A 144179-nucleotide genomic window follows, 5' to 3' on the forward strand; every position below is an offset into this window, starting at 1 on the left:
TGTTTTCTAATATGAATTTTAAATCACAGGTCACTGATAAAAAAAAAATAAAAAATAATAGATACCGATTTAAAAAATTATTATTATACTAAAAAATTATAGGCTATTGTAATATTTTTCAGGCATGATTAACTTGAAAATTGAACACGTCTTATATCAAAAATGAAATGCATACACGTAAAACGGGTCGATCTGGAAATATGTAAGTACTATAAGTCTATAACTTATAAGTCCTCTATCACCTATCACTTGATCTAAGTATAGGTGATAAATTGACGCGAATCTACTGTTTGAAAATATTTAGGTACTAACAACCGTAAATACTTATTAGTGTATGCCCCATCGTGGTAACGACAGGCTATTTGAATATTTTTATTAACATCATGGTTCGTAAGGAAACAAATTCAGAAAACTCGAACTATATTTTAAAGAAAAACTTAAAAATGTCAACACAGCCGACCGCCATAAAAGTGTGTTTTGCCATAATAATTACAACAATATTTTTTTAATTCTGATCTGAAAGAAAGGAAACTGAGCTTTTCTCTGTAACTATGGTACTATCTATTTATACATGACTTATTGTATATAAGCAAAGCCGGTATTATGTCGTGCAGATCAAAATCTGTGCGAAATAAAAATAAAACTTTTACAGGAATTTAAATGCAAATTTACGGACTCTGCGATACAGTCAATTTAATTTCGCCTCAAACGTCTTGACCGATCTGCATTATATTAACATCTTAGGACTGGATTATTGTTCTGGCCACGAGACTGCTCGGTCGATTAAAACGATGTTTTGAACTGGCATTTGTACATCTGCGGCGCGACGGCTTTTAACTCCGTGATGGTTAAAAAAAAGTGCCTATAGGCTATAGTTATATCTAATTTTGAATTGAATTTGGTTATCTTCATTTAAACAGGATATTAAATGCCAACAATTATAACAACTTTGCTACCCGAGGCTGTATATTATATTTGTACGCATAAAATAATATTATGTGTATTGTATACATACTGTACCGATCTTCCACCATTTGAATTTGTCTGTATATCTATAACTATTAAAAAAAAAAACTATATTTTGGTTTACTCCGCAGGGAAATTCATCGAAATAAAAAATATATTATAAATACCACAAAATCGATAACACAATATATAATAATAATAATGGTCAATGGCTATATTTAAATAACACTCAAAACTATTTTCTATATAGTAATAAAATATTATTTTTAAACGTGAATAAATAATGCCTGTTTTACTATTATATCATTAAATCAAATATTTATAACTTACTTAATTTAATTTAAACATACAAATATAATGATATAGATGTATTATAATATAAAGTTCATAAACATCATAAACCTTGAATTAGAATAATTAATTGGTTTCAATAATTTAAATTATTAGATATTCATGTACCTATAGTCAGTATTTTTAATGGAAATATTTATAAGCCTGGTTTCGTCGTTTTCTGTAGATAATATTGAAAAGTTTATTATAGTATTACTATTAAAGTTTACTAATATCGCCCTAATCCAACATTCAACTATTACAAGGCCTCTAAATAACACCTGTGCTCCGTTTCTAATTTACTTATCTATAAACAGGATGATTCAGTAATAAACATCCTTTTTCTTCATCAATAACACAGATATTCAAAATCTGAGTTTTTAAATTTTAAAATATATTATCGATTACTATAATATTAATAAACTATATTTTGAAATCTATTGAGATTATTTGTACTGCTTAAGGAGGTATCTATTGAAGATAAAAACTTTTAAATTATTTAAAAATCAATATTCGAACGAGTATTTTTTAAATTATTTAATTTTGAATACTAAGGATAATAGGGGTCCATTATAATAGGTATGAAATATATGAAGGCTATGGCATTGATTAAATAAACATATTAAATATAGGTACATTTTTAATTAATAACTGTGGTAATAAGAAAATTTTAATAATTTTTATAAATCTATAATCAATCATTTACAATTTTTAAAAATATTCTAAGTAAAACGAACTAGATCTGATACTAAATTTATTTTGTATTTTTAAGAACTTTTATCTTTAATATTAATATTTTTTTTTTGAACTTCTCATTTGAATTTGAAACTGGGTAGATAAACATTTTTAAAAAAATTATCCACTAAATAATTTTCATAAAAAAAAGACTCATTTAGAAAATAGAATTTTTAAATTTGAAGTTTTTATATGGTTCTTTTTTTTTTAAATTTAACTGAAAATTTAAAAAAATCAGAATTAGAATAAATTCATTATTAAATAAAAAAAAGAGCGAGCATGTTTGGCGAATCATCATGTAAATATACTGTGTTGTTTAATTTTTAATACTCTTGTTGAGCTTTTTCATTATGCTTACTCAAAACATCAAAGTTTAATTCTAAAACAAAGCACACATATTATGATATACATTATACATATCATAAAACCAATGTTTCCTCTCATTTCTAAATCTATAGCAATAATCTTTACGAGATTAAAATTACGTTTTATCACAGTTTTATCCTTACATCTCGTTATGTGCAAATAAAGCGATCAACTTGTAGACTTACGTACCTTTTTCACTAAATATTTAGGAAATCTAAGTAGCTTAAAATTATTTCAAAAATATACATAGATAGATTGTTATAGTTTAAAGATATAATAAAGATTTAATAATAATAAAAAAAAAAAAAATGTTTTTATTTGGAAAATTTATAATCTGACAATCTGTAACACAATAAGTAAAGATGACCGACATAAACACATACACAATAATATAAAACAACATATGAAATATAAGATAAGTGAAGTCATACAGGCCATACAGCGATGGAACTCTACGATAATCATTTAGTTAGTTTATTTTAATGGACCACACGCCGTAAGAATCACAATTTTCAAAAAAAAAAAATAAATGTTTTTTTCTGAAAAAACCAGTTTAATTAGTTTTTAATAGAAAAATTGGAAAAATTTGGTTTCAATTAAAATTTCCGTGAAAAAACTGTAAAATTTCATGGAAAAAATGGTTTGAAAAATTAAAGTTATGTACAACGGAAATGAAACAATCCAATAAATAATAATAGTTGATAATCATAATACAAAAATTATTAAAATACCATCATTTAAAATTTGTATAGTGGATGAATCTTGGGGATTTTTACTTAATTTATAAGATAACTAGAGGGGCTAGTGTAACTCTATTACGGGCGTTGTAGAAGCCGCCTTCGTCGCCTTCGAGGTGGTAGAGTGAAAATCGTTTCACCGGAAATTCAAAAAAAAAATATTATAGCATACCCATACGGTAATTGAGTGTCTAGCTGTTATTCCTCATCCGGTGCAAATCAATACCTGGTTGGGCAATCCGTCTGCGGCGGGTTGGATGCACTTCCCCTCACATGCCCGGTTCTTTTTTGAATGAATAACAAAATAAAAAAAATGCCAAATACTGTAATTGAGTGTCTAGCTATCAGTCATCAAACGGTGTAATACCGGGTCCCGTCGCATGCACGGTTCTCTTTTTTGAATGAATAAATAATAAATGCATAACGAAAATGGCAATGGTGTGTCTATAGCTATATCAGTCTTCAATCAGTGTAAATCGATACCTGTGCTGGGTAATCCGACTACGGCGGATTGTTCTAGACGTCGAAAGTCTGATACTGTTTAGTAAGAGAAAAAGTTGAAGTCAAATAACGTGTGAATAGTAAAGTTAAGTAGTCATACAGTTATCATCGAAGAAAATCGTTTTAAACGAAACTAAACTTACCAGGTAGCCAATTCGACTGGCGACTGCGTCGGATCGCGGACTATGTGGGCTAATTAAATCGGATTTTCTGTTTACTAAAATTTCAAAAAAAAAAAATGCTTTATGTGTAACTAAACTCAATTAAAAATATAAGTAATTTATTTTCTGGGAAATACACTCTTCCACAGTCTCACTTAAATCTTTGACAGATAATGTTATTTTTACTTTTTAGAACGAAACTATTAAAATACTGTAATATTAACTTACTTAATTGTTAATACAATAATACGTATGCCGTATTGACAAATGTGAAATTATAATAACAGGTTTCTTATCTATTTTTTTTATAATTCGTTTATTTTAAGCGTAAATACAGTTTTTTAATTTTGCAAAAATTCTGTTTTATTTTTAAATTTTCCGAAAACTTTGGATTTTCGGAAACCTAGGTATTATTTTAATATTTTTCAATTTTTCTATATTTTCTAAAGATCTGGGAAAAAATAATCTTTTCCTATATTTTTCCGAATTTTTCCGGTATTTTGATCCCCGGCCACGGCACCAGCACTTCTTTAGACAATAATAAACTATACTTCAATATTTGTTTTGAATGTTTTAACTCTCATTTTATTTTTAAATTTTCAGCTATTTATATAGTATACCTACATAATATATGCAAGCAATAGCTTATTTTAAATAATTGTAATTACAGGTAAAGCTTTATTTACGTATACATAATATTACAAAGTTTAAGTTAAAAATATTTGGAATGAGGTCACAGCCTTAACGAAAGCAAAGTATATGTATAAATTAACGTCACCTTAGTGAACGGATAATGGATTTGTATGGATGAGGTATAGTACATGAGAGACGAGTGGAAAACAGAGACTACACATACGATTTCTTCCGCTATATAGTGAGAATAAATTTTAATATTTTAAACGAAAGAGCTTGAGCCTCGAGGACGTGGATACGATTGTTGTCGAACACTGGTTGTCGAGTGCCGGCGGGCTATTAATATACTCTTTGTAATATTATTCGAATATATAGGGTGATTCATCAAGCATGTTCGTTAACATTTTATTCTATGTTAATGCATTTATTCAAATTATTATTTTTTAAAACATATTTGATATCTTTATTTAAAGACGATATTGTAAACAATTTTATATTTCATTAATTAGCAAGTGTTCTGATCCGATAAAAATGTATTTTTATCAAACCACTACCACCCTGTTGTCCCTGTTTACACTATGTTCTTTTTAATTATAAATATATAATATTGAACATTTTGATGTACTCTTCTAAATTTAAATTTAAATCAATAGTTATTGAATTATTAAAATCGGAGTTTATGAGGTACATATTTAAGTAAGTTGATTGAAATCATAACATATGAAATAAATTGCACAATCACAGGATAACGTGTTTAGGATGAACGCGTGATTATGAGCATGTTTGGCGAATCACACTGTACACCTTGTGCTGTGTGTGAATCGTATGTAGGTATAAAAAAAATGATGAAGCATACTGATACTTATTTATAATCGACGAGGTTTACACGGCTCTTTAGCTTAAGGTTATGCGCGTCCGTCGTTCAAAATAATGTATTGCGTGCGTATACAATAATAATGATGATGGTGATGATAATGTTAATAATACTGTACCTACACACTATTAAATATTTTCAATATCCATCTTATAATATATATAGAACTCGATCCACATCCCGAGCAGCAATTGACGTTCATGAAAGGTTCATTTACAACTTTACAAGTGTATAAATTTGCGGTGTGAATCACAGTTCAAGTTTGGTCCCTGTCGACCTTTGAGAGATTTGAATACAGTTTTTAACATAATGTGAACCAAGTTCAGTCAAAGTGCAAAAAATGTTTATTTACAGTTAATTGTTGGTTTAGTTGACGGTGCATTAACTAAGCAAAAATTAAAACTGCATCGAACATTTTTGGGCCAGTTTATTAGAACTGATTTTTATTTTATTAAGCAACTTCTTTAAATTAACTTTTTATAACATATATGAATATATATATATATATATATATATATATATATATATATATATATATATATAATATATTTACATATATTTATTATCGAAGTTCCACCATTGAATTGAAATTAATTTTATTTATAAATTATATTTATTTATACTAATATCAATATATACTTACTGAATACATGTACTTTAAAGTTTAAACTAATACTTATAAAATAAATATTTTATATGATACCTAAATTAATAAAATATACTACGTATGGTATGTTTCCTTTGGTATCTATATTTTTAAAATAAATATTACATACTCGATTGCACTTTCTGGCCTTTTACAAAACATGTATTAAACACACACACATAATATAAGCATTACAATATTATATATATATATAATGTATAATAATATACAAAATATACAATGTATATTGGTTTATAACAAATATGAAGGTAAAGTAAGCAAGACAATAATGTTTATTATTATGTTAAATAAAATAGTTAACCTTTTGTTCTTTTATAAATGTCAAAATAATTAATACAATATTGCATAATAATAGTTTTTTTTTATTATGATAATAATATATATATACTGTTATGTTAAAAACTTTGATACAAGTATAAAAAATAGTATCCTTAGTCTTTATATGACTTATAAAAATGAAAAAAAAATAATATTAATAATTTATGAATAAATAGAAATTCTTATAATTTGTTTTTATAATGATTTCCACCGTGTTTTAAAATTTTGTAAATAAAATTTGAAAGTATCTTTTCTTCTTCACTAGGCGCCGGGTTTGTCGAAACTATAATACTTTGTTAATGCAATCATTGCCGTTCCAAACGATATTAGCATTACGCATGCGAGTAAAGTGTCCTCTTCTCAGGAAGAGTTTTAATTTCAATCGTATTACAATGTCGATAGACGATAATCAATACACGTGACTCGTATGAGATTATTTGAAATACTTTAAATACGGTGGCCTGACTGTTGTTTTAAGGGTAGTACTTGAAGTAGAAACAGTGTTTTTGCTAAAAGTTTCAATTGTCCCTATATATCGATTAAAAATCAAGTCAACTTGAAAATTTCTTTATTTTATAATCATGCATAGACATAAAAGTATGCATCTATAAACTTCAAAAATGAAACTTTGTGTTGTAAAATATTATATAAAATAAATATAATATAAAAGAGAGTTGTATTTTCGATTAAACATGCAATCTGAAAAACGGCTTGACATAATATAGAACTGAAATTTGGTAGGTAGGTATTGGTAATAGGTATGGTTTTGCGAGATTCAACCCTTAAATTCAAATTCTATAAAAACCTCATCATTTTATAAGTCACTGAAATGTGTATTATGTTTAATTTGAATTTAATCACATATTTTAATTGTATACAAAAATGATTCTGAGAGAAAAAATTCTGTCAGCCTATGTTGCTAAGTGTATTTCATGCTTATATCAATATGAAAGTAATTCATTTCACTATTAGTAATACGAAGGGTTGAATTAACTTTTTCCGAGATTATTGTATTTGAAAATATGTCATTATGCGTATAAAATATAATAATATGCAATAAAAGTTTTAAATACCCTTAATACAATATTTTTAAATTAGGAGAAAGTAACAACTTTATAATAACCTTATTTAAATATTCAAGCTTTATGGACCTGTGAACATTTTTTATTGAAATTTATAGAAAAATAAACTTTAAAAAAAAATTTATCTATTGGTAAGACGATTATTTTGAAGGAAATTAAAGTGGTCTAATGACTTTAACTGTTGTTTTTTTTATATAAATACGTTTGAATTGTACGTCAATAAAAGAGACGCACAAAGACGGCCTAGAGCTTGCAATAAGGAAATGTTAAAGCCGCATAATATCTTGTTTGTTTTACAGTAAAAAAATTTGCCAGGAGACTAATACATTGTTAATTACTGTATGAGAACTGTGATCATCAAACTTCAAATACTTAAGTTAGTTTTGGTAACGAAAGATTATAACGCGTGATTTTAATCTGTTGATATTCATACATTACAATTTTTTATTATTAATTTTTCAATCATAATTTCTAATATTTTTGAAATAGATATTTTATCAACTCATAAACATATAGCATAAGAAATTCGAATCATAGTACATTCGTGAACTGCACAACATTTAAATAAGAGCTGCACGTTTTGTGTACAACTGCACGTTAGCTTAAATCCCGAAAGACACTATAAAAAGCTATACTTACTGTTTTTAAGAATTGTGTAATTTTTATTCCTGCAAGTCAAGAAAATAATTTAATAATTTGACATGTCTACGACTCGTGGAAGATTGTGGGATTGTGTAACCCTTCAGCTATTTTTTCAAGTTGTTTTATATTGTTGTGTTAGAACTATTTTTCCGTTATAAAAGTTTTTTTGTCTTTGTAAATGCATTAATGTTTATGAACTGTAAACAGTACGCTGCACCTATAATATAATGTGATGTTTATAACTATTTACTATACTGTAATACATCATACATATAATTCATATTTTATAGGTGTAAAACATTTTTAAATTCTATGATACTATTTGTATTGTTACGATGACAAGAACTAAATACAGTTTTGCTAATGAATTTTTATAATTCATATATTTATTTTTAATTCAAACCTTACCTTTGCCCCAATTGTTGTTAGTCCACATACTAACTTCTGAGTGTCATGTCTGTCAATGCGATCAGCAATTACATCAAATAAGGTAGTGTATGAATAAATGTAAAAAGTCTATTACTCTGCTCATCTTAACTTAAAATACGTAGGCATGCTTAAGTCATAAACTACTTGTACGAATTTTGATTTTTATGTATCAAAATATTCTGCTTCAGAATAATATGAAATTAGAATTGTATGTTCTTTCAAAAAATTAAAAAACTTAAAAATATATATAACAAAAAAAAATATTAAAAATGTTATTTTATTTTTTAAATGCTATTTTATTTCGACTGGAAATTATGTGAAAAAAAATTTTCAAAAATTTAATAGATTTTAAAATTATGAATGTTAAAAAAATCACCTATTAAAGGATTAAAAATAAATTTCATAACAAATCTCTCTGAAAGGGTACTTATTTCTAACAATATTACATTTTATTACGATAGTAGATATTCTGACAAGTGATATCATAAATTAAAATAATAAATATTTGTTCAACTAAATATAGTGTTTTATTATTATTACATTATAAATAATATTATAAATTTTTTTTTTACTACCATTAAATATAATGTTTTAGATCTTGATATATGGAGGAGCAACTATTCCTTTCTCCCCTATTGGTGAACTCCTGGACTACTATATAATGATCATAAGTTAATTAGTCATAATCAGAAGTTAAAAAATAATACATTTTATTAGAATTTATTATTGAAACGATATTGAGGATTTATCTTTGCAGATTATGCGAAGATTTAATATTATACCAGCCTAGTGTTAAATAGATACATAAATATAAGTATATATAAGTTCTTTAGTTGTCTTAATTTGCTTACATACTGTGATTAATAAATAAATAATATTTATTTATTTTATGGTCTAAAATAAATATTCTTTTAAAATAAAATGTAAAAAAATATAAAATAACGAATGGAGTAATTGTATTTAGTCATCTTTTAAAAATCTATCTATATTATAATTTGTAAAATAAATTCCATTTAGTACAAAAATATGAGCCAACTCAGCCAACTACGTAATACATTTTGATACATCATATCAGACCCTTTAACATATAATTTCGACAGATAAAGCACTTTGAGGAGCAAAGTCATGAAAATTTGTTGTCCGATACTCCATTAAATGATCATAACTAAAAAACATTTTCGCTCTATATTCAAAATGATTATATGCGTGCATCAATATTTTTATAAAAGAATTGTGCTCTAGTCTCTAAGTAATGCAATTTAATTTCAGTATTTTCAAAACAATAATTTCGATTTAAAAACAATCATTTCAATTTCCATAAGAATTACATGGTAATTAGTCGGTTTACTAAATACTAACAATCATAATATAGTCAACAATTGAGGGAAGTACTTATAAAATATTAAAATTGACATGTTCAATGTACATACAATTTTTCAAAAATATGATTTCTAAAAAATTTTAACTTTTCTAAAACACAGGTGTTTGTAGTTGATACTCACCTTATGTTAACCTAACCTATTTTCATTATGGGGAATTTTAGAAGCTTAAGTTGTTTGAAGTGGGAGATAACATAAAGTTGTCTTCACCGTATCTCAATATAAGTACTTACATAAAATCATCAAAATTAATATAAAATAATTTCCATTTATAAAAATCTGTTGGTTAGAAAAAGTCTGTCATGAGAAGTCTCAAAAATGGTATTATAGTAGCATAGGTATATATGTGTATATATGTACAAGATTAAGATAAATTATAAAATATCATATAAAGTTATTAAGTAGTAAATTCTATTTAGGCTGATTTATTTAACGTATTATATTCGTTAATCACAATATTGTTATTTTATAGTTTAGTTTTTTTTAAATTGCTAATTCCTTTGATTTTGGTAAGATACTAAGATCCGCTGAATACATTCTAAGTTTATATAGTTTATGTTGCGCATAAGTATAATGGTTTCAATGCATTAGTGTAAAAATTTTACTGCTTAAAAAAATTAGCAAGTCATTACATATAACTGATTAAAGGCATTGTATCCTGAACATTGTTTTTATGCAAACATTATTTTTCCATCAAGCTTTAGTATTACAGGCAGATACAGAAATTTATTAGGATATAATATGGCTAATTATTTATCTAAATAACAGTAATAGTATAAACCTATTAGCCTATTAATGTATAAAATAATATTAATCAATTTTATATTCAATTAAATTAATTTTAAATTAATTACACAAATTCAAAAACTTAGTAGATACGCAAATAAAATGCATAATTTTGATTTAAAAGGGATCAAAGAATCACTATAAGATATTTATTATAGAAACACATTTTTTTTTTCATATTGTGTGTTATTTTGAGTATTTGTCATGGATCCCGACTGTTTTTTCTTCATTTTAAAAACGTATAGTTGTATATGAATTTGTAATAGGTACTTAAGGTAGTAGACCGAAATGTATATTTAATGACCCAATATGAATGCAATGATTATACGTTTGTGCTTCTGCAGTAACATTGAAAGTTCTATATACTTATACAAATCGCATAAATTTATTTTTAATATTTTTAAAATCCAAATTTCTTGTTGTACAATGATATATGTATAATATATATAAACTGTTGTTTAAAGGCATTAATTAATTATTATTTTTACTTCGTATATACAGACATTTAAGTTTCTTACCAAAAAAAAATTAATTAAAAATCAAAAATATTTAGTTTATTTTGTTTTATAAAGTTGTGTGTTGAATAAACGTATGGTAACTAATTTTACAATATGTATTTTTTAAGATAATATTTGATATAACCATGAATGAGTTATATATTTTAGCTTTAATCGTTTCAGGCAAAAACGTTTTCCGGAAGTTGAATGCATCTTTAGATAATATTATTAGAAATAATATTAACGAATTTATATTCGACTAATTTTAAACTAAAATAAATTTGTTTCTCTCAGTTTATATACTACTTACAATATTTAAATTTGTATGACTTAACCGAATAAATAATTCAATCAACAAATTAAATGCAATTATAACTGATTAACAATTATAAAATTTAGTAAAATGAAGTCATAAAAATATACAATTTTGATACATGTTAGTTAGTATTTTGTATTATATGCTATTATGTATTTAATAATTATTACAATTATATTATTATTAAATTTGGAATTCTAAATAATTAAAATTTAAATAAAAAAAAAATGTTTATATTTATTACAATCATAAGTTAATTACTATTAGGGCAATCTAAATAAATATTATTAGTAAATTATTTTTATAATCATATTTTATTAACGTCCTTTAAATACTAAATAGGTAATATAGTATGCAGATAACTCAGAAATAATCTTTTTTTTTGTGTGTTTGACGATGGTTATCATTTTGGTTAATTGCTTTCTAATTTAAAATTGTTTCACTATCGCGAAAGTAGAAAAGTAGTCAGGGATGAGTAAAATGAGGTGAATTATTCAAGTACATCTGCAGTATCTGCAGTATCACCGCCTTACTTTTTAATTTTTAGTTTTTTTTTAAAAAAGATAAATTATTATGCATTGCAATAATTGTTAATTTAATTATGTACAACGAAAATGTATACATAAACCATAAGTTGTAATCTTATAAGGGAGTATACTTTATATATAAGAGTTTTTTGAATCTTATAACCAAAATAATTTGCATATCTAAGAAAACAGACACAATTATGTTTGTTTCAGTTAGCGCATCATTCCACAAGTTTCAGTAAAACTTGACGTGTGTGATTATTAATTATTGTTAGACAAAGACTAACGTGCTCGTAATACTTTCGGGACTGCTGTGGTTTTAAACGAAAGTAAAATGATGGTTGAAATTTAATCGTAATCTAGATAACCCGATGATTTGACGACCTGTGACATTAGACAAAATTTAGCAAACGAACATTGGTAAAACAATACATTTTAAAATAAAATAACTAAAAGCACTTGTTGCCGATGATTAATTATCTGGTTTTGTACTATTGTTTATATACTTACAATGATATTGTTATGGTTACAATACTAAAAGTTCAGTTACATTCGTCATCGATCATCAAAAGCTTCTTGCTCTGATACAGTAGATCTCAGATTTACCATTATATCTCTTTTGAAGTTCAGAGAGATTCTTATTGTAAAGTAAAACCATTTATATATACATTCTAAACGATTCTTATCATTAAGCACGTGAGCGTAACTGAGTAGTGCGTACGACTGGAAAATAAATAATCACTACCTCACCGCCCAAGATATATTATGTATAATTGAAGTATATACTGTCATTATATTTTTTAAATTTAACTTATATAGTAATGTGAATTTGCCAAAATGTATAATTATATTTTCACGCATTTGAAAATTTTAAAACACAGCTTATTGTGTTTAAAAAACGCTTTTATTTGTTTTTTAATAAAACCTAAACCTTATTTAAACTAAAATATGTTACACTATAAATTATATTATAACAACATCTATAACACAATAGTGGCAGATTGTACAAAATTGAAAACAAAATACAGAATGCATTTTTAATATTATATATTATAAAAACTACGTGTGAACAAAATGATGACAAAAAACGTTAAAATAAAATTGTTTTTGTTTCATATGAAACATTTTTGTTTATTTTAATAAAACATTAACTTAATAATTGTAAAAATGTATAAAATTGTGTGTACTTAATAGTTACTACTAATACCCTTTTAATTTTTTTTATAGGTTTCTTTTACTACCTGGGAATGATGGTTAAGTTAGGTCTAATTACTCTAATCGTTCAATATTGCTTATGCAGGAACAATCCACACGTGATTATAGAAAATATGATAACGTGATAATTGTGCTAAATTTATTCTAAATAGTAATTTGTATAGAAACCTAAAATATTAAAAATATCAATTTTTTTTATTCTGACCCAAAATAATGTCAGTTAAATAAAACTATAGTATTAAGTTATTATGTTATAAAATATACATAAAAGATTTTTTTCAATTTTTGATAAATATGTCAAATATAAAGATAATCAATAGTATTTATTATCTTATAATAAATTAAAATATATATATATATATATATTTAAACTTACACTAATGTCTAGAATTATATTAAACATTTCGACGAAGAAAACCTATTTAACTAAATAATGTTTTTTTCGCGGCTGACTAGCAAATTAATGTGTTTCGTGGACAATGATGTAAGCCGGTTTGAAATCTCTTAAGAAACAACGTTGATTGCTCTGAAACACCAATTAATTTACACACGTATATCGCTTTTATATTTCCAAAATCTGTCAGAAAAACGTTAATCAATAATCAAAGAACCATTTAAAGTTTCTCAATAAAAATATAAGAAAATTAAGCTTGGAAAGAAGTTTTTACTTGTTATTTAATAATTTTGTAACCTTATTACTATGTGTAAAAGTAAGGCAGAATTATTAAAAATATGTTTTATAATATTAAATTATTTAATATAGTTTTTATTATAATGTGTTGTAACATTTATTGCAATATATATTTAAATGAAATTATGCATTAAAACTTATAAGGAATTTAACTATTGAGATTTTATAGTATAAAATATTATTTATTATTATTAATAAATAAAAGTTTATTTTTACAAAAAATAACGGAAAAGTTATTACACTTTAAACAGTTCTTAAGAAAATTTGCTCCTCTCAAAATGTATAATATAATTAAGTTATTTACACACAGATAAAAAAACAAAAATAAAACTAATACTTTCTATATTAATAAATTATATTTATTTTATATCATTTGAAAGTTCAAGTAATACTAATAATAATAAGAAGGCGTGTATCATATGAACAATGTATAAATTTATATAAATAAAATCAAAATTGCGCAATAATCGTTATTCTGTAGCCAAATATATAAACAATTTTGTATAGAAAACATTTATAATTTTATATTTTGATAATTCATTAAAATCTTGAATAAAATCTTTTTTTTTTTTTTACTGCCTACGTATGTCAGAAAATATTGATGGTCAAATGATATTTTTATAATTTATTAAAATATGTATAAAGATTTTAGGCACCTAGTATAACTTTATTTACCTATAGGTAGTGATATTATTATTCCAATGATAAATGACTGTGAAAAATTTTCATGTAATAACTCATTAGTTACACTGGTAATTAATATTATGATATAATTATTCGGAAAATATTAATTTTAAAATCATAGGTAAAAATTTGTGTTAAGATTTTAAAATTTATGAAATTTATAGTATACCTATAAAAGTCATGATATTATTAAATAAATTCTATAAATTTAAATCATTATGTATATTTAATTTACTTAAATTGCTAGTAACTTTATAAATTATGGTTTGAAAAATATCAATTAACAAAACTAAGTATACATTTTTTTTATTTAGCCTTTCGAAGTCTTGATTTTCTAAGTATACATCTAAAATACACGATCATTGATCACTGATTATTGCATTGAAACAATAGTAATATTATGAATGTTAACGTTAATATCCTATATCTTCCACATTGCGCTATAGTGTTGCTTATAGACGACTAATCACGTTTTAGTCGTATTACTAATCGCTAATCACATATTACTAATTACACTCATGATACAACATAGGCGTTTGTGGGTCATCAAGACTAATTGATAATTATCTACATCAACAATCTATAAAACAGACAACAGTAGAATGTATTAATTTTTTTAGACAAAACTACTAAATCGTCGGGATAAAAAAAAAATAATTGACTACGAAAAGAAAATACGTATTTTTTAAATCGCTAAATAGTTTTGATTTATTTTCATTGATAATACTCATCAATATCCCTTATGCAAATAATAAAGGGTATTTGCTATAATACTTGTCTAAATATGCTTACGGTTGGGTATGAGTATGATTTCGGTGCGATATTGATGTTGTTAATTGATATTGTATATAATCTGCAAAAAGAAAATATAAATGTACAATTTTTAACAACTAAACGTTAATATTGAACATTATGATAACTATTCAAATAGTATATTTACTATAGAGTAATGATTGATACGGACATAGGTTATTAATTATTATCGACACCTAAATATGGATTTGCACTTAGCGTTATTGCCCATCACATAATATTGTATTAGTGTTTCATAAATGTAGAATATGTTTTGTCTAAATTACTTTCGATTTTATTTGTAGGAAGTTAACTTGAAATTTACATACATCAACTAAATTAATGTATAAATGCAAGCACGTACACAAAAAAGTCAAAATTTTTTTTTAGTTTATATTACATGTATGATAACATTTATTATATACAAACTTACAACTAGGTGAAGTAACAATTTACAATATTTGAAAAATCTAAAATTGACAATGATCTCAGCGTGCATTTTACCAGTGGGTAAATTTAACGAAGTTCACTTACACTAATAAACCAGAATGTTTACTATTCGAGCTGTGCTCGTAACAACGTTTTCCAGCGTATAATCCATATAATCATTAATCAGAAATACAAATATTATAATATCGCTCACAGTTTTTAACTGAACTTAGTTCCACGAATTATTGCTTTTTATCTTTTTAGTTTGAATTCGTGTTGTAAACGCACAAATGCTTTGGGCGTCGTTAACTTGATAGCTGTCGATATACTTGTGCGAAACATTATGCGTGTGGAAGTTTTTGACATGAGTTCACACATTACTCATTATTGTCTTAAGTGTCTTAACATAACTGCGATATTAAAATAATCATTATCAAGTTACCAACATTTATATTATATTATATATACATCATATACACCTATAACCAGGGCCGGATTTACTTAAAAGGCGCCCCTAGGCTAATAAAAAACAAACGCCCTTACTCCTTGGAACATCATTTATTGAATAAGATCTGAGAGTCTCCTTTCTTATTAGTTTACAAATTGTATAGTTATACAAAAATGTATAATGGATTAAATCAAAATTTTTCAGTCAGTCAACAATATAATTGATATTTTCGATTAACCAGTCGAGTATTTGTACTGTAAACGACACTATATAGTTCGTTACTTTGTACATGTTTTAAAAATGGAATCCAAATTTTACGAACATTTGAACAAAGTTATCGAAACGAATAAAACTTATAGACAACAGTACTTTTATTAGTAAATCTAAATATTAGGAAATAATTAATTATTTAAAACAACTGAAACAAAAAAGAAAACCAATTCAAAATTATAGAAAAAATAGTTCCAAAGAAAAAATTTGTTTAATCACCAATCCTTTTTTCACTGTATTTAATTTTCTCTCACACAATGACTCGCAAAAATGTATACATGACATTATTGTTTCTTTAGTTATATTTTTAAATTTTATGTTTATTTCATTTTCCATACGATTTTCACCATCGTGCCCAATAGATAAATGTATTTCATGTAAAATTTTAAATAACTCGTCACTTATAAGCATATGATATACGTGTCAAAAGTCTCGTTATAGGCTATAACGAGACTTAAGACACGTATTAAGATGTAAATTCACAATTATAAATATTGTTAATTCTTATTGGCTTATGATTTTATTATATTTATTTTATATATTATTGTGTTATATCATTGAATTTTTATACTAATTTAATTTAGTATTATATAAGGCTATAAATAAATAAAATAAAAATTATAAAATGATTACCTTATGAATTACTTAATTAATTACTACGAGTGCTAACTATAATAATATGCAGGTATTTTACTGAAGCAATATGTTTCTTTGTAAATTATATTAAATTACAATTCCAATAATAACCATTTGAACTGGTCCAATAATTTATTAATGTTTAAATAATAATAAATTAATAACTTGATTACAACTAATAACAAATAAAATATAATATGAAATATATTTGAAAGAAATCAAATAACTCGAATAATATTTGGATCATAATTAAACCTTTCTATTTAGAATAATATATTGCCGTCGAACGTAAATTTCTAAATTTTTATCGTTTAAAATAAACCATTAAATTCATTCGATGTTAATAAATAAAATACAATATAATCATATTATTTTAAAATATGAATTTTACAATTTAAAAATTCCTTGCAGTTTAAAATAAAGCAAATCCTTTGGCTATAAATGGTAGGCGGTTTTTAACTTGGAAATCGTTTTACTGTTTAAAGATTTAATTGTGTACATTTTCCATAGGTATAGTGTACGTGAAAAATGAGAATACGTTCGTCTTACATTTTGAAAAGAGTAAAAAAAAAATATATATATATATATGATATACCACGGAATTGGATGATTGAATAGAATGCATTAGCAACAAGTTGGATATACCCATTGAAAGAGAAATGTTTAAATGTCTGCAGGATTTGGGAAAAGTCATTACACAGTTTTCTAAGAAAAGTGAGTGTTAAAAATACTTCTTAAACACGTTCTGTATTCTCTATCGACAGTCCTTCAAAATAAACCATATAAGCCTATTAGTAAGTATGTTGGTAAATTTAAATTATATCATATATACCAGATACATAGTATATTAAATATATTATTTTCTGTTACCTCTAATAGTCAAGTTTATTTTTATTAAATTAGAAGAGTAAATTAATTTTAATCCAAAAGATATTATACACAAATCTGGTCTTATACTTAACTGATTTAATAAGATTAAAAGACACAATATTATATAAATAATAGTCGGTATGACAAAACTCAAACGGTAAAATTGTAATTTACCAGCTGCAAAAATATAGCAGTAATATTGATGTTATCTTGATTTCTGCTCAAAAATATGAGTTGAGTTGTATCATAGCATATAGTACATGTATTTCCAAAAAATTGTTTAATTTATAATTTTAATTTTTCAACGAATAAAAAAATTCTAAAAAAAATCTCATCTATCTGATGATTCAGTCCTATTACTCAAAGTATTAGGCTTGAATCATTGTAGGAACAAAGGAGCACGAACTTCACGTGGTATATAATAGCAGGTTTAGATGTGGTTTGATCGAGGACTGAGCTAATGTCCCGCAACTATTAAAATGGTTAAAAAAAAAACTGTAACACCTATAATTTCATAAGTCTTTTTATGGCTCAGTTCTTACATTTCTAAGTAAAATTATAGGTCTTATAATTTAATATCTTTATTACATTTTATCCATATGTATAAGAACATTTATAGGTACTTGTTTATAGCTCCAATTTCATAAGCTTGTCCACTTACCTAGCAATATTGACTATAAATTTATTTTCATCATCGACCCCATTCCTTCATTGCATTCAAGTTATGTCTATTCTACTAGTATATAGTGTATATATTATATAATATGTATTTATCTATATAAAATTCCAAATAGCGCAAATGTATTAAGATAAATTAAACTGAAAAAAATTAATAAATCTTATGCTATAAGATTTATACACATATCTTTTATATATTGTACAAGTAGGTACATACATTATAAAGAGGACGCTACACGAGAATTTACTGTTATCATCTCTACACTGATAATATAATATTATATACATACATAAATATATTATATTATACATCGTATTTTTATCATAGAGAGTTATGTCTTAAAAAAATGGTATATTTACTTAATATTATCAAATTAAAATGGGAAAAACAAAATTGAATGTTCGTACAATTTATACAGTCATTTATACAATATTTTTATTTAAAACTAAAGTATTATATATAAATCAAAACGTATACAGAATAACTATCTTTTTGCCCTAAAGATAAACATTATAATATTATTATCAGTAATCATGTATTTTTGATTTTATCCCAATATTTTAACGGTAACGCAGGGTAAAGTTTTTTTATATCCCATTGAAGAGAAGCGAATACAGTACGAATCTCGTGTGGTTTACCTATATAGTTCTATTTAACAATGATCTTTAATGATTACGTCTAAATGAGTTTATTGAAGTCAGTTAGTTTAAATTTGAAGTCATTCTAAACATTTTTCCAAGTTTATTTTAATCGTGGTAAAATCAAATCAAATCATTACAATTGTAAATTTTAATGTTTTTTTTTAATATTTTATAAGACATATTTTCTTAATAATTATCTGATAAATTTTAAATAAAATTTTAAAATATATAAATAATTATGCGCAATATTTTCACAGTATGTTTATAATAAATAAATACCTATCGCTATATTTGACTTCATAATAATTAAATTAAACTTATGTTATATGCTAAATATAAAAACAAAAACAACCAAAAAATGAAAGAAAACTTTTTGAAAAATACAAAATAATTTTCAATTTTAATTTTACGTTAATGGAACAAAAAATGTATAAACAAAATATCCATATATAAATATTAATGATGAATTAGAATTAAAATATAAAAAAGTAGGAACATATTATTATTATTTTAAGTTGTATAAAAAATAAAATTTTAAATAAATGTTATTCAACGTAAGATTATTAATTTAAGGAATGACCAAAAAAGGAGAGCATAGGTCTAGCAGACCACCTAAACTACATAATATAATAAATTTAAATTATAAATTAATGTGAAAAATAAATAAATTTAAATCGCATTTTTTTTTTATCAATTAAATCTACTAGACAGGATATTATTGTTAATAAGTGTATATAAGGAATAATTAATTCTATAATTTAGTAATTATGATTATCTGTATTAAAAGAGAAAAATAAATATGAGTTTTCTGAAAGGGAAACTTAATTTTTTTTCACTATTAAAACATGTAATCAAAAATAATATATTTATATAAGAATGTTATATATATATATTAGATTTATTATGTGGTATTTTTTTTTCCGAGACGCGATATAACTGTTGCGAATTTTGGACAAACCCCCAAAGGGAGGAGGGACTTGTTGCGCACGCTGAAAAGAGAAGCATAGAATATTACCCTCTCGGACTGATCCACGACCCGTACGGAAGCGTAGTGTTCGTAACAACGTAGCACGTACCTATATATATAAACGGAAAAGTAGATTTCACTCTGTACAGTATCTTCGTTTGTACCAAACTGTTCGCGCTCTGGGGCACAGGTAAGTGGTGTTTAATTTTTTTTTCACTTTTTACCCTTTTAAAATTACATTTTTTTTAAATCCAAACAAACATTTTTAATTTTAAGAATACACAATGAATTGTAAATTAATAAATATATAAATATTATTAGTTTTGTTTAAATATTATAGAAGTCTTAAATATTTAAAATTACAAATATTTACAAAGTTTTTCAAAAATAAAGAGTTAAAAAAGATTACCAATTTTTATTTACATAAACATAACAAGACATACAAACGATAATAATGAAAACATTTTACTAAAAAAATAACAAAAAACTAAAGCTATTTATACATGTTTTTGATCAAATAACCAAATAAAACATTTTAATAAATACGTAGTTCAAATAAATTCTAGTTTTCTAATAATATATAATATTAAATAATATTATTATTTATTTTTTTTAATTAATCAAAGTGGGTTTATGGTTTTTACTTTTTCAGAAGCTTTGAATCATTTATTAATGTTAAGTATTTTTTTAAATGTTGGTCTATATGTTTGAATTTTTTTTGGTAAAATAAAAAAAAGAGTTTATTAAAAAATAATAATTTATAAAATAATTTCACATTAATAATTGTATTACATATTTATGTATAGATTGAAGAACATATATTAATTTGTTTTTATTATTCTTAGTACAACTACAACAACTTTCAGGGTTATAAACAATATAAACTAGATATTTAATATTAATTCTGCATAATAATAAGAATAAATACATATATACGTTTTACCAGATTGAGTTATACATATCAATGTTTTTGAGAAATAGTATGATGTTATTTCTGTTGTCTTCGATTGGGCTCAGAGCTTCGAAAAAGTTGACTGAATATATACTTTATATCGTATGTTATGATAAAATTATGTTTTAAAATTATATTTACCGAACCAAAATAAATAATCTCCAGTAACATGACAGTATTCAGATTAATATTGAAGAAAGCGTAGAATTATATTTAGTTTTTGTGTCATGTACAATGTATCAGTATATTAATATTTACTGAGATTATTATTTCCTGGTAAGGATTTACTATAAATAAAAATTATTTTAAAAAAAACAACTTTAGTGTTCAAAGGAACAATGAATCTAACAAAAGCAGAGAGAAGTTTGGTTTTTTCCATAAAAATCTTGTCTAACTGATGCTATAATTAATTCGTAAATTTATTCAACATTTCATTGTTCTGATTATAGATTGTAAAACAAGTATTTTAACTGGCATTTGTTAGTATTGAATGAATTCATTAAGATGAATTGTTATTAAGTATTTGGGATTTATTATCACAATAAATAAATAACACGTATAATATTGTACATAGAAATAAAGACTTAAAAAGCTAATAATCTTTAGGTATTTAAGTTCTAGCAAAACAATTGTCAGTCTAATCCAATAACATTAGTTCCTATATTTTATAGTAAATTATTCATCTGATTTTCAATATATACAGATGAAATAAATTATGCAATAACATGATATTATTGTACAAAAATGTTTGGTACTTTTAGACATTTTTTTCAAAAATTTATCTCTATTTTGCTTTGTCAACTTCATGTTACAAACATTAGCATTATTATGATTACTTATTTGTATTGTTAACATATCGTACGTATGAGTTAAAAATAAAAATGACAAATTTAATAAGGTATACAAAATTACATAAATAAAGCTGGATAATATGTTTATATGTTATATATATATATATATATATTATATGCATATAATGTTGAAAAATATGACATGGTAATGCTAGTTATATAGTAATCACGATAGTTATAATAACGACCACCATAATATTCATAATAATGATAATGTTATTTATTTAGACTATATGTATAGTATTATATCGATTCTTTCAAAAAACGCTTATGTACTTTTTAATTCTCAGGATTGAACCCAGGCTTTCTGTTATGTGATAGCTTAAATTTGAGTTCAAACTATTAAAATTACACGCATTTGATATGTTTGATCTTTTGTGTGGTACCACAAAAAACACCCCTAATTAACATTTTAAATTCACACCGCTGATGTTTTGGTTCGGACCATGGGTTTGAAGCATTTAAAAATCGATTTTTAAAATGAGGAACACTGAGTACTTAAATACTGTGCTAACTATTACTAAGGTTCAATTAAATTTGATACCAAAGCAATATAGAGATATAATGTTTGATAAAAACGTTCGGTGCTAGAATTTTGCTTAATTATTTTTCATTTTATTACCATTAATCATTGTTAAGACTCAATAAAAATGTATAATTATACATGTACGCTGAGTTGTTTTTTTTAAAACAAGAAAAAAAGAATATATATTCTAGTATTTTACAGGATTTTATTATGTAGTAGCACTATAATAATTCCAAACATAAATTAGTGTTACGGTATTATTGTTATATTATCTTATTGATGTAGTTGAAATTTCACCCAATCAATTACCTTGGCTCATAGTATAATAATTTATACTTGGATGTCGATAACAACTAATAACCATAATATTGAATTAAAGATAAATCTAAATTTCATACAGTATCAAAGAAAATCAATAAATCTACACATGGTATACATTCGATTTTATTAAAATATGTGTAAGTATTGTTTAATTGTTTGTAATCAACTAAGAAATGTGTAATTTATATATATATATTTATTTACTTTGAAAAAGTTTTGTTAAATTTAATAATTTTTCGATATATATTTTTTTATCACGTATTATAGCGAAATAATATAGATAATTAAAATTGTACTTTGGAATTTTATTTTTTGCCAAGAGAAATATTACTATGTTACATTATATACTCGTCTATAAAGAATATACTATTTTATCCATATTGTAATACAATATCTACGTCCTATTATTGTTGAATATATAATAAAAGCGATTAAAATTTATAATTCATTTATCTGTATCAACTCAGCTTTTCAACAAATCGTCAATCTGTTGAAAATAACAGTAATATTATTTTAAATAAATATTTACCAAAAGTGGTTTAAAGTGGACAAACCATATTATTTTTGAATGTTAATTTAGGAAATAATTAACCGTTATAAAATAAATCAATGACAATTGTTTATTTTATTTTACTCCAGTATTGAAATTAATTTTCTACATACCTTTTATTAAATTATTAAAATTAAAACTATTAAAATATATAAATATATATATATATTATTTGAATTAAAACAAAAAAAAACTTTGTTAAAATTTTTAAATTAAATATTATGGAAAAAGTATTTTCATAACAGTTACCATGATTTTTTTTATTATATCATCAAAAATAGTTCTAGTTCTATATTAAAAATATCAAAATTTATTTAGGTTATATCTTAGAAACTATCAAAAACTTATATCATGGTTTTTATGAACAACTAGATTTTTATTATTCTTCGAGGTAATTAGTATTTTATATATATATATGGTTTCTTAAGACGTTATAGCTTAAAATGATGGTTTGTAATTACTTAAAAAGAATAAAATAAAATAAAGCTTTTTGTTCGATTGCTTTTATTATATTTCTAAAATTTGTTTTTATGTATAGTAAATAGGTATAATATTGTTTATATATTAAAAAAATATTAAAGAAATATGAATTTATATATTATTTCAAGCTTTTTGTAAGACGACTTTGGATTTATGAAAATTAACAAAATTTGAAAAATATACAATATTTTAAAGTAAAAATTTATAATTAATTACCCATATAAACTTCACAAAATTTATGCTCATAAAAAAATTCCTGATGAATTTCGATAGTTATTAACAGGAAAATAATTTTCGAATTCGAAAATCTCTTTTAAATGCCAGTACTTACACAGTAGACTATACAAAAAAAAAATATTTTATGATACAGCGAAAGAAAATTACAATATTGTTTTACATTTTATAGTTATTAATAAGTGTGATACGTGTGTCCCGGTATGTATTGGAAATTTTTAATATCTTAATCATTTTTATTATGAAATTTTGGAATTTTTTATGAATTTACAATATTTTACTTTAATTTTTGTAAAATGTAAAAATAATATGACCTCATCGATAACCCCCTTATTAAGTTGTTCCTAAAATTTTGTAATACATTCCATACTGGGGTTTTTTAATACAATTTATTGTGAGAAAGTAGCGATTGTTGTAATTTGTTTAATTTATTGTAGCACTGGAAAGGCTTTTAATATGTATAATGTTATTATTTGCTTAATATTTATTGTGTGAATTTTTGTTTTGTTTTTAGATCGGACACTTGCGTTTAGTCAGTATTTGAATTAAAATATTAGCAAAAAAATGTGGTTGTATTCAAGAAGTTTAGTAGAATTGGTGTTCCTTGTTTTAAAGTTATTCTCAAAGGATCTTGAGTTTTTTGAGACGCTGGAAAAACTCTTTTAGAAACCAAGTTAGACTTAGTGTTCATAATAAGTTCAAGAAATTCAGTTTTTGAAGCATTTGATATTTGTAAATTACTAACAGTCAAAAAGAATTGAAAAGTGAAATTTACATCATTTTTTCGTTGATGTTAGATTTTAAATTTTTCAAAGTACTATGATAACAGCTTCAGTGCGTTATGATATTGATATCTATTATCGCACTAATGTGTCTATGGATTAATGTAATTTTATGAGTACCGTACTGCCGTTATAAAATTCAAATTCAAAGTTATTAGTTAGGATTTTACTTATTTTTAGAAATACACTTATACATTTTAAAATAAGTTTGATAGATACCGTTGAAAAAATGGATATGAATATATTCATAAGTTTATATGTGTTCTAAGGACTTATATGGCTGTTACTTATATAAAATTAAGTAAGTTTTCGGGTCATGGTAAAGTATTATTGAAGTAGTAAAGATCTTCTCTTAAATTAAACTATGGCTTAGAAAACAGGGAAACCACTGATATTGTTGACCTGTTTATGTTAACTTATTACTTATATCAAGGAAGACCTAATCGATGTAAAATGAATGGCCATTTAATTTAGGTACATTTTTCTCGCACAAGCTTGCAGTACATTTTCACAATAATTAGGGTATACTTCATGGATGATTTTAATATTATACATAGAACAGCCGTGAGCTATTGTTTAGGATATAATATAATTAGAGGAAAATATGAACTGAAACTAGAACTTGAAAGTATGGATATTAAAAACGAAATCATTATTTAAATAAATGTAAATAATATAACTAAACATAATATATAATTTATTTTAAATAAAAGCTACGAAATATGTACATACATTGTTTTTTTGTTGATAAAATACAAAAAAATGTTATATTGATTTTAAAATATTTTTCGATATTTAAAAAAAAAAAAAAGAAAAACTCTATTATGAATTTATGTTAATTTACACATTCTGTTATTATATTGTTTGGCTTGTACAATTAAAATATTATTTATTCTGTATTAATTAACTATAATATGTGCTTTGAATTATATTAAAATTGAGAAAAATATTTGTACTATTTATATTTTAAAGTAAAATAGAATTTATATCTTTTTACATTACCAAAGCCATATACAGTTAGATTACGTAATTTATATTATGATGTTAATTTAGTCTCAATTAGATCTCTATTATACATTTTTTGGGTAGGTACTGCATAGTAAAATAATAACTTTCTATTAAAAATACAATTAAGTAATTATAATTTTTAGTTTTCACAAGGTAATTGAGGACGATTTAATAAATATTATAATTTATAGTTTATAATATTTTTAATAATATGCCCAAATTATCTGTGTATATAAAATATAAATTGATACTCACAATATACTATCGATAATTTTATTTAACAAATAACCGAGCAATTTATTCATATGTATAGTTAATAATAACATCGTTCTTTTCAAGTAAAATCTTAAAATAATGATAAGAGTAGATACTGTAAAATATGAGTATGTTGCTAGGTATGTTAATTATGTAAATATGGGCTATTTTGTACTTGACTCTATATTTACTTCACTGATCCGGACGTAGAATATTTTCGTGTATTAATTATTAAATTTAATTCAAAAGAAAAGAGAAATAATCACATTTGTTAGTGCAAGTTTTAGAAATTTCATAAATGCTTAAATACAGTGTTATAATGGCACGATGGATACTGGTGTATACTGTAAATAATATAAAGAGTTAAAAACTTTAAAAAAATTATTTAACTACACTATTTGCAGTTAAAACTATAATAAAATCAAAATTTAAATGATTTTATATAGCACGATTTACCATGTTTTTGCTATTTTACCATACATATTATGTTAGTAGTTACGTTGTATGTAATTCAAAAGTTATTTATACTTTAAAATTAAAATTATATTAGTTTTAGTATTATAATAAGTTAATATTAACATTTATTTTTAAGTACATTATTTTAGGTGTATATTGTGTATATGTTATGAATGTATAATTTTTATTATTATTTATAATGAACAACTAGTTCTTCATAGTAGGTTATTAAAAGACATTAAAATGTACGTAATATGATGATTTTAAATAACTTACCAACAAGTTTTTATATCTTATAGTTGTAAAACTGAAATATCTGAGACATTTTATAACGGTGTAAATTGGCTGTTATATGCACGCCTTTGCCTATTAGCTACCTCCTTATTTTAAAAATTCAACAAAGTATCCAAACGGTTAGCACGGAAATATCATTCCACAAAATTCCAACAGATATTTATTTTTAATAAATTGTTTTGGTAGATATTCGTTATTTACTTGGACACTTGATGAGAGTTTTCACTATAATTTCTGAGTTACGTGATGTGATTATTTTTTGTATTTTGGATTCATCTTTTGGGCATTACACTACTTATATTGTTTTTAATGATAAAAATATTCACAAAAACTAACAGCTTCTTTTTATTTAAATTTATAATGCAACCAACATTTAAAGTAGTTTACACTTATTTTCATGCTTCAATTGTATTGCTTTTTTTCTCGGTCTTTTGAGTTTTTTGATTTCTTTTAATTTTACGAGTATATAAGTATTCATAAGTCATTTCTAATTAAGGTATTCAAATCAAATAAGTTTAAAAATCTTTGAATAACTATAATATTAAAGTACTTGAGATGTGTAGTTATTGTATTTAGGTATACTGTAGTTAACATTGTAGACTATTTCTATTACACATACAAATAAGTAATTTTCAATAATCCATCTTTAAATCTCATTCATGAGGTAGGAACTTATTAAAGTTATTTTAAATATTTTATAATCCAATATGCGTTATTCTATTTTTCGAACTTTTCGAGTTGATTTTTGCTTGGTGGTGCTTAACGTTTGACTTATAATTACACCGAAACAGCTGTTGCAATACCAGCCACAACTGTTTTATATCAGGAATCACATTTTCGCTACGTCTACATCTACACAACTCAGTACAAAACGCTAAATTAAATTCTGAGCTGAGCGATGAATATATTGATATTACAACAATGTGTTTTTTTTATTATTGTTTAGTTTATTTTACTGAGCATTGTTTTTGTGCTTATAATAATTTTTTGGAATCTTCAACTTTTCAACAAAAACGTAGTTTTTTGTAGTCAATAGGATCTAGTTGGTATTTTGAGAGTTAATTATTTGTCCTAATTTTCTTTATAGGTGGAAAAAATTAACAAATAAAAATTACACGGAATACAGTTATATATTATATGCAACGCTAATTGTTGATAATTTTGCTATAATTCAAAAAATATTTATAATGGAAATATTATTTCAGCAAAGTGTTTAAGTGCTATCTGTATAGGTCACCATTATATGCGTATATATAACAGATTATACTTAATGTTTTAATATTTATACATAAAAGTATAACGTACACAAATTTTTATCGTTAGTGAATTGTGAAACAGAAATTTGTATAAATATATTGTTATTTTAATTTTTAGTATTCATGAATATAATAAAGTTATTAAAGGTATTTTGAATGAAGTATTTAAGTGATTGTAGTGTAGCTATTTTATATCACATACACGTCTTTATCTGTAAATAAACTTTTAACTTTAAAATGTGTGTTAAATAGTGATAATTAATTAGATTGTACTTAAAAGTTAAAAAAATGGTCAAATCACCGTATATAATACACAATTGTAAAATACTCTCCATAAAATATACGATGATTTCGACACTTGTCTTATTTAACTATTTTTTCTAATACGTTACGCCAATAAGGAAACTATAAACTACAGCACACAGGTCACTTCTGGTTTACGGGAAAGTTTTGGTTGGCTCACTAACCACAGTGAATAATCTGAAAATTAACTATTTTCACAATATATATTTTGTTTTGCTCAATAGCTTTACAAAGTACAACAGACAATATATCACTAGGTTTAATATATTAAGTATAACATCAATAAATACGTGTTTAAGTACAGGAAAAATACTCTAAATCTAAATTTAAATAATTAAATATTCCTCATTTACTCTTATCTAGATAACGGCATGCTGTAAACTCTAATAAGTTGAACACTTTAAATTTGTAACAAAAGTACATTTTATTGTCTTATAGTTAAAAAAAAAAGACAAATTGTTTTATTTTTATTTTTACAACCTTAATTAGTTGGTTGGATCTTGTATCTGAAAACAAGCTACATCTCGAGCTACAAATATTAGTTATTATTACTAATGAACTTAACTTTTATTCCATGTGCAAAATGTAATTTGCAATAAAATCGAAAGTTCATTGGTTCTCGGATTTCCTGCAAAATTATTGCTGAATTAGAGCGATGCGAACCTAACCTAACCTAACCCGAGACTTTTATAGCAACTATTATTTTTTTCTAATCGGTAGAATTTATTGATTGTAAACCATAAAATATGTTATATGGGATAGGTCCAATACTGTCGTCTAATATTTTCCAATATGTATTTTGTAATTTAATGTAAGTTTAATGTCTAAAATCTTTTTTATTTTTGAGAATAGGTGTCTACACTGATTGCTCTCGCGTATTATAATAGAAGTTAAATACATGAATATACATGTTCATATAATAAATCGCTAAATCCATTAGCACCGAATCGTGCGCCGTGGATATTTGTTCGCATTATTTCCACGCGGCAATAATACACGTGGTTGTGGTATTAAATCAATTTCGGAGGGAGTATTATTGTATTGTTAAACGTTACTGATTAATCATGAAGACCGCCTACGATTAGCGTTCTGAAAATGTATCGAAATTGTATTGAACTGATATACTAATACATGTTATATTAACATAAGATAAATGAACGAGTCAGTATTAACAGTAAGTACACCGTACACGCAATTCCAGTTACCGCATTTGGACGTTTTAAGTGCAGGATATTACAATGATTACCCAAATATGATATTATTGACGACAATATAACTAAAAGAAATTCGATCTACAAATGATTATTTGCACGTCACCCATTGGCACAACATTCGGCAAGAATAATCGATTTAATTTTTTTTTTCTTTTAATTCATAAAATAATTAATCGTAGAGAATTTAATTGTTAGCCCAAATATTTAGATTGTAATTTTCTAAACATGATATGATCTCTAGAATATTATTGTTTTTTTTTCTGAGCTATTTATAGACTTTTATATTTTTTTAAGAAGATTGAATTATTAATACATTTCCAAAAAATGTCATCACACATAAAATAAAACACACACAAATGTATAAGACCGATAGGTACATTCCACGCTTAGAATCGAAAAAACAAAATTTTCAATTGAAAATTTTCGACAATTATTTAGAAAAGAGGCTGATGAATTATTACATTTTTTCAAAATTAATCAGTTTCACTCTAAATAGTTGAGTTTTTCAATGAATAATATTTTACATCTGTTAATAGAGTTCTAACTTTCCATGCTTAGTCGAACTGATATTTAGCTGGCAGTTGCATTTTTTTTTTTTTTTGGATCTAAAGAGATCTATGATATAATTCAAAGTATGCAGTATGAAACAAAATTAACAATATATTACGTATGCCTTTATGAATAATAATTGTTATCTAGCGGTGTATGTTATCATTCACAATATCATTATGAAAATCATTGTGTTGTTGTAGTAACGATATAATATAGGCATATAAAGAATAACACAGTGTGCACACGTCTTTAGTCATAAAGTTGTGCATATGGTATTGTATTAATATGTTTTTTGGTTGCGACTATATAAGAAAGAAGTGTTTAAAACATTTCTTGTTGGAAATGTAACAAACATATTTTAATAAAAGCGGATAATATATATTCATTACAATTATTGTAAAATTATAATTTGGTTTGACACTATTTATCTGTCCTTTTGCTTATTAGTTTGTGTGAATTTTGTTAATTGTTGTTCACCATTACAGTCACGTACCCATATTAGTGTCAGTAGATATGATTCAGACATGATAAATTTTAAATTTTATCACAGCAATAAATTAAATTTTTTCACTAAAGATTTTGTTAATTGATTGCATTTTGACTTAAATATTCTTAAAAATAATTAATATCTATTTTACATTATTAAATCCATATATTAGAAAAAATAAAATTGTTTTCTTAAATACCTAATTATAATAATTTAATTTGAATTATGTTTCAATGTTTTTATAAAGTACTATTAAATTTTGGATTTAATTTTTTACACACAATTGATTATCATTTGTACATACAAATAAAAGTTGCATCTAGTATTTTTACTCAACAAAACCATTATTATTTGTGAATATTATTCATTTTTTTTATACTTAAAACTTTTGTCTCATAAATAAATTAGATTTCTTCAAAATGTTAAGACATAATTTATGGATTTTCAACTCTAATTTATTTTTCATCTAATGGGAATGTTTATTATTCTATGTTTACAAATTAGGTTTTCACACTATCTAAAATGAATAAATTCAGTTAAATTTAAATTTATATACCTATAAATAAAGATGATCGTTTGTTTGTAAAATACGACTCTTAACTGCAATTTTAACGTTCACATACCTTGGTACAGGACTTTATAAATGATGAAGATTCTCATATTAAATTATTTTACCAAAGAGACAAAGGACAACTATTATGATTATTGATTATTAAGTTTGATATATCATCATCCATCAGATGACTGTTTCTAAATTATGTGGTTTGGAATCAATTGATTTGCGGTGATGTTTATTTGTTCTCCTTAATTTATGTTAACAAATACATTTTTGCGCAGAATCTACGCTCTTAGCAAGTTTTGTATCATTATTTTAGTAAACCCTAACCCAGACGTAATTTTTAATTTTACTCAACGTTATTACCAAAATATTGTAAACAATTACTAGTCTGACAACCATCAGTGACACACAGGGGAACTAAGTAAAAGAAAAAAGTATATAGATTTTTCAATCATACAAATTTGACTGATTTTCGGAAAATTATTTATTTTCGTATTTTATAGTCATATTTTCATTTTTAACTAGTTTTGTAATATAATTTTCAGTCTTTAAATATATTTATAATTAATTTTTTTTTATTGAATATTTTACAGTCAATGTAAGTGTCTTTCAAATGTTAGAGATTTAAAAAAAAACTATTAAGTACTGAATAAAATTAAATTTATTTTAAGCAATGTAGGTACCTACTTATTACGATTTTTTCATAAAATATGCTTGTCTGTATATATATATATATATTGACTAAACATCAAATAATAATTTATACTATTTTAATTAAATTTGAACATAAATTATTGTAGTCTAAAAGAAAATTCGACATTTAATTTCTCAGTTTTATGTTTTTTCAATTCACAGTGATTTTGATTAATGTCAAGAAAATGAACTGTCATTTTTTAATTAAATATTTTGGACTTCATGAATGATATTATTTATAAGTTGTAGACATACATTTGCTGGTGCTTGCATTCATGAATCAAGTTTGTAATTTATAAAATTCGTTGTGGAAACATATAATGTATGCATATATTTGTGTCAAAATGTAAATTATTATAGTTTAGAAGTCTGTAAAAATACATTCCTATGCTATTGCATATAGTAAATTAGTACTACCTATTTGTTTATAAAAAAAATTAAACATGATAATATCCTTATTAAATAATAGTATACGTTTAAAATGTTTAAATATAGACAGGTCAGACACGATGATGCTTATTATACTAGATGTAGGATATAGAAACAAAAAATAGTAATAATTTATAAGTAAATTTACTTAAAAATGTTCAGACAAAAAAAAAAATAGGAAAAAAATTAAATTAAAATATTACTTGGTATCTAAGATAATAATATTATATTACATTATTCATGAAAAATTGAATATTATATCATAAGGCATATTTATTATAAAATATACTTTTGTGGGTTATTTTCTATCGGTATTTGATTTACTACATTTCTAAAACAAATTCTATTATAATTTTCTATAAAATGAAAAAAACCACAATAGCAAAAGTTATCAAAGTATAAAAAAATAATAGTAGGTATTAAAGATTTTTTGATTTTATTCCAAAATATTAATTATCATTTTTATATTAAACTTCAGAAAAGAAAAGAAAAAAACATTAAACTTATGATTATATTGATTTTTGATGACAAACGAGTGTTATTATACAATTTATAAACTTATAAAGTTATAATATTGAAAAAACAGTATATATTATGTATACTAAATCCAATAAAAAAGTATATATCTAGTACGAATTTATGTAGAATTTAAATAAATTACTGGGAACATATTGAATGCATAACCGTTATTCGTACTGTGTAATATAGTACCTATTTGTATGTATATTATTTTTTTTGTTTTGTGTAAGTCTCTCTTATATGAACAGCGAAAATTTTGTTTTAGCCACTGCGTTATATATATTGACCTCCGCCGTCACTAATACAAGTAAATTTTGACCTACGAATTTATTATGACTTACATAAGATTCATTTAGTAAGCCACAGAATACACTACTTAACGTGAAATATATTAAATTGCAAATTCCTTAGTTTCAATAAAATAACGTATAATAAAATACGTAATAATCTGAAATTACTTGATAAAAACAATATTTTATTTTTTATCGTATAGAAACAAAATATTTTATTAAAAAATATTTTTTTTTATTTATACTTATAACATAATTATTAATTATTATACTGATTATTATGACAATTTGAACTCATTGTACAAATAATTACTAGTAACATACTTACATTTCAATATATTTACAAAAGTCGTCTTGAATGTAGACACAAGTATATAATCCTATGATTATGATTGATAACTTTTTAATAAAAACTGATTACTAAAATGTATACACGCTTAAATGTTAATGACATGTTTACAAATTAATACTGAGCAGAATATTACTGAATACATTTACAATGTTTTGATTAAGTTTTTATAACTTTTCAATGTTATTATATCGTTTCCTTAAAAATAATAACATTTATAAACATTTATTTTTTGTTTGGCCATCGCATTAGTGTAATATTACAGAGAGTACGATAGTATAAAACAATAAGTACAATATTATATTTCATTTATATATAACTAAAATGTAATATTAGAAGAAGCATAATATTATATTATAAATTAAAACACTGTAACATGAACAATAAAATGTCTTAACTGTGAACTCTTGTAATAATAAATATAAAAAAAATTGTTAAAAATGTCTTTGTAATGATATCTTGAGTATTTCACGTTTCTCTGTACAAAAGTTTAAAATGTTTAAAATGAATTGGTCATCGATACTTTCTATACACTGTTACTACACTTATAATAATGTTTGAAGTTAATGAAGCAACTGTTGTGTTTTGAAACTACCAAGATAATAATAAAAACAAAAGCACATTATATTTAAAAATTATGTTATTATTGTGTAAGTACTGTAAACATATTAACACCGTTATGGTCATTGTGTTAATATAGCCCGCGACGTATTTATATACTTATTTATTTATTTAAACATGACAGACATGCATGATGCATGAAATATTAAAAGGCGTTTCAGTGGCGGCTCTAGGGGAAACGTATCAATAAAGTGGTTGTTATGTTTCTAAAATGACGAATTTATTTTAACTATAAATATCCAGTAAAAAAAGATATTTTTTTTCAACAACGTAATTTGTTTAGAAAATAATAATTTTGAAAAATATGTAATTACAAGGAAAACGTGTGCTACTTTTAAAATAAATCGTACCAAATTTTAAAGTATCATATTCAAATATCACAATGAAACTCAATTTTTAAAATTATGTTTCAATTAATAATATTTCATGTGACAACATTTTAAGTAGAATAATTACTGAAACACAACACTGGCATAACATAAAATCGTAATGAAACACCGAATTAACGAAACGTCTAATTAAAATATAGTTACCGAGTCAAAATATAAAAATATTTACTTGATGAAATAAAAAAAAATGCAAGTAGAAATATAATATTATCCCATAAGCCATAATGAAATAAATAAAAATGTTAAATATAGATGAACTATCATATATTCATAAGTTAGTAAATTATAATTTATTAAACATTTTTAGTAGCGTTATTCGTGTAGGGGGAAAAATGGGGATGTGTTTCAATCTACTTTTTTGAGGCCTAATAATATTTATATATTATTATTACTATGACAGCACCCCTTAAAAAAAATAAGATTTAATACAAATATATTATATTAGGTATAAAATTATTTAAATTAATATTATTTAATTAAATATTCGAAATTAATAGTCGGAAAATCAATGATTGATCTGATTCAAAGATCAATGTGTCTGATAAATTTAGACACCAATCTATTAGACTTCTGGATGTAGTAACAACATAAGGGGAAAATCTTGGTTTAGGATCACGCAAAAGTTTTTATACTTACTTGTTTAATAATATATTTATTTTTCTCTTTGTTATTCTTTTAAAATATATAATACTTTGTATTACTTATGTTCCTCCACTACTCTTACATAACTTAAGTATTGTTATTGTACCGAAATGTTTTTATATATAATATATATGTTATCTTTTTACCGCATACCAGTGTCTTTGTAAAATTGCCGTCAGAGGTTGAGATTAAATAAATAAATATTAAAAAATATATAAAATGATTCTGTAGTTTTTAGTATTGTTGACTATTTAGTTTAATATGTTTTAGTAGCCACGGGGGTTTAGTGGGCTGTAGTACTTCCCAAAATGTCAAGAAACTTTAATTATTTAATAGTATATAGCCAAAATACGAACGAAAATATCAAATAATTACCGGTGTTATTTCGCTGGAACATTGAAACAGGCATAGGGTAGACAGAGAGTAGTACTTACCTATATTTTAAAGAGCAAAAACTACAGGTGAAAAAAACATTTATTATTTGTAAAACAGATTGTCAAAATATTGCACTCGTCAAATAAATAAAATAACGTTATTTTTATAAATAATGATATTGCACACAAATAGAATATTGTCTTAGATATGCAATAATCGTCCCCAAAACCAAAAAAAAAAAATTTTCGAAATGTCCCCAAAAAAAAACGTCTATTATCTGAAAGTATGCCAAACACTAGGAATTTGTCGGAAATAAATTGTTCGTTGCAGATTTTGAATACTTCGATCAATTTAGTCGTTAAATATTATATATTTTATTTATCCGACACAAGTCCGCTTAACCGATTTTATTGTTCCAATATAATTTATTATCGTGTTAAGAAAAGAGTTTTTCCCGGCGTCTGGTTGGTCGCCGTACAGGTAAAATGTTTCCACAAGCTTTTAATTGCGTTTTTATTCTATATATATTATACTACGTGTACGGTGTCGTTCACATTTATGCCTCCGGCTTGATTACCTATATAGTTATTAAAAGTCGTGTACAGCATATTGTAGGCAGCATATGACATATTTATTATACGAATCGCAAACGTACTGGCGTCAGCTAAAGTCCTCTTTAATTTGATGTTATATATAATATACTTTTTCTTTTTCAATCAATCCGATCATTTTTCACTATGACGTTGCTTTTTTTTTTTTTAATCCACTTTTGTTGCGCGCGTAAGTAAATGACACCGTCAAGTGGGCGAACGTACATAAAATTAAAACCAAGTGGAGGCTGATTTTTCTGTCTATCGTATTATCGTATTTGTAAGCCACTATTGTACACCAATATCTCATCCGAGCATTATACGATTTTCAAGGACTTAATAATTTACATTTTTTTTTTCACTCTCATATAGGTCGAAACAAAAGATACAATTGTTTATCGCCTGTAGGGTTTCCACAACAGAGGAAAATCATCAAAATTCATTCACATTGCACTAAAAATAATAATGTATATATTATTATATTAACTAATTTTGGCGACACCGATGATATACGTCTTTAAAACGCGTATTATTTTGTTTCTTATCAATATAAATACCGATTTCTGATGGTACCGGATGTAATCGACGAGGTTAGATTTAGATAGAAAGAATAATATGTATTTTGGCGAAGCTGGTTTAAAAAATAACAATATTTGTATATATAGGTATTATCATCCAATGCGATCGAATGAGTGCATCGAAATACAGTTTACGTTCACAGCTAGAACATATATGGGTACGTCTTTATTTGGTTTGCACTGTAATCGATTATATTCTACTCCAAACGCTATTATTTGCTATACAAAAACAAACACAATATAATATTATGTTGTGCAGCACTGCAACGATGCGGAATCATAGGTACGTATGTGTGTACGCCGTGTACGGAATTTATCGTTTTGATATGGTACCAGCGACGAGACATATTGAATAATAATTACACGATTAGTATATTATTTGATATTATTTGAAAAGTTACGTTATCGTTGGTTGCCCTCCATCGCAGAAATCCAACTAATTGTACTCATTAGAATCACTAAAAAAATCAATTTAATAAATTACCATCACCTACGATTATTTATCAGGTGCGGCAGAATTTATGCTACTTGCATATTGTAAACTTTTTTGTTTGTAAATTGCATCCCCGAAAAGGGTATAATCTATTAACGTCCAGTGTATTTATTTGAAAGTTTACTTGTTAGTAAATACACTATTAAAAATAACAAATCGATTATAATTTATTATAATCTTATTATTATTATTATTCAAACAATTAGTATGTGTAACGAGAGCAATATGAAAATTTTAATAATGTTATTTTTTATTTAAACAATACCGATACTTGATTAGTCCATTAAATTTTTCTTTCGTATATAGTGCTGTTTACCGCACAGTAGACATATTATGGCTTAGTTTAATCTTGTGGTAGTAGAATTTTTATAGTATCAATAGGTTTCTACAATATCGAGTTATCAAGAGTGTTAGGGATCACTTTTTCTAGAAAAGTCACCTTGTCAAAAAATAAATATAATCCATGACTGGGTTCGTTACAGTGATAGTTTGCATATCGATATTACCACATTATTCTGATGATCCACCCTGTCTCCATAGCTATTTTATAACGTTATGGAATCAAATTATTAATCAGATTTCATTCAAACGACTTGAACAAAATTCACTGAAACACGATTTTTCTAAGAGATAGTTTATTTTGCATGCTGTAGTCATAGCGTAATTTGCATATCTGGTATCTTTATATTGTATTAGCGAATCATAGTTCGTATTGACACTGAGATACAAATACTAGATCCTGTTAGTAGCTGAAAATGTTGTAAGTTCCAACAATGGTAATAATTACTTTTCAGTCACATAAGCCTTATACATACATACATACGTATTATGTATATACGTGTGCACACGCTACTACAATATATAAATATACAAAAATAAGACGCTTATTTCGTTATCGAGCTGAAATTAAAAAAAGTACTTCACAAGTCTGATAATATTATCGTATGTTTCTGTTATTCTTTCGAATGTCTGCATAAATCGCACATACACTATAATTGCGAGTAACAAATCAGAGGTATATGAATTTAAAATACATCTTATTCTTAAATTTTGTTCTAAAATTAAGAAAAAGGATCAGAAATTAGAAAAATAGAAGTGAATTTAATATGCTCATTTCCAATAAATATGTAGGTTACTATAATATTAGATATTTAAATAGGAAAAATTCAAACCTGAATTTTCAATTACATAGATAGGTACAACGAAAAACATGTTATTCGTAACAAGAATTTATAACTTTTTTTTATTTTGCAGGATAGTTTAACTTTTTATAAATAACCATGTACTAAATTTGTAAAATGTATGACGTATAATATTCTGATTATTGGTTTTAATTTCTTTTAAATATTTAGTTAAATTTATTAACAGGGGTATTTTTTCGATAATTTATTTGACAATTTTATCTATACTTTATTTATGTGTAAAATGGGATCTTTACTTAACTTGTATTAAACAAAACTAAATTTCCTTCTTTATTTACAATATAAAAAACCGTCTATTAAAAAAATATTTTTGAAGATCAGAAGAGATTTTTTTCAAGCAAGTTTCAATCAAATAGGTACTTTATTTGATATGATTTTATATTTTAGTATACCAATCTTTCTATACTTAAGGGTTATTAAAATTATTTATTTATTTTTATAATTATTCTCATTTTGCTTTTCAAAAGATAACAACAAGTTAAAATTTAAGATTGTTCTGATTAAATATTCAACTATACTAACCCCTATCATAAGTTTTAATCCAAAATATCCAACATCCTAGGGATCCAGTTTTGTTCTTAAAATGTTTTTTTAGTAAATAAAGTAAAAATAAAAAATAAAAATAACTTTAGATTGCAGAGTTGTTAAGATACTAGAATAGATTTAAAAATTTAGAGTTTTATTTTTTTAAGTAGAAATAAAATCGAAAATTTCGATAGTCATTAATTTGCCATTATACATCAAACATACGTAACAATTCATTATGTATGTTTGATAATATAATATTTTCTACTTTTAATTTTCACAATCTTTTGATAATTTATAATTATTTAAACTTTTATTTTATAAAACAATATTATAATATTTTAAACAAATCTTTATATGCATAAAGAGTTGTTTTTTTTTCAAGTTATCATTAAATTTATATTTACTTTAATAGATTTAATTCGAGGATAAAGCGTAATATAATATTAGTATGGTTTTCAAAACATAGGACATTGTATATGACACTGTACGTCGACGCGTGTACCAACAGCGTATGTTCACCGCAGCCATGATTATTTTGTCTTTTTCATTTCAGTCACTACAGTGCACGTCTTACACAGAAATCTAGCTCTCGTGTTACTTACAATATCTAAATCCAACACGTACATGAATCTAAGACTACAGCAAACTTTTAAGAAAAAAAAATGCTATCGAAATCTTCTATATTGCATTACGTATAGTTCAAATTGAGTGTATTTACGGAGGTAAAAATAAATATATATTTTTTTTTACCACAAAAAGCTTATTTTGTCTATTGAATTTTTTGTTAAAACTGATATACTAGTACTTATGTTCTTTCGGAAAATAATTCCACCAATTCTATTACCGGTGCAAATAACTATAAAACAAAAATGAAACGATACGGAATAGTTCTAAAATTGGTCCTCGGCAACTTTCCAACGATTATAGATATTGACAAAACGAACAAAATCACCGTATTATTACATGGTATACTAAATCCTCAGATTTCCTTTAATTTATCAGATAAACTATTAAGCAACTCAGAAAAAAAAATCTACATAAAAAAACTACATTTTATTGTTTTCTAAATCGTTTTTTAATTTCTATATGGGACATTATGTTATCTGTTAAGTATTACGTATTTTAAATATTGTATTCAAGCCACGAGGGTGTATTTTTTGAAGCGATCGGAATAAAACAATTATTTATAGATTATATGTACATTTATTTTTACTTTATATCGCCACTGAAGAGAGGTATACGCATATTATTTTGACAATGATTTGAAATTCACTTATTTTTCTATGATACTTTTTCAACATTAAGTTTCATGTATCGCATTTCTAAGAAAATCACAAATCTTTACCAATATAGTAGGATTTTAGATAATGTTTTTAAGCGTAAGGGAAACTTACTGTACTAAATATAACTAAGCGTCACGTATGTAGGTACCTAATTTCCACGGAGCCCATTGAATTACTCAACAAATTTTAACGTTTAAGTTAGTTAAATAAGTTGAAAAACAATTAAAATAAAGCTCGTTATATCATAATGTATTACATAACATAAATGTATTTGATTCAACTGAATGGACTTAGTTTAGTATTCACTAGTAGCATAATTGGATGCTACGAGCAGTTACAATAATTATTATTCTATTCAACTGTAAATTATAATATTATTACCATAAGAAACCTGAGCAATTCATTATTAATATTCACTAAATGTTTTAAGTGGGTGCTTTAAAGTAAGTTGAATTTATAATATAATAATACTTAAATATAACTATCACGCATAATGTTATTTTTTAGTTTAAGTACTGAAAAAAGATACAAAAATATCATTAATAACTGACATAATGTAACCAAATCTTTATAAATTTTCTCACACACACATATAAATATTTATATAGCCACATAATAGTAGCTATATTATTGAAGAAAAAATTGTGAAACCATACACCGAATAAATTATGAGTCATTTTTAAATCGAAATTAAACAAAATAAAATATTAACTTTGATGTATTACATGTATGCAATATATTGTATAACTTACAATCTACCAATGTTAAAAAAAAACTAACACTAAATCGCATTTGAATTAAGATTAATTGTTAGTGAATGTGTTCCTAATTGCATAATATTATTTAACATTTTAACCTAAACCAAAAATGTGATGTAGTTAAGAACGTATGTGTGGGTGTCCCAATCAATTCGAATACTGAAGCTGTGGCAATGCCATAACAATATCGATGGTTAAAACGTATTATCTAAAAGACATGCTGCGAAAACCATACAATACAAATTTGTTTGAACGTTTACTTTCCACATAATAAAATTAAAATCCCTACAAGTTATGCAATAACCAGATTAATTCATCAAATATATATTGTTATAGTTTTAATAAATAATGGATTATATGCCTCTTATATGCGTTGATTTTTATTTTGTGTAAGAATCAGATAAATCATGTCCTCTGATTTTGCTATAAATATGTAATTGTCATTATGTAAATATAAATAATATGTATACATTTAACAACTTGTAAAATGACATACAAGTAGTATTTAATTTAAAATAATAAAGTTAATTTTTTTATGAAAAAAAAATAGATAAATCTATGCCGAGCCAAATTCATTATATCATTATGTATATTAAACACAGATAAATTAACAGTGCAAATACTTATTCCGCATCTTAATAGAATTCAAAATTATAATTAAGTATAATTTTCAAGAATTTTTCAAATCATTTAAATGTTTTTAATCATCCTGCAACATTTTAAAAACTGACTTTTGTAATTGTGTGGTTTTTATAGCAAGCTCTTCATTTATGGTGTACAGTGAAATGTATTCGAATAATTTACACTGAGAGTTTAAGAAATAACAAATTAAAATGTTTAATAAAATATAATAATAATATTTTTAAACAAATAAAATATGTTATTAATTAATATTTAGAAAAAGTATAGCTAGTAATGAACACAATATTACAATATCTCGTACTCTCATAATAACTAGTTAATAGTTAATACTATTATTTATATTTAAAATTAGTGATCATTTTTAACATAATTTACAAATGTTTAATAAGACTAGGTAATAATTTACTTTCCAAAAGTACTGGTAGATTAATAAGTTGTTATTCATTTTTGAATATAAATATTTATAAGTAAGCAATAAAGCATTAATTATATTTTATATTGAAGGAATACAAGTTACAACATTTTTTATCACAATAAAATAAATATAATATTTTGTCATACGTAATTTAATGTAATCAAATAATAATATAAATATTCTTAATATTGAAATTAGGTACTATCGAAAAAAATAAAAATGTATTTTCTTTTTTTTTTTTCAAAAATAAGAAAATAAAATAACTCTTGAGTAGGTATAGATCTTCTTAATTTATTATAGATTAGATATTTAAAAAATCGTAAAAATATATTTCTTACTTAAGTACATAAATTAATTATGTGATAACATTATACTTGTAAACTAATGTACATAAATATTCACACACTACTTTGCTCATATTTCTTTTCGAATAAATTATTTTTCCCACTATAAAAAACTAGGATGCAATCCCTATTAATATAAAAATAAAAAAAACTCTATCTGTTTGTAGCATCATGGTACTATAATTTATAATCTATAAATTTGTACTTTAAGATTAAAACTGTCTTCCACCCAAATGTGTTAAACACTATTAATATCGTTTCATTTTGATGTTTGAATATAATTCAATTAAATAACTACATACATTATATGTACTTTTAAGCAAATCTAATTTTTTTTTTGTTTTAATCTCTTTTAAAATTAAAAAACATTATAACATAAAAAATTGCTTAATATTGCATTTAATATTGCAAAAATATTTACATCACTGTTAATACAATAAAGTTATCTACATGAATGACACTCATAGTCATGATAAGTGAAACATAAAACTTATACACATATAAATGTAAATAATTATTAATTAATTATAAAAAAATAATAATAATATCGAAATAGATAAATAAATATACCAGGTACTTAAATTTAAGAATTTTATTATAATATTTTAGTATTTGATTAAATTTTATCATACAATTCTTATCTTAAATATTTAAAACATACAAGTAGAACAAAACCTTAAATTAATTAAATTTTGAAATCCCTTTAAAATATCATATATTTATTTTCAACAAATCTAGTAAAATATAATTTGAGATTCTTTATAGATTATAGTTGACAAAAAAAATGATCATCTTATTGTAACTTTTTTATGTAAAAATAAGTTAACTGAGTGTCTTTATAAGGTTTATATTTTTGATTGGACGTACAGACTTTTAACTCAATTTGTAGTCAGGAACTAATATTGTTTTATACATGTTTAATAAAATTCTAACGAAATGTGTCTTTTATATAATTACTGTTTTTCTTTATTTTGAATTCAATACTCACTCATATATCTTTCTATAATATGTTTCATGAATTTTAAGTAAAAATGCAAATTCCATTTGTATTCAACACCGAATATATCGAGGACATTTAATTTCAACAATTAATGCTCAAAGACAAAATTACTGTATTATTTTTATACCTATATTATTAAATTTAAAAAAAAAGTATGCCAAAAATTATTTTTATAAATCTATTTATATTCTAACTTATAAGACATACATTTTTTTGCTGTTTACTATTACAAATTATTATTACATAGGTACCTATCCTATAGTTGTATTATGTTTATCACGCATAATCAATTATCCTTTAACGAAATATTTAAAAAAATAACACAACGAATATTAATATGTAAATCAGATACACCTATTTTAATGTAATATAATAGTTAGGGTGTTACTAGCGTAATATAAGGCTAAAACGGATATAGATACTCCAGACGTACCTCGAGTCGACATAAAACGAATAACTTACAATGTTCATTGTGAAGGAAATACTGTCACCAATATAATTGGATATATTCTATTTTATTACCTATTATAATAGTGTTCTGGTCGTTTGACATTTAATACCTGTAGGGTACTCGATCTACTTATCTACCACTTGTCGTCTTGATTGTCCCATGAGAGGTAGAGTACCATCACAGGCCCTAGACCACTCCACGAAAAATAATTATCGTAGCTAATTAAATTACAGATATTGTAAAATAATGTCCTTTGTACTCTGAACCATGAGCAAAATGAAGGTATAGAAAAAACATTTTCCGGCAATAAAATTACATTTTATGAGACGTTATTAAATAAGATTAAGCTCACTTTGATCCACGAGGATGCAATTTTTATTATTCCATCGTATCTACTAACCTAGCCTAACCTATACGCAATGTCCCAGATAAATATTTTTTTGAGATTATTTAATTATTTTTTTTATATCCGTGGTATTGTTAGTTAGCGTTTTTGCCGACATTTTAAACGTTATTTTAGACCATAAAAATAATATAAAGACATCAGAACACGTGAATCGTTCTTTTGTGTATAATATAAATATATATATATATATATATACAGTATACACTATTATATAGGTAGGTATTCTGCAATATGTGGTTAATGGTTATCTAAACTTTTGGAGTGGAAAAATTTAAAGATAATTTCAACATAATTTCAAAGTCATCAATATCTTGTACACGCGATTAACTGTCAATTTAATCGACTCGATTACGCGTAACATTATACGTAGGTACATATATATAACTTCTTTATTTTTTTAATTCTCAGTACCGACCGTCATCACATACAAATTTTGGGGGAAAAAGTATGATTAAGATGTTCTCCTATAGTCGTGTTTAGTGTGCACAATATTTAATATGAGGACGAGGCTTAACTGTTTCAACGTATATGTTATCTGTGATGGGCTTAAATTTAATATTTATTATAATGTATTCATCATATGTCGCACTAAAGTTATTTGACCCTTTTCTAAACAGAGATTTTTTTTCCACCTCGAATTAAATTACATTTCATGTACATATAGCCTCTTATTAAAATTCAGATTTTGTAGTTTTCGCGATTTAAATATTCTAATGCTATTCGTAGTTAGTATTTGATACGTAAACAAAATATCGTTTTACAAACGAAAAATAAGCCAAATTAAGTATAATTTTACAGTGTATATTCTTATATAATTACAATACTATTTACAAAGTGAAAAAAATTGCTTCAAATTAAAATAATTTAGAACTCGCACTGGAAATATATTAAAGTATCTATGTGGTTTAACCATATTATAGTATTCTTACGTTTTAAAATATAACGTTCGATTAATTCGATTGAAAAACATTATACAAATTAAACTCCGGTAATTCTTGTTTAAACAGTTGATGATGGGCATAATAATGATTTTTGTTTGTGAATTTATTAAAGAGATGCAAATGTCCAAACTACACATCCAAAGGGTCGAGAAAGAAAAATGCCTGATGTATTTGCACTTAATGTTTTTAATGTCAGTATATTATTGTATACGACTACGCCATGAGTACCTACTATTATTTTTTTTTCTAACAAGCTTCTCTATCAAAACGTAAAACATCTGACATTTCCTTATTACCATTCATTTTTTTTTTTTTTTAAAGTTTTTGTATACAAATCATTATGGTATAGTGAGGTGTATATTTTGTATACGTCTATCACCTACTTACTTATTATTATTTATTTTAAAACGTGTTGTCGAATATATAATAAATGCGTGTGTATGTTATTGTTAAACGATTATTTTATGTATTCTTTTTATCTGAATAAACTGATATTTGTGATTTCATTGTAATAATAAAATATAAAAATAAACTCTACGTTCCATTATAGTGTTATACATAAATGTGGATAAACTTATAGCAGGTATAACACACATTTCACAATTTACATGACGTATATTATACACAATTGTAAACGTACCGAGGTATATTTTTTTCACAAAATCCAATTCTTAAAATAAACATTGAATATTCCATTTATCAGAAGATGAAATAATTTAAAATACAATTACACTAAATAAAATTATGTACTTGAATTATTTATAGAAATAATATGCACGTATTAAAAATATCTATATCTGCATAAATATTTAAAAAAAAAAAATGTTATTTGATGTGAATATAATTTCTTATAGATATAATTATTTTTATAAATATTAGTTTCTTAAGTAAACCATCAATATTATTAAATATTATAAAATTACAGTAATTAGTATGTATATTGTACACAATTTAATAACACTATTATAATTCGGTAGTTATAATTTAAAGAGATATAAAAAAAATGTTCACTTTACTACTCTAATTTGTTTTGATTATCACACATAAATAGAGTTTATAAGGTTGTGAATTATGGTTTTTTTATAAACTTTTTTTAGAGTATTTAATGTGAGTGAAGCTCATTGCAGTGTATTTTAAAAATATATTTTTATAATAATAAAATAACGTATATAGTAAAAATGTAAAACCCATACAACTTCATGAATAATACAAATATGTATGACGTTCGCCTTTCTGGGCTTACTTTATAAATATTACCTATTATGTGTGTGTGTGTGCGTGTGAGTGTGTGTGTGTGAATATTTTAAAATATAAAGAAAGACAATTGAAACAACTTGTGCGAGTCATTGTTAAAAATTATAAATTATACACTGATAAAATTTTACTTTATATACCAATTAAATAAATTATTTTGTACGTTATATAATGTAAATCTTTAGATTCAAAAGGTGTTTGTTGTTGATTATTATTAAATGAAGATTATTTTTCCTACGTATCATTTACACTCAGGCTGACTGTTTCATTTTTATATAAAATTATATTTAGTCAACGTTTACAACTTTGGAAAGTTATTATATAAAATGAGGAATTAAATAATTTTAATTGTATTTAATGATGAAGCATTTAAACAAAAGAGTACGTATCAAGTATTATATTAAATTCTTAAATCTGAATAACTATATAACCTATAACCTTCTAATTTATAATTGAGACTCGCTGTCAATATAAAAAATCGACATAACACACTTACTTGGTTGCCGATCGGTAAATAAGTAAAAAAAAAAAAATAATAATAAATAACGCTTTTTGGTATTCATGTGTATAACCTTATATGCAATAGAAGGAAAATCGTAAATGACTTTTCAGTATTAACATACGGAAGTATTTAGAGCCGCGTAAAAGATAACACGCTCATGTACAAACAAAACTAATATACTAACCTAATGTGTATCATTTATATATATACATATATATGTATAAAGGATATTAATGGTTATTCGTTTTTCTTATAAGCATTGACATGTCATCAGATAAGTGATGATAACTATACATGAGGAACAAATTACTAAATTAACTGTAAAAGTATGGTTTAAAAACCCCTATGCGCAGTGATGTGCACATAAAACAACTTTAGTTGAAATTGATAAAATATATAACCTAAATTAAACGTATAATAATTTTCAGATTTCGGTAATTTAATTTTGAATTCTAGTTTTGGGTTCTGAGATGAAGTTATACGTATAATGTATTACTATCATCTAGATTATGGTAAAACTTTTTATGGTTACGATCAATAATCTCCCGAAACTCTTCCTGTATCTGTGTATGTACATTTGATAGAAAAAATTAAGAATTCCATTTTATCTCATTCGAAGAATTTTGTGAAATACATTTTTTTAATTATTAATTTAAAAATCCTTTTAAAATGTCTGCAATAATTAGGTATTTTCTAGTTAAATAATTGTATAAATCATATCCAAAAGAAACCAAACTCTGAACTTCTAATTTATATAATAACTAATACAACAGTTATTATTTTACACAAATAATTATTTTATAAGCTACGAAATAAAAACGAATAGATATTGATATTATTATTACACCCACACTCATTTAACGATTAACGTAAATTATGCGAAACTTTTCTATCAGTGCCGAATCCAAAGGGGGGGGGCTTAAGCCCACCCCGCAATCTTTTATTTTAAATAGTATGTGTATATAATATATATATATATATGTTTTTAAATTATTTCCTATTTTTCTATAGAGATAAGTATGAATGTTTAAGCCCCCCTCCCTGAAAACAAATCCTGGGTACGCACTGTTTTCTATAATAATATTACAGTGGTATTTTTTATATGTGTTTCAACTGCACGTAGTCTGGCCATAATAATTAAACGAAACATAAAAAATAATATATTTATATACAATTTAAGACCCACAACAGTTAAACCTAAAAACACAGGTTTCAAAAGATTAATTTTTACCAACCACGTAGGTACCCATTCGCATCCGTGTTACTGTCATCATCTGATGAATTTAAAGTACCTAACCATAAACCTATGTGTTGTACAAACAAAAAGTTTTATTCGTTGTCAAAAATTACAGTCACGGCTTGGCACGACTTCGACGACACTACATATAATCCTAAAATCCCAATACATATACTTTATACTTATATACTTACAATATGCGCATATACAATATACAGTATACACACACACACATATATATATATTATACGAGTAATACCCACATGGCCATATTCACGTACCTACGCTGTAACAATAATAATAATAATATGCATTTGAAAAATATTTATGAAGAAACTTTTATTTTCATTCTACTCTCTAAAATGTATACAAATACAATAATTACACGATATGCGGTAAAATACACAAATATTGAAATAGGTATACAATGAATAATAACATAAATAAAACCAATAACCATTACGTCACGTCACATTGAAACTTATAATATTGTGTTTACATTACAAAGACATTTCAATTAAATGAGAATTAAATTTTGAAAACTCTTTTTACTTTATACCATATTTATTGCGAACCCTTCAACTTATAGGTACTTGAAGATGGCATATTATTATATAATAATTATGTAATAAGTTGCGTGTACATATCTGGTTAAATAATATTTTAATTTACAATCACGAAACTATAATACTACAAACGCGAAACCTGCAATTGCTATTCAGTATTCCTCGTGGATTACTGTTTATAAGTAATATACACAATTCTACACGAGCATATATTAAATAGTTTAAGGTATTATTATAATATTATCAAACAAATGTGAGTAAAATTGTTGTACATATATTATTATGCTGATGCGTATAATATATTATTATTATTATACTTGTGATGTATTTATAATAGTATTAGTCGAACTTCCGGGAGAACAATATCTAGAAGAATCCATATTCTATGGCGTAAACTTCTAAGTTGTATTCTCAAATAATCGTATAATGCAATATCTATTGTACATGTTTCGTATATAATATATTTACAATCAACGTAAATATTCATACACTATATTTATCGAATTCAATAGATTTTTATTTTGCAGTTGTGAATCAAGTTTTATGGATTTTGACATTGAAATAATGTCAGTACAACACAGATCACTGTAATATTATTGTTATTAGTTGTTTGATATTTTTTGTAAACAAACTGTGAGAATAAAATGTAAATAAAAACAATAGAAACACTAAGATTAAATACTTCAGTATCTGGATCAGTATTCAACAAATTTTAATAAGCAAGGTAAAGATTCCAGCATATAATACTGTAAATGTATTATTGTATAATTGTAATATTCTTAGTATTAGAGACATTTCTTAGTCTCTTTTCTTTAATAGTAACATTCTTATGTTACTTATCAACTTTCACTGGATGATTAATCTTATAAAATATTGTTGTTGATTTGTGTTTTATAGTTGTGTGAATTATACTGTTAAAGTGTTAATACATAGTACACACATTTTACATTTTAATATAATTAATTGTCATACGTATAATAAAAAAGTTGTCAAACTGACATTATGTTTTCAGCTACTTATGTATTTTGATTATTTAAAATATTCATGGTAGCAATTTTTTCGCTGTAAAAAGCTGTAATGATTTTTACATTTTAAATATCTTATTATTAACTATAAAATATATTATCTTAAGTAAGGCACTACAAAATATTTTTTGGAATAATTTGAATCAAGTTTTTTTTATAACCATTATCCTTAAAAATCTATGACTGATTCTACCTTTAAGCCAACTTTTTACGACAAAACATTGTTATTATTAGTCAACGTGTATTATGTAGCAAAAAAATACGTTTTTTATAGCTAAAAAGAATATATTTTTATCAATATGTGCTTTGTTCTATTAAAAATTTGAATGTTTTCAAAATATGTATTTTCCTTAACATCTATTCAAATTAGTATTTATGTACTTTGGACTCTGATATGGTACATTAAAATAGTATTATAATAATATGCATTATATTATGTGGGTATAAATTCCATTACGTTTATTATGGTATAGTACAGGGTTTATTTCATTAAATACAGTTATATTACAGCATGTAAGTTATAACATTATATTTATAATTAAAGCATTCGGAAACTTGAGTTCATATTATGTATAGCAACTAGTCGTATATGACTGCGCCATTGATATTAGATACCACTAATATTGTAGTAACATTGAAAGATGAACACTGGCTGCAGAGTGTTTCCATTTAATGCTATTGTTTATATAACTGAAAGGTTGTGTGCGTATTCACTATTATTATTTATTATCTAAAAAACAATATTTTTCATAAACTCGTCTGATAAAATATAATATAATAACAATAATTCCTATATTGACTATTTTTTTTACACAAAGTCATTTGACTGACTAAATATATAGGTTTGGTTTTATATTTTAGTATTATCTACACATTAAATTATAGATAGGTAATAGGCAACAGTTAAGAATTTAGTAAATTCTTGGATCCTCGCTGGCTATTGACAACATTTAGATAGTTTATACGAATCAAAACCAACTTATTTAGCCTTTGATACATTATAAGGTATATTATACAAATAAACTTAAATATTTTTATTTATGTATTTACCGCATACAGACCAAATGTATTGGAACGCAGTGTTTCTAATGGCCTGGTCTTTGGCCACGGTCACCGCTATTTTGGATTCTACCACGAATCGACGTTACTGGGAGGACACAAAACCCGAAGAAGCGGCTCGCTATCAAAATGACAACATGCTGAAAACATACGTGTTCAGAGGAGGAAATAAACAATTCGTCACTTCCGTTTTTCCAGGTAGGTGCGAATATATATATTGAATAATTGTTAATAGTTTGATCACGCATAATAATAAATGCCATTGATCATCTTGATGATTAAAATATGTGTTATACATGTTTCAAAACATTTCCGAAGATATAAAAACAATGATAGCCTTGATTTGATACAAGCAAACTGAAATGAGTTCCTCCTAGTTCTCAGTTTCTGTAACCTGTCTAGTTTTACGAACTAAGAATAATCAATCAAATGGTATTCTATAAAAAACAAAACATGAAATTAGTATTAAAGTATCATAATATTAATTTTTATTATAAGTACAATTAAATACTATTTGAATAACGATTTATAAATCGTACATTGTTCATTTAGTTTATATATATAATAATACATATATGTTTATTGCTTAATATGTATTATATAGGTTTTATTATAACTACAACATTACAAAATAAGCATTTTATTAATTTTAGATTGTATTTTAAATACTATTATAGATTTACACTTTGGCAGTTTGACAGTTAAATAAAAGGTACCTTGTATTAACATCTGATGATCAAATTAACGTTTATAAATAAAATTTAAGGAATTTATGAAAATAAAAATAAAAATCTTTTAAAGAACTTTAATAAATCTAATATATTTAAATGCTTTATAAGAATATCGACTAATACTGAAATATTTATACAAAATATTTTACGTAATGATTATCTTATCTTTTTAGAAAAATAATAGGTAATTGTTTTAAAATGTATAAATACATCTCATTCAATTGCTATCTTAATGAAAAGCTTTTACCGGGTTTTTTTTTTTAATGGTATATATTCTTTAATATTTTTTTCCTTTTTCATTTAAATGAATATATTTTCACTCAAATTTAATAAAGTTAAAATATTTTATCTCCGAAAGCCAGCAAAGAATACATTTTTTTCAAAGATTCTCTGAGAAAGTTTCTAAGTGTATTATAAATGTTAATACATTTCAATTTATAAAAATAATCAATATGATATTTATATTAGCTCATTGCTTTAATTTTAAATCATCTTCGACAATAATTGATATTTTTAAATTTAAAAAAAAAATGTTAATATATAAGGGATGGATACCATTAAATCACTGGACTACATTTAAATTATTTGAATATTAATATTATTAAATGCATTACACAAATATATATTTTACAAAATAAATACATGACATTTAAAGTTCTATTATAAATATTTATACATCTTACAGAAATGGATGCCAGAGGATTTCATGAATATGTTTTTGATGGACTACAGCCGGATTTTCAGTGGCCGTCAATCAAGTTTAAAAGGAACTATTATCCGCAAGGAATTACGTCTCGAGGGTTCAGTGATGATATTTTTCACCAAAGCTTTGGAATGTTTGAGCCTTTAAAAAGGTATGTAAATTAAAATAATAGAGTGTATTGCCAAAAAAATAAACAAATAAACTCATTAAGCAATCCAAGTTCTGGCGCGAATTTACTTTCAAGTTTATAGTTTTAACATAATAAATATACAAATAATATGTCATAAAATATATATCTATGTGTAAAACATCTTACAACACTTAAGTAAAAGAAAAAAAACTAAAGAATCACTTAAGATCGCTCTAAGTAGATATAGGAAACAAAAAGATTTTTTTTTATTTATTATAAACTTATCAAAATTAGTAAATGTGTTTCAATATATTAATTTATAAAAACGTATGAATAATAATATTATTAGTACCTAATCATAGTCATCGTGTAAAAGGTTACCAAATTATGACTCATTGTTATGTATTCATGTGCAATGTAGGAAATGATTACGACACGGATATTAAAATTATCGTACGTTTGTAGATTCGATTTTATTATTACTATTTTGTTAATTTAATTTTTAATAAATAATAATCTTATGTATATTATTGCATTTAGAATATTTTTTCGGCGAAGTTACTTGACAATGATTAATAAACAATCATTCATATACTGTATTGTCTGTATTTATATTATATCTAACGATAATCATATTAGTGCTACAAAAATATGGGCACAAATTTGTCATTATTATCATAAAAAAATTCAAGATATTAATAAATATAAATACAAGTGGTATTTTTCTTTAGATTTCGTATATTACGATCTATGTAATTTAAAATAAAACATTCATTCAATGAAACGAATAACTGAATCTAAAAAAAAAAATATAAAATAACTACGAAGTAAAACTAATAGGCGTATGATTTTAGATAAAATATCAAGATTATTATATTTTACATTTTTACTAATACTTATTCTATACATTCTTTTATTTCAGAAATTAAAAACAAAATTTAAGTTATATATGTATAATTTTTGTGATACGAGTACATTATAGATATTTTCAAACAATGAATAAAAAATCAAAAAAAAATTAATATTTATATATTGTTATATTATTATTATACATTTATAATACTCGTACCTATAATATTATACTTATACGTTATACGTATGCATTTGTTTTTCTTTTTACTGTGAACTTAGAAACAGCATATTCGTTTTATTATTATTGTATTCCATTACTTGATTAGAATAAACAAAAAGATAATGTAGTTTATCATTGTGTGGTATATGTTTCATGTAAAAGATATGTAATATGTAGTAGCCAGTAGGCACGTATAAATATTATAATTTACAAATAGGAGTCAATATATATAATATAGTTAATAATATATATTATAATCAAAACTTTATCTTAAATGTATAGATCTGTTTTTTGTTTATTACGAAATAATGTTTAAAATTAGACAAATTCTGAGTATTTTTTATATTTTTAACGTACGCATCTATTATTAAACATTATTGCGTATTTATTAAATATGATTTAAATATTCTAATTATTTTAAATGTTGAAAGTAACGATAAATGTATTGATTAGATAGTGTGTTTTTATTGTTTTTTTTTTCTGTCTGTAATCACATTTTGAAACAGTAAAGATGCTATGATTTTTAAAAAAGTGATGGCTTCTAGTAAAATATTGAATTTAGTTGATACTTTTAGGTGTCAAATCTTAAAATTCTTAGTATTTTTTTTTTTTAAATCGAGAAAAACGAAAAAAAAAATCAAGGAAAAGCAGGAATTTTCACGCAAATCCAATTTTCCACAAACCTGTGCAACTCAAAAACGAATAACCGTAGATACTTGATATTTTCAAGAAATGTTTAATCATTGAATATTTACATTATCATTTTTTATTTACAATATAATTTTCTTAATATTTAAACTATTTTTAAATAATTTATAGGCATGAGATATTTTTAACTTTTTTTTTTATACAGGTTGATAAAAATTATTCGCTAGGCCACAAAATTCTTGAACATTCAATCCTAGATCGGCTAGATCCCACATAAGTTATTCTCATATCTGTATAAAAATATTAAAAATATATAGAAACAATTTTGTTTTATACATTTTATCAACTTACCACAATACTAAAAGTAAAATAAATGATTTTAATAACTAAAACGAAAAAGCATATTATGAATTATATTTAGTGATGTAGGCTGACAAACCATCTACGCTCAGAATCGTTTTTCGAAAACAATTATTTATAATTGAATTCAAATTTAACACACCCATAATAGTGACCCACTTGACATCTAAGCAGAACGGTAGCCGCTTGCCTACTTTTTTTTATTCGTACTCCTGAAAACATTAAATAGCCTGAATAGTTTATAATACGATATATTGTAAATATTTCATAGCATAATGTGTATTAAATACATCCAAATTGTACAAAATTACTCAAGCAATAACCCACGCGAGTCATAATATTTCACATCAGATGATAAAACTTTTGGTTAAAATCTATTTAAAAATAATGTTGGATATAATAAATAACAAATTTTAGATAAATACCTAGATACCTAGATAAATACGATAAAAAAACTATTAAACTTATAGACAAAATGTAAACCGTAATTTTAATTTATGATGTATATATTTGTATGAAATTGGAAAAAAAACCTTCATAAGACGACAGAAGTACAGTTAAGTATATCTTGAAAAACACTAGAATTCGTATATATTTCATAAGCTCAAATTGTACAGCAATATATCATCTATAATTGACCATAATAAATAAAATAGGTATCCAAATATAATTAAAACTTGTGTTCACTTATTGAATCTCATATCAAGATAAAATTCTAATCTAGGCAGTAAGCACGAGTTATTAGCATTTGCCTATCAAAATCATAAAATGTGTATTTTATAATTCAATTATAGGTACACACAAATATATTATTTGTGTATTCGATTTAATAATACAATATTAGTGATTTCAAAAAAAAAAACTCAAACAAAAAAAATTGTAGTCAGACGTAAATTTTATTAAACATATGATTTTCTGAGTTATATAATAAAGAAGCTAAATTATATGAACAATTATAATCAGGTATTTAAACACGAACTGAATTTTTACTGTCTCAAAAAGTAACAACAGACAAAAAAAACTACAGATCATTGCGAAATCAGTACATTAATCGCTATGCTCAAAATCTAAAATCATGCTATAATATATATTATTATATAATAATCTATAAAACAATAAAAATTACTTATTAAAAATGTTAATCAACTATTTAATCGATTCACTAACAGTTAGTTATAAATTATAAGTTAACAGTGGTGACATGATATTTTACATTATAATTAAATGGAAATAAATACCATATTCCAGAAAAACTATAACACTAAAAATAACTTGATACAAATCGTATACAAAATTAATAAAAAATAACCGATAAATTTATAAGTAGCTATTTTTTTTTTCTTAAAATGTCTTAAAAAATAGTCGAATTTTTGTGGTTTTTTTTAATTAAAGCACTATATTTGAATTATTTATTCTATTAAGAATTAAGCTTTAATTAAGAATGTACTGAACAAAATTTATGGTATCATTTAGACTTTTTAGATTTTGTACACTCAATTGAATAATTTATAATTTATTATTTTCATCATTTAGTATATTCATCGGATATATCATTATATTATGCAAATGATTTATTACTTCATCGACATATAGTTCAAAATAATTATACCCATAAAATAATTATTAAAAAGTCAACAATAATTGTGAAAATTGTATCACATCAATCTTATCATCCAAGTAATTGGATTAAAATACAAAAACACTTTTCACATTAAACTACCTCGATACAATTTTTTTATACTGTTAACGAATTAGTTTTTATAAGTTTTTACAATTCATCTCGTGCATAATTAAATGGCTAAAACAAATGAAATCATAAATCATGTCCCAGATAAAAACAATCGAATGTTTGATAAACATAGGTACGTACTTGGTATGTAGGTTGCTATATGCTTCTTTCATGACCTACGTACATTGCACACTCATACAATGCGTGCGCATATGTGTTTAGCCCGGTTTTCGATAAAGATAACTTCAATTGCGTTTACGTCTAACAGATAACCATAATAATAATCGAAAAAAAAAAACAATAACAATTTTCCGTTTCACGTTAAAATCGAGATACATTGACCTATTATGTAGTGTTATGAAATTAAAAAATTAATGACGCTGTACCTATGTATAGTGTTTACACCTATATCATAACTATGCTTTTACTTTACTATATGTGTTTATTCTATATCGGAAAGTCATACAGTTTATAGTAATATAAATACATTTTTCAAGTATAACTCATTCATTGTAAGGTAGGTAATTTATCTTTATAAAGTGAAAACAAAATACGAAGCTATCTTCGGACTTTCACAGGCACGCACATATTTTTTTAAACGTCAATGCCAAGACTCTGCAGTGATAACTGTGCTACGTGTTCTGATTATGTCCTCTACAATATAACATTAGAACTGCGATATAGCGTTACACATTAGAGTACATTTTGTGCATAATAAACAAAAGAAAGGTACATCAGTATTATACTATATTATATCATTTGCACAGTAGGCTTGATATGTCCTATACTCACAAATATGTATATAAGTCAACAAAAATATAAGTTACATCCTATAATTTTAATATTAAAAAATAATTTTATATGGAGATTTTATATAAAGCAATACATCAGATGCGGGAAACTATGCAAGATTTTAACCAGAAAAATGCAACTCCATGTAATTGTAATCTATAGAATTTGGGTATGGGACAGTGGCGTAACTAAAAGTGATCAGAGGATGTGGACACATCTTGGCCCATACGCTTAAGGGGCCCAAAGTGATATAATGTTTTTCTTTTAATAACTTATATTACCCTATTTAACTATTAAATTTTGTTATTTAACAATTCAAAATTATTATAAAATTTGAATTAATAAAACATGCAATAATATTTTTTGAAGCAGTATAAAATAATTTTAGCAAGATAAAAGCACCTTCTCCCTTGGACCTCGCTATATAATTCCTAGATAAGGGGGCGGGATATTGAAAATTTCGCTCGGGACCCAAATTTTAAAGTTACGTCTCTGGATATGCGACATACATCATTCGTCATAAAATAATAAGATCATCGCACGTACGCATGAACCCGAGGATGCGTGAACCATGGGTAACATCGCTTTACCATAAGGGAATGACCAAGAATAGTGAGGAAAGGAACTGTAAAGGAAAATCCGAAATAGGCCCATTTTCAAACATGATGGTTTACCAAAGTTAGAGTGAGCACTTTCGCGCCAGTCTAGATCAGAATTATATTTTTGGGCTTAGAAATATTTTGAATTAAAAAATATTGAAATCGTTTGAGACTGAAATTATTTATACCACAAGCTACTGCACATTCATATATAATTGATTATACGTGGACCGCTACAACTATAATAGTCGACTTACCATATTGTAATAATTGTGTACCTGCAGCTATTATCGTTTGCATATATTATATATATATAATAGTGTACTATTTTCGTTGTTCAATTTGATGAAGTTTTATTTCCGGTTTAAAATTCTATATAATATTTTAATTTATAATCATAAATGTTATGACATATCAAATTAATACTAAAAAACAAATAATATGCAATCTATGTAAATCAAATTTATACGTTTAATAAAAATATTTATAGCAGCAATTGTAATTATTAAAATATTATGATTGGTAAAATAAAGTAATAATGAATCGATGTAACAATTATTCAGGTTTTTTTAAAATCACATTGACAAATTCAAATCACCGCTCGCTCGCTTTCCACATCGAACGGAACTATTAATATTTATGTTTCTCTCGAGGATTTGATGATGATATTACAATACACCACTGACATTTATAAAATATTCTATATGGACGCTTTTCATAATATAATATAATATAACCCTCAAAGATACTGGACAAGTTAACCGATATTTTTAACTCATTAAGTTAATGTAAAAATATTCAATCTTTAAATAGTGCATTTAACGCTTAGACGGTGTATAATATAGTATATTGGATAAATATATATAATATATAAACAAAATAATATATTTTAAATCTATGTGATTTAAATCAGGGAAAAAAGTTTTGTAAATTTATCGTGACTATACAATTAATTAACCGATTAGTAATCGCGTATAATGAGATTAGATATTTTAACTACCCCACTACCCCAGTCAAAAGTAACTTTTAAAAATAATTGACTTGTGTTATAACTTAACTAAAAGTAACTTAATTTGTTCACTTAACCCTAACTTTTTAATTCGTTAATGCCTATATTTAGAAGACGATACGCGGTTAAATGTTTAAATAAAAAGTAAAACAAATAACTAAATAAATATAAATAAATAATATAACAATATAAATATAACTATAAGTCTACAACATAGATTTATATGCCACCATTCTATAACAACTACTTCTTGTAACACATAAGTAGCATGCATCTTGCCATTTATATTTTATAGTACTTAATTTCGTATTTATACAAAATCTAAAATATACATTTAGCATGGACAAGGTTCTAAATTACACCGAATAATTCCAAAACTTGTAAAATATATAAACATAAAATATACCTTATATTTATATCATAAATACAATTTTACTTACAGTATATCGTTAAATTGTGAAATACATTTTGAACTAGTTATTTTTTTTTTTGTTGTTTTTGACCAGCTATTAAAAATATCCAAGTACTTACATCATTTAGTAAATGCAAAAGGGCATGTACTGTTAACATTCATAAATGCTTATATCTAACACAAATATTATTAACATTTTGATGATTGTAGACATTTTTAATGATAAATGATAAAAAATTTTAAATAAAAAATATTATTATTGTTTAGTTTGATATGTGTATCATATCGTGTGTGTATTAATCGTCATCAATTATCTTATAAACATCAGGATTACGCTAATAAAATAAATATCTCTCCGCCAAATCATTGTTTATCATACGCGTCTAATAACGATTTTTTTTTTTTTTTCATAACAACTAAAACCACAATCAACTATACGTAACAGCATAATAATAATACTATTACGGTGTCGTGATACGACGACGTATTTATTTGCCACAGGTCGGTGTCGAGAACGTCATCGCCATCCGTGGCAAACTTGTTGCGGCGCCTGTACCCGAACACCGGCGACGGTGGCGGCGGCATCAGACTGCGCCAGCCGGAGTTGGCACAGAGATCGGTGGCGGCCAAGCGCCGGCCCGAGATGGACGCCAACGGATTCCACGGCGACTCGTTCACCGGCGGTTTCGACCGGTTCGACACGATGAAGCGCAGGCCCGAAATGGACGAGACCGGTTTCGAGGGCGACTCGTTCACCGGCTTCGGCGGGTTCGAGACCATGAAGAGGGACAACGGCGACGACAAGAACGCAGCGCACTCGGCGGCCCGGCCCAAGTCGTCCGCGCACGCCGGTCGGTTGTTCGGCGCGCGACAGGAGTAACTACGGCAGCAGCAGCAGCAGCAACAGCAGCAGCAGCAGCAGCAGCACCACCATTCCACCACAGCCACTATATACCACAGTCACACACAGCAGGAGAACCCGTCGTCGCTGCAGTCGCCATCGCCTCCGCCGTCGTCGTCGTCATCGCGTCGACGTTTTTTAATATTATAATATAATAAAAAAATTTACAAAAATACGAAAATATAATATACGTATTTATAGCCAGTAGAAATTGGATTCATAATATTATATTATTATGTATACATTTATACATACACATACATGAGATAATAATATATAGATAGAGATTTATAATATTGCCGTAGGTGGAAATCGTGTGCTTACGGTTATCGTGGGAATATCTAGATAAACTATTCCTGGGCAAAAAATAACGTTTACGACTTAGTAAAAATAGTTGTGATTTTTTTTTTTTTAATACGCGTATGTTATACGTACCTATTTTTTAGTCCCCCGCACATCGTCATAATGCATCAGTCGAAATATTAACCACTTTTAGTAAACAGTCTTCTTGCATTTATATGGACAATGTGTGTATGAAAAAAAAAAATATTAAAAAAAAATTTCAGTCGTCAAGGGCTTGCTAGATTTTAGGGAAATCCACACATCCACCCTCCCACGATTTCCGCCGTTGCTTATTACTTTCATAATCATTATTCATTATCATTATTATAATTGCGATTGATTGAAAGAAACTATGGACGATCGGTGTGCTATACGTGCGATGTTAAAACTATATTAATATTATACACATAAGTCACATAGATGTGTATAATGTGTCCATAACTACATTATTATATTAAACTAATTTCTGTTCTAAATTATAATCTGAAATAAATGAGATATGTAAACATATTTTGTTGGTTTTATGATAACACGGCGACAAAAAAAAAAAAACAGTTGTCGACGTCTTGATAAATACTGCTGTTGCGTCAGAGTTGCGGAAGAAGCCCAGTAAGTTGATAACAAACAAACAAAAATATTTTTCGCAACTATTGAACAAACTGCCTACGTCCTGTTTGCTTTATTTTTATTTTAACAAAACCTTCATAGACATCTCATCCCAGCATATATTATGTGAACACAATGAACCGTAAAAATATATTATATATTTAAAAAAAAACGCCAGTTAAGAAGATTTACATATAACATATAATTAGTATTCACTAAACCTTATTATTTTTTCACGAGTCGTTTCAAAATGTCATCATGTCATTTTTTTTTAATTAAAAGTATTACATAATTCTTTAATTTGAGTACCTAGTTTATTATATAATTAATTAGTAGAGGTTTGTTAAGTTTCAAGCTTATAATAACCCAAATTTAAATCAAAATCAAAACAATATCAAGTTGGAAATACCAATAATGCTCAACTCTTCAAAATTACTTTTTGTAATAATACTTTCAAGTTTCAATAATAAGAGTACTATACCATTGATTAAAATTAAATATACAGTATATTTAATCAATGACTATACTACTATAAGAGTAACTGCTATAGTATATATACATTACATAATATATATATATATATACAGGGTGTCCCGTGAGGATTTACCCATTGCAATATCTTCCAAAATAATGGAGATATCATAATTTTGATTTTTTTAATAAGATTCACAGGGACAAGAATTACAAATAATTAAATAAAAAAGTATATTTTTTAACTTTTTTACCAAAACATTAAAATAAATGAAAACATGAAATATTTATAGTTCTTGTCCCTTGAATCTTAATAAAAAAACAGAATTATTATATCTCTATTATTTCAGGATATATCGCAATGGGTTACACTTTGATTGGTAATTCCTCATTTTTCCTTATTGAGTTTTATACTAATATAGTAATAATTAATGAATTATATATTTTATTATTATCAATAATTAACGATTTTTTCAACATATCAATAAATTTATTAATAATAATTTTATAAAATTTCTATCCATGGAAATAAATTTTAATTACAATAAAATGAGCATGTTTTAAAAAAAACATATAGAATAAACTATCAATATAATATAACTTAATATATTATGTAAATTGACTTATTTTGACTTTATTTTTTTATTTTACCAACTACCAACTATTCGTGTTCTCAAAGAGGAAGTTATTTTTATGTAGTTTTAACTCGAAAGATATGTACAAAAACAGACCGCGAGTTTCCGATGTCTATACAAGTAAGTAAATACTAAATATATATAATATATAGGTACAGTAATAAATAATAACACTATTCCGTGTATATGCCAATAGTCTGCTTATAGTCGGTAAAAGTATTTTTGTACATCAAAGTAAACTGTTTTGTAGAACACTACGCGTACGCGTATGGTATATACTTAGGTATAGTTGGGTGCAGCGTAAGGGCATAATATGTACGTCTGACAACCGGAGAGTCATTATACGCAGACACGGAAAGTTTCACACGGTCTGGTGCGGGTGCGCGTCTGTACACGAGTATACGCGAAAATGAAATTGTCCAACGCGAAAACGTAGACGGTCATCTCTCGATGATTGAGTGTACTATATATATATATATATATACACCAACACGATACAATACCTATACGTAAGCAGTTTTTTCGTGCTAGAAAAATACATAATGATCCGTGTCAAGTGCACGTGGCAATGGGCTACACGCTGCTGCAGCAACGCCGCGAGAACGAATAAGATATACGCACTGCACAAAAAACATGAAATATTATTTATCATTCCAATCTCCTATGCGTAGTTCATATATAATATATATTGTTATGCCATCTACTTAGATTCGAAAATCTGTTTGGTCGTTATTGCCCATTGGCTGGTATACATCTTAAACCCAATCGGTCGTGCCGCATATACCTATGCACCGTTATATAATAATATTAGAAATATTTATACTAACTGTAATAATGTGGTTAGGTATACCTATACTGTTTTTTTTCAACCCTAAAATGAAATTTTGCAGTCTTCATACTCTCTTTACTTTTTCTATTGTCGGCTAGTTATCTCTTCAACTCGGTGTAACTTGATAGTAGAGCGTTGGAAATCTTTGTTTAATAAACAAAATGTTCTCGGTCTCTTTGTCATCAACTTTTCCTTCTATTATTCTATAAATTAGATCTTCATTACCATATCTTTGTGACTGTCTAATCATGTCCCGTTGTCTCTGACTAATTACTCTAAATATCTCTCTGTAATCATTTATTTCATGGAGTTTGCTATAGTTTGTTCTGTTCATTGTTATATCCAACTCAAACGTTACATACTTCAGTCTTCTCAAACACTATATGTCTCAAAAATTTAAGAAGATGAATATTCATTACTGTACAAATTCGTGAAATTATGACGATTCACACTGTTCGCTTCAACCAAACGGAAAAATCTGACAAAAAGTATGGAAACAATTTTTTCAGATTTCTCGCAAAATGTAATGTTTCTATGCTAGAAGAATTTCTTACGACTTTATCATTCGTGTGTGAATATAATATTATAATTTATGGTTATCTCGATGTCGACAGCAAGTCCATTAGTGCAATTATAGAGATAAAAATATTTAGCGCACCTAGAAAAAAACTTTCTTAATTCTATGACAATGTATAGTTAATTTAATGATTCATTAGGTAATAACTTAAAGTCTATGTTAAAAATATATTAACTTAGATAATTTATTTAAAAAATTCTATTTTAATAAATGAACCTTTTTAATTTATACAAATATCATACGATGATGAAATGTATGTTTATAGACTTTTAACCTTCATAAATATTTATGCTATGGAATTTATGAAATATAGATTAAATATAGATTTTGTATTAAAATAGGTACATGATTACATAGTAAATATACTTAAGGTTAGATCCGAATATAGAATATAAACAAATATTAGTTATTGCTCATAGATAACACGTCCTTGAGTTTTCAAATAACTTTTTGTTAAATAATATGCCATTAATACTGTTTTAATTTTATTATTATAGTATATTTTATAAATAAAAATATAAATAAATAAATCTTAACTAACTATTACTGAAGTATTATTTTTTAAATATTAAATCTATATACTAAATAATATGAATTAAATAAAATAAAAAAATGAAACTGAATAAAAAAAAAAATACCACAGTATCACTGTGAGTAGGTAATTTAACATTTTTGTTTCGTCAATATATTGAAATATATATTATTTAATGTTTATACTGTAATTCATAATAAATCCCAATAAAACACAATATACAACTATTATACATCTATTAAAATTTACTTGTTATGGTATTTATATTTTATTCATTCAATACTCTATAAAATATTATACCTATTACCCAATTCTAAGAAAAAATGTTATTTCAAATAATTATTATAAAAATTAATTTTAATAATTGTATTAATTTAACATGTTTTAAAGCAGTTATAATTGAATACGTTTAGACATTTAAATTATAAAAAGTATATATTCATCGTTTATAATCATGTAAGTTATTTTTTTACAATAAACTGATTAAGATATTTTACGTTATCAAAAGGAAAATAGAATATTTTCATTAAAAACGAGATTAAACATCATGTTACATATTATTATTATACTGAAATACCTATGCCGTTACACATATTCCGCTTTAAATTTAAATTTGTAATTGTTGTAAACAATTTTATTTACGCATTCTTAATAATAAATATTAGTATATTATACTTCAATAACAATACAAAGTTAATAAAATAACTGATAAAATCTTTTATGTTAGAAAAGATTTTAAAAAATATATAATAAATTTTACTACAGTAAACGGTCACCGCAGTTCTTATTCTTATATTGCATATTAATACTGTACACTATCGCCTCTCGCGTATTATTGAATTATGTGTAATTCAAATAATGATCTATGTACACAAAAAACGGTTTAGATTTCTCGTAAGAGTTCAATCAACCTGAGAAAATGGTGAAGAGTTAAAAACCTCTGGATCAATTACATTTCTTTACGGTTTTTATTTGCTTTCTCAAAACATACAATTTAAACAATGATTTTCATTGAGTATAAAGTATGCTCTATGATAAATTTGCTAATCTATAAAATTGAACAACTTTACGTGAAACCTCATGAGTTTATACAGTATACATACATAACATCGCTCAGATCAAACAAAAAAAAAAAAAACGAAGAATCGTTTTACTCCTATTTCTAATTTCGAGAAAATAATAATTCTAAAACGAATTCAATTTCTGCAACTGTTGATCACAAACTATTCTGTATAGAAATACCGAATAGCTACATTTTACTACATTTTAAGTATGTTTTAAAAATGGACTAATCCCAAATTACGTATGGATACATAAAATCAATCTAACAATCGAAAAATGAATGAAAATAACTCGTTATTATCTGAAATACAAATAAATTGTATAAATAAAATATGCACAATTTTTTTTCTTATATTTTCCTATTACAGATTACTCGGTGTAAGAAAGTGACGTGGCTGCGTGTAGTGTTAGTGTGAGGGAATGAGTTGAACAGTGGATAAGTAAACAGCGATATCATAATTAATTTAAAACCGTACTTATACTTTCGTGGAACTTTGTTATGGGTGATAAGATCTACAAGGTAAATGACTCTGAAATGTAGAATACAGATAGAATTAAGCATAACCGAATCGATTTTCAATGTAGTGTAAAAATGTATTTCAAATAATAATTAAAAAGTGATCATTGGAATATAGATATATTATAATAAAAACAATATTAAATAGTTCCGCCTCTCGATGTGATGACGGTGGGTGCTAGATCCGACATCTGAGTGTTGGCGTACATCGTGACAATATAATAATTCGATACACGCAAAACACGTATAATACCGATGTCTATATAATAACTAGTCTCAAGAGGTATGTGATAACAGTAACATGATAGCGCATAGACGACAAGCGAAGACCATGACAAATGTCAAATACACATGGCTATTAGAGGGGATTGGACGGTTGTCGGTTACGTTCGCAATATCGTGTATAAGTAGCATATACTACATTTCAACATGGTAAGTAATGTGTGTATTAAGTGATCAGCGGCACAAAAACATTAGTTAGTGAGACATGTCATGGAAAAAATAGGCGCAAAAGTGGCACCGCGAGTATGAAATATTACAATTACTAATATTTTACTGTAAGACATTCGGCATGGAGTAGTGGGACACGAATACATCATACAGTCGGATAACCGGGAGTCGGGATGTATATTAAAAATACAAAATAAGACATATCTCTCATACAGTGTAAAATGATATTAAGCATTAAAGAGGATTGGTATGGTTATTTTTTTTTTTTTATTAAACTCGTATAATTGCAATTATACATTATCACATATGTTATTTCTTTATGTATACAATATAATAATAATAATACCTATTAAACGTTATTATTATTAAAATAACAGACAATAGTGTAATATTGATATTAAAACAGTGAAAATTGTACACCGTGTTATATACCTATATAGTAATACGCAACTGTAGATAAGAACAGCCAACCGTTCGATCGAACGGTCCAGAGGTCGATACGTCTGATGTTGGCCGATTCGTCGGACCCGTTTCGAAAACGGCCGCACCAGTATGCGATAACAACGAGACGGAATACTATTATAATAGTACCTATAATATAATAATAATAATAGTAAAATACACTCGAACGCCGGACGCCGCGACGACAGGAACAATAATTATTACAACAATCATGATAATGTGATGGTATAATAAGTGTTATTATTACTATTAGTGTAGTGACGGCATACGGTTTAGTGCAAGTTCAGTGTCTAACGTGCGTTTTTCCGGTCGATTCGTTTCGGCCATATAACATAGGGACAGCTCATTTCCGGTCCGCGAAACCGTATACGATCGTGTAAAACATATAACGCATAACAGCATTTCCACTACCGCGCGAGCACTAGCCATCGTCGCCGTGGACGTCTGCTGGCGCACAGCTAACATGTGATCGCTCGTCGGACATGAAATAATAATAAAAACCAAAATATAACAAATCCGCGTGCTTAGATACGATCGTAGAGAGATAGTGTGTGTGCCTGTGTGTGTGTGTGTGTGTGTGTGTGTGTGGTGCCGGTTACGCGTACGGACACCTCGCCAAGCGCTGGTAACACGTAACGAAGACATAATAATTATAATTATTAAACTCTCACTGAAGCCGTCGATTCCACGACGCAATGCACGACAGATTGGGCTTTATAGTCGCCGTCGTATCGTGTGAGTACCTATTCGTAACAGTGCGTGTCATATAGTGTACTATATGGGACGTGAATTTCGATGCATAACAATTTTTTTTTTTAATGCTCTAAATTATTTATTTCAATCTCAAAATTTGATTATTAAAAAAAAAAAACGTAAAAATGCATTTAATTCGCACCTTATTATCAACAGTGACAGTAAAAAACCTTGGGTAACCAAATTATCTACCCATATTTATTACACTGAACACACCGTATTATATACGACCCTTCGGAGACGGGGGTTAAATGTTTAGTGCCAGACTAATCCCCCCCAACGATCGAATCCAATCAAATAAACTTGTATTATCGTGTTGTCCACACCGTGCAGCTAAAAAGACGTTTTATCGATCACGGACAACGTCCGCTATACTAAAATCAATACGACGTCATTTTAATAATATATAATGATAACTGATGTATAATGTAGTCTTAGACTGCAGATTCATCAGGTTTATCTATTTTAAAATTCCTTCGAAAAATATGCAAAGGTCAATATAATATTATTATTATACTGCTCTGCCGTTTATTATGTTCCAATAGCTAATAAGAGAATGGTGATATTAAAAATGATTAATAATTATTAGGAATAACTATAATGCCTATTTTTTAATTTTATTTTTACATGATATTAAATACAATTTTTCAATATTATATTTGGTTGCAATAAAACATAATACAGAATTAATTAATTTAAAATAGTATAGTTATAGTATCGAGTACATTAAAGTGGAAAATAGTAAAGGTGTGATTTCCGTAAAATCAAAACTCTCATCTGCTAGGAAGGTGTCGTTTGTGTCTGGTTGGCAATGTTGGCATGTCTCCCCTTGTCCGACTTTCAATCGTCCACAAGCCCGATTCCGTGTCATCTCGCTACACGCTGATCATATGTTGTCCTTTAAAACGAATCGTAGAGGTTAAAACTCGGTAACGTTACTTACGGATGTGATATTATATTGTTATATAATGTTTTATAATATAAACTGTAGGTAATATTTACTCATTAGTCGGTCGCTATGTACAATTTTGATGGCGTAAAAATTAATTCGGGTAGTCGGGTGCGACGGTGTATTACGCTGACGTATACTAGTAATTAGTATCATATCTTCAGATAGCTGCAAATCGATGCAGATGGAGTGATTATGATACACCTAGTGGCAGTGGCATTATGTAATAAATAATGATATATTCAAATTGGATAAATGCGTGCCTACACGTTCTTATGTTTTGTTCGATTCGCCATGCACGCTCGTTTGAAATTTATATTAATATTATTTTTAATTGTATTTACATCTTAAACCGAAATTATCACATGGACAGGATAAATGAAATTTTACTAAAATTTAATCATACAATATTAAGCTGTATCTTGAAATATGCAGAAAAGTGTTCACCTCCGTATAAGGTTAAAGTTAATAAGATTTTTAATTTTTTTATCAAAATCGAAAATATTCGATTATAGCTAATTATTATTATTTATTTATTAAAATCCTATGAATAATTAAAAGCATTATTCTATTATATTATGTATACTTTATTACCTATATCTAATAATTAAAAATAATGAATAGGCAGACCTATCAATAATCACTTTTCCGTCACACATCGCATATACCAATTGCATAACAATAGGTCATCATTGTTGACGTTTAATCGTTTAAATTACCGTGATACATACATATTAATAATTAGTACAAAGTAAATACTTCTATAGCCAACATAAGTATTAAAATAATTGTTATTATTTTGAAAACGATTATCAGAGAGCGTAAAACAAAATTCAAAACTATTTAACTGCACCGAACAGCTAATATCGAATATTATAAATTCAACAACGAATTCATTGAAAAATAGCACTGTCGGTACAAAAACATAACATTATTGCCAAACGATTCATATACGTACGGTTTAACGCAGGTAAGTGGATACTGCCGTGATTACAAAATTATTTTCAACAACATAGTCGATTAAATATTTAATTTTGTTTTTCTTTAAAAATTGGGGCCCAATAGGGTTTTAAATTAAAAACTATAACATATCTCAACATGTCACTGATGATTTACGAAACTGTATCGTCATTTGTCGGAACAGCGCGAGTAGATGTCTAAATATATATATATATATTTTTTTTTTCATTTAAAGTGTACCGAAATAAAACTCATTAAACATTTAAAGCACCACTTGTGATGGTAGTTTATTTATTTTAAAACATTAGTTTTAGAACACTATATAATATATATACATTATATACTCAGCTACGGTATCATTAAAAACAATATAATATGTAGGACGTATGCGTTTGTTTCGTTTACGCGTTTTTCAAAAACAGAATTCTGACAATAATAACATCTGTTTGGATGGTCTACTTTACTTATTTGATAATATTATGTTTGTTTGTATTTTCGTTTTTTTTTTATAATCTATTTTACACATATAAGTATACATAAGACATAACTAATTGTCCAGAAACAATTGCTTTACGACGTTTTTTTAATTAAATCATTCAGTCGTCTTCGTCTAATCAGTATTTAGATGTTAAATGTACAACGTCCAATATACTTAAATGAGAAGTAAAACATTAACCGTATCGCAATAATATGACTTAAACAATAATCTGTATTCTGTATTATATTCCGTTTGGTTATGATTAATAATTTACTATCAATAGAGAAAGGTTGTTATCATCAGGTTGTTAATCATTAGGATTTTTCACTTTCAATTGTAATCATTACATGACGCAACTAGATTATATTGCTAAGGATCTACTCAACGCATTGTACATAATATTTTACTTGCATATAAATACATAACTATGGTGAAAATAATATTAAAAATAAATTGAATAAACATTTTATTGAATATTATGGATAGCACATTAAGCTAAATTCTTATTTTTATTTCTGATTTAAAAATATATAATAAAAATTATGTGTACTTATATAATAGATACATTGCGTATAAAAACAATATTATTTAAGTATTTAATAGATTAGGTTAACTTGTATCTGTTTTAATTAACAGAATATCTGAATCTTTTTATATTGCTTACATTTTTTATGATATTCTAAAAAATATCTATAAGTTACCTGATTTTGGCTACATATTATTTTTAGAAATTTGTTAATAAAATAATAAATACATTTTTATGTGAATAATTTATCAATCAATAAAATAAGAGTAACCAAAATAATATCTTATAACATTATGCAAAATATTATTGGTATTATTATATTGGTTGTACCTATAATTTTAATAAATTATCATAAAATAGACCTCTTCAAACTTAACTATTTTACGTTTCACTAATCGTTTCAAGCATTTATTTGCAATTCAAAGAAATCTGTATGTAAGTGAAAATATCTCAAAAAAGAAAAAATTATAAACCATATAATATTTGGTAAAATAAATGTAAGGCCCGTGGTTATTTTATTACAAGCTCTTATTAGATTAATTTTGAACTATTATAATAGTGCCGGTTTTAAATAAAATAGTAATTTGGTATCGTTGTTATATAATTTACTCGAAAAGACAATATCTTCAATTAAAATAAAAGTATTTTTTATCAATTTTCTTATGTCAAAAAATTAAATATCTTCATATAAAAGATATAAATCCAAAACTATATTAATATATTAATTTAATATCGTTATATTCACCTAAATAATTAAGAAGGGAGGTATTTTATAAGATGATTGGAACTTATTTTGATTATGTATGTTTAGTGCATCTTAAATATTTCGAATTCAATTAAAATAAGTAATTACTTAATTAGAAATTATATCTCATTCAAAAACAATAACTCATATTATACAATCATTAATTCTCTCTTATATACGCAATCGCAATGTTATATAATATAATCACATGCACGTCTGATAAAATAATATTGGAATTTGGTTTCAACAGTTTCAGATTAATATGCAGCATGCAGATACGTTCTGTATAATATTATTATGTATAAAGTAAACTAGTACAATAACCACGTAGGTATAACATAATCGTAATTGTTGCCAATCTCATATCTTCTGTTCTTTGTATTTAAAGAAATACACTATCTTAAAATTATCACGAAATCATTTTTTCAATATAATATGAAAATTTATCTTACTCGATTTTATTTCATATTCGAAGTAGAGCGATACGTGCACATAATTCAAAGTAAAAAAAAAAAAAAAAATACTTTGATTTTAAACTTTATTCTACTTTTTTGGTAGAAAAATATATATTTAGTTAATACTTTTGGAAGGCCAACATTTAAAATAAATTCTCAGTCAATTATAATTAAAAAAAAAAAAACAAAAAAAAAATAACGTAAATGCCCGTAAATGATAAGCTTAAATAATAAAACGTTAGGCAAGTGGGTAACGCTCTGCTGTACATTAGGTGTCAAGCGGATCACTATAATGTGTGTGTTAAATTTGAATTCAATGATATTTTATCATTACACACGAAAAACGATTCTGAATGGAGACAGCCCGTCAGCCTACATCACCAAGTGTATTTCATAACATATTTTTTGACATAACCATTAAAATCACTAATTTTATTTTTAAATTTTTAATATTATTGTAAGTTGATAAATTTTTTCTAAAATTGTTTTCTTATTATATTATTAGTGTTTAATTATTATAATAATAATATATTTATACCATATTTTATCAACTTATATAACTCAAAATGTAATAACACTTTTCAATTTTTTTCAATTTAATTTTCTACTAGGCCATAAAGTGATGAAAAACACAAAAAAACTCACATCATTACACATTCATCATCTGCTCAGAATCTAAAATATATATCGTTTTTACGTTTTCAAGTAAAAATGCTATAAAATTATAGTGCTTTTATTTTATTTTTTTAAGTTTAACGTTAAAAATAAAAATAAGATAGTTTACACCAATGAAATTAAAGATAAATATTAGAATCAATTGAATTATGAAAATATAATTACAAAAATATGGTACTAATAATAAAATATTTCAGAAAAATTGCTTACGAAAATAAGCCTATCAAGTTAAAAAATTGAAATAATAACTGGAATGACGATGTATAGTATAGGTAGGTTGGCGTAAAAAAGCATATATTTACATTATTTTTAATAACATAAATATTAGCAATTATTTATCTACTTCACATTATTATACGTTTATTGTTTATTATTTTTTTTAAATTATGATTATTAATAGAATTTTTTCAGTAGTATCCGAATTTTTTTATTTATTGATTTCGTTTAATTTTTTCTATTTTAATAACGCTATTTAGATAGTGTTATAGAAAAAAAAAAGTTTTAAATTACTAGAAAAACGAGAATTTTCATGCAAAACCAGCAATTTCTGATAAAATCGATGTTGGTATTTTGTTAAAATTCATAAACAAATAACCGTAGATACTTGAGATTTACACCAAACGTTTGTAATTGATTACCATTTCACCATTATTCATGATAAACATTTCTAAATATTTGACTTTTCAACTATTTATAGGCATTTAACATTTTCGATTTTTTTTTATAAGTATTAATAAAAAAACCTTTGCTCAGTCAATAACTTTCTTTAATCGAAATCTTTAATACAAAGTTCCTTATAAATTGTCATTAGATATATTGAATAATATTATAGATATATAGTACATATGCACAATATTTTTAAATTCATCAAAACTGTTAACATTTTCAAATATTATTATTTAGTTTAAAATCTACAGGTTCAATTTTTATAGTTAAGACTTGAAAATGTAATACAAGGTTCCTCATAAGAATTTCATACTGAAAAAAAAATATTTTAACATTGTTGTTGATTTTTATACACACATTTCAATTTTAAATTTTGATGAAATTAGATATTTACACGAAGAATAATAATTTCAATTTATTATATTGCAATTATTCAAAAATATTATTTGTAGGGACTTGAAACTTTAACATACTTTATTATATTTAATAACTTTTTCAAAGCATTTAACTTAATTTTATGCTATTATTTATGTGTTACCACATTACCACGAAACTGTCTACACTGTTCACAGATTAAATCAGCTTACTGTAATACTAATAATAAAATAAATTACTTTAATAGCAATATAGTCATGAATCATGAGATAGGCTTAGTAATATAGGCTCTACCAGCCCCATTATCGATCGGAATTATTTTCATATGCGATGATTTATCAATGAAATCAAATTTAACATACTACACTACTATAATGACTTACTCAATGACGATATATAATCTACACAAATTGGACAGCAGAGTATGCTTACTTTCTTTTTTTTTAATTTTATGTTGCATTTAGTATATAAACATTTTTTTTTTTAGTCATTGGCCACAAATTACATTATTATAACAGTACAAATAATGAAATAAATATGTTAAACTGTGGATAATATATATTGAGTATAATATACATGTATAAATATATTTTGAAATAGTATTATAGGTACCTATTTATTACTATTATTATAATTCGTGACTTTTGAATAAAGTAAAAGTCATGAAAAATTGTAATTTATACAAATTACATTATTATTAGTTTTGTTAAGGAACCGACGGACGCGTTTTTTGAACGTGCAATATAATGACATTTTTACATCTGATATTTAAGTCTGTAGGTGTACTATATATCATTATATAGTTTGTCGTCTTGTGGATTAAAACTTTATTCCAGCGTACATAGTACATAACTATATATTTTGTACACACTGTCAGGTTAAATGAAAATACGATAGTGTCTTAAGCCGAGCCTTATATTTTATATTCACTCTCTCAGCACATTTAGAATTGAAGTAAATTAATTTGTTTTTAAATTCAACCGACATTACTATACAGTTAAAAATTTAAAATTCATCAGTTATGTAAAGACGAGTTTTCTCAATTGAGTAAAAATCGAATTCGAATGTATTATCAATTGGATCTGAAACGTCTCGAATTCAGTGAAAATAATATTATTTGTCTTTTAAAGTCATATTGTAGTTATCAATAATGTAGAAAAGATAAAATAAATATACTCTACTTATTTCTGTACTTGTATTATTCATATAGCGATGTTATAATATTATTTGAATTTTAAAGAGGTTTAAAAAACCAATTAAGTTAAGTTGATTTGTTGCTAACAAAAGTTTAATACCAAGCTAAATTACTGCAATCAATAGTTGTTATAATATATATCAACATTTTTAAATACATTTAAAATTATTTTTTTTAACAACAAAAATAAACATTTAAAAAAATTGTATTACATCATAATATTATAGTAAATAGTAATTACTTTGTGGTATCTAAATTAGTAAAACTCATAGTTATAAATGTTATGATATCTTACATGTTTATATTTAACTACTACTTTATTAACATTCTCAATAATGGTTCCTGTATAGTTACTTACTATTTTATTATGATAATAATTTGTTATAAAATATGTTGTTAAAACCTCAAATATTCCATCCTCCGTCAAAAATATACGTATTTAAAATTAAAGTTAAAATCACTTTATTTTAAAATAAATAAATATATCGTTGTAGTACATTTTTCGTTATTTATCTAAATTCATAGTAATTACTATGAAAGTTTTCATATTATATATATATATATATTATTTTTTGTTTATTATATGCCATAATTATTATTTTATTACTAGTATAAAACTTAAAAAATTTAATTTATTTTTATACTTCATATTTTCTAATTGTGCCAGTTCTCTAATTATTTTTATTTTGTTTTAAGTAAAGGGAGCGATATTTAATTTGAATATGAATTTTTATTTAAGATACAGTCTAGGATACAGTCACAGTTTTGTAGTCTTTTTCCTTAATTCTTTTTTTGGTATAGTAAAAATACGTTTACACGTACGACACAAGTTATTCAATTGCATATAACAATTAATTGTAGTGTTCTTCAAATTCTATAACTGAATAATGAAAAAACAATCCATGTCAAAACATAATATTATCTATACTTACTAATGGCAATATTATATAAAATTATAAATATTCTGAACAAAAAATAAAATTAACAAATCATTTCCAAAAAAAGAAGTGTTTAATGCTGACAAGGCTTTATTTAAAATTGCTTAAAATTAAGAATAATAATAATAACATTAATCCAACAACACAACAACAACAGATTATACATTTCATAAATAATTAAAATTCTAATAAATAAGCTCAGCTTGTACGGAATCAATTTATTTTTACATTTAATAATATATTATGACTTATTTAAAATAATATTTTAATTCAATAAGCAACTATAAGCAACTAAATTAAGAATAATAATATACCTAGTAGCTGTATGTATTATTATAATTTACAACATGCTAATTATAGTATTTAAGTGTATAATGTTTAATATAATCAAACGTATATACCTATCAGTGTTAATGCCTTATTGTAACAAAGTATTATACTAAAGCATACTGCACCACACTTATAAATAAGTAATAATTAAAAACTAATGTACCTACAATATTAAGTTCCGCACGTTTTATTTGATTGAGTAAGTTATACATTATCTAATTAATAATAATTAACCTGTATATAAACTGAATTAATATTTTCTTTGTGTTAAATAAATTTATTTTAAGAGTTGTACCTATATAGATAGAAGTTACTATATAATAATATAGGTGTATATATATATATATATATGTATAGGTTAACTAAATTACATATTAAATACGATATCGTATTAATACATTTTTGTAATCTCGAAATATTAACGCATACAAATTACGTGCGTATTCTCAATAATTACACCCGATATTTCGCATCGATCACAGGTTATCTGGTTCAAGCCAGCCTTTGCAATCGTGACCTATTTCCGGAGGGCGTTCAGCTTGGCTACAGATGGAGAGCGACGACACACGTGGGAACTGTGTTCCCTTCGGAACACTTGACCAATTATTCGATAGAAGCGTACTTTTTAGTCCAAAACGATCAAAATTTCACATACTTTCAAGTATGTATGATGATGCGAACTCTCTGTTGAAACAGATGATAAATTACTATGTATATCTAACAATTAAATAATAAAAAATCGATTTTCCGACATTAGATTAAGGAATTCAAAACGAGCGAGAACCAACAAGAATACCCGTGGATAACGCTACCGTTCCGATGCGTCTACAGAGATGGCGAAGTACAAAAGTTCGAGAGCGAAAGCGGCGACGTAGCGGGATCATTGAACATAAAAAGAGCATTGGCTACTATGTTTCAGCTGAAATTGGATTCCCTGCGGCGCCCGTCGTTTGCCTCGCAAGAGGTAAGTACATATAGTAATATAGAGGCATCTTAATACAGTGTTCATGATGTCATGTAAAGTCAGGCCGAATCCTTGATAAATTTACATTTGAATTCTAAAATATTAATTTTGGTTATTGATCTATTTATAAATTTTAAAGTAAATGTACTTGCCCAACTATACTATATTTACCCAACTATTTAAGTACCCATATAAAATAAACGTATTATTAAAGTAAACATAGATAATTTAAAATAAAAAATTACAGAATGGAGTCTTTGGAAAATGCAACGTTCAGTATCTTGTGACTAAAGAAAATAACAATACAAATGTAAAGAAAATAATCAACTTTTCAGCTTGCAATAATAAACTTGGACAACAGTGGAGCAATACGCCACCGTTCACATGTCCATCGAGCTATCAAGTAATATTAATTTATCGTTTAAATGTTAAATGTTAAGTTTTAATCAAGATATTTTCCACGCCGAAATTGACTTAAATATGATTTTTGTTATTTTAAAAATGTTTAATTTTTAGGACGGGAGTATGAGTCACAGTGTTCGAACTTATATTCTAGACGATATCAATGTGATAAGGTATTTGAATATTATCGGTACAGTAGAGTTCCAACCATTCCAAGCATTAGCAGAATCTCATCATATCTTTGTAAAGTAAGTCTTAAAAATTGTACATACAAATTAGACTCACTATCACTAGATTCTTAACAGCCAAACATTTGAACTGGATCACATTTTTCCTATCGGCGAACCCATCACGTTGTTATCGAAAGTGGACGACTCAATCGAATATGATTTTGAGCACTATGAAGATCCTACAATGGGTTTTAAACCGTCCAATAAGTCTCTTCTTTTGTCAGAAGTAATTATTCTTACGCATTATTTTATTATACTTACCAACTATTGTCAATAAATTATTATAATAAATATTTATGTATTTTATAGATACTTGATACACTTGGTCAACTTACAGAAAGTTTAAGCTGGGAAATTGGTACAACTAACCTAGACAACCAGACTGAATTTAGAGCTTTAGAACTAATGTGGTGGTTAGACACATCCGATTGGATGACATTATACGATACCATAAAAATTGGAACCAGTTACTCACAAGAAACCATACAGTTCGTACGATTTTAACTTATAAGTTATTATACATATGTGCAAAGTTTTACTTGTTTTTCTAGACACTTCTTTTGGGATTTAGTACCTCAAGTTGGATCAGCTTCGTCAGTTGAATTTATTCGTGAATTAATTAAGACACAAAAAATAACGAGCTTTTTAGCAACAGGATTGTTAATTACGTTTCCGTACCATGTTAGGTATCCAAACGAAAAGCTCTTAAAAGAATCCGAAATATTATTGTATCTTGATAGAGATCTAGAAAACGAAGTGAGAAAAGTAGCAATTTTGAGCTTTGCTTCGTTGATACATAAAACGTGTGGTAAAGGAATGTGCTCAGACGATACACAGAACAAGTACATCAAATTATTCTTAGACAAATTTATAGGTCAGTAACATGATTGTTTTTAATCAATTTTTTTTAAAATATAGTTACAAAATATAATGACTTTTAACAACAATAACAACAAATAATATTTTTGTCACTTGCTATTATTAACATTATGTTGTACGGTCGGTTTTTTTTTTTTTTTTTTTGGCTTAACAGAAATCAAAAAACATCAGCGTATTCGACTTTTTAAACAAATACGATTAGGTTTCTAGGTTGTATTTAAGTTGAATTGACAATCAATTGACATAAGCCATTTTGCTTATTACTTTATTAGGTACTCAATTCGTATTTTATAAATTTCACAAACATAATATATATAAACCTATCCATACATATGTTAATTATTTTAATATACCGACCAATCCATGTTAGTTTTACAAATTATTGTTTATCAATTACACAAACTAAAATTAATTATTTACAGAAAAGCAATAAAAATGTAGACAACCATTTTTAAAATTATTAACCCATAAAAAATCCGTTCGTTAATCTATTATTTCTACATAACTATTCATGATATTTAAATTGTTTTCCACGAATAGGCAATGCAAACTATCATTTCAATAACAAAAATGATGTTGTTAAAATTAAAGTTATGTAGATAGATTTTCATTTTGCGTAAAATCGCTAGTCTTTTTGATTTAAATTATAGTTTTTAAATTAACATAATTTAATTGGTTAAGTTAAAAATTAATTGTGCTTTGTATTATTACAATAACACAGAGCTACACGCAAACCTATTATGATAGAGAAGATCTCTTCGGTGACAAAACAATTATTTATCATATTATTTCGTTATATGCGTTAATGTTAGAAATGTTACGTTTCAGAATCCACTTCTCACAGTCGACAAATGCTGTTCATCGAAGCGTTCAGTAACATGAAAATTAACAATATACTGGACTTTTTACAACCAATTATTACAGATCACAACCGTTCTAGACACATCCGATTAGTCGCTATTTGGGCTTCGAAATCAGCTACGTCTGCACATCCGGATAAGGTATAATTTACTATAATGTTATAGTATAAATTATAATATTGAATAATTAATAAGCCATCCCCGACATAACAGCCATCTTCAATTTTCATCCAAGTATTAGTAATCGTATTTAATATATATGTATATTTACTAAGAAATCAAATATATATAATATATACAATAATAATAATAAAATAGATTACATTTTTATATTTTATTATAATAATAAAGTGTAGTTTGTAGTTTAATGTCTTTAATGTACACAAAGGTCGCTGAAGTTTTTTGGCCAATATTGACAAACCACTCTGAACCGTTGGAAATCCGAACATCCGCGCTAAACATGCTCATGATGTCCCAGCCGACAGTGTCACGGTTTTTGACACTCTACTGGTTCATGCAAGCCGAACCGAGCCAACAGATTTATAACTTTTACTACACAACAATCAACTCGATGGCCAATTCCAAATATCCTTGCTACGACAAATAGTAAGTTAATATTTACGTACTGGATATATTAAAGTGTATCTAGTTTATTATTGGACGCAGTAGTTTTAAAAAAAAAAATATTTTTAATGTTTGTAACTTGTGAAACTAAAAAACTTGGATTTTGATCAAATCAAAAACTATATTTATTTATTTTACATTAGTTTATTTGTTTATGTATATACATCTCATATATTCATACTCGCTTAAATTGAATCAACATTTAAATATTAATGATACTATAAATACTCGTATTTAATATTTATTTTTAAATCAAAGCGACCGACATAATTATTTGGACGGCGTAATGTGTAGGCAATATAGGTACAATAATGTGTTGAAGAACTTTTTTTAAATTTTTTATTATTTAATTTTGATAATTTTTTGACGTGGTAAAAATTTAAAATTAATAAATTAGTCGTTTAAACTTGAATTATTTTGTTTTATCGGTATTTACAATCATCGTTTCACAAAAACTTAAAAATAACTACGTTAATTACCACATTATATGATATTAGCATAATGTTTATCGAATTTAATTTAATTTCTTCCCTTAGTAGCAAAATAGCCGCGCAAATCGTAAGGTTCGTGCAACACAAATGGCATCACTGGGCAACTGGTAACTACTTGTTAGACTACGAGGACCCAATGAGAGGGTACGGTGGAATCGTCCAGACCATCCTGATGGCCAATCAGCGTACCGGGTTTCCGTCCGTGCTCCAGTTAACGGCTGAACAACACTCGTTCGGCACGTCGTCTGAATTTCAGATTCACATAAAAGCCGAAGGGCTAGCCGACAGCTTGAAGAAAGAACTGTTCAATACTATGGTAAAACCATCCGGTGAAACAACCGACTCGTTCAAGCACCTGCAAGACGTGCTCGAAAAAGCCAAGTTCGCCATTCGAGAAGACGAAAACCTTCATTTCGAGACAATAATCAAAATCAATGAACAGACCATCTACTGTCATCACTTAAATCGGACCACGTTTAAGAGCTTCGCCCTCGGTACGGTTCACGCGGTGTTATACTGAGTGTCTCACCGTGTTCGTATCTATCAATAATTATTTTTCCACTTAAATCTTCGAAACTTCAGGAAAAAAAATTAAATACTAACATTTTATTTTTTCCGTGTTTTTTAAAAAAACTTCACATAATTACTCAAACTGATAAGTTAGCGTAGGTATAAAGATATATTCATGAAATTACGTATCAATTATAGCTGATACCAATAAATTAGAACCATGAGACAAAATATAACCTAATAAATATAGTCGAAATTGCAATAAAATTAAAATAGGATTATTAATAATTATATATGGGTCACGTATCATATACTAAGTACTCATTCCTTATAACAATATTCTATACAGTGAAACGTAGCAAAATAGTACCTATACAAATACGTATTAAAGTTGGTACAAAAAGTTCATAAACGAAATTGCATTTTACATAATTTTCATATATCAAGAGTTTTTACAAATTGATATTTGAAGGATTTTTAAAATATGTCTTCAGAATAAAATATAAATTGCATTACACATTAATTATTATTATTATGTTTATTATTTATGCAACATAGCTCCAAATATTTATCTAGTAAGAAGAGTAAATAATCGTTATAAAAGTATCTTAGGGGAACAAGCCAGCTCATTTAAACTTTTGTATAGTGCTAATTTATCTTAATCATCTCTTTTATCGACGACCATCAATTATAGTGAAACAATATCATAAAATATACAATTTTAAGTATAAATAACGTAACAAGCATATCGTTTCAGTATTGAAGAGGCTGAGTTCGTTGTATTTCCAGTTCAGTTTAAACTACCAACGTTTATCATTTCCATTACGTTTCCAGCGGACGTATTTCACCGATTTTGGAACGCCAATACTACTACAGTTTAGGACGGCCTCGTTGCTGTCGTTGCGAGGCAGCATCAAGCAGACTGAGAGCGGCAAGTCAAGGGACGCCGAACTAGACTTCCGGTAAATGCTACGCTATATACTTATTTATGTATATATTTAAGTATAGATAAAAATTCTAAAAAACAAAAATCTGTTGTCGAAACTAAACATCTTTTTCCGCTAAAATTTGGTTTTGAACTGCGAGCTATGGAGTTAAAACTATGCTACACTAATTTTCATGGTTTTCGTGTCGTTTTAACGATATGTTATATTTGAAATAATATATTTTATAGATACTCCATGGACACCGTTACCAGTCTGAAAACTTTTAACCCGTTGAGCAGCACTTGGCGGGGTGCTGACCGTTTCCGTTGCATCCACGCAAGAATACCGTTTTCTACCGAGATAATAACACACTTTTTTAGATCTTACATAAAAGCGTCAGCCTACAGGTACAAGAATTTCGTGGACGGGTCGAAACTGGGGATCGTATGGCATTCTGCGACCAAACTGGTTCCGCCGGAAAACACGTTGCCGGTCGTCAAGAAAGATGAATTGCTCACCGATGTAATTTGCATTTTTTCATTTTCTTCATTTTAAATTCCTGCCTGGAACCATATCATAATTCATTATACATAATACATAAACGTTATTGCTATTACGGATAACACGATTTATTATGCGTCTTTAGGATTGGGCTTTTGAGTCTAGAGATTTGGGTGCGAAAATTGCCACTACTGTATTTGACTGCCAAGATGAGGGAAAGTTTTCGAATTCATTGATTATTATCAAAGAAGCATTTCAGATTAGTAATAAAAACTATCAGTAAGTATTCTTCTCGGTTCATAAATTAATTATATTTTAGAGTATACAAAGTCATAAATACTTCGGAGATGAAGCGGCGATCTTAAGTCTCAATACTTCCCTTTCCGTCAACTGTTAGCCAAATAAATATATACAACGTTTCATATTTAACTTAAAATACCTTACACGTCTACAAATAAAATCGTAAACAATTAAATAAACTACTTAACAAATTAATTTCATCGTCATTTCACGATATTAATATTGAACACTTTTTTTTTTTATGTGCAATATATATTATCAACATCTCAAATTAAAACGTATAATGAATCAATTATATCGAAATGCTTTAAAGCTACAACAGTATGATCGTTTAATATATTCTATACGTATATGAAATGCATCATATATCTCCATAAGTGACATTTCTATACGTTTTCGTGAGCCTCGGGGCTATATATAGGTCCCAAAGTACTTGATCACCCTCTATCACTCCAATCTTTTCAAAACCAGCATACGACCACTAACACACATAATATACTCAACTTCGATTACGATGTGATTTATATATTTATTGGCACTTATAGTATAGATATCAGTAGTACCACTTTTGATATCAATGGTATCTATACAACAAATATTCGATTCAAACCGTTGTTATTCTCTAGGGCCATACCCGGTGGCGTTGCTTTCCTGGGCATATATTCACTCGCCAACTATTTCACGTTCATTCCTCCAGAAGACAGTTGTGGTTTGATATTGTCCTTGTCACCGTTACAGGTTTGTCTTTGAATATTTATAAAACATAACTTATTTTAAATAATATATTAACTATTAAGTGCATTCAACACACCAGCTGATATATATATTATATTTAGCACACGCAATATTATTTTTAGGCTTATGTGGTCAGCGGGGCAAGGTAAAGGTTACACGGTAAATAAATAATATTATTATAAATTTAAATATTCTAAACAACAAGAAACATCCCAAGTATACTTAGTAATTGGTATTCCATTCTCGTAAAAATGATTTCAAGAGACGCATATTTTACTTATTTTATATACAGTTATATATATTACAACCCTTACAACTATATCGTGTTAAAAAAATTTAGTATTTTCTCAAGCAACCTTAACATATATATATATATAGATTATAAATCTGGAAGTCAAAGGAGGAAAGTTCAATCATAGATATTGTTTTAAATAATTTTAAAGAATTAATCCAATTTACCTATTAAGTTCATTAGAAAATTATTTAAATAGTTAATGTCCACCTAACACTTTCACGTATGGCTAAACTTTGAAATTTACATATTATAGATAACACTATAACTTACATAACCGTGGGTAATATTACTAATATTTTAAACTGTTCCTTTTATATATTAAATATATTATACTTATAAAGTGCCGCAGAACACAAAATACATAGCATGTAATATTTATTAAAAACTCGTATTGAAACAAATTTGTGAAACATGCCAAAACTATTAATGGTAAAGTTACAAAAAAACTTTTAGAAACCGACATTGTTTAATTATGTTTCTACCTATCTTAGGTGCATCATTGATGGTACTAGGTTTTTGATAAATAGTATAATATACTAATATAAATATACAATTATATTATATGTATTTTATATTATAGCTTTGGCTTATTTATCACGTTATAATTATGTATTAAGTTTTTATTGAGAGTAAGTATTGTAAAAAGATAAATATTCATAACCAGCAGAGCTTACCTAAACTTTAAATACTTATAACTCATAAACTATTCGTCCGAATTTCTATTTTTATGTATTAAAAATTTTAGAAAAATATTTTGCTTCAGAATATAAATTAAAAATGTACTTTGTCATTTAAACAGTAAAAAAAATGAAAAAAATGTTGTGCATACAAATATATATTAAATTTGAAAAAAAACAATACTTACCTACTAATTTCATTATTTTATAGGATAAAAGTATACCTACTCAATAGACTTTTCTAAATGAGTTTTTAAATACAGTCTCTTAATTAAAGCGATTACCATATCATACAAGATTACTTATTATAATGAAAATAATAAAATTTTAAAAACGCTCACACGAATGAATTTCCATTTTTTTTTATGTATATTTACTAAACTCATATATATTATGGTCCCTTATTACACACTCTGTCAAGATGTATCACAACCACACACTGCTGCGTATTAAATATTATCAATATATTTAATATTATTACTATAGCACGTGTCCATATTATTATGCGTTAAATTACAGGTGGTGCCCGTGTTCGTGCAAGAGGGCAATACCGTGCACGTCACGATGAACCACTATGACCAGACGCTGTGGGGCCTGATCGCGCACTACGCACGCATCGCAGACGGCAACCAAGAAATATCGTTTAAGCTGAGCCACTCGAACCGCGAGCGGAACATCACCATCACCAACGGGTACTGGCGGCTGCTGCGGTTCGAAGGGTCGTTCATACTGCCGTCCCGCAAGTCCGGCGCCCTGCACCCGCCTCCGCCGCTGCACGGCCAGGCAACCGTTTCGTGGGGCTACCACGACTCGGCCACCACCATGCTCGTGTCCATCAAACCGGAGAACGCTCACGAGAAATGGCCGGAACAGTGCGTCATCGATTCGCCCACGTGTCTGCAGATCGCCAGCGACATATCAACCAGTCAAATCATATCGCTGCAATTCGTCAATGTGAGCATCATCGCATATTGTGATGTGTGACAAATAATATTATCTAAGCTACTTATACACGAGGGCATCGAGGTTCAACACCCAGACACCCTCCCCTTCTACTCATAAAATAAAAATACACGTTTTTGTGTATGCGCCTAGAATCTAGATACTATGTAAGCACTACAGGCGGGTATACCGATTTAAACGAACAACCGTCAGATCATCCTAGTTCTGTGTGATACTCATATTACCCATAGTTTATTATTAATCTTATGTGTAATCGTAAAGCGATTTTATGACCACTCCGCACACTATCGATATAGGAATCCCACAGTTGTTAAGTTCGCTCTAAATTATGGATCAAAATTTATCGGGTCATCGCTATAGAGAACGAATTAACACATAATATCATTATTATTACCTACTTATTATAATAATATGGGATTATTATTTATTAATCACTTGAAAACAACCTATAGATTTTATCATACTACAATATTTTAATGATACAAACTAGTAGTTGATGGCTAAGGTAGGTACAGCCGTGCAGGAGTTATGGTATAGATCAATTAATATGCAGTGACAAACTGACAAAATGTAAGATCAATTCTTAGGATTTTAAGAAAATTGACCAACAACATGAGTATGTCGTATTAAATTTAATATAAAATATAGCCAATAGATAATTATGTAACTAACTTTCTGTTAATAACAATTATTTTTTATAGATCGATACTATACCACTTATCTTATAGCCATATAGGCATAGGCACGTGACCAGTTGCAGACGTTGCGGCTCAAAAGGGATTTCAACTCTTTCAAGTTTCAATAAAATTTAAACTTTGAAAATCTCATACAAAATGCCTACCTACTAAATTACTATTATAATATCATCATACTTTATCTTAAACGTTCCCAACAAATTTGTTTTATAATCCAGAATGAAATATATATAATATACATAAATGAAAAAAATTAATTAATTTCAAAAATGAAAATTTGTTTCAAACAGCAATAGTGACATATTATTATTCTAATTCTAGCTACCAAGTTGGATGATAATTACAATGCATTCATTGTTTTCGGATTTCGTGATGGATGAAGGTAATATGACTACTGTCAAATTTACATTTCCAACTAAACTTCCTTGGACCACTCGTGGTAAGCATTTATTTTAGTAAGTAATATTAATATAGAAGTATGAAAAATAAAATATAATGTTTTGGTGTCAGGTATCTGCGCAGTTAATTCTGAAACAGCATTGAGTTTGGATAATTCAACAACACATAATTTCAAGTTAGATCAAGATTGCTACACGATAGCATTAGCAGACTGTTCTTCATCATCTCGTTTTATAGTAGGAATTAAAATGATAACTATTAATTCAACTTTGGTGAGTATAATTAAGGTATTCTTCAAAACTATGTGGGTATTGAATATGAATACTTGTATTTATGTTTTTTTAGAGTGTGCGAATATTAACACAGAACAGTGTAATGGACATGGTTCAAGAAAATTCAGATATAAAAGTGTATATTAATGGAACAGAAATTGAAGTAACTGAAAATGGAGTTCAATACCCGCCAAAAAATAAAGATGATATTTTTATTTATAGGTAGATATACTATTCTTAACTTTAAATCAAAACCCATCAATAAATATTAATTTTAAATTTATCAATATTTAGAGCAAAAAAATGGGATGAAGAAATGACTGATCTTGAGATTAATTCTGGAATAACAGTTCAACATTATGGTCATACGGTCATTATGTTAGTTGAAAGTAAATTGCGGGGACTTACATGCGGCCTTTGTGGAAATTTCAACAGTGAAAACAGTGATGAATTAAATGAAACACCAAAATGTGTACAATTGTAAAAACAAAAAATAGACTTATTAAAAAAATAATATTTAAAATAATGTATAACTTTCATATATAAATAAATGTACTACATACATAATAAATACGTACATATATAATTATTATGTAAATAAATTATATTTATAAATTAAAAATAAAAAAAACAATAATATTATCACGCAATTGTATAAAGACTATTTAACCGATTTTGTTGTACATTTTCAACAAATTTTTCAGCCCTTGAACTCAATCTTTTAGTGGGTAATTTAAAAGGTATAATTGCTCTAATATTTCTTTGGTACATGAAAATAGCAATCATAAAGTCCCACGCAGTAAATTCTGGCCATAAGACTGATGTAAAATAAATGTAACTGTAAGCACACTGAAAAAAAATATTTGAAAAAATTAATTTAAAAATGCAGTTTTCTTGAACAAAACATATTTACAAAAACTATAAATTTACCTGCCATAACATAAAATCACTCAGTCTAGTCTCACCAGATGTGCGTATTAATAAATCAGGTGGTGGGGACGGATATGTGTACATACAATTATCTAATATTTCGACCGATAAATCTGATTCCTCCAAATCATTATTTTTAATACCATTAGATATTTGATTGAATGCATTCGTTAATTCATCGTGTCCTGAAAATAAAATAATTTATATATTGTTAGGTACATACATAGAATGAATAAACAAAAGTAATTTTTTAATTATACAATTTTAAATAAACTGTAATCTAATAAACAGTACATAGATAAAACATTTTTAATATGATTAAGAACATTTTATTTTATATTCAAGTATTAAAAATAACAGTAAATTCCAAAAAGATATTGGATTAAACATTATATCAGTGAGACAATTAAATAAATTCACTGATCTCTATGTTATTGAATTAGTATTGTGAAATTTGATTAGAAAAATAAATTAAACGTATTATTCAACTTAATAGTAAGAACATTACTTTTGTTCTTTCATTAGTTTTTACAATATTTAAATTTTTAAGACAATTCAAATTGTAATATTTTACAAGGTCATAACTCACTTTAAAATTAAAATATGAAAAAAACAAAGAGAAGAGTTTGATAATAGGTCAATTCATTATATTTTAAAGCAACAATCTAAAATGAATGCAAATTGTCTATGTTGTATGTAAGATAGAAACAACATATACAGATGCAGTGTTGTTATATTGTACATATTCTTAACTACACAAAAAAATAATACTATATAGTAAATATTTTAATCTATAAAATAACTCTAATAACTTCTATGGATATTAAAATTATAACTTTACTAACAAGAAGCTAAATATATAATTTATAATATTTAGTTAAACATAATTATTAATTATAGTCAAAACACTTAAAACAATATTTAAATTCAAATAATAACCCATAACATTATAAATTATAATATTTACATACATTTTAACTAATTATAATTTAAGTATTTGATTTAAATGTAAATGCAATTATTTCAACCAACCAGTATAAGAAAATGCAACATTCAAAAATGTCTTGTTGTTTTGTTTTGTTATAAGCATTGATTCTGCTATTAACTTAACCAAATCATCTGGTAACTTTTTGATGTTACCAATAACATTAATACACACACCATGCTCATTCAATTTATCTCTAAAACAAAATTAAAACCAACATATTTAAATAAACTAATACATAGGCTATGGGGTTTTAATTTAAAAGTAATTATAAAAAAATTAATAAAAGATGTTTTTCAATTAATTAATAATAACTGGCAAAAACAACACTTTTTCATTATTATATTTAAAATAATATATTAGAAAGTACCACATACTACGCTAATATTGCGGATAAATATTAGACATATTGATAATGTATTTACTAATACTAATCTATTGAAAATTTATTTAAGTATCGTACTTTAATACATTTTCAATAAATTATTAGGTACTTCAAGTACATATTACCTTTAGAACATACTATTTAAATGTGTTTTTAATAAATAAATTGTCCACAGTCGTTGACCAAAAAAATTGATTATTAATTGGCGTAAGCACATTTATTTTTTATTTATTTTACTTATAAAATCACTTTTTACATTACAAATGATTCAAAACGCTAACCCTACTAATAAGATTATCTAAATCAGCGGTTCCTAACCCATGGGCCACGGGCAACATGGAACTAGACTGTAGACCATGTAATATTAACATTACTGACTATTAATATATTATATTTTTATTATATACCTAATAATATTTCTGGTTATAATAATATTTAATCAAAAATAACTACAATGTACTACACAGTTATTTTAAAAAATAAATAAAGGAACAAACTAAATTTTGAGATTGATTTAAGGCTACAACTATACAGTTTTAATTCAGAAATTGACTCTTTCAGTGGAGACAAGCAATGTGAAAAATCAAATCTCATTAAATTATTTAATCTTTAACTTGTGATTAAGTTAAATAGTATTTTTCTTAATAAGCAATATTATTTTTTAAATTCTCCTATTTCTAATAACTAACATAAATATATATATATATATGTATAAAGGTATTATATTAGTCATTAGTAGACCTAAAAGATTTTTTTACTTAATTGGTAGTCCGCACAATTAAAAAGGTTAGAAACCGCTGATCTAAATCAATAAACATAAATAAAATATCAAGTAAAATATAAAAACATGCAAACTCCCATTTTTTTTTTTAATTATGCATTTATTTGGATTTTGATTTTTTTTACTTTTAATAATAGCAATTTCTATAATCTTGCTTTATTATATCTTGCCTATTTTTTTTTTTTAATTTAATTAAAAATGTATAAATATTGTTAGTACAATAATTTTTATATATTTATAGACTATATATCTTTTAAAAGAAAAGGCAATGTGATATATTAACCACATTGCCTGATTCCATGTAAAAATCTTTAAAGAAGAACATTTAAAAACTAGTAATGAATAACTAAATAAGTAAAATTTAAAAAAAAAAATGACAATTAGTCACAAAATTACCTAACTATTTTGGATAATGCTCCTAAACATCTATACGACTTAAAAAAATATAATTAATATAATTCAAATTATGTTTATATTGCCAACTCCTTTATTTTAACCTCAGGATTAAAATATTATAAAAATAATAAAACCTCAATTAAAAAATAAAGTTACTTTTCAATATTAATGAGATATCAAATAAACATTAAAATTAAGAAACATAAAAAATGATGGGAAACTTAATAACAAGCTATAAAAATATTTTCTTAGAATAACAATATATTAATTTAATGACTGACAACGGCACATCAAAAAGTAGATAAAAAACATTTTCAAGCTACTGACTACTTTAACATAATATGTATTGTATAGGTAGAAGAAAATGGTGTACGGTGTACCAGCTGATAAACTTCTCATAGTAAAAAAATTGCACAATCATGCATTTTTAAAATAAAACCAGACAAAAAAACCAAAAAACCTCTTTGTCTGTTTCTTATATCCAATTGGATCTAGTTAATATGATAACGGAGAGTCAAAAATCAAATTCCTAGTATATTTCAAATTAATAAGAAAAAAATACAATTAAGGAAAAATTGGGATTTCAATACAAATAGAATCTTCAAGAAAATAAATTTAGTTTTTAGTATAACTCAAAAACAAATACTAGAAACCTACTTCAAATATTCACCAAATGTTTATGTTAACTGTTTTTTAATTAGGATAAAATATTAAAATATTTCGAATAATTTTAATATTTATACTTTATAGGTATGAGAAATTCTTTTTACAAAAATATCGATTAAAAGATATTCACTTGGTAGAAATGCTTGAAAATTTAATACAAGATCTTATGTAAATTGTTCTTATATTGGTATAAAAATATTAAAAATATAAAAGCATAACTTTTTTTAATATGCATTTACGAAAATCATCAAAATTGCAAATTTTTTTTCACTATTTTGTTGTTAAAAATTCATAGAAACTTTTCTTTTAACTAAATTTTTAAAATTCAATACAAGATTCCTCAAAAATAATTAATATTAAAACCATAAAATATCAAAAAATATATAAAGGCAATTATTTTTATAGACATTTTAAGTACAAATTTGGATAAAATTACTTATTTAAAGATAAATAACGATATTAATTATGTTGTAATTTAAAAACATTATTTGTGGGAACTTAAAACTCTTACATACTGTGAAAACTCTTTATAACGAATCTGAAGGAATCAAGAGATTTCTTTTGTTAAAGAGTGTTTTCATAATAGAAAGGGTTTAAAGAAAAAACAAAATTTTTGTTAGAAATTACGTCAATAATAAAATGAACATATTCGATATCGATAATAACGATATTATTCCGATATTAAAAGTAGATAATGAAAGAATGTAATCGTTCTTTTATTAATTACTTTTATAATTTATAATACTATAACAGGTAAATTGTGTTTAATAACATAAAATGTTGTTTCGTTATTAAGAGTGACTATACGTTATGAAGAATTAATTGACTAATGGATTATAAAGCAAACCAACCATTATTATATAATGTTTACGTTATATTAAGTTTTTCATTGTATATTATATTGTTCTGAATATTTTACTATGCGCAATGATGTTTTTGATTTCTTTTAAGATATTATTATCTATAAATACTATGAATCTATTTTTTTATTTTACAATATTTACAAAAATATGTTACTAGTTATATAAGTTGATTGTTTATGTTTGATGATTGTTGGTATAATATGGTATATATATATATATATAATTATAATAATTAAATACTTATAATATTATAAATAAAATAAATGTCTTTAATAACTATATCAAATTATCAAGTCATGAAATATACTTGGTGATGTAGGCTGACTGGCTGTCTCCACTCAAAATCATTTTTCGTAAGCAAAGATATTATAATATTATTAAATTCAAATTTAACACACCCATTATAGTGATCTGCATAACACCTAATGTACAGTAGAGCGTTACCCACTTCCCTAACGTTTTTTTCTATTTTATGCAATATTGTTATTAAATTGTTTTATATTTAATTATATATTAATATAATAAAGTGAACATTATTTTTTACAATATTTAAAAAGGAAAATTTAATTTAATAATAAATAAATGAGAATAAATTTAGATTTAAGTAGGTTCTAAACAAAATATTTATACTTTTTACCATGAAAAAACGTGTCTTGTTTACTTCTAGTACCATTTATTTTAAATTAAATTATTTATATTATATAAACCAGATAGTGGTCAATGAATTAATGTTATACTTTTACTATTTTCACTCCATTACATTTAAATTAGATTAGTAAATATTAAAACTTGTTATTTAAATATTTAATTAGTAACATTAACTAAAATATATTACTTTTCTTCCAAAAGTCTTTTAAATTTTTCCCGGGCAAGATCAAACAATGCATCGATTTCTTCTTGAGTTCGCTTAAAATTATCCAAACTGAATGCATACACAGTAACTTCTTTTATACCTAAATGCAAGCACCATTGCAATGTTTCAGCTAATTTGTCAAACCTAGAAGAAATATGAACATAATTAATAATTACAGACAACAATATATAGCCATGATTTGGTTATACCTGGAGATTAATTATTTATTAGGGATAATATATTACTTGGCCATCTTAGCAACCCGATAGCATTCTAAATTTAAAAGTATACATACATCATGTTATAATGTATATATATTTAATATTATATATATAAATATATAATATTGTAAAAATAACTATATTATAAAGTATATTATATTATTGAACAGGTAAGAACCATAAATCTCAATAAATCTGTGAACTTGACAGCTGATACAGCATTAGTATTAGATTATAATAAATCTTTCAAATAAAAATAACATTTAAAAATAAAAGTTACAAATCATAAAAAATGAAACTCTTAATAACTGTCTTCAATTCAGCAATAAAAATGAAGAATAACCTTAATTATTCCTTTAAATTTAGATAGGTTCCTACTTCAAATATATTAATCAAATATGATTTCTGATTAAATATATTTAAAGACCTAATATCAAATTCTTAAAATTTTTTTACAAGATACTTATAGAGTATCACCATATAAATTTTTGTTTTTCAAATAAGAACTTCCCTTTTTACTGTAAATTATTTAGTGGCTATTTATTTTAAAAATTTTATGTACCTAATTAAAAATTGAACGAACAACTTTTTAGTTATTAAAATGTTTAAATTAAAGATATTTTCTATAAAAATGATTTTATAATAATATAAAATATATGTAATTTAGGTCTAGTATTTATTAAAATTGAAAACTAACTCACTAACTCACTTCTTCAAATTTTAATCTTGATACATAAACAATTTTTAAAAAAAAATGTGCTTTATAAAAGGGCGGTTATCATTTGAAAAACAGAAGTTTTTATCACTAAATAACTCTCCTAAGCTGTACAAAATATGTCAGGAATTTAAAAATATAGTCTATAAATATATTTAAAAACTCAAAAAATCAAATTTTGAATAAATGCATTAATATTAATGAAGTAGAAAAAGGGTATAAGCATGTTTGGTTAATCAACCAGTATAAATATTTTACTTATAAAATATTATTTTTTATAGGAAATATATTGAAAGTACCTATATAAGTTATTGATCAATTTATCTTTGGTTTAAATAAAATAAATATAAATATTCCATAAGTGGATTGTGATTACAATACTTAAATGTCTTGAACCATATACTTTATAGGTGTTGAGCACTACTGAACATTACTTAGGTTTATTTTATAATTCACAAAGTTAGCATGGTGCTTATGAGCTGATCAGTAAACAAGAACATTTATAAAGTCTAAACAAGTCTGTACTCATAAGTAGTAATTAAATTAAATAAAATTAGATAAATAGCATGATATAATTTAAAAATATTTTCTATTTAGAAAAACATTGTTTATTCAAAATAAAATTAATGATCATAATATATTAGAAAATTACAAAATAAAATAAGAAAATTTTACAAATTTAACTTAATTAAAACTAATAAGTTATCTATTGCCAATGAAAAATAATAAATATGATTAAATATAAATCAGAAGTTATTGGGTGCTTTTGATATTTTAGACAAAGTTCTAACTCACCCTCGTACATGGCCTTCTTTCTTGGCAACACAATTTTTCTTAGCATAACGCCTATTACCATCCATTATAAATGCAACATGTTTTGGTATCTCTCCATACGTAAGTACTTGGGCGCAAAAACGTTGCATCCATGTCATAGAGTTGTCGCGTATCCAAGACATGTCTGGGTTGTGTGAAGAACAAAATATTTAAAATTTAAGCCATTGAACAAATGTTATAAATATATAGGTAAGCGTACAGTTGACCTTTGCTCGGTATTTTATCTAGTTATTTCTTTCAAAAAGTACATTATTATGCACTAAATTTTATAACGATCAAATTTAATTTATTATTTATTATTATTAATTAATAAAAGAGCAAAGCGCATTTAAAAAACAAGAAAAACTAGTATTATAAATTATTATGATTATTGTTCGTAAAAAAGATAAAGTGCATAAACCGCAATACGTTTAAAAAGTGCCTGTTGATTAAAATATAATATTTATAATATTTATAGTTATCCAAGTCTGAAGGTGGTCGTGGCCCGTGGATATAATGTTATCACACTAATTTCAAACACAAATATACAAAATTGATAAAACGTTAAAAAACCTATGTAGGTAGTTGTGGATACTTTAGATATAAAAACCAAACCTAGAAAATCTGATACGTGTTTCAAGTTGGATGGATAAGGAGAAGGGCGTTGAGAATTAATGGAAAACTGGCAGCACTGTATAATTGATGACGGCCAGATTTTTACGTGTAAAACATTATAGAATAAATTAATAACTATTATTAGTTATTACAGAATAAATTATAAATTATATTATTTTACTTTTATGAACTTACATATGTTTGATCGTGATGTACGATGTACCTTTAATATAAATTAATAATCTTATAGACTACAAGTATGTTGCAAAATTTCAACAACAATAATATGTCTATGATTCGATTAATATGACAAATTGTACAATATACGTATATTAAAAAGGCTGTCAAAATAATCAAATTTAGCTATAATTATGATTTATAGGTAGGTACCTATTAGCAGTATTACAGCGTATAGTATTATTAGTATTACGTATAACAGTTGTATAGAGTATAGGTAAATAGATATACACAATAAAAATAACATTAGATATTAAATATTAAAATACTATGATTCATACTGTGACTAAATAGCCGTATTAGTATGAAAACGTAGCTCTGGTCGGTGTCAACTACAAGAGTACAACTCGTGATTGAATACCTAAGTATGTCATTATTGTAAATTTGTAATGAATGTGTTAAATTTGAATTCAATAATTAATGATTCTATAATATTAAATGAAAAACTATTCTGAGCGGATACGGTTTGATTATGTGTGAATTATGATTATTTTCAAATATTTAATAATTTCATACTCATAAATTCGCCTAAAAATTAAAATATCGTAAAAATCCAACGAGAGAACATAGATAATGTTCTTACCTAAAAGTTTGATAATAGGTCAATTCACTCTAATATTAAAACTAAAAGCACACTATTGAAACTGATGAACGAAAATTTACTATGTCGTACGTGTGTAAGACGGAGACAACACATTCGGGTGAGACGTCCTCTTAATGAACACTTTTTTAACATATTTAATGTATTTGACCAGGCACCGGCAACCCCAACCTCGGAACTTTTTGCTGGGGCCGGTGGCTCTCCAATTATATTTTATGGTGTTTAAAATTTCAATTTTATATCTTAAATTGATATAAATAAAATTTAAACCTGACTATTATTTAATAATGTCCACATCTCATGAGATAAGTTATGAGCGAGAACGTAATCTAATCGAATATAATATATATATATATATATATATATATATATATATATAATACATTATATTTTTTAATATTTTAATTTTGTAGCGGCCCTCAATGAAAAACTGAAAAAAATTATGGCCCATGTAGGTAAAAAAGTTGCCGACCCATGTATTTGACTATACAAATACTGACTTTCTTCATACAGAATAATGTTTATTTTATTTATCATACTGTCTAAAATATAAATAATTAAATTTAAAATAAAATAATATATAAGTAACGCAAACTGAATTTAGATATATATTATACTCGTCTAGACGTCTTCACCTTTGTATACAATATACATGCAATGTGTCTACAATAAAACAAATTTTCCTGGGTCTATAAGCTTAAAAATTTAATGGAAGATTCCACATAAGTTTTATATGCATTTAATTTTATATAAATTAGGAGTTTAAATACTGACTAAGTTCAAGTATATTTTTGTAGGGAATTGAAACTTTTATGAATATTATTATTTATTTTGTTAGCTGCATGTTCCCGTGTACTTAATTGCGCATAAAAATGAATCCGTGTTCAATATTGTTGCCTAATGTTTTACATTTAGTGTGACCCGAGAGTATAAACAATAATTCCAGGAGAAATGAGGCACCCATAGATAGATTAGTTGTATTTTGCTGTGATACAAATTGCATCTATGTTCGAAACACATATAATATATTCATTTAAATACTAATATCTAATAATAATTATTAATAATTATTTTTTTTCATCTGTGTTACCAAGGTAACATACAAATCAACTAGACTAATTAGGTTTTTATTTATTTTAGTAGGTACGTGAAAAAAATTTTTTGAAGATCGCAATGGGCTATTGAAGAATTTATTACAATAGCTAAAAACGTTTTGCGGACAACACGAACTATCATTTTGCAAACAAACCGTGAAATGTTAATCTAGGACGGATATACCAACATCCATTTTTATGATATAGGTAAGTAAGAAATACACAATGACAATTTTCAAAATATGCAGATTAATTTTAAGCTATGGTCTATATTTAAACCATGATCCTATTCACATTGTTTTACAACAAAGGTGATATTAAGTCAAAAGTTAATAACAATACATATATTGATATGATATAAATAAATACTATTATAATAATTAATAATAATATGATAAATGCAATGTTTACGACAAAAATTAAATTAAAATAAATTACATCGACAGGAAAATAAAAAAAAAACACATCATGAAATAATATTATATACTTTGGTAATATACTAATATAATGGGTCGACTGTTCAGAATGGTTTTTCGCATAGAACAATATTATAAATCATTGAATTCAAAAATACGATACCTGTTATAATGGATCCACTCAACTCCTAAATATACTGTACAGTAGAGAGATACGATTACATTTGAATACATTGCACTAGACCACCATTATCGCGCGGTTTCGGCGGTTAATGGACTTACCAGACCTTTACTCCAGCGTTAGTTTCGCCTTGCGTTTTAACCGAATATGGTGGTCTTTAGGCTGGACTCTAAGGTCGTGTTTTTCAGAAGTCCTGTCAATCGTCTTTGTTCTTTTCGTTTTACGCGAGAGCTTCTGCAGTTTATACTGCAACTCCCTCGCGTCCATCAACTCCATGTAAGTTTGGACGTTATCGTCCAACCACCAGGGAAATTTCATGCAGCCATAACGTTGAGAGTGCGTGCCATGGAACGAGGATTTGGACACTCGTTGTCGGTGGGTCTTCTTAACTGGCAATTTGGAAACGGCGGACCGTCGTGGAGCGCGAGGCCTGTCGCAGGTCGGCTTCGGTGACTCGACTGTCTTCTCTGTCACGTCCGCTTGAGTGGCACGACCACTGTCGAGCTTGCTTGTCACGCGATGCCTTATTTTTCTGGCCACGGTAGCCACGGTAGCCACCTCGGCCGCCGTCCGATCGAAAACAGTCATTGCAGTTTCTGTAGCTGTGCCTACAGAGGATTGTTGGGGCTTCTTATTACGTCTGGCGCAGTTGTCTTTTGAAATTATATTCATTTTGTATTTGTGATTAAATGTGTAAAAGCGTAGACAATTTTAAATGTTATACAAATATTCCTAATGATCAGGGCTCGGATTTTATAGCATTGTTATGTACGTATTAGCTATTAGTATATAGTATAAGTCTATTTTATATTAATTATAAGAGTATATTATTGTAGTCTGTTGATAACGCATAATGTGTAGACGACTCGCAGAATATTGTACACGGATTTCGCGAGCGAGCCAGAGAGTCAGTCGATCCAGCACTCTTAAAGTGTAACGTGTGCGATAAGTACTTCTCTCAAAGAAACATACTCTGATCAGTCACCTTCGGAGGCACGCGGGCGAAAGGCCGTACCAGTATAACGTGTGTGTGTTACGATGTTCTCTCAAAGTAGCAGTTTGGCCAGTCAACCGCGGAAAACCCGTACCGCTGTGGTATATGTGACAAGAAGTTTAGCTTGAGTCATTATCCCGTCAAACTGCTACTTTGAGAGAACATCTAATCACGCGCGTTTCATTGGTACGGCTTTTCACCTGTGTGCATCCGCTGGTGATTGATCAGATTGTTGTTTTGGGAAAACGACTTGTCGCACTCGTTACAGTTGTACAGTTGTTCAACCGTGTGCGTCCATAGGTGACTGATCAAATTGCTTTTTTGAGAGAAGTACTTGTCGCACACATCACAGTTATATAGTTTTTCACCCGTGTAATAACAAATCATTGTAAAATAAATGTATTCATCGCTCTCCGCTTGGTAATTTAAAACATTATTTGAAGAAAAAAACATTAGACATAAAATAATTAATAATAATAATTAATGCTAAACACCTTGGTAGGCTAGGTAAAAATATATAAATTAAAATACAAAATTAAAAACCACAATTTTCAAGTATTCAAATTGATGTCACGTGAACCATGGTTCTTTAAGACCTTAAATTAAAAAATGTTTTGTAAGTAATTAAAATTAATAAACGTTAAATGGAATAAGAACAAACGTATACGAATTTTTTGTATATAATTTAATTTTAATTAATAGCGATAGCGGTATAAAGGTGGAAACTCTTTGCTGAGACAAAAAGCAGTGAATCGTTGATGACACGAAATCGTATAAAATCATTGATAAAAACAGTAAGTTTGGTTACCATTATTACATATACTATAGTTATTATTTTATTAAGTAGTTTATTACACATGTATACATTTCTTACGATGGTGTTAAATTTGTATGGCTGAGATTAATGGCTTAAGTCCTATACGTTAATATGAAGATGATATTTTTTAGACTTAATCATGTTATGATAATAATAATTAGTAATTCAAATACCTGAAAAGTTAAAATAAACGTTTACAAATTAATATTTTATTAATAATTTGGTAACGAAGCGTAAACTTGAACGCAAACAAATTATCTATTATGGATGGGCGAACACATTTAAGCTGTATCTGCGGTTGATTTAGTCCCGTCATCTGAAATATTGCCATGTCGTTATATTTTGTAAAAGTCGATAAAAAAAAATTATGGTGAATAGAACTATTAAACGTTTGATTTGTAGCACATGAAAAACAATATATAAAACATTTTGCCAAGTGATAAAGTATACTGTTTGTAGGACGGGGAGTCCTACAGTAGTGCTACCTTCTTTATTTTTATAACCCACGCGGGCACGCCTGAAATTTAACAAATCCAAATTAAATTAAAATATTTATAACATAGTCATTTGTGTAGATAATTATCTGACAGTTGTCGAAGAATCTTCAAATTGCATTAATTTTCAACTTTTTCATAATTATATGTTAGCATTGGTCTAACCTATAAATAATAATTATAATAAAATATATTTTAAAATCCTATGCACCTTTGTATGGTGACATGGTGTATATGTTTAATGTATATATATATTTAAACTTGTGTAATGTTACACAGGAAGAAAATCTATAAACATTTTGAATTCATGAAATTAAAAATATTTTTCTACAGCTACCTACATAAAATATAACAAATTGGTAATAATTTTGACTTTTTGAGCAGTGTGCTCGTATATTATAATAATATACAAACAAGTAGGAAGTATAAAAATAAATACAATAGAAATTGAAAACGTTCAACGAAGTATATAGAATGTAACGATGAAGTTTAAAGCCCAGAAAATTATATTCTGGAAGAGAATAAAAATATTTCGTTACCAAGCGAAGACGTTCAGCATGTACCGGAAATTGAAATACTCACAAATAATCTGGAAATAAAGGACGAAAAAGAATTTGATGAAACGGTTCTGGAGACAGATAACTCTACGCCGGAACAAAATCTAGGCTAATCCAATTACCTAAATTTGTTAATGATTCTATCAAGTGGCAATAGGAGTTGTTGGACACAAAACTTGGTACTGTTCTATGCGAATAATAATGGATGATGCAATAGCGATTGACAGTTCACACAATTAAAACATTCTCACCATCACAGCAACCTATAATAGTTTCGACGTTACAGGTGTTTGTCAAACATTTATAAGTGGCAATAATGGTGAATATGTTTTAAAATTGAAAGTGTGGATAAATAATCGAAATTGTATCACCCTCGAGGTGATATACCCCCCCCCAAAAAAAAAAAAAGTTTAAAGTATAAGTTTTAGCCTTTCTGATCCACAAAATTATAAAGCGCATAAATATACAATAATTAATTGTTATAAATTTAATTAGTTGATACTGCAATGACAATGCTTATAGTTCATAAAAGCACTTAACAATCGGATACTAATAGCTAGATATCTGTTGAGTTGTTTTATTTAGTTCAATATTTCCAAATGTTATACTTAAGTCTAACTATGCGACATAGATCCATAGACGTATATTGGAATATTTATATTATACTACTTATAAATATTTTCTTTTTTCACTCGAAAAAATTTTTTGACTCAAATTTAATTTTTATCATTCATTCATTTTCAAAGAATTGCCAACAATTAGAAAAAACTATGTGTTGAATTTAAATGTTTCAAATAGGCGAAAAAATAGTTTGTACTATAACACGTTTAATATAGGTATTTATACCACATGTTCCTTATTGTTTAGAATTTTAAAATAAAACAATTTTAAAGTCACGCAAAACTTAGTTATTTTACGAAATTAATTCTATTAATTTTTTCATACTTATATAGGTTATAGGAATATACTTATATAACGTAGTGCGTTTTAAATGAACAATTATATGACAAATACTGACAAATCATGTCCGTTCAGAATTGTTTTTCGTATACAATGATACCTATCATTGCATTCAAATTTAACACATCCATTATAGTGACCTAATCTCCATCTCTACTATACAGCAGAGCGATATTCACTTTTTTTTTAAATATATTTTATTTATGCTAATAAAGTAATTAGTCAAACATAATATGAATTGATATTTTTTTGATAATAAATGTATTTATTTTTATAAGTATAATATACATTTTAACAATGTAGTAAAATATTATACAAAACAAGTATATTATATATGTATATATATAAAATATACATTGATACGTCCTAAACGTTGAAATTATTATTAAGGAGCCTAACCCACTGGAGGCGGCGAACTTCAGAACGAACGTTATAGGGATGGACATTGCTGGTTCCATACGTCATTGGGTTGTCGGGAAGAGAGTGGCGAGGCCCAAAGCGTATGTGATGGGAATTGACGGGAGGAGGGGCACTGGGAATCATGTACATCATAGGGACGGTGGGGAGAGGATGACGAGGGACTGCAGCATCACATATGCATTGTCATCGGCCTCCGGGTCTGTTCTTTGTTTTGCCTGCAACTTTCTTTCTTTCATTTTTGCTTTTAATTTCAAAAGGTTTTTCCGGGCGCGGGCTTGCTGCGCCTCCGTTCTAACCGTTAGCACCGTTGGTTTGCATAGTGCGGGTACTTGTACCGGCGACTCCCCAGGCAAAATTCTGGTAGTCTCCGCCGGTACTTTCTCCTCCACCCAAATCAACGGTGTCGGTTCGGCCAGAGGTGTGCAATTGTCTTCTTCTGTCTCTACAATCTTATTTGTGTCTGCAAAGGACAGTTAGTGTAATGCAATTTTATTTATTAAAATAGAATGCTGTGACTACCAAAATACGCGCGCGCGTTCATTGCGTAATTTTTTCCTTGTGTACTATCGATCGACACCCATTCATATTCAGTTAAAAGTTTATAAAAATTATTATAAATAAGATAGTTACGTTTTAGTCGGTCCAGGTAGTTTACCACCTAAGGTTTTAAAAAGTGAATTAACGTAAGCATATTTTATTTAGGTTCAAAAATATAATAATTATATATTTGATGATTTCAAAAATGCGAATACTTCACTAAATGTTTTATGTAACTATATCACATTATTATTTTACCATGAAACGTAAAAATATATATTACTAAAATAATATGGGTTGATTTATTGGGTGAAAAATAGAATATAAATATATTAGGAATAAAAATCAAATATGTCCGTAAACATAATCTGAATACTACTTTCGAACAATTAAGTACTTGTGACTAATTGAAAATGGTAATAAATCATGTATAATATTTAAGGCACCATACATTTAACATTACCTATAAATTATTATTATTATTGAATAAACAAGGACTTTAGTTTGGCAAGTATGGTCACCCGAATTTTAGTACTCATTATTCGCTCGTGACATTTTCAATTTCAATATCATTTTTAGACAACACATAGCGAGCGTAATACATTCTGATAAGATAAATCTTTAGCAAACAGACTGCTTACTATTTTTAAATTATTCTTTATCATTTTATGATTGGAAAATTAATTTTATTGTGTATTAAACGTTTGTAACGACACTATTTGACATTATTTTAGATCACTTATACTAGTTATACTAATAATACACGTAGACTATTGTTTCACTATAAATTTGTTTTTATTATTAATTTTATTCATACAATTTATGATTTGCAACTAATTTAATTATTTATTTTAACTGTTCGGCATATAATGTATCTTTTGTCTCGCATCACAACCATCTGTTAATTGTAATATAAAATATCATCATAAAATTAGGTATTTCGAGCACGAGGAATATGATAAACAAGAGTGACCATCTTTTTTTCTCACCCCGCTTTATACGAATATAACGATTGCAATTTTGGAGTTGTAAAGAATGATCCTAGAATAACGCGTGGCACAGGACCCAAATGCACCCCAAACAATTTTTGTTTATTGTGAAATAAATAATAATTATACCATATTATTCGTGGTTCTAGTCTTATATTAATTATTATTATTTGTTGTTGTTATAATCTACTTTTCCGGTGCCATCTGCTAATAATAATACCGTACCTATAGTACAGTACTACAGTAGATTGAAGTTCAAATGGCACTTACAGTACATACATATAAATTTTAGTAGCTCCCCAAATTTAAAACTCAAATTGCGCCTATGGATTGAACTAATTTGTGCAAAAACAAATAATATATAATACGCATCATATTATTTCATAAAAAAATAAATTTTCACCTATTTTTAAAAAAAAATAGAGACTATAAAGTATGAATCTATTTACGAAAATTTTTAACTGTGGTAAGAAAAACTTATGAGAAACCTTGTAACGTAAGATATAGATATTGACATTGACAATGACAATTTTCAAAATATGCAGATTAATTTTAAGCTATGGTCTATATTTAAACCATGATCCTATTCACATTGTTTTACAACAAAGGTGATATTAAGTCAAAAGTTAATAACAATACATATATTGATATGATATAAATAAATACTATTATAATAATTAATAATAATATGATAAATGCAATGTTTACGACAAAAATTAAATTAAAATAAATTACATCGACAGGAAAATAAAAAAAAAACACATCATAAAATAATATTATATACTTTGGTAATATACTAATATAATAGGTTCACTTTTCAGATATGGTTTTTCGTACAGAACGATATTATAAATCATTGAATTCAAAAATACGATACCCGTTATAATGACCCATTCGACACCTGTATAGTGTACAGTAAATAGATATCTTGCACTAGACCCCCTTTCTATTATTACCGCGCGGTTTCGGCGGTTGATGGACTTACCAGACCTTTACTCCAGCGTTAGTTTCGCCTTGCGTTTTAACCGAATATGGTGGTCTTTAGGCTGGACTCTAAGGTCGTGTTTTTCAGAAGTCCTGTCAATCGTCTTTGTTCTTTTCGTTTTACGAGAGAACTTCTACAGTTTATCCTGCAATTCTCTCGCGTCCATCAACTCCATGTAGGTTTGGATGTTATCGTCCAACCACCAGGGAAATTTCATGCAGCAATAACGCTGCGAGTGGGTGTCGCGGGACGCCGATTTGGACACTCATTGTCGGTGGGTCTTCTTGGCTGGCAACTTGGATACGGCGGACCGTCGCGGAGCGCGAGGCTTGTCATCGCAGGTCGGCTTTGGCGACTCAACCATCGTCTCCGTCACGTCCGCTTGAGTGGCACGATCGCTGTCAAGCTTGCTTGTCACGCGATGCCTTATTTTTCTGGCCACGGTAGCCATCTCGGGCGCCATACGGCCGAGAACCCTGGCACCGTTTACTTTTAAATTTTTTGTGTTCATTTTTTGTTGTGTAAAGTGTGAAGTGTTATTGTTAATTTAAAAAATTAACGATATATTATATACTTATCGGATATCATTATATCAAACATTTTCTCTATCGATATTCAATTTTGACTGTCGATAAAATTATTCGATATAGTAATAATTATCTTAGTTATAATTATTTTTTGATTTTAAACCGAACGATGAATGCAATAATGTACTTATTAATAAAAATAAAAATGTGTATTTATTTTTTTTTAAATGTGTATTTTTCCTGTGTTCACAATTTATAGTAAAAAAAATGCTTTTATTTTATTATTTTTTGATTATGTTCTGTGAAATCAAAAAGAAAAACTGAATTTTAGTAAATAGTAGGTACTTTAGGAGATAAAAAGTAAAAAATCCCCATAGTACTTTTCTTTAATTGGGAAAAACAAAATAAAATAATTAGTGAAAATGGAAATTTTTTTGGAAAACCAGTTTTTGGCAAAATCGATTTCATATTTTTGTGATAAATTATTAAAAATAAATATAATGTAAATTTAATTTTCTTAAAATATTTATTTCGCATTTTTTAGAAATACTATAATTTTAAAATATTTGGAATTTACAAATTGAAATTTTTCAATTTTATTTTAAAGTTTATTTATGATTAAATTTTTATTTTTGAGTGAAGAAACTTGGCAATTAAATATACGATTTTTCTCCCGAGTTATTCCTACCATAGTTACAAAACTGATAAAGACATAGTTACAATTATTTTTATAAGTATTTTAAGTTCAAATGTATACTAAATTTATTAAAATAACGAAGAGACGAATATTTGAAAACTATTTTGTAGTCATGAATGCATTTGATTTATATTTATCAAATATTATTTGATTATATTTATAGCACCTTATTATACACTATAATATAGTAAGTACGTATAATAATAATTAATAACAATACCAAAAACAGTTTTTAAAAAAGTTAAAATAGATATTGCAAGACTGAGTAGTGATTATATTTTTGTCACTTCACATAGGTTAGGTAGCTAATAATTTAAAATTAAATTTTAAAACTATAAGCACGCATCATTTTTTTTGTATAAATTTATTATAAACTCATTTTTCATTTACAATACCTAATTATTATTGGACTATCAACGTATAGCTAATAATAACAATACGTTTATACTAATAAATTGGTTTAATGTAAATGTTTTATGATAACAACACTAGGTTATATTATGATGCAATCTTATACGTTATTGTGATTAGTGACCAGTGATTTTTTTTTTATATAATACTTCTTAAAACAATCCTTGATGAGAATGATGATATAACATCACTTACCCGTGAAATGGTAATGTTTTAATGAAAAGAAAGGTCTTAACGTATTTTTGTAAATTGTTTCTATATAAATTGTAATTTAATAAAATATTATACTTCTTCCAGTGGTGTGTCCAGCGCGAAATAATTGGGTAGACCAGTTTTGTTGTGTAGTGTATAGGTGTGTTTATAACTAAGATTTGTCCTATAACATGGTCACATGGGATATGGATATGATAATAATATTCAATAATAAATATTAATAGTAACATATTTATTTTTGATAAAAAAGAACCTATTAGTCAAATAAAAATTGGGTAGACCCGGACCTAATTGGGCTACCCTGTAAACACGTCATGACTTCTTCAAGTACACAAATCTATAAATTTATAAAAAATTTTTTTTTTTGTCAAAGTGTTTTGTATCTTACGATAAAATGTGAACTGCCACTCCTGTAATATAGCTTCAAATAAAGTTTCGATGATTGAATATAGTGGTACCGTTTATAGTAACTATGTTTACCTATATAGTACATTTCATTGGATTTTTCCCGGTAATTTATCGTGTTGAAATGTACTAAATTCAAATTTTAAATGTTTAGAAATTGAAATTCTTTAAATTTACTCTTACTTACTATATGTAGGTAGATATTATATAATACCTATTATATGGGCTATATGTAATAAAGTTGCGTGTAAAGTTTCAGAGTTCTAAAATAAATCCTTCACCGCGCAAACTTGCATACTAGTTTTTTTCAAAAAAGTGATTTTTAGTAGACACCGGTGTTAAATATTAAGATTTTCGACATTATACAGTGATAAGTGCACAACGGCTCGCTACCACGTTAAAAATACGTAGACACACAGTCAACGTTTTAAAATAAATTTTGGATATGCTACTGAAGTTGGATATACAAGGTGATGTTTTAAGCATGCTTACCTCATTTTTATGCTTAAATTATGTATATATTCAAATTCTGATTTTTTGACAGTTTCAAGTTGTTAAAAAACAACATTTAATAACTATATAATTACTAAATTATAGTGATGCTACGATCTTGCACATGTCTCCTAAAACAATAACACCATCAGCGGAATTGAAAGTAATAGATTGTTTCAGGACGAGTGAGTATTTGTATGAAGTGAATATACTTTGACTAGTAGGTACACCAAAAAATGTTTATGGATCAAAAACTAATTTTCTTGACACAGAAACCGAGTCTAATTTATTGTTTGGTAACGTTTCAGACGTTGAACACCAAAAGCTATGTGTTGAAACAGATGACATATATCTTTATTATCATCTCATACTGATACAGTAATCTCAAAGTACGTTAATAAAACTATAATATACCTACATTATATAAATATTTTAAAACTGTACGTACAGTATAACCACAATATAATATTCCTAATTTTACATTCCAACTCACAAGCCCTCTTATGGGCACAATAATACTTTACATCGCATGGTCAGAGCTGCAAATAACAATTAGTCTTTTTTGCTGCTATACTACTTAAATATAACATAATTACATGTATATAATTATATGTATTATCTGAATTATTACTATCCAAATTATTTTTGTATTTAGTTATTTATATGTTCTAACTTATTCGGCTTATTATATCTATATATAATCAAACCTAAAATTAATTACCATATTTGTATACTACGTAAAATTGCCGTTTTGGTGTTTAATAAACAATAATAATATACTTGAATATTTTATAAATTTTTAACTAGAATATAATTTGCAAATTTTCGTAATTTTAATTAAGTGGGGGTGTGGCCGAGGTGGAAGCCCCGGGGCCCTTTCAAGTACCAAAATAAAAGGGGCCAAACAATTTTAAGTTGATACACATTTTTCAGTGATTTTAAAGAATAGTTTTTCTAAAAATAATTTTTTTTTTTTTTTGGCAAAAACAACTAAATAGTAAATACCTACAAAGGCACTATAGTAGAAAAGACGCATTTTACTGTTATTTAATATTTCCATTGTTATCAATAGACAATAATGTAATAAACAAATAAAAACTTAGACATACTAATGAGTTTATATTATGAGAATTCGGAGAATTATTTGTTAAAACCATTAGACAATTTAGACTTAAATTAAGTATTGAGAGATTTGGCTTCAAGTAAAGCAAGGAAAAAATGTATTTGATAAAATAGTTTTTGTTTTATATGTTAACTTTTGTTTAATATTTTTTGTAAATAAGTATACTGTTAACAAATTTAAAAGTTACTATGCAAATTTGAATTAAAATTAATGAAATATGAAGTATTAATTTTTTACTATTATTATATATTACAATTGGTAGTTTTATAGACATAAATTACATATATTAAGTTTATAATTTTATAATGCTTTTGTCAGTTTGTGAAATAGTTAGAAAATTATATTCTCCTGCGAGCGTAGCGAGCGGCATTATAAAACTTTTTTATGTCAAAAGGGCCCAATATGTTTTTAATCCGACCTTGTATAAATATATAATATATATATGTACTATTTACATACCGGATACGATAACATACATAGGTATATAATAGCTATGTGTTATTTTGTACATATGTAATCTAATTAATATGTTATGTTAGAGACCAATTTGTAAGGAAAATCCAAATTTGTTTTTAAGCTTTAATGCAATATACTAAATATCGGCTCCTTCACAGTTCATAAGTACAAGATTATCACAAGTTAAATTAGTACGTGATGTGTCGTGTAATATTATATTTAAAATGGAACTTACACAAATGTTTAACCAAAACGGCAAACAATTATTGGTGCTAAACAATTTTAAATTTGAAAATTAAATATAGTTCCAAAAAAGCGGTTATTTAACATGGATTCGTTTAAATAAGAAAACATGCAGACCCAAATTGGTCTTAAACAACAAAAATATTACTCTACAAGAAAAATCATTTTTGGTACATTATCTGTAGCTATACTAATACCATAACATATAAATATATATTTAATTAAATGATTCACGTATATGTGTTATCGTATTGGTTATGTACATAGTATTTATTATACTATATATATAAAATAAACTGTCGCAGCTTGTATAATGTTAATTTTTATTTTTTTTGCGCAGTTCACATATCGACTTTTAGAAAAGGTGTAATTTTGTCGCAGTTTAACATCTCCCGTAATTTTAAAATGTAGCAGGGGACAGATAAAAAAGGCACGTGGGCCGAATGCCAATCCCTGATGTAAATGAATAGATAGATATATTTTATAATGTAATTTAATTTTATAAATTTAAAAATAACACCAATTTTAATATTATCACGCAATTGTAAAAAGACTATTTAACCGGTTTTGATGTACATTTTCAACAAATTTTTCACCCCTTGGGCTTAATTTTTTAGTTGGTATTTTATAACGTATAAATGCTCTAAAATTTCTTTGGTACATGAAAATAGCAATCATAAAGTCCCACGCAGTAAATTCTGGCCATAAGACTGATGTAAAATAAATGTAACTGTAAGCACACTGAAAAAAATTAATTTAAAATTGCAGTTTCCTTAAACAAAACATATTTTCAAGAACTATTAATTACCTGCCATAACATGAAATCACTCAGTTTAGTCTCACCAGATGTACATACTAATAAATCAGGTGGTGGGGACGGATAGGTATACATACACTTATTTAATATTTCAACTGATAAATCTGATTCCTCCAAGTCATTATTTTTAATACCATTAGATATTTGATTGAATGCATTTGTTAATTCATCATGTCCTGAAAAAAATAGTTAAAATATTATTAACATGAATTGTAGTTTTATACAATACAAATAAAAAAAGTAATTTTTAATTTTTTCCATAAAAATGTATTTATTTTATTGTTAAATAAATTATTATTTAACAATACATACAAATATACAATAATAAAACATTTTTAATATGATTCAATTCATTATTTACATATCATATAAAATGCCAAAAAAAATGTAAAAAACATATTTATTTGTATAATATACAAATAACAACTATAATAACTAATAACTAGTTAGTCTTTTACTATGACTAATAAGTTTGAAAATTATAACCACAATGAATATTAAAATAATAATTAGTTTAACATAAATATTGTGATATATAGTTGTTAAAAATAATATTTAAATCATATCATTTAATTTAAAATACTTCAAATAATAGATATTAGGTAAGTATCATAAATTAAATAAATTATTTATTATATACACATATTTTATTTATCCAATTATAAATTAAGTATTTTATTCAAAAAATAAATGTAATTATTTCAAATTACCAGTATAAGAAAATGCAATATTTAATGATATCTTGTTGTTTTGTTTTGTTATAAGCATTGATTTTTCTAATACCTTAACCATATCATCTGGTAGTGTTTTGATGTTACCGAAAAATGTTATACATACGCCTAGTTCATTCAACATATCTCTAAAACAAAATTATAACTATAATATTTAAATAACTATTAACCTTATTAAAACTTATAAATATTAATTATTATAACATAATTATAGTACAACATTTTCAATTATTTGATCATAATATATATATTACATGTTAATATCGCACTATAGACTCAATCTTTTTTTACAATGTTTAAAATTTTAATAGGTAAATAAGCGAATCATTTAGCCATAAAGAATAAATTGGGATTTTGATTTATAAATTAAGTATTTAATATTCTCGACTGTCATTAAAGACAAATTACAGACAATAGGTGCCTAGATAGAAAGCTTAAAATGTTAAAATATGATGTATTACTATTTTAAATTTTTATACTTTACATTAAAATTTATGATTGAGTCCGACTTAATTATAGGGACCTATTAGATCCTTAGTTCTTACCAAGTTAATAATAAAAATTAGTATTTTATCGGACACTTAACTCTATACCTTATTAAAAATGTTTTGATTTCATCAAACAATGCATCGATTTCTTCTTGTGTTCTCTTAAAGTTATTTAAGCTGGACATGTTTACAGTAACTTCTTTTATACCTAAATGTAAGCACCATTGTATTGTTTCAAATATTTTGTCAAACCTATAAATAATACATACAAAATATGGCAAATATATATACCATAGTATAATATGACTTGCATTAATCATGATAATATCAAATTATTTCAATTTAAATAACACGAATCAATTTTTGTTTAATCCTTTTTATTTAACATTATATTTAAAAAAATATAAGGGAATTTTGATATTTGTATTTTTTTAAAGCATTTCTTATTTTTTAAGACATTTAAACTCACACTCTATAGTCTATACTATGAACATCAGAATAATGTGCTCGACGCTCGTATTATGTAATATATCTATACCTTCCAGCTACGGCTAATATCTACATAGCTACATATCTACCCCAAATTTACTAAATGTATACATATTATTTTCAAGTATCCATGTAGCTACAACTTATAATAATTTAAATTGGTACATAATAACTTAGATTTTACTTGCAATTATAAATTGTCTGATTGTGTATAGGTACATAAATATAAAATAAAAATATTCTACTACCTATGTAGGTAATCATACTAAAATTAAAATAAAGATATTTATTCTTTTTTATGTTACGTTAAAAATATAAAACGAATATAATAATTACTAATAAAAAAATAAATAAATAGGTAATGATGATTTAAATGATTTAATGCCAACTTTCATAGTACAAAATAGACATTACTCAAAGGTTAGAATTAAATATTTTTTAAATATTTTAGGTACAATTTTAACTTACCCTTTTGCATAGCTTTGTTGCATAGAAATACAATTTTTCTTACTATAACGTCTATTACCGTCCAATATAAATGCTATATGTTTCGGTATTTCTCCATACGAAAGTACTTGCGCGCAAAAACGATGAGTCCATGTCATAGATTCATCATGTATCCAAGACTTTTCCGGATGTGTGAGACAAAGAACATCTAAACCATTGTACCAATGTTATATATACCAGATAATCTAAGTTTATGAACTTACCTATCATATTCATAAATATTATGTATAATAATGCATTCAAAATTATATATTATATAAGTTGGATATTGTAATAATTTTAAATATATGTGTAATTATTAAATTATTAATTCAAAATTAAATTTAAATTTTGTAAATTTTTTAAATAACTGAGAATATTAAATAAAAATAGGTACCTACTAAATTTTAAGATACATTAATATTAAATATTCAATCTAAAGAAAATTTATTGTGTATATCAAAAAAAAAATATATTTTCAATGCGTAAATAAAAAAACTAAAACAGTGCATTCTAAAATAATATAATAATAAAAATATATTCTTACTTTTTACAAAATTATCCCAACTCCAATTATTTGTTGTATTAGTTTCCATTTCGGGTCCATAAAACTTTGTATCTATAGCTTGTTAAATAATTATCTACTCTATAAGTACAATTATTATTTTGTTCATTCGGTTAACATGAATCACATAATGTGTAGGTAGATATAAGTCTTCATAGCTATATTTTTATTTATATAATAGCGTAAGTACAATAATATAATGCAATATAATATGAATTATATTTCTAATGATAATAACAAAACTAAAATTAAGTTTTATACTGCACTAGGATATTTACAGTGTAATATAAGTATATCATTCCATAAATGCGCCTGTATATTTTTATTCAACATCACGTTCATCGCATTCATCACATGTTAAGAGGCCGCAACACTCGCATGTGTTGTCTCCGTCTTACAAGTACGTAACATAGTAAATTTATGCTCAGCAGATCACTTTTAGCTCCGTTAGTTTAAACATTAGAGTGAATTGACCTATTATGAAACTTGATGGTAAGAACATTATCTGTGTTTGTATGTTGGTTTTTTACGATTATTAAGTTTTTAAGTGAATTATGAGCATTTTTAATTTATGCTATGCTATATACGCATAACTTGCTAAAAAATTGAACTATCGTAAAAAACTAACATGCAAACACAGATAATTTTCTTACTATCAAGTTTCATAATAGGTCGATTCACTCTAATTTTTAAACTGACAGAGCTATACTTGATCTGCTGAGCGTAAATTTGCTATGTTACGCACTTGTAAGATAGAGACAACACATGCGGGTGTGACGCCCTCCTAATATATTATACTATATACATAAATTTAAAATTACATATACACAATATACATGCAGGTATAATATACATATTCATTATATATTACCATATTGTTATATTTTTATCTACTCAAGAAAATAAAAATGACGTAAAACCTCATAAATTAGTTCCAAGAAAAATAAAAGTTCATAATTTGAATTGTTTTTTAACTTTTAAAATTGTGCCCATTTCAATAAATTTATAATTCAACATAGGTATAAATCTCGTAGTTTTTTTTAATGAAGAAAGCAAATACGTAATGGAATAATGTCACCATTAGGAATATCCAATAAAGTAAAAAGTTTTTATTATTTGATTTTTTTCTATTACTAGCTGTATAACCTATATAGTATATACCCAAGAAAATAAACATAATAAAATATAGAACATACTATAATGATATATCTCGATCTTTGTTTGTACCTCGTTTTATTAAATAATTCGATTGAGATAGGCAATTTGCCTGTGATACTGAGTACATTTAAAAATATATATATATTATAAAATATGATTCAAACTACTTTCTTAATTTTTCTGTTTTCTCTAAGACCAATATCTAAAATGTTCATTAAAATTGGTCGAGTAATTTTTGAATCTATAAACTAAGAACATACAGACATTGACTTTGGTGCATATTTTAAGGACAAACAACGAATTAAATATTATTTTATTTTTAAAAAAAAACTTTAACAACAATATCTGTTTTTTCAACTAATGGCAATCATATATGATTAAAATGTTAAATACAAACAAAAAAATATTACATTTTCGTAGTCTAAACCGAAATTTATGTGTGAGCTATCCTATAGCAACATATAAGAGTTGAAAATAAAGGTTTATAAACACTCCTTGAGTCTTAAGGTGTCAAATTGAGTGTAAATTGGTTCAGTATAGTTTCGAATTTATAAGCTTCACCAAAGAGTCCATTCATATTTGTATGAATAAATAAATTTATAAATTTAAATAAATAATGAATGTAATAACTAGAGCAAGGACTTTTATATATTTCCATATTTATTCTGGTAAACTTTATTGTATGCTCAGTATGTACACAAACATTTCATAACGTCAATAATCAAACACTCAAAGATTTTAGTGCATATTTTGATAGTTTATCAAAAATCAAGTACCTTGGTAAATATTTTTTAAATCAACAATAAACTATATTAAACTATAAATCTGTCATAAGGTAATTAGAGAATAATTTAAATATTAGTGATAAATGGTTATACATTAGATTAAATTTGTATTAACTGTATTATTGCTATATATGATATAGATACATAATAAAAAATTTATTTAAGTAAAATAATTATAATGAAAAAATGTCATTTTTTAGTGCTTGAAAGTCCTTGGTATAATAATTACTAATACATTATAATTTTAATCAATGAAAAAAATCTATATTAATTTAAAAAGGTAGGTATATAAGGTATTGGTAGAAATTTTTTTTATAATTGCGAGTCTTAAAATATTATAAACAGCAATTTATTTTATAATAAAACAAATATTCTCTGTAGGATATGAAATTATTTTATTTTGAACAGATTAACAGTAACTGCAGGTATATTATAATTTGTAATAAACAGTAACTCGTGAGCAATTTTAAAAAGAATATTATAATATATATATCTAGTGTCAACGTGTGATTAAACAAAATGTTATAAGGTCTATCAGTAAAAAAAAGGTTTTAAGCTTGTTATTTCCTAGCCGCAATTGTATACAAAAATAACAATAAAATACACATAATATAAAAAAATTTATATTGTAGTATGATTATTATTTTTACTTTGTATTTAAACTTTTAAAACGTGTTCATCTATAAAAAAAATGTAATAAATAAACAATGACTAATTTAAAATAATATATTTTTACTTATTGACTGTATTAGTCGAGTATAAAAAAAAATTATACATAATGTAGAAATCAATATCAGTTATAAATATAAGAGAGAGACTTAATTCTACTATATTGTTATTCGTTTACAGTAAAAATATTGTTACAACTTGAAAGCATAATTATGGGCACTTTAATATAGGTATATAATTATATAGGCTATTAATTAAAATCTCACATGATCTAAATCTGTGATAAATATATATATATATATTAACTATGTAAATCCATTCAATCTTAAACAACTACAAACGCTAATAATCACTATAAGATATAATTTGTGAAACATAAATATTTAAAATTAGAATTATAACATTTAAGTATGGTAAATTTATCAAGTATCAATTAAATAAAAATAATTTTTTTTGTTACTAAAAAAAACTAGTAAATACTAGTTATACTTTTCCAGTGGCCGATGGCTGTACAACATGATTAATAGTGTAAGCATAGTATGTAAAAATAAAATAATATAAATAAGGCGTTACTTTAAGATGGTCACTCAGGAGCAAACTTCAATGGCTGTCTTCATAAAAATTAAAAATATAGATAGATACTAATAATACTACGAAAAAAATCGTAATCATCCCGTTTATTTATTTAACAAAGATCTTAAATATATAAATGTAAAATGTCTTGTTAATTGTTTGTATTCCTAATATTTAATCTATCTTATAATATCCCAAATCTACCAATAGCATTTATTATAATCATCATTAGGTAGTATTTATTACTAAAACTTAACTTCTGAAAGATTTTAATAGCATATAAACTCTAATACTCTATTCTCTCTCTCCCTAACATGGTTAATACATTTTCCTAAAACAATGTAATAATAAACATTACATTATACATACTGTACTTACTACTTTGCTATATCTAATTTAATATACAGGTACTTAATAATAATTTTAATATAACACATTATATTATAGTATAGTATTTTACTTTCACGATATCTTATTCTTATTGATTTACCTATAGACTATAGTAAAGTTATACATCTCTATAATTATAGGCATAAACTATGAGAGGACAAGACGGGCCATTTCCCCTTAGAATAAATTAGGAGTAAGTAATATAATAATAACCAATAATATATTGATATGTAACTATGTATTTGCCCCCTAATAAATTTCCAAATTACGCTCATGTCTACAGTATTTATTGTATATTATAATATGTAAATTTATTAACCCTAAAACGAGAGGGGGGTTGTGATATGTACTTTAATCTTGCTATTTATACTTGTGTCAGATAATATGATATAACCAATTGATTATTTATCTGTTAAATAGTAGATACAATAGTATACGAGTGGTATAGTATAATATTTTTCAGTGTTTTTTTTTTTTTTTTATTGACATACGATTACACGAACCTACGTACGAGCACATAAAATATGCAAACGAACGTAAATTAAAACTGTAAATCAATTATCATAAATCTAAATAATCTAAAATACGACTTACACACGTATATACATATTATAATTTAGTACTACTGTCTACTACACTACTCAGTATACTGAGTAACTGGTATTCAAACTATTGATAAATAAAAAAAAAATTATAACTAGTCAAATTCCAAACAAAATCGACCTGTATTATAAACCATACAATATACAACTATACAAGACAATTAAAAAAAAAAAAGGTTGTGGATATCTTTTTGCTATACATAATATACATGAGGTGTCGAGTGGATTACAATAATGGATATGCTACTTTAAGAACCACTTAGAATTACCCAAGTGCCATCACGAGCAGACAGTTAGTCGTTATTTCGTTAACCCTCAAAAATTGTTTCACTTTTGTTAAAAACAAATTTCATTTCATAGAATCCATTTATATTTGTCTATTTTTAATAATTATGTTATACTTTTAAGCATCTTAATAATAAAATACCCTTAATTATATAATAATTAACTTATCTAACCAAAAAAATGTCGCCTATATTCGAAATACCTATATAAATATAATATAACTAGGGTAACTAAATAAAACCTGAAATTTATTGACCATGGGGCATGGGCACCTTTACGGCTTTACCCACAATGGCACGATAAACAATTCACTTACTTCATATTTCTATACTTTTCAACTTGCTATTTTAATTTAACATCTTAAATTCAATTTAATAACAAACCACGGAGTTCTAAAAATAAAAAAAATTTAATATCATAAATAAATATTATGAATTATTAAAATTTAATTTAAAATATTTAGGTATATCGATGCATAAACTATAATTAGAACCATATACAATGGCCATTGATTAAATAATATACTATAGCCTATGGAAAAAACGTAGTACTATTTTTAAATTATAATATTCAGAATACCATAAAATAATATTTATCCATATTGCATACAAGATACAACTAGAATTATGACTAGTGGTTCAAACAATAATTTTGGAATAAAATTAATTTTGTATAAACGAAAATTTAGTATTTTGCAGAAACTATATATTACCATGTTATTTTAATACATTTTATTTATTTTGTTCTTACTGATTGGTTTCTTTATTAATTAGTTTAGAATATAAAGGTCTGAAGGAGCATAACATGTTTTTTAATAAATTAATTGTTAATACTAAATTGGCAACAACTATTAAGTACACGATCGTTAATCATACAATATACTTATATGCCCATATTCTATAATAATATTATGAATTCATTTTTTGTATTTTGTCAACCGTGATTGTTGTATAGTCACGCGCGCCGTCGATTTTTTCTTCCACGATGCGCAACTAATGCAGTTTCTTCCATCGACCGATATTGTAACTCACTGCCCAGTCGGCCCTCTCCAACCCCACCGCGCCAACAAACAGGACGTTTTTCGTTTCATTCCGCGGTTGCCTAGAGTGGTATTCAGCTACTTCAGCTACTTGTTATTTTCTGATCGCCTAACAGTACGTTTTGCCGGTGATCATTTGCAAATTTTACATTTCCCGCGTACTCTGAGTTAACTACTTTATTAGCACCGTTCGGTAGCAGTCCATTACAACTCGAACCATACACACGACAAACATTATCAGCGACATGACCAACGAAAAGTAAGTGACTAATTTTTTTGCTATCTCTCGCGTTCGTTCGAATGCGCCATGTTGGGTTTTGGATAGCGGACAATCGCTAGTTGTGTGACTATTTCTATGAGGTCGAGTTTGAATTTCATGATGCCTGGGGGGCCGTTAATGGGATGTGGTAACAACTAACGTTTCTGTTTGTACTTCCACCACCTCGTGCTTAATTCGGTTCACCGCACACACGTGTGTCCGTCGTTTTCGTTTTTCCAAAGTTCCCAGCGTTCCCACGTCTTAACGTCTGGTTTTTATTGCGAGTTAAAACTGATGATTTATTGTTACAGTCAATCCCTACCCGATTCATTATTGGCTTAATCCTTTCAACATTCGTTTTCGAAAGAAACGCCGTCCCTCGTAATTACCGGAAGACGCCTGTACCTCGGTGATTTGGGCACGCGCGCTCCAATAAATTATAATTGTACAGCTTTCTTTCTGGGGTTATATGATACAATTGATGGTTTATTCGTTGACGGTTAATCTTTAATCTCTTTATCTCTGAAATTGGACTATTATAGCATTTTATCGATCAAACGCGGTACACCTACTCCGTCCCCACCATCCCTGACGCCCCACCCCTTCATCAATGCCCTATAGCAGTGGTTCTTAACCGGTGTTCTGTAGACTTGGTATAAGTGTTCCGCCAAAATTTTAAAATCAGTGAAAAACTTATGGACTTCCAAAACACAAAAACGTATTTCGTTAACCAACTATATGTGTCAATATACATTATTATTATTTTATTATATGATAATCGCCACTATACGACTATAATAGATACCAACAATTTTATTTTTTTCACAGTAATAAAAGTTATAAAATACATAAGTTTTAGTGCATTGATCGCGTTATTGACATAAGACGTGTGTACAACTTCGCTAACAACAGATCGAAATCTTAAAGTTAAATTTCAATTTTATTTTCAACACCTTGTGTGATCTTGAATTTTCAACATTGACGAAAATCAAGATAAAGGAACGAGAAAGGCATACAAATTTAGAAGAGGAAATGAAAGTAGCAATATCCTACATATTGAAAATATCTGTACAAGTCGTCTTGCTCAAATACCTCATACAAATTATTCCATTTCAAAATTTTTTTTAAACTTTCTTTATTATTTTTTAGTGACTAACACTAACTTGTGTGCATATTAATTTTTAATAAATTATAAAATGTTAAGAGTTCTGTCATTTGAAAAAGGTTAAGAACCACTGCCCTATAGGAACAAAAGGATCTGTTAAAAAATACTATAATTATGATCAGCACCCAGCAACGATTACAGAATGATGGGTTTTTACTTTAATTTTATCTGTTCTTCCTGCTGCACGGCTGTAACGAGCAGTGATTTTTTTCAAATCATGTCAACTTATTATGCAATATTGCTTGAGACGTAGTATCAAATTTCATCAGTTTTTAATCAATAGCTGATGTTTCGTAACAAATTGTTTAAATATACCTAACCCTTATACTATAATTTACATCTACTATAATACCAAAAAATATTATTTTAAAGCCTAGAAAGGTACTATGAATTGATATACAATCTGTTATAAAATAATAATATAAGATACAAGAAGATACATTTTTTTTTTTACCTAACATTAATTGAACTGTGATAATTTTGAAATTTAATGAGGTATTTACTGCTTCGGTTTTGATATCTGCTTTACTAAACATTTATTAGTACAAAATCATTCGTGTTAAACTTTGAATACATATTTAAGGTCAAAGTCATGTTTGATTTTTTCAGTACTCAGTTTATAAATTAATACTTATATCTGGCCTAACTTAGTTATTAAGTAAACAATATTAAAGTTAGGTACTTAAGTTTAAATAAATTATATTATATATATTTTTTTAAAACCAACTTCAGTAATTTAATTAAATCATTTATGTTTCTATTATTACAAAATTGGCTTTTAGTTTATTGTTAAATAATAGTTTTAATGTACAGTCATAAATTGACATATAAAGGCCATAGTTACGATATTGAGAAAATGTTACTGATGTTCGATACATAGGCGCCAAGTTTTAAAAAACTTAATGGGTACTTTGGTATCATATGCATAAATGTACCATATGGGAGATAGGACTTAACTTCTGGTAAATATAATGTCCCCGTAAAATCCAATATTCTAATGGATGCCTGAGTCCCGAACTCCCATGTACATGGCGCCTATGGTTAGAAATATATTTTCAAGCTGTAAATTATGTACTCCAAAACAAAAATTTTGATTTTATTCAAATTATTTATACGAAATTTTTAACTTTTAAAAAATATCGCCCAAATCTTACTTACCTAACTATTTTAGTTTAAAATATGTCAAAATAAAAAAAATATATACATCTAAATTCTTGGTATATTTGGAGATAGTTAGAGAAAAAATTGAAATGTGAACTATGATTATTAAAAACCCCAGGTAGGCCAGCTTACGAATTATTATTTACATCTTTGCAGTTATATTTTAGATATAATACATAAAAGTAAGGCATGTCTATGTACTAGATTTAACGCACATACCATATTATTTTTATGAACAAAAGTGATTAAGAAAGAAAAAGATATCTTTACTTCTGTTATTTCCCTAGAAAAAATAAATCTAAATTTATATTATAAAAAAAATAACAATGCTATTATTATAAATACAAAATGGCTCGATATATTAATATTTAATCAATAATTGTTAATTATAATTATTTAACTTTTTATTCTTTCAGGGTTGTGATTCCTCCAGTCATTTGGGCTCAACGTAACAATGTGGTGTATGTTACTATTTGTGTAGAAGATACCAAAAATCCAGTTATTAAAATCGAACCTGAACAAATAGTTTTCCATAGTATTGCTGGCTATGAACAACAAGTGGTGTATGATGTCACCATTCCATTGTATGCACCAGTAGATCCTGAAGTAAATTAAACAAATTAATTTCATATTGCTTACCTACTTATAGTACCCATGAAATTTATATTTTTATTTTTATTAATATAAAAGAATAGCAAAACAACAGTTGCTGGTAGATACATTGAACTGGTTTTACAAAAGCCATCTACTGACACAAAATATTGGCCACAATTAACCAAAGAGAAAAAGAAATACCACTGGTTAAAAGTTGACTTTAAAAAATGGAAAGATGAAGATGATTCAGATGATGAGACTGCATCAGGAGGCGCTGGTGGAGTTGGTGGAGATGGAAACATTGATGATGTATGTCAATAATGCTTTAATAATTAATAATTATACTTTGTTATATTTAAAATATTTTTTCATTTTTGTTTATTAGATGCTTAGTATGATGGGCGGAGGTGGTGGCCCTAAGTTTGGAGGATTGGGAGGAGATTATAATGTACCTTCTGATGAAGATTCAGACGATGAAGAAATGCCTGAACTTGATGACATTGAAAGTGAAATTGCGGTAATTAATACATACCATTTTTTTAAAAATAGTTACATATTTTTTTGAAAATTGTTTTTAATTTATTTATTATAATACAGGGTAAAGATAAGGAAAAGAGTGAAGAAACCCTGCCTAACCTTGAAGAAGTGAAACCGGCAACAACTGCCTAATCTCTACTATTGTCATTATCTCATTCTTCCGAATTTTTGTTCACATAATAATACGGTTTAATTTAAATGATTTTGTATGTGTAATTATTACATCAATCGAACATAATTTGTGCTCTAGTGTGTGCATTAATATTTCTCATTCAGTTTAAACGCCTATTATTGTTCACTTTGCCTAATTCATTTGTGAAAACATCGTTAAAACTTGAATTTTCTTCTCCCCATTCCTTTTTGCACCATTAGAAATAAAATTCCTGAAATTTTGTCATACATTTTTCTTTGTGTTGAATGATAATTCCTTAAATTTCTATTGAAAACCAATTTATTGAATGGCATTTTAATAATTATAAAAACTTTTTAATGTCACTAAAATTTATATTGTTTCATTAAACGTTGATGTTTGATAAAGAAGATTTAGATTAATGCATTCTATATAAAGCTGTCTTATACAAAATGCAATAGTCTATTTTAATAGTGCAATCATTTTTTTAAGCAACTAGATTTTTCAGATCTTGGTATGTATTGTAAGACATGCAAATAAATAATTGAATTTGGAAATAATAATACTCAGCAAATATTTCATATAATACTGTGGTTTTTAAAAGTAAAATATTAACATCTGCTCAATTAAATTAACATGTATAGACTGAATGTAATTAAAATCTTTTTAGTGATAAAAGTATATGCTTATTTTAAAAACAATTTGATTTTCAGTGTGATACCAAGTTATAATTTTATATTGCACATATAAAACAACTAGTTACCTAAAGTAAGCAATTAATATTTAGTGTAATTATTTAATTTGTCTACATATTTTTAGACCTACTTAGATTTTAGATTTGATTTTATGTACTTAGGTAAATATTCATTATTCTTTGAGTGTCTGTCATTGATAACTATTCCCATGTACTAACTAAAACTTCTAATATGCGATTAGACAATAACAATTATTTTTTTAACTTGTCATTTTATAAGTTAGTTTAATAATAATTTTTAAACCATTTTAAAATAACATGAATGATGTAACAAATCTGATTCAATAGGTATTCATATCCTAAAAAAAAAAAAAATTGAATTCCAATGCGGATTTATAGCTTAAAAATATTTTAGTTTTAGTGGTATACTTATTAAATATAACTATGATATAATCTCAATAGATAAATATCAATAATGATTGATAATGTAATCACTTAAGTTACTTATATTTAAAGTTAATGGTGTGCATTTTTCATCACATCAATGTTGTGAATTGTCAAAATTCAAGAACGATGCAATCTATTACACAAAATATTTGAGATTGTTTTACATTCTAGGTATTGTGCATATTAAATAGAACTAATTTTTTTTAAATGATATACATTTTTACTTACGACTATTAGTAATATAACGTAAATCAATGAAACCAAATTTGTTGTTGCTGGACTGAATTGTTATAACAACCATAAATCACTAAAGAATTAGAAATATAATATTAAGTAAACTATGTTGTAATAATGTGTTTGTATTTGATAATATTATTAGCATTTAGCAATATTCTTGCTTAAAGTTTTAAAAACATCAAAATTATATAAAGTCAATCTAAATATGACCTTAAAAATAATTTATATATGTCTTACTCGTAAAAATAAATACATTATTTTTCAATTTGTCTACGTAAAATATAAACTTAATGAACATCTAACATTTTTATATGTTAAGTTAATGTAAATAAAGTAAAATAATATTTATCTTTTCTCTTAAAATTTTTATTTTATGTGCGATTAGTAAAAGTAACTAATTTAGTTAAATGATGATTCCTCTCAACTTTGGAAACTAAATCTACAAATAGAAAGTTGGATAACATTCAAGAAACTTTAATTTCTTGAATTTTATCATCCATACTTAGATCGATTTTCAAATTTTCTTTTTTCAACTCCCAGTAATGGAATTTTACATCTAACGATTTCTTTAAATGCACGTTTAAAGCCAGGCATCATAATTTATACAGCGTTCATTTAGAGTTATTTTAAGAGGCTGGATAAAATAAAAAGGTCCAAGTCTGATGATGCTAAGTTGAATTCACTTTTTGTACCAATAATGATAATAAATATAAATACATGTGAAGAGTAAATTTAAAATTACAAGATTTCATTTGTTTTATGAAAATACTATAGTTATTTTTGCCAGTGAATCTACAAGAACTAAGTTTAGACATTACACATAACAACCAACATAAGTACCTACATAATTTAAGGCATATGATTTAATCTAACCTTATAGCGGTTAGAGCATTAATTATTGACTGAATTAATTGAAATACAGGTTCTACGTCACTTCATACGGTCAGGTAAAACTTTAAATTGCAGAGCGCGGACACTTGTCACTTTGTACTACTCGTATTATATGGTACATGAGAAATGCATATGAGATATAAATAAGTCTGAATTTATTTATTTACTTTTTATATACTTATCACTGCATCAAAATAACGAATGTAGTTAGATGATTATCTAAAATTAGGTAATCGCTTCTCATCTAATAATATGAAAATGGCTCGATTTTTAATTTATTTGCAATATTGCATTTTTACGACATTAATTTTGAAAAAAATTGTATAATTTTGAATATAATTACCTTTATAATTTTCCACATTTTGTTAAACAAAGATTGAAAGGCATATGTTTAATGTTTATTAAACGATGCTTCATATTATTTATATTTCCAACAGTTTTATGCTACTCTTCTTGAATTTCAACATTTTGATTCTTATTTACTGCAATATCCATAGTACCATAAATTAAGAATTTAAAAAACTGTTAACATAAAAAATTGAAATCTAACGAGTTTTGAAATTTATCAGCGACTATTAAAACTCATTTTAGAGAAAGTTTTATTAGCTTATATCCTCAGTATAAGCTAAAATGTAAAAACATCGACTAGGACTAAGGAGAATTAAATGCTTTGTCTTTAACTATACTATATTCTATCATTTCTATCTATTTAAAACTATTGAACTGATTTTTTTGGAAAAAATAAAAAATTTATAAAGTTTTAGTATTGGGATATAATTTAAAATGTGCATGTGGTTGATATTATCCTTATAGTATTTGTTGTTTTATTTACATGGAAAGTTGGTAATGGTAAATAACTAACATGATCATTAGGGTGAATTTTATAAATCGAATTTGCCTATATATTGCTACATACTAATTCTGAATATTATATTATCTGTAAATAGAAAAATTATGTTATAAATATTGTATGTTTGTATGACGTACAATCTTGAATCTTGGATAAAACAATAAACATGTTATTTATAATTCGGGAAAAGAATGAAATATGTATTTTAAAATATATATAATTTAGTAAACTAATAATACATTTTTATATGGTCATTATAGTTATTACAAAATATTTTTTCGACAGAAGGCATTACTTTTTATTTTGATAATTTGGAAGTAGTACTTACTCCTATTAAGTATAAATTAGTGTTAAATTTGATCTGAATTCTGAATAGTATTTATATTGTATAACATTTTATTAAATTAAAATTTGTTATATTTATAAATTGTATAACTAATTACAGGTTTATCGAGTTGAAATGAATGCATCTATTTTGTTTAAAAAATTATATATTTTAATATAACTCAGAATTTTTTTTTCACATTAATAGTCAAGTTTTAGCTGGCATAGGTACCATTTGGTTTACTGAATATAAATATTGGATCAAAGTCATCTATATATGCAATTAAACAATGATATATACTTTTAACTTAATAAATATACCTATTATAATACTTTATAAAGATATTTACTAATTTAATACAATTGTAATTATAAGGTTTTTTTTTATTTTTAAGGGACTAAATAATTTTGAGGCCCAAATTTGTATATTGCATAACTTGCCAATAAAGTCTACGCATAACTATGGCGTTGCATACTTATATACTTTTGTAGTTATATCTATGAGACGACCAACTATTAAGTTATCTATATTACCCACGTACTCAAAACCAAAATTGATTTAGTGTAATATCATAAAATTACGATATTAATATTGTATTATAAACTGTAGAAGAGTATATGCCACACTTTTTCTTTTATAAACTTAAAATATATTTATAGGTAACAGCTATGACTTATGCTATATTTACAGTAATTAAGTACAATTTATCAGGGGTAATTTATTATAATATACTTTACGACTTGTGGTTTCATATTTTCAATATTTTGCCTGCCGAATTCAAAAAGATTTTTCAAAGGTCCTCCCACATACTGAAGTCTCTTCTATTCTTCAACTAATGCAAAATATATTATATATTTAACCTTATAGTAAAGTAGTTGACTAATATGATAATATAAGTATTTGATATTACAGACATTTCTTATTTTAAATTGCATAATTGCGAGTTTAGTTCAAGACAGCTAAGGCTATGTCCATTTGAAGTTATGATAGTACTTAGGTGATGTGATTCAGTCAATGTCAAATGGTAAAGTGTATTAACCATGAATAGTATTTACTATCTTCTTCAATTTGAAAATTATATTCTTAACAAAATATTATTCCACTATTTACTATATTCACCATGTATAGTCATACAAATAAATATATGTTTCAACTACTTTATAAAATACTAAAAATGTTTAAAATAAGTAAAAAAATAGTCTTTACTCTTTGTCATACTAAAGATCGCAACACCACTGCAAAATGTGCTCTCTATGCCAAAGTTCATATTAATAATTTTAACCTAAATATTTATACAGTAAATTATTATAGTTAATAATTATATAATCATTAGTTATAATAAAGCATTGTCCAGGGTCCACCAAATCCTAGCGTTGGTATTGACAATAACAATGTTATTAATAACAATTCTTTATCAAAATGTCTGTCAGAGCTAACTAAACTAATTAACTTCCATTTCATACTTCATACAGGTGAATTACAAAAACTTAATTTCCTTATATTCTATAGTGTATATTAAATATTATTGATTCTTAAAAGCATATATTTTTAAGTATCGATAATGTTGCACGATTAGCACCAATATTATTTTAAAACCTCATCATTAATTAGCCTTCATAGCAGTATTCAGATACTGCTCACTATTATTATTAAATTATATTTTATAATTCATTATTATTTTGTATTTTTTGTTATTAAATATTATTTACATATATGTATATATACTATATTGTATCATTTTAATTATCATACTTTCATAATAGTAATAAAATAAAATAAAATATGGTCTTTATTTCTATATATGAGCAAAATGATAGGTATTTATGTTAATTAACTTAAGAATAAAAACATATTTTAAATTTATTCGATTTTATTTAGTGTATTGATATTATAATAAAAAATAATTGTTTTACCAAAACAATTTAATTTACGATTACAAAAAAAAAAAAAATTAAACCATGGTAGCATCTCCTCCAGATACTTCAATATGAGGTTTTTCTTCGTAGATATTATCATAAAATTTTGGAAGTTGATCTCCAAGTACCAACTTTCTTTGAATAGAACCAGTATGGTTTATTACTCCCATACGCACAACACCTCCACTGGAACCATCACGTTTAATTGCCAATGAAATTGCTAAACAAAATATATATGTTAATTAAGTAATAGTAATAAACAAAAGTTAACTATTTTTATACCGTTAAGGACAAGATTTTCACATTCTTGCTGGGTCATTCCATCCTTATACTGTGAATCCATGAAACCGTACAAATAGGAACTACCAGAACCACCAATTGAAATGTTTTGTTGAACAATTGTACCACTGACATTGATCGAATAAACCTGTGATAAATGTTTTAAAAATCAATTTTAATAAGATAGGTACATAACTTGTTATCATTAAGATAATATATAAAGTAGAAGAAATCATATAAATTTCTTATTTTGTCATAATACATCTGCTGTTACCACAAATTCAACCTCATAAAAAAATTTAAAACTTTAGGTATTGCTATACGCTAACACTTGAATTATGTTGTTACTTTAAGACTCCAAACTCTTTAAAGTTACTAGAATTAAATTAATATAATATATTAAATTTATGGTTTATCATTTTAATACTAAAAGTATTCAATTTACATTTATATGACTTAATTACAACATATAAGTTGAATGTTTAGGACACTTATTTTTGTTCTTGGGGAGAGTGAATATCTTAAAAAGCAATAGTCATATCTATTAATTACTTGTCCGCCGAATCTACTGTCCCACCCAGCTACAATGATACCAGCAGTCAATTGATGTCTGTTCTCGTATATCAGGTTTTTAAACACATTGGCAGCAGCTCTGACCAGCGGAGGTTCGCCCATTTGAACGCTAAGAAAAAACTCATTTATTTATCGATATGTTTATTGGATGATGTTATTAATTACCTAGTTAAATCCATGTAATATGCAACAATATCAGTTATGGCTTGTGTATCAGCAGCCGAACCTGACCGACAACAATAAATGTTGTCACATACTTTTGTCAACTTATCAGTAACTCGATTAGCGATATATGCTCTGAAAAATAAAACACAAGTATAATATCAGTATACAAATTAAATGTATCTTAAATGAATAATAAGTCTGTCTTAAATATCAGTATTTTAATTACCCAGTTGTAGTACGAGAGTCAGCTCCGATTATAACACCACCGTCATAAATAGCTGCTATGATGGTAGTCTGAAAGTTAATAATTAAATTGATTTCATTATACATTCAACAATAATACTAAGTTACATTATACAAATGGATAATGGTGTACACAAATTTAACAACAAGAAAAAAAAAGAGTATACATTTTGTAAAATTAATAATTACTAAATACTTACACCAGTGGTTACTTCATCCTTTGTGATATCATGAATGCCGCTGTCTTGAACACCACAATGACTGAGGAGAGACATTTTTGATAATTTTTAAACGTTTTTGAACTAAATAAACTTCAATACTACTCAATAATTCGGAACGACTAATTTCAACGTTTAGTAAAACAGTATACGCTAGTCACTAATATTGAATAGATTACAAAATACGAAATTATTAATATAAAATTTTGCTGATAATACTTACATTGTTTATACATAACCCTAAAAACAAAATCGCATAATCATTGCTAAGAATATAACCAGTACCACGGTTACAATGTCGTATATCTTATCAACATTCTACATTATCACAGATATATAAAAATAGTAAAAAACATTGAGAGTTAACTGTTTGATGCTTATTGCTTAGATCATGTAGTATATTATAATATAATTAAGGCCAGACTGGGTCAATAATTTTTACCGGGAAAATAAAAATAAATCGGCCCGCTTAGGCATACCCGCGGACTAAGATTGCTCTTAGTCCGTGGGGGTATACCTACAAAAACAACCCTAAGAAAAAACGTCCCTACGAGTACAAGTGACCCGTCGGGAAACTCCCGATATCCCAGTCTGGCCCTGTAGGTATATAATATATATATAAGACTTAGATTCTAAGGTCTGATGGCCCATAATCATACACCATAATATTCTAAGTTCAATTATATTTTCATGTACTATGCTATAATTAAATACTTTTAAAATAATCGTGTAACGGGTGCCAGGTTGTGTGGTGTACACTAGATGAAGCATCGAACAAGAGCATAAACATTTTTCACCCTATCGATTATCACAACTTTAGAGTTTAGGTTTAGGTATTCGCATTATACCTACGTACATTATAATTACGACGAGTATAATGATAAACGTCTGTTGAGCTGTTGTGAAATGTACTGGAGGCTTCAGGCTGGACAACGACTACAATACGAATGCAGAAAATAAATAGAACTCAGACATTCGTATCGACCCGCATCGCCGTGTGATTTACACCGACAAGACAGTGTGGTCAATGTCAATTGTATACGTCAATACATCAGACATCACAATCTTTTAAAGGTATTCGTGCAATATACAAACTACCGCACCATTTAAAATGTAATATGTGATCTATTACAGTACGTCAGTACCTACCACAAGTCACAACCACACAACTTAAAATGTAATATATGATCTACCGTATACTATGTAACACATTAAATTGATCGTTATGATAAATTTAAAAAATGAAAAATTTGTGAAAAATGCATTAGACGAATCAACAAATGTTGTATGGTAATTTCATTGAAGCCTGCATAGGCACAAATAGAGGTGGCTGAATTACTATTATAGCTCCCCAAAAAAACTAATGATGTTTTGTAATAATTTAAAAATCATTAAAAAAGTATCCAGTATAGACCTGATCTACAGCCCCCTACAAATTTCAAACACTATTTGCGCCTATAAAAGCCTAGTATAATACATAAGTCGAATTAAATTTCCACCAATTTAATACAAGATATTCGTAGAGTGTACAATTAGATTAAAAAAGTTGGAATTACAGTGCTATTTGAAAATTTTAAATTAATTAAATTATATTTATTATACCTACCTATTTTATTTTTGAATTTTAATAATTTATTGGCATACAATTTAAAAATAATTTGTTTCTTGTAATAACTGTTTTATATAGTTTTTAAAATATAATATTATATAGTAAATCACAAGTTAATTATGGTAAATGTTGACGCGTGGCAGATCGCACATTGCAGTACTTGCACGAATGCCCATTTATTACCCATTGATACAGGGTGTAACAGATTGGTAGACTTGAAAAAAAAAAATATACTACTTAAACGTATAGCAAAAATTGTTAATATCATATGATGAGTAAATAATTGAAGAAATATACTCATGTCAGCGAATTCTCAAAAATCGTGTTTTTAAAAAAGTGTTTACGTTCCAAATTAACTTAATCAAAAAATATTGGAATTTAAAAAAAATTCTTAAAAATTGGCTATTTTAAATTTATCCAAAAACATTTAAATCAAATTTAATTTTCTTATTTTCAGTACTAAAAAATAAACATAAATAAAAATCAAATCATACATTTAACGCTAAGGTCTCTTAATGATAAAATAAAAAAAAATTGAAAATACCAATTAGAACAAAAGTTATTCCAAAAGTCAGTTCTATCTGTTACACCTTGTTTATTTTATAATACATTTTGATAATTGATTGGAGCCAAATGGAAACTTGTCGGTAGTCTAACTTTATACACCTAAAATCTAAATGAATAAACAACAATCGTATTATATGATTTATCGATGGTTTGCCACTCAGTACCTATCTATCCAATAACATTTTTTTCCATGATTGTCAATTATAAACCAATTATTTCTACTATACGATTGTCGATTGACAAAAGGTATACATTATTATGTTTTTATTTAATGTTAGTTGTATGAAAATAATTTTCATTTATTCAATATTTTGCAGGTTTAGATACGTGATTGTAGGCCTCTTGATGTAAGATACCACTAGATAATAATATATATATATATCATATTGATTTTAAAATATTAAATATTAACTATAGTAATATAATATGTATAATGAAACATGAATTAAGATAATATATCAGCTAGAATGAAAGATGTACATTGATACGTCTTAAGAAATAAAAGTAGATACCTACTACCTACCTATATATTAAATTGTGGTTTTTGATCTGCACCATGGAAGTAGTTTCTACTAGACAATAGTACAGTAAGACCTCTAAATAACGGACACTCTTGGTTGATGAAATGTTGTTCGCTTTTGAAATGTTGCTATTTAAAAAGAGTTTAATATTTAACGTGGGAAATAAAAAAGAACAAAGAGTATTTCATGTGTCAAGCATTAACTACATATTATATTTAATGTTAAAATGGAGTACCATATTTTGTATTTATTTTATTATGTGTGTGATTATAATTTATAATTATTAAATAATGCACGTATAAAATTATCTAACCTAATGGCTAATAATGGAAAAGTAAATTTTACAAGTCATTTCAGTTGTTATACCAAACGATGGAGTAGTTGGTCTAAAGTATTTTAGTATACGATCTAAAATCATTGGTACTATAATTTTGGTATTCTGAATTTCTAACAAATGGTTAAATGACAGATTAAATAAGTGAAACTATATAGCCATGACTACACACGTGAATATAGCTTAATTTAATTTGTTGTCTATGGTCCAAGTACAGCACTATACTATCGACCAAGGGGGATTTATAAATCCTGCTATTGACAATAGTGACAATATTGGCATTAGTTCAAAATTTTTAACGTTTATGCAAAGAACCGACGGTGAATGCCGAAATATTTTACCGCTAGATAGCGCTGTCCCAAATCTTTTATATTGTTAATTTTTAAATATTTTTTTGATTTCCGAGCCAATTGACGAGTGTTACATTTACAATGTTGTTTTATTTTTTTTTCCGTGACCATTGATTACTGTCTAGACAATGATTAGTTTAGAGAACAAATAACTAACTGACAAAGGTTTTTCTTTCAAACAATGACACAATGTCATTAATTCAAAGTAAGCCGAGAAAAATAGTACCTATTCATACATTCTGATTTGTGAATAGGTAAGTATTGAATACCTAATAAGTATCCACTACCAATCTTTAGAAATGTGATTATGTAAAAACAGTTGCTAAACTAGAGAGGAGTCCTCACTAATAAGCCTCTTTCTAATTTTATAAATGCAAATAATATTGAAACAAATAGTTTAAAAAGGAAAAACGCTTATACCAAAAAATATCTATCGATTTAAGTATACTTAATTAGTATATCTATCTATTAATCGTTAGTTTCGATATACAGTTTAAAATTTATCTACATTGCCACGCTATTACACACTTCTTTGTGTTGCATTTAGATACTTAGCAGTTTGCCTATCGTGTAGTGCGATCTGTGAAGAGATGTGAGTTTATGTAATATACAAACGATTAATATCGTATTGGTATACACACGCTGCACAGAATTATTTCACACAATAGTGTTAAATTTGTTTAGTAAAATTGTAATTTATTAATATTTAAATATTTTATATTACTATTATTTTTTAAATATTTTATATTTATGTACAAAATCGTAACTGTCATTACTACAGAAGTAAGAAAGCAAAAGTTTTTGGTTTTATGTTTACTAAAATTGTTATTAATTACTTCATAGTTATTAGTAATTATTATTACTTTTAATTTAGATTTCTCTAATTTATATTATATAATACAAACATTTAGCATACCAAACTTTATTATTCACAATATTATACAAAATTATATACACCTATAATAAAACATAATAAAATACCTATCGTATTTTAACATCACTAAAACTGTGTATTGTTTTGTCGAAATGAGAAGATTTATAATTATTAGCTATGTTCCACTTTCATGGTATTCTACAATGTCAATATGTCATAAGAATTTTAAATGTCGAGAATAATTTATATCACAAGAAATGTATCAAAAGATATTAGTAGGTAGTGATAATATTTTGAATTTATTTGCAAATGTAGTGTGATAGGAAAATTTCATTATTACTTATATTAAAATTCTTATAAATCGTATCGTTTAGAAATATTAATTATTTCATTATCTATACCTAATATATTTTTTAAATACATATACCAGACGTTTTCACTACATAAACATTATTTTATTATTTGAATATTATGTTTGAGGCCTGGCCCTTCCCCTCCTCCAAGGATTTAGACTTTAGTTGTGCATAATATGTATATAAAACTGAGTTCGTTGATAATGGAAATGATTTTGGAGAGGTACAACAATCAATAATATTTAATATGATGCATGTCAAATGACAAATGTATACATTAATGTTAATTAGTAAATATCTAAGTGTCTCATTATGTCTTGATAAGGAATTTAAATAAAATAAATGATTTGTTCAAAAGTAAATTAGTGAAATATATAATAAGTAAATTTAATAATTTTTTTATGTTTATTATAGAGTACATAGATAAATAGAAAATGAAATATTGATAGTAATGGATATATATACTTAAGACTTAAGACTTGAGAATTGAGATTTATAAATTGTATAGAAGAAAACCTTAGAGAATCACCGCATTCGACACACATTTTCATTACGTCCGTAAGTTTATAACTAGATTATTTATATAGTTATTAGTTTAACAAGTCGCTTATACATAAGAAAGAATGTCATAAACATTAAAATAATGACATTTTTACTATGTATTTTTATTTATATTTAATTGTACGTATTAAGAAAACTATTACCAAGAAGAAAAAATTTTATCGACAAAAAAAGTAGAAAATTTTATGCCCCAATAAATAGCGAAAATATATTGAAAAATACATCATAACTAAAAATAATATTAATATAAACATTTTGTGAAAATCTAAAGTTCTTATACGGTTATTCCTTTCTAAACTTCAATTACTTAAACAATTGTAGGTGTTTCGTCCAAGTATTCCAAGTATTTCAGTTTTCTCATTGATTTTTTTAGTTCTCCCTAATTAGTAAAAAAGTACTGAGAATTTTCTACTCAAATCGAGCACTATGACAAACAATAAAACCACACCATTGAAAAACCAATATATTTCTCGTTCTATCCAGCATAAAAAATTATAATATAATTTATCTTATTATTTATTTATGATAATTAAATAGTACGCTGCAGTATATTAAATATAACGCAGATTACAGAATGACAGAACAGCTAGAATAAATCACAATATCAAATCAAAACATTAAACAAAATCACTCAATTCAAAAATGACCAATATAAAATATAGAATTATAAAATTTATAAAAAATAATCGACGATAATAGTGAATTTAATAAAAAAAAAAAATGAAAATTGAAGCGCATTTTCTATTATCGAGTATTCTTATCATTAGCTAATTTTTGTGTTCTATTAATGCATCGAGTCTTAACTCCCGTCTGATTACTTGAATCTATCTGCTATTTTATTACTGCCATAGTGTTTTAGGTAAAAATTAAAACTAATTCATTTTTTTTAAAAATATGTGTTTTACGTACTTTCCTAAAAATAAATTAACCATTTTGAATAAATTTTCATTACATTTTTGTGAGATAGATATTTATTGATGCGTTGAGATTTATAAAAATGTTAATTTTTTTGATTGTTGAAAATTTGAATGTACACGAATATAACACTTATCTGTCAGGTGAACTGGCTGTGATCTGAGGCTAAATAATATGCGGGGTTGTCCACCTTTTCGATAACCACACCGTATTCACTATTACACAGTAGGTACCTTTACAATAATAGTATTTGTGAACTCAACTCGAGCATACATGTTATATCTCATTGAAAAACATCGTTGTATATAGTGTGGTAGTGGTAACGGTGGTAATGTTTATGCTATTCTGGTATTCTGCAGTATTTTGAACGGCAGCTGTCCTTTGAACCCCGTGGGAAACTCTTTCCATAAACAAAAATTTCCACATGATTCGTTATTATATTATTATTGTACAAAATGATCAAAAATTATGAATATTATCAAATTAAACACAAAGTATACTTACTAATTTACTATAGAAATATACTATCGGTACATATCGGTCGGGTTAAAATATTGAATACCTATCTAGTGCCTATTGCCTGCTAATATAGTATTAAATCATACTAGTTTAAAAAATAGTATATGCTGATTAATAAATAACCTAAAATTTTTATAAAATTATAAAATCTTGTGTGATAACAATTCATTGTTAGGTAAAATAATATTGTAAATATTGTAAAGTATTTTATCTCTATATATTGTCAACAATTACACGATGTAGTGTTTTGTGTGTTTTCATAATTAACTAAATTAATCAAATAGTTAACACATATATTTATTTGGTTTTGGTAAATAGCTTTTAATTATCACAATAAATTTTAATAATATTTATTTAATCTGATAAATAATTAAAATAAATGTATATTACTACCTATTTAAAAAACAGTAATCTAGAAAAATATTATAACAATTAATTATTTGATTGATCATTATTCATTCGTGATGTTAAACATACACATTAAATTATATTGAAGTATTGGATATTAATTTATTTTACATACTAACCTACTTAAATTATACATATGTGTCACACATTTGTGTACCTATATAAGTTGTATCGTTGTATGATATAGCGATGTTTAATATATAATAAGGTTATGTAAATTAATAACTTAAAAAAGGTTTATAATAAATTGGTAGGTAATTTGTTAGAGTAGTATGTATACTTTAAACTGTATACCTATATATTTTTTATGTATAAATAATAATTCAATTTGAATATGATTCAACGATTATCTTTAACTTAGAAGTTATGATAGTCTTCGTGACAATACTTTACAATAAAATACATGTATTAGCTATACTGCTATACAAGCAATATAATAAATTAAATCAAATGAAACAAATCATGTCAAATTCTAACAATTTATATACATTTGTAAATATACCTGTAAGCTATAACTTGTAAGTATTAAATGTTTTCCCATTAATTATTAAGTATTTTGATAGTATGTACTTATAATACCAACAAATTATTATTTTCTTCTATATACGATTATTGATCATACACATTTTCAAGATTATACCTAACAATTTTTAGTTTTGATAATTGCAAATTTATAGTTAAATGCTTTACAGTAGTCATATACAATACAATACAAGCACAATGTTAATGTGAAAAAACCCTGACATTGTAATGAATACAATTCAAATTTAAGTCTTCTAAATTTAACAAGTTTAGTCTGGATATTGTTTTCTCCCCCCTCCGATGTCGTATAAACACCGCTCGCCCGATTGACGGTCGATACCGCCACCTTGGCTGGTATTTACATATATGTTCGTGACAATAGAATGGCCACTGGACGATAATAATATTTAGCTTTTCTGAAAAGAACAAAACAAATATAACACGTTTTTATAAATATTGTAAATTGTAATGATATATCAAAAACTTATCAAAGAGTATGAACACACATATAATAAATTCTTAGTTGTACAATACGTCGATTTTGAATTTTAATAATAAAAATTATTAAAAATAATTTACCGACATATTTATTTTTGCTTAAGTTTTCATAAGTTTTTTCAACGAAGTGTATTTTTTCTTATGTCATTTAATCATAATTTATTTATTGTGAAAATTGAGGAACCCAATTACCAAAAGTTTTCTTTTTTTTAAAAATCAATAAAAATGTAATTTTATCCTTATACACATTTTCATAAAAATAACTATTAATTTTTTTTTTTTCAATTTACATAAAAATAGGTATAATATAATATTATAATAATGGGATGTGTGTAGATATATACGCACAATCTTTGTAAGAATTTATTAGATATATATGTATATAGTAGCCATATAGGTGATGATATTGATTTTTATTTTATTTGTCGTCTACCTTGTCCGAATTCTTGAAACTGAGGAAACTATGCATTTCGTCCATAGTCTGTATTCCCAAATACCTCGATGGTCCATCGAAACCGTCACCAAGTTGATTTTAGACCTTTCGGTACCCTTAAAAAAATTAGCGATTGATTTTGGTTTAGATAGGAATTTTATGTATAAAGAATAGAAAACATTATATAAAAAAAAATATTCGTGAGAATCGAAATTAAAAGTACAATTAATAAACTTTGTAAAATAAGTTATAAAGATATAGTATTTTAATGTAACACTTTAGTACTTTACCATGTTGTATTTAAACTTTTCTTTTTATACCTTTACCTATTATGAATAATATTAAAAATTAATACTTAAGTGGACTATATAAATATTATATTTTATTCAATAAAATCATATCAAATAATATATTGAATATTAAAAAAATTACAACTTATGTATAATATATTTTAATCAACTAATATTTAAATGATGTTCATTTCGAATACATCATACTACTAATTTTTAAATATTCTGAATTGACTGGAATTTTTATATAATATAAATTATTTAACATTACATAATACGATTATAATTTAAGATTAAATAAACTTTAAATATTTAAGAGAAATATTAAATGTTCAGAATGTGAAACATGTGCTTCATCTTATGATTTTTAGATTTCTATTTTACACTGATTTTGTCGAAATGTTACACTAAAAAAAATATAATTTACTGTTATCTATTTTTTTTTTATAAAATTAAAAAAATTATTCCTTTTTGAAATACACCATCATGTTTGGTAACGATATAACAATAATTTAGTACAACAATATTAATATTTAGCATTTCTAGATTTTTAATTTATCGCATAAAGTAGAACAATTTGTTTGAAAATAATGCAGTTGCAATTATTTTTATTAAATATCAATTACGTTGTTCTAATACTTCTTCTACAGCAGTAAAAGAAAAAAATGATTAATAAACGATTAATATTCATTTTTTTGACATATAAAAATGATTTAGAAAAGAAACCCTTTCTTAAAATAAGTAAAACCACGATACCATAAAAATCACACCATAGTAAAAATAAAAATAATTTAATTAATTAAAAGGCGAAATTGATTAAAAATGTACCAACAAATTAACCTTTTAATAAAATAAAGTATTTTACTTTTTATTGCACGTTAAAAAGTATAAATGTTTTTTTATAGTGAAAATTTCATAAGCAGCAAGTTTCTAAATATTAGTGGTGTTTTAAGGGTCACTATAGGAAAGACCCCCTTTGAGATTTGGTTAATGTATTTTAATAATTTATAATAAATAAAAAAAATAATGATTTGTGTACATATTGCAAAAGTTAAAAATAAGAATAACACTTTAATACGCTCGGGCAGTTGTCGTCAAGATTATAAAAACATTCTTTATTGCATGTTTTTTGAAACACGGTACTAATTTAACACTTTTCTTTTCAAGTTTTGTCAAAACTACTACCTTCTATTAAGTGTATATATTGTTATACAATTGGCGTGTCATTATTAGTAATTTACGTAGAATTAGGTATTGTCATAACAAAATTACATACCTATTAATAATTGTTCATAATGTGTTAGTACTAATATGCACTTATAAACGTACATTGTAACTTAACGTATTATGTAGTCACACATGATTAGAAAATATAACGTAAATACATAATCTTTACAATTTAAGAAAATTATATTTCAAGGGTTATTATTAAAACTAGTAGCTTTTCTTATTTATCTTAATATGATATCATTTTATAATAAAAAAAAATTGTATTTATCCGCAGTTAATCGCTTGTGATTTGTTTGTGTGATAAACGGTAACCCGTAGACAAGAAAAGCCAGTAGAGGATTACAACTGATTGCTCGTGAAATAAATACATGTAATTGTTTCCGAAAAGAAAAATAAGAAAAACAAAATTAGTATGAAAAGTTTTATCGGATTCCAAATAATAAATTTCTTAACCGCGCGCATTGGTTGGTGTCCGGTGGCTTGGCGCTATTAAAATTTACGGTCACTTTATATCTGTGTACAGGCACGCACCTCTATATACAAGTGCACACACACACACACACACACACACACGTCACACAGACTCTTGCGATTTACTGAGAAATAATTTCACAAGTGTCTAGTATTATCGTCGACCTACGCGTATATATATATATATATATGCTTATCGGTGCGATTTCTAAAAGCTCTGCTGGAAACTTATCTCAATACGCACATTGACTCTTTTACGACCGACCGACGTTTCCACTCTGGTGTCCTCTTACCGCTGTCGAGACGTTTCTCTCGCGGTCCCATAAAATCGCGTTATTGTCCATCTCGTGATGATGTAATACACACATAACGCGATATTCTTTTCTCAGTCCCGTCTCCCGCCGACATCGCCTTTTTACAATATCATTTGGCGTATAGTTAAAAATATTATTTTTGGGTAACGAAAACGTAGTTATTGTTGTTGCAGAAAACTTATAATAATATATTATTCCTCCTGTGGAGGTATACATCGCGGGCACTTAGGTGTATATAATACATATTATAATATAATATGAGAACAGTGTGCGTGCGTGCAGTGTATATACTGAAATATTACGCCGAATCCGTGGCCGTGGCGGTCCGGGCGAAAGGGTTGGCATACCGGCTAACATGGTAGTTTAATTACGCGGTCCCTTCTCACCCCCTTCAACGACGTCGTCCGGCCTCGCCACCAACACCACCACCACCACCACCACCACCCCCGCCGCCACCACCGCCACCACAGTCGTCCCGTCAACCCCGTCCCCCCGCACTCGCACACACACACGTAACGCGGCCGGTCGCGTTCCCGCGATAAGACAACGGCCGGCAGCATAGCGAGCGGACGTTGTGGCACGGGGGTCATAATGGACGTCGCTGACGGCGGTCGGCGGCGGGTAGAATCCTCGTATATATGTATATATGTATATATGTATATATATATATATATATGTATAGCGTTCGCGGCGGTGGTGGAGGAGTAGCAGCAGCAGCAGTACGAGGCGGAGGTGCGGTAGGAGGAAGTGGCGGTGGCGGTAACCGACCCTCCTGCCGGCGCGCGGCGTTTCGAGTATGTAACTTGCATACTGAGTGTCCGGCCGCGTCGGACACGCGGCTCGGCGAGGCGATCGTCGGCGGGCAGCGGAGGAGGAGGAGGAGGCGGCGGCGGCGGTGCGTCCGGGCGGGCGGGGTGGTGGCATTAGGGACCGAGGGCGGTGGCGGCGGCGGTCCCCGGCCAAACCTCTACGGGCACGGCGGAGCGGAGCGGAGCGGTCTCTGCTCTGCATAAGATGAGCGCGCGGGCCTTGGTCAGCCCCGATCAATATGGGAGGAACGTTCCCTAACGTCGACGAACCGAACTACCCCCTCCGCCGCCGCCGACGCTTGTCCCTTTGCCACCGCCACCGCATCACTTCTTTCGCCCCGCCGGCCGTCCAGCAGCGGTCCGACGCTCTTGGGTCCACTTTACACTGCCCACGCCACGGACCCAGGAAAGCGTTTGCGTGTGCGTGTATATGAATACACATGCTTTATATGCATATACGTGTGCCCGTGCTCGCGTGTGAGTGCGTGCGTGCGTGCGTGCGTGCGCGCGCGTGTATAATATATGTATACATTGTACGCGTACGTGTGCTGGTGCGCGCGCGTGGTCCGATCCCTAACTTTTGTCTTTTGCATGCGTATAAGTGTGTGTGCGTGTGTCCGAAGGGAGATTTCCCGTTGCTCGGTGCAAAAAAATAAATATATGTAGTAGGTATACGCCTGGCGGCGGCCACTACGATATCGACCACTATGTATATTATAACATATACACACTGTATATTATAAATGTATGTATGTGTATAGGTGTGTAACGCGCATCTTAAAGTAACGGCGGTGGTTGACACGAGAGGATTTTTCTTTTAAATATTTTCGTAACCCGATTGAGCCGTGAGAAAGGAAATAAGATAAAAGCGAAAATACCTACGTTCCGTGTAACAATATTAATATTCCTGCAGGTATTGGCGATATTATGATATACCAATACGCTTTGGAGATTACGTACCTAACAGATATATATATAGTTTTTAAACGTCACGCGTTTCTTGTCAGTAAAGGTAGATTGTCCATAGGCATGTTAGTATTATAATATCACGAGACGTTATCGACAGCGCATGATTATTAATTAATTGTACCGGAGAAATATCGTAAGAAAAAAAAATTATAATCTGTTTTAAGTCGAAAAACTTTTTACGGCAAAAATAGTACGAGAAAACAAAAACAGCAGATTAACCCGTGATGAGAGCATTGGAAAAAAAACAAATGAATTTCGTCGGAAAACAATTGAAAGAAATAAGCGTGCCGTGGTGTAAAACGCGGAAAACTTTAGGGGATAAGGGTTAGTCGTCGGGACCGTAAAGCTTCGAGGGTAGCTGTCATTAAGAAGGTAACTTTGTTATATTTTCCCTTTCCTTTTCCTTTTCCTTTTTTTTTTTTTTTCTTTTTAACTGAAACAAATCGTCGGCGCTGTGGCGAACAGGTAGTCGCGAGGCACGCGGCCACGTCTTTCGTTTCGACTTGCCATTGACGACGACAGGTTTTAAACGGTTCAATCACCTCACCCCCCATACCATCGACATCTATACCGTTAACCCGTGTCCACTGTACCGGACGTGCATTTCAAACTCATAAGTATACATTCTCATACAATATATAAACGTTGAACATCGACGTCGGCCGTGGGTGGGAAATTAAAACCGGTGACGGTCGTCGTCAGTAGCGGACGAGGAGAGAATAGTGGTCTCGTCCGGACGCGATCGGCACACCGGAAACCGGACACGGTGGCGGTCGGACACCTCTATTTTCCGGGTAGCTTTTCACCCGTCGCTACTCAGCTCTACCGCCCAGTCACACCCCCGCCACGCGCGCCCGACCCGCGTTTCGTCTTTAAAACTGTACCCGAAACTAAATCGCGCCTTTCTCCCTTTTTCCCTACCGCCCCGCCGTCCGCGTGGTACTGAAAGTTTTCAAAAACCGTCTAGACGGACTGAAATGCACGCCACGTCGCATTGTCTTATTGTCGAGGTCGTCTCATTCGTTTCCGGTCTGTTATTTTTCTTTCATCTCGCGTCACTTTATTATTTGACCGAACGCGTTTTTCCACCTCAAGATATCGCAACAAGGCCACCTCCGTACAAACGTACACACACGCCGCACAAGACCGTCGTGTATACACTGTACCCATTATTAAACGGTTTTGCGTGGAAGCGACGCGGTCGAGAAGTGTAAAAAACCGAAAAGAAAAGCCGCAGTTCTCGCCCGAACCGTTACATACACGACGCAACGCAATCACGGCGGTCAGCGGCACGGCGAAAACCGAACGCATAACAATACAATAATGTTATATTATACAGTAAAAATATTACGCGTTTGCGGCGTATACGTTCCGGCGAGGTTTTTAGTGACAAAAGAATGGGTATTGATCGGATCTTGTAGGTGAATATCCGAGCGAGTCGCTCGAGGGGGAGGGTGCCGTTAAAGTCCACACGCTTAAGTTTGAATAATTAGCTCGGTGAGGGCAGTAGCAGCGGCGGCGCGTAGCGACGGCGGTGCGAGCCTCTACTCACGTATACATATACACACACACACACACACACACACACGCGCATATATATAATATATGTATGTATATATCAGCGGGCGAACTCGGGCGCACACGCGGGACGATAGAGGCTCGGGCGACGGAGGGCTAACGGCCAGTGTAGCGTGGCGGCGGTCCGAGGTCCGGCGGTGAAACGTTCGTATATATTATTATGTATGTATATATATGCATATACGTACGTACGCACACACACACGCGCGCGCGCGCGTATATATATATATATGCTAACTCGCTGCGGGTGTGTGGGTATGTGGGTATGTGTGTGTGTGTGTGTGTGTGTGTGTGTGTGTGTGGACGAGCAAAAAGCCGGTGGCGGCGGTGGCCAGTCTCTCCGTCTCTCTCGCCATTTATCAATATGCTCACGTGGCCGTCCGGCAACGGCGGCGGCGGTCCACCCCGTTTTCTTGACACCCCTTTATTGAAGAATCGATTAGGTTAGAGAGAGGGGAAGCTGCGCGCGGGCGGCGTTGGATGCTGAGGAATACGTTTATATATATATATATATATTCTCCTCTGTTCGTATATATATATATTATATTATATACATATTACGTACATATATACATATTATACTGTCGGAGGATGATGAGGAGGACGCGAAAGCCGGTGCGGTGGTGGAGGGTGTCACCCGTAGGCGGTGGTGGCGGACCAAAGTGATGGCAAAAGCACAAGCTCTCCGGAGGCGAAGGCGACCCGTAACGCGCGGGCTGGGGGGGGGGCGGTCGCGGCGGACGGCGTGGCGCGCGGTGTGTACGTTGTATTTGAATAATCGCGCGCGGACGGCCGGGGGCGCGCACACGCGTGTTCTCTCTCGGACATCGGCCGGTGTCGGTGGCGTGGCGTGGAGAGAAGTGCGTATAGAGGTATAGTGTCTGCGCGCGCGCGTGTGTGCGTCTACAGTGAAGGCGCGGTGGAAATGCCGTCCCTCCGGCCCACTCTTCCGGCCCGTTGCTTACTTCACTTCCTCTTCCCCTCCCCCCACCTCTTCCTCGTCCTCCCGTCTTGCCGCCCCACTACTATATATATATATATATATATATGTATATGTATATATATTCCTCTTCGGCCACTCGCTCGCCAGCCTGCCCGTCCGTTAACGACGGTGTGGCCTGACGGCGGTGGTGCGAGTGGCAGTGTTGGGGTTGGAGGTGGCGGTGGTGGTCACTACGTCACGTAGTCCGAGAGAGCTTTTCTCCGAAAACCGAGTCGCAACCCTTTATGCCTCTCCACCGCCGTCGCCGCAGCCGATTCGAACGATTTCCATATATGTACGCGCTCGCACGGACGGTTTTTCTTTCGCAGCGCCGGTGCTCTGCCCGGTGACGGCGTGTCAGATACAATATATTTCTACACGGCGCACACGCAGATAAAAGGCGACTTTTTTCCCGCAACGTTCCGTCACCTGGAGACTTAAAGGTCGCGCGCACCCATCCGTCGCACCGCCTTTTATTATAGTACAATATAAATATTGTATATCTACGGAAATTAACCCGTAAATAAATCGTGTGTCGAAGGCGGTGGACTTATGGTGGATACCTGCAGTACAACGGCGTGTTGTACCACGCGCGAGTAAAACTTTTCGCAAACGTTTGTCCGCTTTATAAGTTCCGAGTTTTCTCTTTTACTTGAATCGTTGATTCGCCGACGAATAATTATTTTCTCTTGACGAACATGCCGAGACGTCTCATAACAGCGCACAAAACTCGCGTTAATTACCTAAACGTTTGTCGGAAACTATTATTTTATATTACTTGTGTGTGTGTGTGTATTATATACATATATTGTTATTCGCCCTCTAGAATTCAGTAAAAATGTCATCTCTGTCGTCGTAATATTTTGTACTACACGCAAGACATTATATAGTTTATAGGTTACTAGGTTTACTTGACAACAGTTTACATTTTAAACGTAGTTAATAACCAATATAATATTTTTGTATAAATATA

General features: G+C 26.8%; 6 protein-coding genes across 10 annotated transcripts; 3 read left to right on the plus strand and 3 right to left on the minus strand.

Annotated features, from left to right (window-relative positions):
* Nucleotides 1–20325: 20325 nt before the first annotated feature.
* Nucleotides 20326–60867, plus strand: LOC113560588. Of its 2 annotated transcripts, none has more exons than XM_026966563.1 (4): nucleotides 20326–20458; nucleotides 50930–51127; nucleotides 52346–52514; nucleotides 59616–60867. In XM_026966563.1, exons 2-4 carry the CDS (start codon nucleotides 50935–50937, stop codon nucleotides 59992–59994), a joined length of 741 nt encoding a protein of 246 aa, XP_026822364.1. In that variant the 5' UTR covers nucleotides 20326–20458; nucleotides 50930–50934; the 3' UTR covers nucleotides 59995–60867. The 2 variants fall into 2 exon arrangements, with proteins under 2 accessions (XP_026822364.1, XP_026822365.1); XM_026966564.1 differs by lacking the exon at nucleotides 20326–20458 and adding an exon at nucleotides 49431–49569.
* A 5741-nt stretch (nucleotides 60868–66608) lies between these two features.
* Nucleotides 66609–86837, plus strand: LOC113553909. 2 transcript variants are annotated; one of them, XM_026957495.1, is made up of 20 exons: nucleotides 66609–67233; nucleotides 76026–76204; nucleotides 76301–76507; nucleotides 76755–76910; nucleotides 77024–77157; nucleotides 77215–77365; nucleotides 77449–77627; nucleotides 77691–78013; nucleotides 78847–79019; nucleotides 79267–79484; nucleotides 80042–80487; nucleotides 81261–81465; nucleotides 81678–81951; nucleotides 82076–82209; nucleotides 82857–82968; nucleotides 84457–84891; nucleotides 85917–86034; nucleotides 86106–86266; nucleotides 86340–86488; nucleotides 86561–86750. In XM_026957495.1, exons 1-20 carry the CDS (start codon nucleotides 67194–67196, stop codon nucleotides 86748–86750), a joined length of 3984 nt encoding a protein of 1327 aa, XP_026813296.1. In that variant the 5' UTR covers nucleotides 66609–67193. The 2 variants fall into 2 exon arrangements, with proteins under 2 accessions (XP_026813296.1, XP_026813288.1); XM_026957487.1 differs by having other exon boundaries at nucleotides 67194–67233; nucleotides 80039–80487; nucleotides 86561–86837.
* LOC113553918 (dehydrodolichyl diphosphate synthase complex subunit DHDDS) lies at nucleotides 86831–94388 on the minus strand. Of its 2 annotated transcripts, XM_026957510.1 has the most exons (6): nucleotides 94095–94388; nucleotides 93857–94019; nucleotides 92108–92269; nucleotides 88229–88377; nucleotides 87197–87381; nucleotides 86909–87115 (listed from the first exon to the last, which is right to left on the minus strand). In XM_026957510.1, exons 2-6 carry the CDS (start codon nucleotides 94015–94017, stop codon nucleotides 86909–86911), a joined length of 864 nt encoding a protein of 287 aa, XP_026813311.1. In that variant the 5' UTR covers nucleotides 94018–94019; nucleotides 94095–94388. The 2 variants fall into 2 exon arrangements, with proteins under 2 accessions (XP_026813319.1, XP_026813311.1); XM_026957518.1 differs by lacking the exon at nucleotides 94095–94388 and having other exon boundaries at nucleotides 86831–87115; nucleotides 93857–94017.
* A 13833-nt stretch (nucleotides 94389–108221) lies between these two features.
* Nucleotides 108222–112491, minus strand: LOC113548454 (dehydrodolichyl diphosphate synthase complex subunit DHDDS-like). 2 transcript variants are annotated; one of them, XM_026949339.1, is made up of 7 exons: nucleotides 112193–112225; nucleotides 111897–112072; nucleotides 111332–111518; nucleotides 110480–110626; nucleotides 109866–110014; nucleotides 109147–109331; nucleotides 108222–109079 (listed from the first exon to the last, which is right to left on the minus strand). In XM_026949339.1, the coding sequence occupies exons 2-7, from the start codon at nucleotides 111943–111945 to the stop codon at nucleotides 108873–108875; spliced, it is 924 nt and encodes a 307-aa protein (XP_026805140.1). In that variant the 5' UTR covers nucleotides 111946–112072; nucleotides 112193–112225; the 3' UTR covers nucleotides 108222–108872. The 2 variants fall into 2 exon arrangements, with proteins under 2 accessions (XP_026805140.1, XP_026805139.1); XM_026949338.1 differs by having other exon boundaries at nucleotides 111897–112491.
* A 4965-nt stretch (nucleotides 112492–117456) lies between these two features.
* Nucleotides 117457–121532, plus strand: LOC113548456 (co-chaperone protein daf-41-like). The gene is made up of 5 exons (XM_026949341.1): nucleotides 117457–117674; nucleotides 120417–120606; nucleotides 120691–120903; nucleotides 120980–121111; nucleotides 121192–121532. Exons 1-5 carry the CDS (start codon nucleotides 117661–117663, stop codon nucleotides 121261–121263), a joined length of 621 nt encoding a protein of 206 aa, XP_026805142.1. The 5' UTR covers nucleotides 117457–117660; the 3' UTR covers nucleotides 121264–121532.
* Nucleotides 121533–126564: 5032 nt separating this feature from the next.
* LOC113548455 (proteasome subunit beta type-6) lies at nucleotides 126565–128287 on the minus strand. The gene is made up of 6 exons (XM_026949340.1): nucleotides 128082–128287; nucleotides 127865–127932; nucleotides 127639–127770; nucleotides 127453–127582; nucleotides 126904–127048; nucleotides 126565–126841 (listed from the first exon to the last, which is right to left on the minus strand). Exons 1-6 carry the CDS (start codon nucleotides 128154–128156, stop codon nucleotides 126657–126659), a joined length of 735 nt encoding a protein of 244 aa, XP_026805141.1. The 5' UTR covers nucleotides 128157–128287; the 3' UTR covers nucleotides 126565–126656.
* Between the last annotated feature and the right edge of the window lie 15892 nt (nucleotides 128288–144179).

This window comes from Rhopalosiphum maidis, chromosome 1, assembly GCF_003676215.2.
Source record: "Rhopalosiphum maidis isolate BTI-1 chromosome 1, ASM367621v3, whole genome shotgun sequence".
In the NCBI taxonomy this organism is placed as follows: Eukaryota; Metazoa; Arthropoda; class Insecta; order Hemiptera; family Aphididae; genus Rhopalosiphum; species Rhopalosiphum maidis.

Coding starts and splice junctions, on each gene's coding strand:
- LOC113553918 (XM_026957518.1), bottom strand. CDS start 94,017: ATGTCTTGGATACGCGACAACTCTATGACATGGATGCAACGTTTTTGC. Junction 87,382..88,228: donor TGTTGCATTTTCTTATACTG/GTTGGTTGAAAT, acceptor TTTTATTTTCAG/GACACGATGAATTAACGAAT. Junction 87,116..87,196: donor GTGATTTTATGTTATGGCAG/GTAAATTTATAG, acceptor ATTTTTTTTCAG/TGTGCTTACAGTTACATTTA.
- LOC113560588 (XM_026966563.1), top strand. CDS start 50,935: ATGTATTGGAACGCAGTGTTTCTAATGGCCTGGTCTTTGGCCACGGTC. Junction 51,128..52,345: donor CGTCACTTCCGTTTTTCCAG/GTAGGTGCGAAT, acceptor TACATCTTACAG/AAATGGATGCCAGAGGATTT. Junction 52,515..59,615: donor ATGTTTGAGCCTTTAAAAAG/GTATGTAAATTA, acceptor TATTTGCCACAG/GTCGGTGTCGAGAACGTCAT.
- LOC113548455 (XM_026949340.1), bottom strand. CDS start 128,156: ATGTCTCTCCTCAGTCATTGTGGTGTTCAAGACAGCGGCATTCATGAT. Junction 127,771..127,864: donor GACTCTCGTACTACAACTGG/GTAATTAAAATA, acceptor TTTATTTTTCAG/AGCATATATCGCTAATCGAG. Junction 127,049..127,452: donor ACAGTAGATTCGGCGGACAA/GTAATTAATAGA, acceptor CATTTATCACAG/GTTTATTCGATCAATGTCAG.
- LOC113553909 (XM_026957487.1), top strand. CDS start 67,194: ATGCACGACAGATTGGGCTTTATAGTCGCCGTCGTATCGT. Junction 79,485..80,038: donor TATCCTTGCTACGACAAATA/GTAAGTTAATAT, acceptor TTCTTCCCTTAG/TAGCAAAATAGCCGCGCAAA. Junction 84,892..85,916: donor TATCGCTGCAATTCGTCAAT/GTGAGCATCATC, acceptor TTCTAATTCTAG/CTACCAAGTTGGATGATAAT.
- LOC113548454 (XM_026949338.1), bottom strand. CDS start 111,945: ATGGAAACTAATACAACAAATAATTGGAGTTGGGATAATTTTGTAAAA. Junction 110,627..111,331: donor CAACAAAGCTATGCAAAAGG/GTAAGTTAAAAT, acceptor TATTATTTATAG/GTTTGACAAAATATTTGAAA. Junction 109,332..109,865: donor TATTGCATTTTCTTATACTG/GTAATTTGAAAT, acceptor TATTTTTTTCAG/GACATGATGAATTAACAAAT.
- LOC113548456 (XM_026949341.1), top strand. Junction 120,607..120,690: donor ATGCACCAGTAGATCCTGAA/GTAAATTAAACA, acceptor TTAATATAAAAG/AATAGCAAAACAACAGTTGC. Junction 120,904..120,979: donor GAGATGGAAACATTGATGAT/GTATGTCAATAA, acceptor TTTGTTTATTAG/ATGCTTAGTATGATGGGCGG.